Source organism: Macaca nemestrina, chromosome 3, assembly GCF_043159975.1.
Source record: "Macaca nemestrina isolate mMacNem1 chromosome 3, mMacNem.hap1, whole genome shotgun sequence".
Classification (NCBI taxonomy): domain Eukaryota; kingdom Metazoa; phylum Chordata; class Mammalia; order Primates; family Cercopithecidae; genus Macaca; species Macaca nemestrina.
In genome coordinates, this window is record NC_092127.1 from 152,577,766 (window position 1) to 152,721,944 (window position 144,179).

Here is a 144,179-nt window from a genome sequence, read left to right on the forward strand (position 1 = left end):
CTCAAAAAGGTAAAATTCACAACGTGACTATCAAATGGAAAATCACCAGTAAGGCAAAGAAGTAGAAAAGTATGAACAATAAGAGGAATAAAAGTTGATCAATTGAAAGATAATCAGAAATAACACAAACGATAGAATTAGTAGATAAGAACATAAAAACATTTATCATAACTCTGGTCCATATTTTCAAGAAGTTAAAGAGAAAAATTTCCAAAGGAAAACCTAGCAAACTCTATCAAAATCAACTTTTTCAGAACTCTAGATATTAACAAAAGACTGGCAGAAACCTAGGGATGACTTATTCAATAAAAGTGGCTAAATATTAGTAAGAACAGTAAGTTCTGTCGTGTTTTAGTATACCCTAGGTACATCCTCATGCCCCAGATCAGTGGCGGAAACAGGGCTGCAGCACTTTCAAAGCCTCATTTCCAAAGAATAGCCATACTTAGCCTGTGTGTTTAAGACAGAAGAACTCTGGAAGAATCTACTGAAAGACTTGTCTTTATTTTGCCCAACTCAGAACTCATCTAGTGATAAAGTCACTACCAATAGGAAGGAGACATTTGTCAAAAATTCTTAACTGGCTGAGTTGATGGTTAATACTTGGGGTAAACAATAGATCAACCAACACACATGGAAAGACTGGGGAATAAGATATCATTGGAAACTTGAAAACTCCCACATGTTCTTTGGAATCTAGAATGTCAAACACATGCATAGGTTGATGTACATGCTCAAGAAAGACCCAAGAGACCCCAAGCTCTCACCCATGGCTAACCTATAGGCTCTGTTCAAAGAGGAAGTAAAGGCTAAAGCAGATTTGTAAACTGCCTGTGTTGCAGGTGTGTCCCAACACACACACACACACACACACACACACACACACACACACACAATCACTCAGCAAGGACTGTGGAATTATTCAGACATTTAAGGGAATCTCTGTGTAATCATTATCTGATCATTAGGTTAACAGAACAGAGATCTCAGTGGCCACACACATGAAAGAATTTACTTGTGACTTTTGTGCAGAAAAGTCTCTAAACAAACAAACAAACAATAACTACAAACAGCAACAAAACACTTCGTGTGGAAACTAGTAAAAGAAGAGAAATCTAAAGCCAAAGCAAGCAGAAGGAAGGGAATAACAAAGAGGAGAGTAGAAATAAAAGAAGTAAGAAATAGAAAAATAATGCAGAAGAATCAACAAAATCAAAAGTTGGTTTTTTTGACTCAGATCAACAAAACTGATGAACTTTTAGGGGGAAAAAAAAAAGAAAATTATTCCAATAACTAAAATCAAGAATGAAAGAGCGGATATTTCTAGCAACCTCACAAAAACTAAAAGGATTAGAAAGAAGTACACTGAATGATTATATGCCAACAAACTAGGTAATCTAGATGAAACAAATTCCTAGAAATGCACAAACTACCAAAACTGACTCAAGAAAGAAAATCCAAATAGATCAATAGTAAGTAAAGGGACTCAATTAGCCATCAAACAACTTCCAACAGATAAAAAGCCCAGGAACAGACCATCTCACTGGTAAATTCTAGGAATTAACACCAGTTTTTCTCAACAAGAAGAGGAGAATAAACTTTCTAACTCATTCTGTGAGGCCGATATTACTCTGATACCAAAGCCAGGCAAAGACATCAAAAGAAAAAAACTACAGATTAGTAGCATTATAAAGATAGATGTTAAAATCCTCAACAAAGCACTAACCAAATCCAGCAACATCTAAAAAGAATTGTACATTACCAAGTGAGATTTAGCCCCTCCCTCTCCCCACTAATAGAACCCAGTGTTAGTTAGTTCAATATAGGAATATCAGCATAAACACCATTTAATAGACTAAAGCAAAAATCCCATCAACAAACACAGACAAGTAACAGAATTCAATACACTTTTCTTTAAAAAAGCACTCAGCAAACTAAAAATAGAAGGGGACTCCCTTAAGCTGATAAATGACATCCATGAAAAACACACAAACCTCATGCTTAATGGTGAAAGACTGAAAGCTCTTCTCCAAAATTAGGAACAAGATAAGGATGTCTTGTATTAAATATTGTTGTGGAGGTTCTAGCCAGAGCACATAGCATGAAAAAGGAATAAATGTCACTCAAACTGGAAAGGAAGTAAAACTATATATAATCTTACATATAGAAAATCCTCACACACACACACACAGACACACACACACAACTATTATAGCTAATAAGCTAGTACAGCAAAGTTGCAGAATACAAGACTGACATTTAAGAATCAATTGTTTTTTTTCTTTGTTTTGCTTATTAACCCAGTCCTGGCTTTATTTTTATTTTTTTAAACAGTTTGATTGAGAAAGGAATTACTTGCAAATCTAGAAGTACTGGCTTCATGGATTGTTTTAGGCACCATGATCTTTGATATATGAGTATTTTCATTTTGTTTTGCTTTGCTTTTCTTTTTGTATTTTGTTGTTTTTAAAATAATTTTAACTTTTTTATTAGATTAAGGGGTACATGTGCAGGTTTGTTATTTGGGTATATTGAGTGACACTGAAGTTTGGGGTCTGAATGATCCCATTACCCAGTAAGCATAGAACCCAATAGGTAGTTTTCCACCCCTCCCTCTCCCCACTAATAGAACCCAGTGTTTATTTTTCCCACCTTTTTGTCCATGTGCACTCAAATGTTTAGCTCCCACTGATAAGTGAGAACATATGGTATTTGGTTTTCTGTTCCTGTATTAATTTGCTTAGGATAAAGGCCTCCAGCTGCATCCACGTTGCTGCAAAGAATGTGATTTCATTCTTTATTATGGATGCCTTGTATGCCATGGTGTGTATGTACCACATTTTATTTATCCAATACACCATTGATGAGCACCTAGGTTGATTCCATGTCTTTGCCATTTTGAATAGTGCTGTGGTGAATGTACAAGTGCATGTGTCTTTTTTGGTAGAAAAATTTAATTTCCTTTCAGTATATACGCAAGTAATGGGAATGCTGGGTTGAACAGTAGTTCTGTTTTAAGTTCTTTGAGAAATCTTCAAACTGCTTTCCATACTGGCTGAACTAATTTAAATTCCCACCAACAGTGTATCAATGTTCCCTTTTCTCCATAGCCTTACCAGCATCTGTTATTTTTTAAACTTTTTAATAATAGCCATTCTGACTGGTGTGAGATGGTACCTCATTGTGGTTTTGCAAAATCAGTTGAGTTCTTATACATTAGTAAAGGACAATGCAAATATGAAATTAAGAAAACAATTCCCTTTACAATAGCATCAAAAAGATACTTAGGAATAAATGTAACCAAAAAGGCTCAAGACTCATATGCTGAAAACTGCAAAATGTTGCTGAAAGAAATTAAGAGCCAAATAAGTGGAAAGACATCCTGTGTTCATGGACTGATCGAGTTAATATAGTTAAGATGGTAATACTCACCAATTGATCAATATATTCAGTATAATTAATATAAAATTCCAATGGCCTTTTTTTCCCCCCAGAAATGGTCAAGCTGATCCTAAAATTCACATGGAAATACAAGGTATCCAGGCTAGCCAAAACAGTCTAAAAGAAAGACATGGAGGACTCATATTTTCTGATTTCGAGCTTTACTACAAATTGATCTCAATCAAAATAGTGTGGTACTGGCATAAAGATAGACATGTAGCTCAATGGAATAGAACTGACAGCCCATGTTTCTGTGGTCAACTGATTTTCAGTAAGTTTGCCAAGACCATTCAAGAGGGGAAAGAACAGTCTTTTTTACCTATGACGCTTTTACAATTGAATATTTATCTGTAAAAGAATGAAGTTGGACCTCTACCATATACGATACATAAAAATTAACTCAAAGACTTAAATGTAAAAGATAAAACTATAAAACTTTTATAATAGATCATAGGTGTGAATCTTCTTGACCCTGAACATCGGAAGATTTGAAGTCACCCCTTCCCTTTCCTCCCTGGTTAAGGGAACAACTCCCATAGCAGTTGCTCATGACCTGTTCCCTGACTCATCCCTTCCATCCCCGTTCCCTTGGCACCCTGTTTTGGCCACTGTGTAGGGCCACAAACATACCCTAAATATCATCCAGTGTAAACAGGATAGGTCTCAAAAACAGCACTTATCAAGCTATCTGTGGTGAAGGATAATTTTTTTTTAATTTTCAATTTGTCACAAACCAGTGCTTTGGTAAAATACAATAAAAATGAATAACTGGAAAAATAGAAGGAAAAATGACACAAAATACAAGCCCAAATTTTTCTAGTTACATAGCTAGCACATCAAAATCATGACATCTGAAGAAAAAGTAGATGAACTGAACTTTATCAAATTAAAAAATGTTTTTCCTTCCAAGGACAGTATCAAGAAAGTGAAAAGATAAATCATAAAATGGGGAAATATTTCTAAATCATATATCTGACAAGGGTCTACTATTGAGAATATATGAAAACCTCCTATAATTCAACAATAAAAAACCAAATAGCCCAATTTAAAAAATCAAGAAATGATTTGAATAGACACTTCTCCAAATAAAATATCAAAAGTGCAATAATCACATGAAAAGATGCTCAACACCATAAGTCTTTAGAGAAACGCATATTCAAATAATTTCATACCCACTAGAATCATTATAATAAAAAAGATAGAAAATAACAAGTGTTCGCAAGGATGTGAGAAATTTTTAACCCTCATGCATTTTTGGTGGAATATGAAATGGTACAGTTGCTGTGAAAACATTTTGGCAGCTCTTCAAAAAGTTAATCATGTAGTTACCATATGGCCGAGGAATTCCACTTCCAGGTATATATCCAAGAGAACTGAAAATAAATGTTCACACAAAAACTTTTGTTTAAATGCTCATCGTAGCAGGAAACAATCCAATGTCTATTAACTAGCAAGCAGATAAGCAAAATGTGGTGTATCAACACAATGGAATATTACTCTGCAATAAAATGTGATGAAGTACAACATGGATGGAGCTTGAAAATATAGTGCAAAGTGAAAGAAACAAGACACAAAAGGCCACATGTTGATTCCATTTATATGAAATATCCAGAATAGGCAAATCCATGGAGAAAGGAAGTATACTAGTGGTTGCCAGGAAATGAGGTAGGCGAGGGAGAATTGGAAGGGACTGCTAACAGGTGATGAGGTCTCTTTTGATGTGGGGGTGGGGGACAGAAATAGAAAAATACAATTAGATAGTAGTGATGGTTACACATCATTGTGAACATACTGAAAGTCACTGAATTGTATACTTTAAAAGCCTGAGTTTATAGTATGTGAATAACATCTCAATGAAAATTATGTAATAGATAACCTGAATAATCTTGTATTTATTCAGGAAATTGGATTTGTAGTTAAAATTTTTCAAAAAAGAAAACTCTATGTACATACGGCTTCTCTAGTGAATGCTATCAAGTATTTAAAGAGTAAATTATATTATTACAATTCAACACAAATTCTTCCAAAACATTGAAGAGGGAAATTTTCCCACTCAATTTATGAGTTTGTTATTACTATGATACTAAAACTAGACAAAAACTTCACACACAAATAAAAACTATCAAACAAAAAATACTATGGACTGATATCCCTCATACACATAGGTGTAAACTTTTTAAACAAAATTTTAGAAAATTGAACCTAACAATAAATGTATAAGAAAGATCCTGACCAAGAAAAACAATGACCAAATCGAATTTTCCCCAGCAATAAAAGTGTACTCAACGCTGAATTCACCAACATATTAAAATGGAAAACCATACAACCATTTCAATAGATAGATAGAAAGTGTTTGACAAAATTTAACATCCATTGTTGATTAATAATACAACTATCAGCTATTAGTGAAATGCCTGATACTAAGGCTGGGCAGGAAAAATACAAGGTACACTCAGAGTCGTTCTGTGTTAGAGTCTTCCTACCATACGGTCATGCATCACTTAATGATGGGGATACATTCTGAGAAATGCATCTTCAGGCGATTTCATTATAGTGTGAATGTTATACAGTATATGCACACAAACCTAGTATATGTACACAAACTACACATAAGTGGTATAGCCTATTGCTCCTAGACTACAAACCTGTACAGCATATTACTGAATACGGTAAGCAATTATAACACAATGGTATATATTTGCATGTCTAAACAAATAAAAGGTACAGTATAAAAAGTATAAAAATTAGAAAATATTAACAGTACACCTATATAGGACATTTACCATGAAGGGAGCTTGCAGGACTGGAGGCTGCTCTGGGTAGGTCAGTGAATGAGTGGTGAGGGAACGCGAAGACCTAGGACATTACCGTATACTACTGTAGATTTTATAGACAATGTACAGTTAGGCTACACTAAATTTATAAAACAATGGTTTTTTTCTTCAATAATAAATTTACCTTAGTTTCCTGTAGCTTTCTTACTTTATATTTAAATTTTTTAAATCTTTTTGGCCAGGAGTGGTGGCTCACGCCTGTAATCCCAGCACTTTGGGAGGCTGAGGAGTGGGGACCACAGGGTCAGGAGATCAAGACCATCCTGGCTAACATGGTGAAACCCCATCTCTACTGAAAATACAAAAAATTAGCCGGGTGTGGTGGCATGCGCCTGTAGTCCCAGCTACTTGGGAGGCCAAGGCAGGAGAATTGCTTGAATCCGGGAGGCAGAGTTTGCAGTGAGCCAAGATTGTGACACTGCACTCCAGCCTGGACAACAGAGTGAGACTCCATCTCAGACAAAAAAACTTTTTGACTCTAGTAATAACATTAAGGTTAAAACACACATTGGAGAGCTGTCCAAAACATTTCCTTTTTTATATCCTTATTCTATAAGTTTTTTTATTTTAAAATGTATTTTTAATTTTTTTTCCTGTTAAAATTTTTTTGTTAAAATGAAGACACAAACACACACATTAGCCTACGCCTACACAAGGTCAGGATTATCAATATCCCTGTCTTTCACTTTCACATCTTATCCCACTGGAAGTTCATCGGGGCAATAATGCACACGTAGCTGTCATCTATAACAACAATGCCTTCTTCTGGAATATCTCCTGAAAGACCTCCTTGAGGCTGTTTTACAGTTAACTTTAAAAAATATAAATAGGGCTGGGCGCGGGCGCTCATGCCTATAATCCCAGCACTTTGGGAGGCTGAGGCAGGCAGATCACCAGGTCAGGAGTTCGAGACCAGAATGGCCAACAAGTGAAACCCCGTCTCTACTAAAACTAAAAAAAATTAGAGAGGCTTGGTGGCAGCCGCCTGTAATCCCAGCTACTCGGGAGGCTGAGGCAGGAGAATTGCTTGAACTCAGGAGGAGGAGGTTGCAGTGAGCTGAGATTGTGCCATTGCACTCCAGCCTGGGCGACAGTGCAAGACTCTGTCTCAAAATAAATAAATAAATAAATACAGAATGAATACACTCTAAAATAATGATAAAGAGTATAATATAGCAAATACATATACTAGTAACATAGTCATTTATTATCAAGTATTATGTCCTGTACATAATTGTATGTGCTAGACTTTTATGAGACTGGAAGCACAGTAGGTTTACACCCATGTAGCCACAAACAGGAGTGACGTTACTCTACAGCTTTACATTTACTACAATGTCCGTAGGTTTTCAGTTCCGTTATAATCTTACAGGACCATTGCCAAATATCCAGTCCATTCCTTACCTAAACTTCCTTATGCGGTACATATCTGTAATTCAAGACCGTCATTCAATCTCCACCTTTCTACAGCATTCTTTCTAAAACACATATGTTCTAGTCTCTTATCTCTAATTCATAAAGCTTAAGTGACTCTCTATTGCCTATAATACAAAGCCTAAATTCTTTGCACAGCCTACAAACTACTTCATCATTTTACCTCAATCTTTTTTGTAGAGACAGTGTCTGGCTATGTTGCCCAGACTGGTCTCCAACTCCTGGGCTCAATCCATCCACCCGCCATGGCCTCTAAAAGTGCTGGGATTACAGGTATGAGCCACCGAACCTGGCCAAAAATCGCTTTTGCAAACTTACTCAAGGCTATAGTACTAACAAAGCTGTCTACTATCAGTATGTGAGCAATGTTGCTGTTTAAAGCTAAATCAACGAGAATGTAACATCCTGCTCTTGACTAAAGGATGCACGAGGAGTCATTTCATCCAAAGAAGCAGGCTGGATTTACAATCCAGGTGAAGAATTTCATATAACGAGTTGGAGGACACAGCGTTTTACAATTTTTTAACTTGTAGTTTCCACGGAAATAGAACCTTAAGTCGGCCAGGAGTCAAGATTGTATTGTTCCTAATAGAACTCTAAACAGTGTTCTTAATGGAACAGTGTTCCTGGTGGAATATGGTGAAGACACAACAACCTTTTCTCCTTTTGAATGATTGCTGCTTTCTTTACAATAATTTCCACAGCGCTACTTCCTTCCCACTCCTGTATAGACATCTGTGATACCCAGCTGAAAGCTGATTCCAGCTTCCTCTATCCCTTTCTTAGACTCATTCAGCAAAAGCCGGTACCCTATTATAGTCTCTGTTTTCTCTTACTGAGACGCTCCCGATTTCCCATGGTACTGTTTGCCCTTTTGCAAACTTGACTTTGATGAGTTTTTTGACACAAGACGCTTATCTGTCATTGCATTTGCAAATATGCATTCAATAACTTGGAGTAGAGAGAGAAATGTATTCATAAACGGCAAATGTTTTCATGTTGCCAAACAGCAACATAAGCAACAAAGTATGTATGAGCACTACGGTACTACATACGAAATCTCATAAGCCTAAAGAATCTACTGCAAATCCCTCTCTGAAAGATGGCGGGGGGAAAGTAGCGGTAAAGTGATGCCCTGGAAACCGCGATCATCCAAACAGGAAGCGCGCCCCGCCGCACCGCACTCGGACCGACCTCCCAGAGTCTCAGCTCAGGGGCCCAAAAGGCAGCGCGCATGCGCAGCGCCTGCCGGCCGCGCCGCGGTTCCTTCCTGCGCCTTTATCTGCATCCGGGTCCGTGGGATTCGCGCTCCACTGGTCCGCCGGGGTCGCTCGCGGGTGGTTGGGCGTTGCTTGTTCCCGCTGTTCCAGCGTCGGAAGAGCCATTGGGTCTGCCGGTAAGCTTAGAGGCGGGGGAACGGGGGGAGCGCCTAGAAGGGGACTCGGGCCGGGGGACCCAACGGCGACTTCGCCCTGTGCGGGCTTTGTGCCGAGACGGGGACGCTGGGCCGGGCAGAATGGGGTCTCAGGAACCTCGAGGCTGGGGGCGCGTGGGGTCTCCCGTCCTGCCCCTCGCGGACCTGGTTGTCCTCTCAGGATTTGTATCTACGGGAGGAGGCGTCTCTGTCCTCTCCTCTCTCGCGGCTTCCTCCTGACACCTCTCCCTACACTTGTTAAAAATTCCTAACAGTCATCCTCATTTGCATTCGCTGTCGTTTGCCGAGTGAGGGCCAGGCAAAAGCGCGGCTGAGGGTATTTGCAGTCCCCGCCTCCCGGGCTGGAACCACAGCCTTCTCTACTGTCTCTCGTCCCTCCTCGGGTCGGTCCCACACGCGCGGCCAGGCCACCCTTACCCTTTGAGGTCAGGTCAGGTTGAGTAAGGAAAAGCTGGGAGCAGAGGTTCTGCAAGTGTAGATTCTGGTCCTGGCCCCGCCATTAACTAGTTGTGTAACTTCACAGATGTGGAAGTTGCCATCCAGCTTTGAAGTTTTGCGATTTTATATTCAGCAGCCCTTTTTCCTAGCGATGCACATCCAAAATGAATCAGCACCTGAAGGAAGACGAGGGAAAGGGTGGTGCTCTGTTGTTTTTTGATGCTGTTTTGTCGTGATGCCAGGGAATTGCATAAGGCCATAGTAGTTTGGATCTCTGAGGATTGGCAAAAACTGGAAAAGTCAGATCTTAAAAACTTAAATAAATGTGAAGAAATTCTTCTTTCTTCTGGGTGAAGGGATTCATTTGGGACTTTTGGAGATGACTCTGCGCCCTCCAGAGAGTTTAATAAAACAAAAAGTTGCCTGTACCTTGGTCTGAGAGACTTGCTTGAACTTCGTTTCAGTGAGGTGTGTGGTGTTCTTAACAAATTTCACCTGATTATGAATATCACCTGTGATAATTTGCAAAAGCAGAGACTCCTTGAACTTCCAGATCTTTGAAACACTGTGTCTAGGGAGAGGGACCTGCGAATCTATATTTTTAACTAGCATCCTAAGTGATTCTCAACCTATAAAACATCTGTAGCATATGGGTCTTTGAGTCCGATACACTTGGTTTTAAAGTCAGCTCACTGGGCCACTTTTTAACGTCAGCAATAAACTTCTTGGAGTTGCAGTTTTCTGTATCTGAAGAGTGAGAATAATAATTTCAATCTCAGAGACAATTAAGTGATTCTAAGCACTTTGACAATAGAGTTCTTAATCATTTTTGTGTCTACAGAACCTAGCAGTGCTTAGTACATAATAGGTCTTCAAATGTGTGTTGAACTGAGAAAAATAACATGCCCAGGACGCAGAAGACATTGGAAAGCTCTAATGCTTCTCGTCCTACTTACCTTACTTCCCCCCCCCCCATTTTATTAACAATCAGCTTGCCATATATTCTTGTTAGAAGTAAATGTATCTTTTGATGGTCATGACAGCCAATAATTGTTTCTGATTCTTTGCTTTACGTCTAAAATTGTTTTTGACATTAGATTATGGATATATTTAAGTGGAGGCTGAGTCCATTTGTTGTACTGAATTTATGATTTACTATGTAATTTATTTTCTGTAAATAAATGTTATTGGGCCAGAATTCTAGATCATGGTGACCATAATATTTTGTTGTGTGTCGGAATTCGAAACTGTTATCTTCTTAAAGACATTTAGATTCCATACATTTATTTTAATAAGAACTTTAATCTCATTAATTTAGAAAATTTGACTTATTACTCTATGTAAAGTGTGTGGGTACAAAAGTCAGAAATGCCGAAACCATGTTATAAAAGGCTTCGTTCGTATTGGTGACTGATGCATTTAAATATAAAACTAAGAATTAAAAATCTAAGGATTATGGGAATTGTCATAGAATGTTGAGTAAATGTTATAAGGGGACGTTTATAAGCTATTGGTGGTAATGTCAGTTCAACTTCTGTAGAAAAGAATGTATGAAGATTTCTCAAAGAACTAAAAGTAGAACTACCATTTGGCAATCTCACTACTGGGTATGTACCCAAAGGAAAATAATTCATTATATCAAAAAGATAGCCACACTCATTTTTATCTCAGCACTATTGACAGCGAGGCAGTAGAATAGGGTCTGGAGGCGGGGAACTTAAGGCCAATTCGTGCTGACTTCCTAAAGCTGAATCGAGGGAAAACACCAAGGTCTAGGGGCAGGAAATCTAAGGCCAATTTGTGCTGACTTCCTGAAAGAGAAAACACCTGCGTCTGGGGGCAGGGAACCTAAAGCCAGTTAACCAATTAACGGAAACTTCCTAAAGCTAAACCAAAAGGAAAAAACCCATCTCCCCATACCCAAGTAGCAAAGGACCGAAGGCTACTCTCCCTACAATCGACTGCCTTCCACCACCTCTCAGGTGGAAGGAGAATGTGCCTTGGATTGGCCGTGGACTGAGCATGGGCCATCCCTTCATCTGCATAGGGAGCCAATTCACCTCAGCTTTTATTTAGCCACGGACCAAATCCTTCATGCAGATAAGGTGTAACCGATAAGGGACCTCAAAAGGAGTACTTAAAACCCAGAAAACTTTGTAACCGGACCCTTGAGCTGCTTGCTTGGGCCCACTCCCACCCCATGGAGTGCTTTTCTTGCTTCAGTATCCCTGCTTTCGCTGCTTCATTCCTGTGTTTCCTTCCTTTTGTGCAGTTCTTTGTTCAAAATACCAAGGAGTTGGACACCTCAGGCTTATGGCCTTCCTTCCATTAACAACATTAGCAAAGATAAGAAATCAACCTGAGTGTCGATCAATGAATGATTGGATAAAGAAAATGTGGTATATATACACCGCGAAATTCAGCCGTTGAAAATGAAATCGTGTCCTTTGCAGTAACATGAGTGGAACTGGAGGCCATCATCTTAAGTGAAACAACTCCAAAACAGAAAGAAAAATACCACATGTTCTCATTTATAAGTGGGAGTTAAATAATGTGTACACGTGGTTGATGGAAAGCAGACTGATAGACATTGGAGGCTCAGAAGGGTTGGGGAGTAGGAGTGGGTAGATGATGATAAATTGCTAGGATCAATGTACATTATTCAGGTGATAGATACATGAAAACCCCAGACCTAGTCACTAAACAATATATCCGTGTAACGAAATTGCATTTGTACCCCTTAAATTTATACCATTTTTTTAAAAAAAGGAAAACAATATGTCTTACAGATATCAGAAACTGTGAGTTACTGTAAGAATGCTGATTTCCACATCTTTCATGGTATTAACCTACATTGTGTAAAATGGAATCGTGTAGCTTTTAAGTGACTGATCTCTTAATATACGTATAATTTTCTTTAGAACAATTTTTGAGGAACTAAAATTGCTTTCTGTGAAGAAATTTCTCCTCCAGAGATCAGTTTATTTAGTTCACTTTGTTTTCTTTTTCTTCTGTTGAATTCTCTTATTAAAAAGAACATGTCTAGTGTGATCCCATTGTTACTATTTGAATTCTGACCTTGTTGCTTACTACCTGTGTGACCTTAGTCAAATCATGTGAGTCCATTTCCTCATCTACAATTGGGCATTTTATTTACTTCACAAGATGGCTGTAAGGATTAAAATATGTACACTTGTCCCTGGTATCTGTGGGTGGTGTCTGTTGGTATCTGTTAGGGATTGATTCTAGGATCCCCCTTCAGATACCAAAATCCACAGATGCTTAAGTCCCTCAAATTATATGGCATAGCACTTGCATATCACCTGCACACATACGCCCATATACTTTATCTCTAGATTGCTTATAATACCTAATACAATGTAAATGCTGTGTAAATAGTTGTTATACGGTATTTAGGGAATAATGACCAAAAAAAAAAAAAGTCTGTACCTGTTTAATACAGATGCAAACATCTTTTTCCCCTGAATATTTTCAGTTCTTGGTTGGTTGAGTCCTCGAATATGGAATCCACAGAAGGCTAACTGTACTTTTAAATGACCTAGCCCACTGCCTTAAACTCCGTGTCTGCTCAAAAGAGAACAGCTATTATTACTATTTTTAAAATTCAGATTGTATATGTGCATATCCTTCTTCAGTAATGCACTTTTAAAAATCATCAATATATTCTGCTTTTTCAGTGCTCTATTATTTACATGTTTTACAAAGTTATTAAATTTAAATTATCTCTTTATTATATAAAGTGTTCTAAAATGGACTTTTCTCAGGTTTGAACTTCTGTTTCTGGAAGCTCTGCGTCGCCATAATGAGGCTTGTAATTCTTGATAACTATGACTTGGCTAGTGAATGGGCAGCCAAGTACATCTGTAATCGCATCATTCAGTTCAAACCTGGACAGGACAGATATTTTACACTGGGTTTACCAACAGGTAATTAACTACTTTTTCCATTTTATATTCTGATGTTACCCAAATTTAATTCTGGTGGAATTGAAGGGTTTCTCTTAGTAAGATACTTTTCTCATTCATTTTTGCCATATCACTAATTGAACATCGTAGTATAAAAGGCCAGAAAAATGCATGTATATAAAATCTACTGTCTATAGTGTGTTACTAGGTCTATGTGCCAAAGTTTAGTCTCACCTATCACTCCAAAATGCAATAGGATATATTGTAACTTAAGTGTTGTTCATATTTTTTGTACATTTTTCTAGTAGTCCTTTGTTTTGGGGAGCATTGCTTTTACCATTCATACCAGTTTTTAGTTAATCGGCTTTCTTATTAATCATTAAGAGGTACCTAAGTTATGTACTGTTGCCTCTTAATTTAACTTCACCTGCCTTATAAATCCTTATTAATATAGAAGTTATATATTATGTAATGCTTATTAGCCTTTTACTATTTATGTTGCTTCTATTATAGATATATTACAAGTGAAAAATATGTCTTCATCACAGTTTAAGGAGAAGCATTAATTACATATTTTATTGAATTAAGTTTTCCATTAAGCGTGCTCTTAAAAAACAACCAGGTGGTATCATTTGATCTTATGGCACTTTATTTGACCCATGATTTTCACAAAGAGTTAGACCTGGAACTAAAGTTGCTCCTTATTGACTACAAGGCATTTGTTCTATACCCCTGAGCCTTGGTTTCCTTACCTATAAGAAAAATATGGATAATAACTTAAGATGCTGTTTTGAGAGTCAACTAAGATAGTGTATGTGTAAGTCCCTTGTATACTGTAAATAGTCTATAAATTTATAGTTTCTGTGTTTTATTTAAACAGACTATTTTCTCCAGCTCCTCCCCTCATACATGCTAATTACATAAAAACTACAATTGTAATTTTTTTCCACTTGAGTAATTTCCATGAATGGTACTCTTCAAGCTGATTGTTTTGTTTTGCTTTTTCTCTTTTGGTCCAGGGCAGTAGATCTTGGTGAGAATGGCAAAGGTGACTTTTTTCACTGGACACACCAGTACTACACCCCCAGCACCCTCAGTTCTGATATGTGAGCCCTTGGGGTTGAATATGGTTTCTGTATAGTTTCTATGCTGTTATCCTTAGTTGCACTCTGCCTACCTCTGTTAATGACATTGTGTTAATTATGATGCAGAAAAAACAGTAATTTGAATGGGGACAAAAAGACTTAGAGAGTCTTAAATGTCAGCAGTGCTAAAAATCTTTTTGTGTATTTAGATCTACAGCTTTGCTTTATTTTGAATAGCATAACTGCTAGTAATATATCTGCCAAGGGAGTATCTCTGGAAAACCTTGTTGAAATTTTCCATTACTCTCCTTCATTGACCATTGACAAGGTTAATTATGTCCCCTTCCACCACTGCTTTTGAGACTTGAACATACATGTCAGTAATTGCTAGTACCAGGCTGTATTGTAATTATCTCCCCATCAAGCTCAATTTCTGGGCAATATCTGTTCAATTTTATATTTACTCACGTGATCTTAATGAGGGTGACATTTAAAGCCTGTATGCTGTGAGCCTGATCTGCTTCCCAAAACTTATTCCCACCATTTCCTTACCCAGAACTGGGCTAGGCAGATTTGACTGCTTGCAGTTCAAGAATAGGGCTTGAACTTGCCAGCTGCTTTGCTTTGCTTTCACTCATATTCCTCGCATGTTATTTAATGGAATCTATATGAGCTCTGGCACCAGATGTATCTAGATTTGAATCCCTGGTTTCACAGCCATATGATATTTGGCAAATTCCTTAATCTTTTTGACCCAGTTATTCTGTCTTCAAAATGGGAAAGATAATGCCAGTTTCTCAAGGTTGTGAGCTTTATGTGAGGTAATATATAAAAACATTAGCACAGCATCTAGCCACATGGTAGACAGATGTCATCATTGAATCTCCGGCTCCATCTTTGCTCTGCTCTGAGTTAGTTTCCTCTTTGTGGAAATTGTATCCCTTCGTCAAGACTGAATTGAAATGCCATTTTCTTTTATTGTTCTTCCAACTAGCAAGATTGTAGTCTTTTTTATTTGATGTTCTACAATACTCAGACTTCTTTTAGATTATAGCGTTTTTCCTGTGTTATCGCTATTTTGTACTTGCTTATCCTTATATTGTGAGTTCTTACAGGAAAGAAAATGTCTTAATCTTTGTTTTATATAAATCATAGTAGGTACTTGCTAAATTGTGTTAGTAATGACTATTACAAAGCAAATATTAAAATTAAGTTGCTTTAACCAGTTTTTTTCCTTCAGTCTTTTAGCCACATTGATTACAAAATAGAAAATGAATTTTTTTGTCACCTCAGTTGTGACAGATCATCTTTTTATTCATATATCCTTTAATTGACAGAATCCTATAACTCGTCTCTTGACACTAAAAGAGAGAAGAGATTCATTTATCCTTCCAGAAATGAAGAGGAAAGCATATTTATCCATCTTTTAGGCAGGTTTCATGTTAGTGGGCTATAGCGTATTGAGAAAGAAATGTAAAATTTTACTACATAATTTTTAAATTAATAATTGTAATCTAAAACAACCTGTGTGCTAAGCTTTTAGAAAATCTTTTATTCTTCTGTTCTGTGAACCTGTGTGGTATTTATTTATAGCCTTGTCTATTCTGTCATCTCAAATGAGAGGCAGTCTTTTTACTATTCTTGAATTTTCTTTATATTTGTTTTTGTCAGAAACTGTTTTATCAGATTTCTGTATGATACTTGGGTTGAAATTTTTTGTGCAGCCTTTTCTTTTGCACTGTTTTGTGATGGTGGGTTAACTAGGAATCAGTACTCCAACTAGGAGTGGGAGGGCCAGATAACTTGTTATAAGAATGCAATCTGGCCTTTCAGTTTGAAGTTAAAATGAAAACAAAAAACAAAAAACAACAACAAAAAACAAATTTAGAAAGCAAAGATGAAGGCCATCAAGTGGCTAAATTAATTTATTTTTATTCTGTCGTATCATGAAGCACCATCTTTTCACATATCAAACTGTAATTTTATAAAACAATAGAATCAAGAACTCAGATGAAATATTAGAAGATCCTCTTTCCTATAAGTCCTGTCCTAAGCAAAAATAACTTCTTTTTCTCACTTTACACATTTTAGCTGATACATGCTGAAGTTATCAAAAGATGAGAAACAGGGGCTTCATTTAGAAAGCTGTAAGGCTAAAGTCCCTACTCAGTGTTTGCCAGTTTGAGATTCTATTTTGAAAGTAGGGGCAATATTTAAATTTAGCTCTGTTTTCCCTTTTGATTTCAGTAAATGGTCAACACTTGACCTATTTATATATCATTTGTGCAAGAACTCAAGATTTTCTTTTCAGAAAGGGAGATTTTAAAAAATTCAGGTACATACTCTAGAAGCTTCTAATCTTAGAATTTGTAATAGTATATCCCATACCCAACAACTCAAGGATAATTTTCCAAACTTCAGTTTTTATTGACAGATTTCCAGCTTTATTCAGCAAATTCTAGTTTACCAAAATGTTTAAGTACTTGTTAATTGATTATGTATTTAAGTTAATAATTGCCTAATTAATCGGAATGACAGAATATTATTAAGAAGAAAAACATAGATAAAGTTAATAAGTTTTTTTAATAGATTATTAAGTCATGTTAGAAAATGGTATTTTTATGTCTTTTAGGGAGTACACCTTTAGGATGCTATAAAAAACTAATAGAATATCATAAGAATGGACACCTTTCTTTTAAATATGTGAAGACCTTTAATATGGATGAATATGTAGGTAAGCCATACTTAAAGATACTATTTGGGTATGTTACATTTTGAATAAAATGAATGTAGTTTTAGAATATTAGTATATTTGAATTTATGTTTTGAATATAATATTAATGTATGAATATATTTCTAAAATGTAATGTACTGCTTTGAGATGAGATTGGGAGTTTATATAAAAACCTGTATTTTTGTGATAGTAGCACAGAATAGTGGAAGGAATGAAGGACTAGAAATCAGAAGATCTGCATTCATCCTGGGCTCTGCCACTCACCAGTGATGTAACTTTAAGCCAGTCTACTCACATTTATCCTTCTCTTTTTTCTTAAGGCAGAGTTAAAATCAGTGTTGTAAGGATAATCTAATGTATATGTAAAGGTAATTAGTTAAGTATTTTTTCAAATCAAAAGCTATATTGGTAGACCTGAAACTTTTATTTTTGAGTGTTAACTTGCCTACCTGAAATCTATGATGTATAGAAACTCTGTTAAAATTTAAATATAGCAATACATATTTAATGGTAGCATAAATGATAGCCAAAGAAGTATTGTGATCCCACATAATCTGCACACATATAGTATGAATAGAGGAGGAACATGGCTATCATTTCACTTGAATGGCTGATTATTTTGAGCTTAACATGAAAGTCAGTTTCATTGATTAAAATTTTGTGTTTGAGAATATAGTGATGAAGTGCACATGAACTAGACTTTCTGTGTTTGAATCCTGTCTCCTTTGTGAATGATGGGACCTTTGGGAAAGATTCCTATGTTTCAATTGTTCACCTATAAAATGAGATAATAGTATTCCATAAATGTTTTATGAATTAATGCATACATTTAAAGTGATTAATACTCAGCATATAATCATATATTCCACATAAAAATGCTTTTAAATTGAATATGGTATAGAGAAATTAGATATATTAAATAACACTTATGACTTAAACAGAAAAATAAACTTTAGATTTATTTCTGGGAATACTTACATTTTTATTAACTTCATCTTTAGGACTTCCGAGAAATCATCCTGAAAGCTACCATTCTTATATGTGGAATAACTTTTTTAAGCATATTGATATAGATCCTAATAATGCACATATCCTTGATGGGAATGCTGCAGATTTACAAGCAGAATGTGATGCTTTTGAAAAGAAAATAAAGGAAGCTGGAGGAATAGATCTTTTTGTTGGAGGTATGTAAAATCCTTTTGTCATTAACTGTTAGTGTTTGAATTAGGGATTTTTAAATTTAAAAAAGAAATCTTCTCATTGTGTAATGTGAAGAGCACCTGTGGACTGTCCATAATACCCATTAATTCTGCTACTGATTCCTGTTTTACTTCATTTTCATTAGAAAATAATCTTAAAATTCCCATCTTAATCTTCAAATTGACAGCTGGAATTATTTACATTATGCCTTGAGAGGTACATCCCAATCCGTGTTAAACTCTTACAACTACCTCTTTAAAGTTGACAGTTTACCACATCTTTCAAAATTAGTAATATGTTTCTTTACCTAAATGATAGTTTCTTTTTACTATTTCTTTAAAACTCTAGCCAACCTACTTATCAAATTACAGAGTTTAAACGATTGCATGAGGAACAGGTGGATTTTAGTAGATCACTTTAATTGTTTCATCTTACTGAGTAATCAGTTAAGAATGATGTAAAACTTTTTACTTATCAGCCTTAATATGAGTTAAGCTGTATAATTGTCATAAATTCCAAAATTAATGTTTAATTTGCCAAATTCCACTTGTAATTTTTATATGTGTGTGTGTATACATAATCTACAGTTAAAAATAGGAAGTTCTTTATAAAGACAATATGGTTTTCTATTAGTATAAACTATCGCAGTCAGCTAGCTAATTGCTATAAGAATAGTACAACATCAACTAAACTAAAATCAGTTTTTTTGCCATATTCTTTAATATTCAACTAAAAATACTAATGCTGTAAATTATCTGTATATAACTTATTATTAACTTAATAGAACACTGATCAAAATTACATGAATTTGATCTTCAATAGAGCTGTACTGAGGTTAATTTATACTTGAAGTGGCCAAGTATGGTTGAGATAGTTGATTATCTTTGGAGGAAATTTGGTTTTAAAGTCAGATGTAAAATTGTATCCTGTTTTAGCCACTTAGTATCTGTGTGACCTTGGAAAGTTGAAGTTCAGTATAAGTACATGGTTTGTAAAAGAGGATTAATATTAACCATTCCAAAATTTGTGAGAATTAATCATGTTGTAATATGTATAAAATGCCTTACACGGTGCTTGGTATGTAGTTGGTACTCCATAAGTGCTACCTCAGTCTTCTCTTTCTCTCTCAACTGTAAATGCTGAAATAATTGTCCCTTAGAATTACTGAATTCCTTGGGATTTTTACCGAATTCCCTCTAAGGACATCCAGCTGGATTGAAATCTTCTCTTTCAGTTTTTACTTCTACCTAGCAGAGTCAATAACATTTACTTTCTTGATAGAATGGTTTATTGGAGCAAGAAACCAAGTTAGACTATTGCTTTTCAAATTAGAAGGTTATCTGTTTTAAATAAAATTTACTAATATTACTTCTGTAATCCTAGAAAATATGCATACTCCTGCTTTGTACATATGGCTCAATTTGGGGATAATTAACCATTTGTACCTTCCAATATTCAGGCTAAGACAGTAGATATTTGAGAGTATCTGAGGGGTGTATAGACCATCTAATCTTTAGATTTTCTAAATTCCACACCAGAATCTAGGAGAATTACTGGAGTACAACATACTGCAACTGCTTATATAAAAAAAAGTTTTCACTCATTTACTATAATAAAAAAAAAAAGGCTTTTAGTTGTTGGAGGTTCATTATTAAGTACTGCTTGAAAATGTCTTCATTTGTGGACTTTCTTTTCCCCCTGTTAATTTATTGACCTTACATAAGTATGCATATGACAAATCTCTTGTAGACTCAAAGATAGGAAATAGATTTTACTATGGGGAATAACACTGATAAGAACACTTGATTTTGTTCCTTTGCCTGCCTTCCAGAAAGCATTCATAGCATAAAATAATGTTTAAGCCTGTAACTCTTATTCAAGATGTCTGGTAGAACTTCCCTCTTTCCTTATAACTTTAAATCATTTAGTACTTCTTTTTAGTTAATTTTTTTTGGGGGGGGTTATGTTTCTTCAGTATAAACCACCTCAGTTCTCCTTTTGAAATATATGTTGCATAAGTTGTAATTATGTTGATCACTGACACCACTAAAAAGAATTTGATTTGGTTTTTTTAAACAATTAGTCTTAAGCTTCCTGTAGTTCTTTCTCCGCTCCTCCCCGCTCCCAAATATATTTTAAGAGAGTTCCCGTGCCTCTTACATTAACATCTTTACTGTAGTCATGGATGATCCAATGCCTGACATTTTATATGTACCATCTAAAGGACATACTTGTGCATAGAGAAGGATTATTGCATTTTCTTTGAACTTTTCCTTATTTGGGATGCCCTATTATTGGATATGTATTCATGAAAGAATCTCATTTGTTGATCTAGGTTTATCATCATTGGATTTTTAGATGAGGATTGGCATCTGGGTCTTACGACTACCCTTCTTTTGTTCCAGGGTTTGGTTAATAAAAACTCTAAGAACTGTGCCAAATGGGATCAAAATATCAGCTTTATTAAAGGTAAAGTTGAAATAGAGATTGCAGTTTGGGCTTGAAGCCAGAATGGGGTTTTTCACTCCTACCCTTTGAATTGAAACAGTAGAATGAGAAGAGCTCAAAAATGTTAATCTGCTATTGCTCATTCCAGGGAATTAGAGCAGAGTTCCCTATCCTAGAGGGAAGAGGAAAAGAAAAAAAGGAAATACATACTTAAATGTTCTCATTCTTCCTCTTGATGGCAAACATGTTGAGAGAAAGGGTAAAGGTGTGTCATGCAATTCCTGACTTAACCCCAGCAATAAGATACACAAACATGGATTTTTAAAAATAAAATGTAGCGTTGGTCCCAGTGGCTCACACCTATAATCCCAGCACTTTGGGAGGCCGAGGCGGGCGTATCACCTGAGGTCAGGAGTTCGAGACGAGCCTGACCAACATGGAGAAACCCCATCTCTACTAAAAAAATACAAAATTAGTTGGACGTGGTGGCGCATGCCTGTAATCCCAGCTACTCAGGAGGCTGAGGCAGGAGAATCGCTTGAACTCGGAGGTGGAGATTGTGGTGAGCTGATATCATGCCATTGCACTCCAGCTTGGGCAACAAAAGTGAAACTCCATCTCAAAATGAATAAATAAATAATTTTAAAAATCTAGTTTTACAATAAAATCTAAATATATAAACTTTTAAAATATCTTAAGGCAGTAGTGTCTTGGGTTTTTTGTTGTTGTTGAGATGGAGTCTCGTTCTTTCGCCTGGGCTGGAGTACAGTGGCTTGATCTTGGCTCACTACAACCTCCACCTCCCAGGCTCAAGCAATCCTCCTGCCTCAGCCTCCCGAGTAGCTGGGACTACAGGCACCTGCCTCCATGCCCAGCTAACTTTTGTATCTTTAGTGGAGATGGAGTTTTGCCATGTTGGCCAGGCTGGTCTTGAACTCCTGACCTCTGGTGATCCACCTGCCTTGGCCTCCCAAAGTGCTAAGATTACAGGTGTGAGCCACTGCACTCGGCCTAGGTGATAGTGTTTTTAAAAAGTAAAAATAAGACAGTGGGGAAAATGTTAACCTTCTGATTTGGTTGCATGCTTGGATTCTTTGCTTTACTAGAAAAAGGAAATAATGGGATCAAAAGTAAATTAACTGGAATGATTCTAGGTTAACTCACCAACTGAAGGAAAAGTTGAAACAACCAAGTCTGGAAAAACAACCAGAGAACCTCACATCTCAGAAGTAGAAACTCATCAATCTTCTCCTTGCAGTGCTATCATCCAGTACTTCAGTTCGCCATGCCTTCTTCCTTACTGTATCCCTGGTCAAGATTCAGATTCACACAGAGATTCTGATTGGTTCAGCCTGAGACAAGTGATTGTCTCTAGACCACAGTAACTTTACCTAAGAGGGATATAGGAAATTAAAATTGTTCCAGCCCCTCTGGTGAGGGGAGCAAGGCAGAAGAGAACAAGGTGGGAGGTGGAAGAAACTATACTGAGCTGACCAAAGAATAGCAACCATGCATTCATTTATCCAGCCATTATTTAATAAGTGCATCCTGTGTGTCACTAGTTGTTCTAAATGGTAAGAATATAGTGATGAAGATAAAGCCCGTACTTTCATGAAGAGTACATGTACACTCTACCCTTAGAACTGTAGGAACACAGGAATGACATTTACTCCAGACAATGAGTTTTAGAGATGTTTCATAGAGGTGCTGATATCTTAATTTAGACTTAAAAGCTGAATAAGAATTAGCCACATTTTAAAAAATAATTTTATTTCAGGAACCTCAATTTTTGACAGTTACAGCCAACAAGCAAATATCTTGACCCAGCTGTATTATTAACCTTTGCTCATAATTTCAGCTTAGCGGTACTAGCTGTACACTTTTGTAAGGCCCAAATCATCAGTGAGGTCACTAGTAGTAGATCTTAGTAGACTTCGTATTTTTTCCTGAAGCTTGTATTTTCCTGATCCCATCCTTCCCTCTTTACACATATATAGAGAAATATAAATGTTAGGGATATGTGTACCTAAGAGGAGAAACAGAACACTTTTACAAATCTAGAGAATTTAATGCCTATAATTATTATATATTTATAAGCAGATACATACTTAATAGTAGAAACAGTCAATGCATATTAACCACATGTAGGTCTGGTCTTATGTCTCCTTATTAAAAATTCATAAATTGTTGTACTTTGGCATCTGTACCTCTTTCAATAGAGTATTCATTTCTTCATTTTTCAAAACTGGGTTACTCTGTCATATTTTATATAAATTTTGTTAAAATTGTGTGCTAAGTGTCAGTAAAATACAGATATCATTAAAGACGCAGAATATAAATGTAAAAGATATTTTAATGACTCAAGGAATTGGCGGATTTATTTTTTGTCTGAGGTTGCCAGAAATGTGACTAGCTACTAGGGTACTTATAAATAAAACTTGATTTATGTATGTCATGGAAAGATTCTTAAGTTTGTGAAAAGAATTACCTTCCATTTCCTTCAAATAAGAATGTCATATTCCTGTCTATATTTTAGAGGTAATCCTAGAATATTAGAGTTGGCACTAGGTCTCTTTAAAGCAGTGTTTTTAAAACTGGTTGTCACCTATTATTATATCATAAAATCAATATAGCCAGTTACATGCAACATTTTCCTTTTGTTAATGAAATGCAATGTAATAGAAAACAGCTTGTATGGTTCCTAGTAAGGGTAAGTATGATTTCATGCAATTCTTGTCTTAATTATATTTTATATGTTTGTGTTGTATATGTGTATATATATACTAGATTACAACATCAAATGTTATTTCTTACAAGGGTTACAGTCAGAAGTTTGAAAAAGAAAAAAAAAACTATTCACCTAGACATTATCTTGTCCAATCCACACATTTTTATAAGTGAGGAAACTATCCTACAGAAAGGTCTACTAGTTATTGCGCTATCTGGACTACAACCAAGTAAATTAAAGTGTGACTATAAAGATGTCCGAGTAGGAATCAGAAGAAAGATCCGAGTCCTGTCTCAGTATTTACCCAGTTGTGACGTTGAACAAGTCATTTATTTTTCTTGAGCATCAAAATTTCCTTTTGTATGTAGAAAAAGGTGGAGGAAATGAGGGAAATAGATATGGCTAATTTGACCATCTCATAAGATTATTAAATAATATTTAATCTGTTATGCATGTGAACGGGCTTTATGAATTATCAAATGTTATATTAATATAAGGTGATACTTAATTTTACTATTAGAATCATGTCAGCTCATTGCTAAGCATGTAGAAAATGTGGAAACATTTGTTGAATCAATACAGAAACAAATATTTTAATGCAGTAATAGGAATTCAAGTATAAAAACAAACAAGGTAAGTGTTTTTTTGTTGTTCTTTAATGCACATTGAACTTTGTGAAACCTATTTACATCGTGTATATGTATGTATATTTCTTTTGAAAGGAATTGGTCCAGATGGTCATATCGCTTTCAATGAGCCTGGATCCAGTTTAGTATCAAGGACAAGATTAAAGACTCTAGCAATGGATACCATCTTGGCAAATGCCAAATATTTTGATGGAGATTTATCAAAAGTGCCAACTATGGCTCTAACTGTTGGTGTGGGGACAGTGATGGATGCTAGAGAAGTAAGCATTAAATGTTCTTTGTTGTTTTTCCTTTGATGTCAATGTATTAATATTTTGTACGGGTTATGATGCTGAATAAGTGATATTTTGATTGCATTCTCTTTGCAGTATAAATTGTTTTCTAGTTTTCAGTAACTAACTTTTGTCAATCTCACTGACATGTTTAGGGATCAATTAAGTCTTTTGAAGCTGTAAACTAAGAATTAAGCACCACCACTTTTGAGGTGCTACTTGCCAGTTCCTGCTCCAGTTTGAGGTCCTAAAATCTTAACTGATCACATGGTTTGTTTTTTATTGTAAGTGTCTCATGAAAGGACTGTTGGGACAATGATGCATCGCTAGTTACACAACATCTTTTTTGGAGCTCTCAGGATGATTTAAATGCTTTTTTACTGTATGTTATGTAGGATGATAGAGCCCTGTTGGTTTCCAGGAGAAAAGGAACTCAGCTGGGGCTGCAACTATTCTACATTTGGTATATTTCAGCATGGAAGAGCTCTGAACAGCAGACCCTGTGTAATTTAAGTTTTTTTTTAAATTGGGCTGTCATTTTCTTCCTTGAGAATACAGAACAAATTGTAGTCAGTTCATGGTTGTATGTAGTTAAATTATATGGAAACCCAGAACTTTGTTCCTTCCTGGTAGCCAGATCGGACAGGTTCAGAGGAAAAATGTATAGACAAGGTATGATGAATAAGTAACTTATCTTTTTTCTTTTCTTCCTTAAGAATACAGAAAAGATTAATTTATCTTTTCTTCCTTGAGAATACAGAACAAATTGTAGTCAGTTCATGGTAATATGTAGTTAAATTATATGGAAACCCAGAACTCTGTTCCTTTCTGGTAGCCAGATCGGACAGGTTCAGAGGAAAAAAGTATAGACAAGCTATGATGAATAAGTAACTTATCTTGATATAATTAAACTTGAACATACAAATAGATACAAACTGTCAATCAAAATATATGAGAAACCTAAAAATCATAGGTATATGAAAAAAGACCTCTCAAGGACTGAAATTTCATAGTCAATAAGTTGAGAAAAGGATTTTAGAGCAATCTTATTTCTAAAATATGAAACTGAGTTATGTAATACATTACATTTAACAAGATGTAATACAGTTTTTAATGCTGATTTTTAGAACAAACAATTACTCAAATACTAAGTTTTTTTCTTTGGGTCAGTTTTTGCCTAGACAGGAGTGCAGTGGTGTGATTACAGCTCACAGCAGCCTCAACCTCCTGGACTCAAGAGATCTTCCCACCCCAGCCTCCTAAGTAGCTCGGACTTCAGGCGCACACTACCATGCCTGGCTGATTTTTCAATTTTTTTTTTTTTTTTTTTGGAAGTGACAAGGTCTCACTGTGCTGCCCAGGCTAATTTCCTCATTTATTAAAAATTACATTTGACTTAAAAATTCCAACTAAGAAGGGATATGGAGGATTTAATATGAGGTTATAAATTTTTGTAAATCATTTATATCAGTTTATGGGATGATTAAATGTTGATTATTCTTTAGCTTTTTGATAACCTTTTAAAATAGTGTTACTGTGACATTTAAGTAGCATAAAGCTGTATCAGTGCAACATCTGCCTGAGCACTGGTTCTCAAACATTAGTGTACATAAGGATCACCTGGTATCCACACCTAGATTGATTCTTTAAATTTAGGGATTCTGCAGTTTGAACAAGCATACCAAATTATTCCATATAGTTTGTCCTTTCCCATGATATGAGAAATAATCTCCTTGAGAGTAGAACAGATATAACTAATCACAGATCAAGTCTATTTAGAGAGCAATTTGTTTTATCTACACGTTAGCTGTAAACACCAATAATGAATTCTTCATCCTATAAGCTTCCAGTAGCCTTCTTTCCTCTAAACTCCACTCCCTTCATAACGTTAATGGTAGGTATGTACTTACTTTTCTCGCCAATAAAAGTTTGGTTGTCTTTTTTTTTCTCAGTATATATACTTGATGTTGAGATTTCTTGCCACCTGTCCCATTACCTTTTTATAGAGTGTGCTTCAATAATGAAAAGACTCTTAGCTCATATTGTCTAATTGTTAGAACTTTTACAAGAGGCAATGTAATTGTTAATCGCTAAGAATATGGGCTGTAGAATAAAACTGCTTGTTTGTATCTTACCAAAACCTTGGGCAAGTTACAGAATATGCCTCAGTTTCCTTATCTTTAAAATATGAATAAGAATAGTATTTCTCTCATGTTGGTTTTGAGGAGTTGATGTAATTCAAGGAGAGTGCCGAGTATTTCCTCCCATTTTAGGTCTAGTTACAAAATATGTAATACAAAGTTTGTTATAAATATTTTAGAACTACAGCAGTTTTAACATTCTTTTTTACAACAATTGTAATGAGGAAAAAAATGTTTAAAGATGTATTACATTACAAAAATGTGTGTGTAGATGAGGTGTTAAGTGGAATCAGTTTCCAGCTGAAAGGTGATGAAGACAAGATTCTGACACATACATTCACATTTGCAACATGTCATTGCATTATTTCATTGGCAGTTAGGGACTGAGGACCAAGATCTTGGATTTTCTGTAGCTTATAAGGGTAATATCAGTCATATGTGCTTATAAGACAGTTCCTGTGTTTAAATAGATCCTAATCCTTCTTTAAATCCAGTTTTTATTCTGAGTCAACTTTGAATAGCACATGTTCAGTGAAATGCTCTTCAGGCGTTTCTTGGTAACTCTTCAAATTATCTATTGTTTTAGAGTCTTTGCTTTTCTGGCGTAATATCTATTGCTTATCTAGACTACAGCAATTTGGTGTATCATTCTACATTGTATAAATTATTCATAGATTTGTAAGTCTGCTTTTGCAAGATAGTCCTTTTTCTTCATTGTCCCAGGTTTCTTTTATACATCATTTACTGTGTTAATAATTACAGGTATTATAATGTTTGCACTAATACCCCATAAGAAGGTATTATTTTGCTTTGTTAAACTAGAAGCAACATTTTGTGCTTGTTACCTTAAAAAGTAAAAATAAATACCTTGAACTATGATGTGGAACTATGTATTTTTCTTTTTCTCTCAGAAAAAATATTGGTGCCGAAGTCCTTGTTTTTTTTAAAAAAAATAGAGCTCATTACTCATTTGGAACAAGTTTTACCAATTGGTGTTCATAATTTTTCAGGTAATGATCCTCATAACAGGGGCACACAAGGCATTTGCCCTGTACAAAGCAATAGAAGAAGGAGTCAATCACATGTGGACTGTTTCCGCTTTCCAGCAGCATCCCCGAACTATTTTTGTATGTGATGAAGATGCTACTTTAGAATTAAGAGTTAAAACTGTGAAATACTTTAAAGGTGAGCACTGAATTTCAAAAGCCGACTGAGATATTCTGTTGTGGATGAAAATTGAAACTTACTGTGACTGTGGAGTTAAATCTCACACTGTGAAGTCTTGAAAAGTGGCAACACACAGCTGGTTCTTTCAAGGAATGGAAGGTTCTCAGATAATAGTGTCTTCATAGTACCTATTTTTTTTGTTTTTCATGAATCTCTTCAGTTTCTATTTTCAGTAAACATTTTTTCTTGAAATCCAAGGCTTAATAATTTACTTTCATATTGAATATATAAGACCAAATAACCCAAAAGAAAATGTATCTTTGTTCATTCTGGATTTCTTTTCATACTTACCAGTCCCACCTCAATCCCTCTCTCTCACTCCCCTCTAACCTAAATTTAGAACCTAATCAGTGGATAATAGAGATCTCCCACTAATTTAATCTTTACAATTTTAAGCCAATTTATTCCCATATATTAAAGTTATAATGGCTAAATGTTAAAACAGTATGGAATAAACTCTGCAAGTAAGCAGGAGTTTGATTGCCCAGACTTCATGTTGATTTTCCTTTTTGCTTTTTCCTGTAGTCCAGTAATTCAGAAACCTTACTGTACCAGGCTGTGTATTACAAAACACATATGCTTGATATAATGGTTTTAAGAGATTTTCAAGGGACATTTTGCCTATACCCAATGTCGAACCCATTCTCTAAGAGTCAGCTCCACATACTACACATATGTAAGCAAGCTGTACAAACAGGTAATTTTCATAAAGCACCTGTATTTACATAGCTGATATTAAAAGTTATATAGTTGATCCTATAGATAGGTCAGTGATAAGCATGTAGTAGGTATGCTACTTTTGCTACATGATTATACTTTTTAATCTTTTTTACTCTAGTAACTAGGTATTTATTTTAATGCCTATTGGAAAATACACTGAATAAATGAAAGCTGTATTTTTTTGGATATTATTGCTTAAGGCAGGGTCCAAAAAAGCTACCATATTTGATTGGCTCTCATATACATTGATCTTGCTGATGTTGGACTGTGTCTTAAAATTGGTGTCAGATCATAGCTTACCGGGTAGCATTTTTTTCTCAGTGGTACATAAAATGATGTGTCTTACAGTCTATAGCATCTCATATTCAGAAATAAAGTATATAATCTTAAATTTTTAATTCAATGCAAACAAAACCAGTAACCCATATTTCATGTAAATGTGTGAATATGGCAAATATCTTGAAGGTGTTATACAAATAACTGACATTTGGCAAGCATAAAATAGTCTATTTTTAAACAAAATACTGATCTTGCTTTGTATATAGTTTTGTATTTGTACTTATGTTTCATGAGCATTTGCCTCTTCTAAATATTTGGAAGCATTTTAATGGATAGTCAAGTACATAAATCATAATTTATTTAAACATTTCCTTATTGTTTAACACTTAAAGATTATTTCTAGTTATTTATATTTTTAGCATTTAAATTATTAATTTACCAAGCCACAGATATATCAAACTGAAAAATTGAAAAACTGAAAAATTTCTGATTTGTGAATAAAACAGAGCATTTGATGGAGTTTTAACTCTATTTTCCCATGTAATCCTTCAGATTTCATCCCAAATAATAGATTCCTTGACTACAAGGAATCCTTACTATCCACAAATTTTAATTCCAGTTTTAAGGAGATTTGTTTAACATGGCCGTTTTCTAGTCCTATTTAAGTCCCAGATAAATGCCTGTACTAATCTGATTTTGTCACAATTTTTTAATCAGATTTTTACATTTTGGTGAATATTATTTTGGTGAATAGTAAGATATTTAATAATAGCCAATATCTCTATGACCAGGCACTATTCTAAATGCATTTTACTTTTTGATTTACTTATCACAAAAATGTTATGAAATGGGTACTCATAGTCCCATTTTTAAATGAATTAATAGGCTTAACAGACAGAGATGTTAAGCTACTTACTCAAAGTCATACAGCACATATTTGGGCAGAGCTGGGTAATAGAAATCAAAATCAGGCTGATCTCTGGAGTATATAGGCTTTTGTCTATTCTGCTATACTGCCTCCCAGAATAAACTCTAGGTATGATACCATCTACATCAAAATCATACTTCCATATGCTTTTTTCCCCATATCATAACCAGTGCTTCCAAAAAAGGTATATAGACATATGTTAGAGAATTTAAAATAGAAGGGTGGTAGATGTTTATATGTATTTAGTTCTTTTAGTTCATCTAATTGTAAGCTCTTATGAAAAATTTTGAAACAGACCATTCATGAGAAGATAGATGCATTACCTAAAAAGGACACAATATTTTTCACTTTGGAGCTGTCTGTATTTCTGAAGAGGTTTCAGGATATCAGCCTCTGTTAGGGTATCTCCTTCAATATGAAGACAGAATTTAGATATTCTAGGCTACATATGGGCCTCATTTTATAGTATTTTAGTAAAGGGTAGAGAAATTGAATATTCTTAAGTAAACACATTTCAAATGTAGTTTGTATACTTTTCATACGTCCATTGAGTTACTAGTATATCAAAATACTGGAGTATGTAAATTCCTAAAATTGTCATCCATAACTCTTCAAATTCCATTCATATCACTACCCTTTCTTCTGTCATCACTAAAAAGTGCCAACCAGAATCTTAAAGGGTTCTATTTAGTGCCTAGATAAGATCTAGGTTAACTAGATCCAAAACAATAGAAACTGTCAGTAAATGCAAGTTTATTTCAGTATACACCTGTATAGCAGTATATACCTTTTGAAAGATACAAGTTAATCACAAGACAACAAGTTTAGTACCTGGGGATTTGTTTTATTCATTCTCGCTTTTCATTTTTGCTTTTTAAATAGAACAGTTTATCTTTGATTTTAGTATATTTTCATGACATCATATGAATTTTTTCTCTTACTTTGTATTTAGGCTCCACCTTAGTAGTTTGACAAAGGTAGAATGAGTTCATTTTGAGTCAAAACCATAAAAGTTACTTTGTATAGACATTGGTTAGAATCTGTGACATTTAACCTTTCTTCTGGTAAGGTTTCAGGAAGTCTGGTGCATTTTTATCAGAAGAATTATTTGTTTGACTTAAGTAGCAATTATTTATTTATATAAAATTCATATGTAGAAAGTTGTCAATTTTTACCTGAAGTCACAGTAAATATTTGACTTAATACCTAAAAAGCAATTAATAGAATTTTCAAAATAATTATTTCTAGTTTGGAAGCAGTCCTATTTGATGTATAAAAGATATATCCAATGTATAGTAAAGGAAAAAACTTTATAAAGGAGTTGAATTTTTAATGTTTTTCCTGTTATTTTAAGTTGCATGTATTTTAAAGCTCTGTGTATTCTTTCCATAATCAAAGTTGTTAGCAAATGACAGATGAAGACTATTTAAGTAAAAAAAAAAAAAAAGATTCTCTACAAACTGATACTCCGGAAAATGTTACATCTTCTAAATCATACAGCTGATATTACCCTTATCTTTGTTGTCCCCTCTCCTACTGGACGTAGTTTCCGGTGCTAATATGACCTTCAAGTAGGCTGTTGAGAAGCATTCTCTCACTTTCAGTTGCAGCACTAGTGAATGGAATGCTTCCCCCTTCCCTCCTTTACAGTCCTGTTCTTATGGTTAGAATTTCTCCTACTACACAAACACTTCCCAGTGCTCTTTGCTTGTCCCTTAAAAGTGGGTCTTTCTCAAAGTTCGGATTTTAGAGTTCTTTTTGCAGCCTTTCTGACAAGGAATATCTGTTCACTAACAAGCAACCTATCTCTCCAATCCAGTAATTCCATTTCCTGCAAAACCGCATTGTAAGTGCCTTTCCCCAGCCCCCCATGTTCTTAATAACCTGGAAATTTTAACTCATTTCTTTACCCTCCAAATTGTAAAATCTCTGGTTCACTAATTGGGTCAAAGACAGTCTTTTTAGAACTTTTTTTCTCCCTGAAGTCGTGTAGTACTGAGGCATTAAAACAGGAGTAACTGGAAGATCAGCTATTTCCCAAGCAGCTTTCATAGCTAAGAGCAGTCTGCAAGTATATGTACTAGTTACAAAATGAAAGTTATAATCTATCTGATTTAAAATCTAAATTCCTATTCTGAATTAAATGATTTAGTACAGGTTGTTTTCTGTATTGTTTTAGTAACCCTCCCTCATTGTAGAATTTGTAATCAACCTTTGTCATAAATACACATGCCAAACTATTAGAAAATAATTTGCCAGATGAATGGATAGGGTAATGTATTAAGAGTGAGACAGCAGTTCTGAGCCCCTGGCTGGAGTCTAGTAGAGGAAGTGCCAGAAGATCAAGATCAACATAAACTTTCAGATGTAATTAAAACATATCATCTAAGTCAGTATTCAAATTTGTCATGCTGAATCTCTTTGAAGACAAGAACTGCTCTTCTGGTTACTCCCAAAATACCTGTACACATTCTAGATCTGACTGTTACATAATTATAAATTGGTATTTGCTAGGTAGATAAAAGACATTCTGAAACATTTCTATTTGTACTTTTCCAATAAACTTGACTATCAAGATGGGAACTAAACAGCTTACTGTGTCTTATAAAAAATACTTTGTTGTCTGAAGTAAATGAAATAGTTCAAAATTAACAAAACAACTAGAACTGTGCTTTTTTTCTTTAAGGTCTAATGCATGTGCACAATAAACTTGTGGATCCACTATTCAGTATGAAAGATGGAAATTGAAGGAGATTGGAGCAAAATTCTGCTTGAATGAACAGAGCACTTTTTACTAAGTAGTAGATGAATTTTCAGCTATGCAATACGATAAAACATGGGGAATTTTGAAGACTGTCATTTTTTCATTTGAGTATCTATGTTAAACATTCCATAATTTGAATATTTATATCTTGTACTTGGGTTTAAGAGAAGTAGCTGGCTCTCAAGATTGGCTATTATAAAGTATTGAAGTCACATAGCCACCTATTAAAAAAACAGCATAGAAATGTCTGCCCGTTTAAAAAGTCATTTTAAAGGTGCCATTTGTGATATGACTCCAGTGGCATATATTTCATTTTTTTAATGACATGACACTCCAAACCTTTCAGATCAAACTGTCATTGCAGACCTTCACTTTTGGAATGCGATCTTTATATTTTCTGTGCATCACACACATGCTTTTCTGCACGTGGTTGCCTTAGTCATCTTCCTACAACACTATCTAGACATCAAAAATTGTGCTATATATCGTTGGTAAAGGAAATTTGAAGAGATGACAGTGCCTAAAAGTAGTTTACATCCTTTCGGAAAGTATGTGTAAGTGCATGTTTTTTGTGCACCACCTTCTGTAGCACTTTTTTACAAATATCTTATTTTTAATGACTTGGGTTCATGTCCCTAACATAAGTATCTTGACAATTATGAGCTTTATACCTAGCAATCCACTTCAAGAAATTCTTTTGGAGAATATTTTCTGATTATTGTTAAACTTAATATACAACTAGCTTTATTCCTTATGTCTAAAATAATAATATGAAGTATATATAAAAGGAATTACTGTAAACTACATTGCCATAGCAATTTACATAAAAGTATATTGTTTTCTATCTTTAACTCAAATAAAGCGTGTAATAAATAAGTTATCTAAATTTCCAGAAGTGAAAGTGAATACATGCATTCAACTCCCAACAATTATAGTATACGTGAACCTGCATTTATTTTGCGTTTGTTGCCATCATGCATCAGGAGTTAGGTTAAAAGATGTCTCTGCCTCTGTGGGGAGCAAAAAAAATGCTCCTTTCGCTTATTTTGCATTTCATAAGCCCACCTGGTAGAAGAAGCCTTACTTACCTGCTTGTCTATGTGATTAAAATGTATTTAGTTTCTTAAAATATTAAAAGAGCAAATAAATTAATGAAATAAAATTGGTAATAGAATTTTATGGTTAAAAGTGGGGGATGGGGTAAATTTGCTGCTTTAATTCCAGATGATGTTTTAATAGCCTTATGTTTTTTAAGTAACTAGTGAGTCAGTAACATTCCACGTACACTTCCAGTAATAAGAATCATTTACGGCCGGGCGCGGTGGCTCAAGCCTGTAATCCCAGCACTTTGGGAGGCCGAGACGGGCGGATCACAAGGTCAGGAGATCGAGACCATCCTGGCTAACACGGCGAAACCCCGTCTCTACTAAAAACACAAAAAATTAGCCGGGCGAGGTGGCGGCGCCTGTGGTCCCAGCTACTCGGGAGGCTGAGGCAGGAGAATGGCGTGAACCCGGGAGGCGGAGCTTGCAGTGAGCTGAGATCTGGCCATTGCACTCCAGCCTGGGCGACAGAGCGAGACTCCGTCTCAAAAAAAAAAAAAAAAAAAAAAAAAAAGAATCATTTACTACAAACTATGCTGACTACCTTAGAAAGTCATACAGCATCACAGTGAAAAAGCTAAAGGTACCTGTTGTGGTACATGATTCACCAGTTATTTCTGTGCTTTAAAGGTCTAAAAATTCTCCTTTCCTGACCTTGATGTTAGGGGCTTACTTGAGGTTCATGTACTCAAGCTCCTCCACAAGCTGAGTAGCGGAAACTCTGGCCACTTTCATTCCTGCTTTCATTCCCTAACTCAGGAGCTAAGCTGCTGTTAGGCAAAGAACTTAGCTTTTTGAAGAAAGAAACCATTGAATCCCAGCTCTGTCTGTCAACAATGGTGACTTTGGAAAATAAACTCTGCTTCTTCCCCAAAATTTTTAAATAGATTGAATGAGGGAAGCATACATAGGTCAGCAGAGTGGTCATCACATATTAAATTCAATAAATAGTGCTATTTTAATATTGATAACAGTGTTTAAACATATTTTAATGATTGCTAAAATCTTATTAATGTTAGGTCCTCTGAGGAATACACTTATAAAGCACACAACTCCAAGTCACTAAAGTCATCTGACTGAGAAAGTGGGACGGGGAAAGAAATTAAGCTTATGAAAATGCTTTTTGTACTATTATAACTAAAACTATTTCCTAAAGAGTCATAGGTTAAAAAAAAAATTAGTCTGACTAAAAAAGGCTAATATTGGTAAATTATTAAATAGCAAGCACACAGTACATATTATGTTCCAAGAACCAATTTGTAACTTATCCCTTGGCAGTGACAGAACACTTTGTTTTACAATTTTTTAGTTTCAAATACTGTCATTTTCAAAATACTGCTGTCATGGTCTTTCAGATTTCATCTGTTTTATCAGAACCTGGAAAGGGGAGGGAAGATACATAAGATGATAACGTATGTATCTAGGACTACATCTCAGGCTACTTCACGGATTTTAAGTAAATCTCTACTTAATTTATAATTAAGATGATTTCACAATAACTGGGAGCTCAAAATATCTGAGACAGCTCTCGTCACTTTAGAAAGTTTATTTTCCCAGGGTTAAGGATGTGCCCGTGACACAGCCTCTGGAGGTCCTCGCCTTGGTTTTACACATTTTTAGACAGACATGAGACATCACTCAGTATGTGTAAGGTGTACATTGGTCCTGAAAGGAAGGACAACTCGAAGAGGGGCGGGGGCTTCAAGCATAGGCAGGTAAGAGAGAAAGAGTTGCATTCTTCTGGGTTTCTGATTAGCCTTTCACTGAATATACAATTTACGTGTGAGAGGAGGGTAGGGGAATACTTACATCTTAATCTGGCTTAGTGAAACACGGGGCACAGGAAGCAACCATTTATGCATTTGTTTCATGTGAGCAGAAGGAAGACTTTGAGTTCTGTCTTTGTCCATAAGGAATTTCCTTGTGAGCAAATTTTATCTTTGTGACTGTCTTCATTTAAGAATAAAATGGGAGGCAGGTTTGCCTCAATCAGTTCCCAGCTTGACTTCCCTCTGGCTTAGTGGTTTTGAGATTTTTTTCTTTCACATAACCTTAGTATAAAATTCATCCTTGACAGTGTTTATCCCTAAAAGGCATTTTCTTCATTCAGTTCATTCAAGCAAGGTAGAAGATAAAAATCAATGGCTAAATAATGTTATCTTGCTATAATATAGTCTGCAGTCTGGTTTGTTCATTGGCTGAATAAACATGGCAGCTGAGAGCTTTGGAGAAATACAGCCATTTAGTGGCTCTGAAATCTCAAGTTAACTACTCTAAAATCGCTTCAATTATGAAATTTAGACAATAATTATTAAAATATCATTAAGAGTTCCTGGTAACACCAAACACCTGTCATTTTACACAAATGCATTTTGAATGTCTGAAAGACAGCTCCTGCCGTGAATTTAGATGTAAACCATTTAGTTTCAAACAACCTGATAAAATCTATAAACATTTTATCATGAACTAGAGCAGCTGTCTAGTTAGTATGTTGTGTGAGTTCTGTTTAATAAATGAATTCATATCAGATAAATTAATCCTGCTAACAAATTTGACACTTAAGGTGATTCTGAAAATCCTTTAACTTAAAGTAGATGGAATCTTAAGTATGCGGCCTTTTAGTGTCAGTAAGGAAAAACTGCACGCAACAAAATATAGCAGGTCCTCACTTGTTGAGATTCATGGAAATTGTGACTTTAAATGAAATGACATGGCTGGGCATGGTAACTCATGCCTGTAATCTCAGCACTTTGGGAGGCCACGGCGGGTGGATCACGAGGTCAGGAGTTTGAGACCAGCCTGGCCAACATGGTGAAACTCCATGTCTACTAAAGATACAAAAAATTAGCCAAGCATGATGGCGCGCACCTGTAATGGAGGCTGAGGCAGGAGAATCTCTTGAACCCGGGAGGTGGAGGTGGAGGTTGCAGTAAGCCGAGACTGTGCCACTGCACTCCAGCCTGGGCGACAGGGCAAGACTCCGTCTCAAAAAAAAAAAAAAAATAATAATAATAATGAAATGATTCATAAACCAATTTTTTTTTCCTCATCAATGTTATAAACCACTTAGAAGGAAATGTCATCATTCAAGGACCTGCTACGTGACATCTTGCTTAAAGTCAGTTTCTAAGGACCTTACAATGCATTTAAGGATATAACTGCATTAAGGACTTAACAACTGAGTGCTTTTACCTCTGAATATTTAATGTATTACCACATTTAATCTTCACAACAACTTATGTAGGTAGTATATAATCTCTATTTTACCCAAGAGGAAACAAAGGTTAATTTGGCAAAGGTCACCTTACTAGTGAGTGGTTGGAACAAGTATTTGAGAACAGGCAACATGGCTTCAAAATATTAAGCTCTTAACCTACCCACTCATTACTCCCTTTCAACGAAAGGCTAGTAAGTTATTTGAACCTGAATACCCTGAAAGTAACAAGCAAATTTTATAATTTTCATTCTGTTGTCAGCATATTACAAATTGCAGTGAAAAACAGATAGTTTTTAATTTATGAAAATTCTTTGTTTTCCCACCAATTATTTAGAAGATCGTGTTTTCAGCACTTTTATAAAAGCATCTTTTGGAACTTCAACGTTGCCAATTTTCCTCAGCTTTTTTTTCCCTTCTGCTTGTCTCTTCAAAAGCTTCATTTTTCGGGTAATATCACCACCATACTGAAAAATATTTTTAAAAATTGGAAGTCTGAGTCACTCTAAAGAGAAAATAATCACATGATTACCGAGGCATCAGTACAATCTTAATAACCATACCAAATTATTTTCCATAAGGCAGACATCTCTCTAATCTTCCTAGCAGATCCTAATTTTACTGTCAAAGAATGATAAAGGCTTTAATTTGGATGGAGGTGAAGATCCCTAAAGAAACCAAGTATTATAATATGCATGTCAAGGAGGAATTATCAATCTCATTACTGATTCTAAGCTTGGAATTTTGACTATAAAGCCACAGTCTAATATAGGAAACTCTTAATCACATAGGAATGAATGTGCCAAAAACTATACTGAGCATTTGGAGAAAGAATTGATCATTCAATTCTCACTATATTTAAGAATAATTTTTCTTAATTTTTGAGATAGAGTTTCCCTCTCACCCAGGCTGGAGTAGAGTAGCATGATTTCTGCTCACTGCAACCTCCGCCTCCTGGGCTCAAGCAATTCTCGCGCTGCACCCTCCCAAGTAACTGAGATCACAGGCATGCACCACCAGGCCTGGCTAATTTTTGTATTTTTAGTAGAGATGGGGGTTTGGCCACGCCTGGTCTCGAACTCCTAGCCTCAAGTAATCTGCCCATCTTGGCCTCCCAAAGTGCTGGGATTACAGGTGTGAGCCACCAAGCCCGGGCAAGAATAATTTTTTAACAGCTCAATAACAGCAAACTGGGAAAGCATATGTCAGGAGAGATTGATTTCAACTGTAAAATAAAGCCATTGTTTTCAAAATCTTTCATTATATGTTAGATCAAGAAAACATGTTACCCAGATCATAGAAATAACTGTTATAAGAATCTTCCTTAGTATTACATATAAGAACAATTTTCATAATTCTTTTGTAAATTTTTATTTTATAAATAAGATGAAAAAATATTTAAGGATATGGGCAAAATGAACCGGTTGCCATGGTCAAGCTGAAATTTACCTATTCAAAAAGAAAACTTGGAAATAATGTATAAAAACCAACAATAGAAATCAGTAAGCTTATGCCCCCTTTGATTTAAAACCCATAAAAGTTATAAAGTAGAAAAAATACAACTAGATACATACACATTTTGCCAAAACATTTTTCCTATAGGCTTTCACACTGTAAAAGAGAAAATTTCGTTTAAGTACATAATTCCATACTGTTTAAAAGCACTTTCTTACCAAAAACAATCTCCCCTTTACTAGAAAATTTTAATGACAGTATCATTACCTATGTAAAATTTCCATAAGCATATTAATTAGATACTTCAAATGCTCTTGTATTTATTTTCATGTACTTGGCATAAAAGAACAAATTCAACATGTTTGTCAACACACATTAAGAAAAAAAGGTCAAGGCTTGTGGTAGGCTTGATTAGGCCAAATTCAAGCATGATGTGACCTTGATTACACGAAATATATTACGTTATTTTTTACTCAATCTAAAAATACTGTTACCACTACTACTTCAGAAACACAAAACATGTTTATTATCTTATTGCCTCTACTGAATGTGGATGGAGTAGCTAGGAAGATTAATATATCTACCCCACCAGTTATAAACTAATCTATTTCTATAATGTTTGAGAAATTTCTAGATCATCTAATTTTGAAAATAGCTCCACCTTTATGTATTCCTTTAGAGAGAAAACCCTGTTTTTTTAAGGTATTCTCTCAACACACTTATGTTAGAATGAGCATTTGCTAACTGTCTTAAGTTGCACTTTCCAGGATGTTCCCTGGTTATCATCTCCACTCTGCCTGATCTCAGTATTTACGAAACACAGAATAACTAACTGAAGCAAAATTGTATTAGGAAATGAAATGTATTTCAAACAGTGGGCCTAAAATTAACCTCAAGTCTATATTAACATGATAGTTGTATTTCCCCATTAGGTTTGAGTAAAGGTAGACTTTAATAGCAATTTTCAACTTTTCATAACTGAGGAGATACTTCCTGTTTCCCAGAAGTCTTAGTATCATTAAGGAAAGGAAATGGGAAGTGCTACAAGACACATCCTGCACCTGCTGTTACAAGCTGAGCAGCTTATTCAGTGTTCTTCATTGCTATTTTTGTTTTTTTGTTAAACAGGGTCTATGTTTCCCAGACTAGTCTCAAAGCAATTCTCCTGCCCCAGCCTCCCAAGTAGTTGGGATCACAGACTGAGCCACCACACCCAGCCAGTGTTCTGATTTATGTATTACATTTCCATGTCCTATAGAAACTAGCCTATCTTCCATGTCTACTATAATTCATGTGAGGTCCCTAATCTAGAATGCAAATCCTAACATGGTATTGGCATTCCTTGGTTTATAACCTCCCTAGCTCTGGGGAAGTGGGGAAGTGATATTAAATACTTTGAGTTAAAAAAAAAAATTGTAATTTTGTCATTAGGAAGACAAAACCTTTTAGTTTCAGTTTCTATTAATTTATAATCTACCTAAAGGGATAAAACCATAAAGAAATTCCTTACCTGGGAAATTCAGTTATAGACATTCATATGAGTGGAAATTAAAACAGTTCCTCAAACCCATACATATTATACTAACTGCAAATCACATCACCCAATGGTGTTATATAAGTAATTCAAACTAACAGTCATTACTTAAATCAGAAAAATGGAGAGCACGATCATACTGTTTCTACAAGTAAGAATAAAGCTTAGGCCAATGTTAAAATGTTCAATATTCTTTCACTTTTTAGGTATATCATTTCTGAAACTGGCTCAAGAACAAAAATCAATTTCAACTCACGTTTCTCTTGCAATGATTTTACTTCCAATAGCAGCTTGAATTGCTATCTCAAACAGTTGCCTAGGAAGAGAATCCTTCAGCCGTTCACATATGGCTTTGCCAATTGAGTGTGCTTTGTCTCTGAGACAGAAAAATACAACTGTTTATATATCCTAAATAAGAATATTTCAAGTATTTTTCTAGGCCAGTTGCATAATCAATGTAAAGGTGATCTCTTAAGGAGGTTCAAATGGAACTTACTTATCATAAATATCTCTTACTCTCTGAATCATGAACAACTTCTCTAAGAAAGCAATGTATGATTACAGGAAACTTAGAAATACAACATTAGAAAATAGAAACCATTCTTGATTCTCTTTCCTTAGCCACTGAAAACGGTAAACATTTTGGAATGTTTATTTTAAACATATATCTTTCTAGTCATTTTTTTGCATATTTTTGTTATGATCAGTGTTTATGATATATTCTACCCTCTTATTTAATAGACATTTTTGTCACTAAATACTACTCCACAAGTTTTAATGGCTGAAAATAACAATATGGGTGCTTTGTAATTCATTTTAACCAATCTGCTGTTTCTTGAACACGTGGGTTTTTTCCTTTTTATAATTTTTTTACAAATATAAAAGGGTGCAGTGGCTCACGCCTGTAATTCCAGCACTTTGGGAGGCTGAGGCAGGCAGATCAGAGGTCAAGAGATCAAGGCCATCCTGGCCAATATGGTGAAACCTTGTCTCTACTAAAAATACAAAAATTAGCTGGGCATGGTGGCAAGCGCTTGTAGTTTCAGCTACTCAGGAGGCTGAGACAGGAGAATCGTTTGAACCCGGGAGGCAGAGATTGCAGTGAACAGAAATTGCGCCACTGCACTCCAGCCTGGTGACAGAATGAGACTCCCATCTAAAAAAACAAAACAAAACAAAAAAACTTGTTCCCAATTCTAAATCCATCATCATAAAATTTTTTAAACTTTTTTTTTTTTTTTTTTGCGTGGTAAGGGGAAACATTTCTATTACACTATTCTTTTTGACTATTATAGCTCTGTTCTATTTTTAGCAGTCCAGAGAGAAGTGTGGAAAAAGAAGAGAAAGCAAAGTACGTAGGGTGAACTCTATTTTAATTACCTTTAAAAGTTTTTTAAATGCAGCTGCTCAAAAATAAGTGAAAAACATATCAAAAGTGAGTATTTTCACATTCCACGATTAGTTTCTATTCAACTTACTTGTGTACAACAGTTACTAGCTCCTCTACAGTATTTCCATTCAGTAGAATATCCATTTTCACAAGTTCTGCAGTCTGGTAGCCTGCATCTTCGTAATCAAAACTAAAAGGAAAAAAGTCCAAGTGATAAATATTACACTTCCCAAGAGATTACCTTTTTTACTCTTTACAAAATGTCTACTTTCTGCCACATTACACTCCCCAAAGAGATCTTTCCATCAAAATATTACACATACAATTTCTTGTGAATGGATCTAAATGTTATCTTTTTATGTTTATTAAATCAAGGGCAAAAACAAGGGGAATATGTTTATAGGGGAAAGGGAAATAAATTGGTGAACCTGACAAAGAAAAGGGTTTATTGAAAACAAATACCATGCCTTCCCATGTTCCCAGCAGCTGGCAAGCTTCAGACAATACTATATATTAATGGATCATTTTCAGATTTATGAGTTGGGTTTCTGTTTAACTTTCTATTACCAATGACAACTCTATGTTTAAATAAATGCTATGACACTCATAAAATGCCATTAATAAATGAGACCTTTGAATTTCCTATTTGGCTCTTCAGTTTGCACCTCCCTTCAGAGGGCTTTTGTGAGGATTAAATGAGTTAATACATGTAAACCACTTAGAGCAATGCCTAGTACATAATACATGTTTAAACAGAGCCAAACAGAGCCTCGTTTAGCATGCAAACAAGCACTTAGTTTCAGCTGTTACTTTTAACAATGTGGTCAAAGCTTGCAATGTTAGTCAAAACAGGTATTTAAATGTTTAACTTATAAAACTGAAGTCTAACAAGAAAATTTCAGTTATAGGCTTACAAGTTGTCCCAATCACAGACAAGAACATGTATACTCCTACTGTCTTAATTTTAAAACAATTGGTGCCTGGACTTGCAAAATTATGTTTGGTTTCTAAAGATTTTCAGCAGAAAGGTCATAAAATGACAATAATACACTCTATTAACAGATTCTTTTCAGAAGTACTGTTAAAATCCTTTCTTCAGAAAGCATCACTTATTAAACATTTACTGTATGAAAGATACCATGTTAAGTATCCTATAGAATACAAAGCAAATAGGAAGAGGAAAAAACAGACGTGGTCCTTAACTTTGAAGTTGTTACAGCTCCAGCTATGTTGTGGTCCAAAATATTAAAAATCTTAAAAATTTCTTAACTCATTTTTTCAAAAGAAATCATTATAAAAATTGTGTTTTCTTTTTCCAAGGAGCCCAATCAATTCCTAACCTCTACTGAAAACACAGGCATTCTAGTGTTCCCTTAGAATGCAGGAAACACATCTGCAATTCCAAAAAGCTACTGGGGTTATGGGTTGAGGGCAAATGCCTGTTTGATTAGACACCACTACAGTTCTCGTATAACACAGGACTCCCTGCTCTGACCTAGTTGCAGTTGATTCTTGCCTCCTGGTATGAAATAAATTTTTCCCTGATCTTAATTCATAGCCTATGATGACTTTCTGTTAAGTGTGGAATTGACTGCATATGTAAAACATCCATCTTGAACATAACAATTACCTTAATGCTGGAAGCGGGAATATTTTATTTTTATGTAGTTCAAAAATCACGTTCTCTCATTAAATTCAAAATGTATTTAAGTTTCCAAATGAAAAGGGTTTTTAAGACCACTTATAATTCAGAAAGTAGTACCCAAATGCAAACTAAAATTGACAGACTTCTGTGAAAAATATTTATAAACATTAAACCTAGTAATCTTCCTTTCAACTCTAGTAATTTTAATATGCCCCCAATTCATTTTACTTTAAATTCCACAGCCACTTACTTGCTCAAGGTCTTGTCTGAAAGAAGACATAAAAGAAAAACAAACAAACAAACAAACTGGGTGACAAAGTAGAAAAAAATTCTCAATACAAAGGAACATGAAGATTCCTTGGTAAGAATTATATATGCTAACTCTCTTCACTGACAAGATGATTAAATAAAGTTAAAATTCCAAGTCACTGTAGCATGTTCGTTAAACACTGAAATTTGTCTCTGCACATTAACATTAATATTCATGCACTGTGTGGGAGTTCTATAGATGTCAATGTTCATTTTTCCCCTTTTGCTTCCCCATGTTTCATATCTATTTTCTACTATATACTATCCCGTAACATAAGATTTTAGGGCATAGTGAGGGTATCTAGAGTGAGATGCCCCACAACAACAACAACAAAAAAAAAACAGCCTCTCAGAATGCCATGCCCTGAGTTCCTTATTTGTTATTTAATAGTAACTCTTCTTTCATTTTTATCTGGCTTTTCTCCATGTACTCCTATGAGATACACAATGGTTTTCATGATGTGGACAACCTGTTCCTGGAAAGACTAAGTTATTAAAGTGTTCACTAATGGAGGGGCACACTTAACATTTTTTACAGACTGAATATGCACTTTTATTTTTCAAATGTAAACAGATGCTCTTGAGATTGCATAACATACAAATACATTTTAAAAGTGCCACTGAGGTTACAGTAAATTTTTGAAATTAGGTCTAATTCTTAACAGACAAGGAATACAACTCTTCATGAAAAGGGGAGTAACTTTTTTTGTTAAGAGAAATAAAAGTTAGAAAATAAATCAAAGGAAGTTTTTCTCCTATAAGCAAATCACAAGTAGTCTGTAACACCTATAAGGTTGTTCCAAGTCATTTTAACCTTAGCGTATGATTCTCAACTATCTTCAAGAAAGCTGAAAGTATTAAAGAATTAGTGTACTCTTGGTCATCAATATTTCAAAGAAGTTGGTCAGGCATCTTAGGTTCTCATTGATTTTTTACCTAGCATATCCAGAAGATAGGGATTTCAAAGAGTCATAAAAATCTACCACAATTTCATTCAAAGGAAAGAGATATTTAAGCATAACTCTATTTTGATCAATAAATATCATATTCTTCTGAACTGCTCTTCGAGCCTAAAAAGGGAAGGAAAAAAATGGGTTTAATGATAACCTACTCAAATACTGAGGAATAATGTATTTCTCTAATGGTCTAGTAAAAACTTATAGGCAGTATTTATAATCCAGGGCGACACATTTTATATTTCAATTACCTTAGGCTTGCTATCAAAGCTTTTAATCTTTATCTAAGAATTTTATCTTTTAAAATAAACACTTTCATTTAACAGTAAATCAAATGTAACTACATATAAAGTCAAAAATCCTAATTTCTTGTTTTATAAATAATTAGGTCCAGAGAAATTAAAAGTGTGAGACCAAGATTACAATCTAGTTTTTAACCTAATTAAAACTCAAGTCACCATTTGACACTTTCCAATATGTATCTGAGTATTTCAAGTAAGTATTTTTAAAGAATATAATTACATACCATTTGTGGATTAAATCATTTATTACAATGTGGTGAGAACTAAAGCAAAATGGGAGTACTTTCAAATTTATGGTCCTTGAAGTACTATAATCATCTTTCAAACTACTCAAAAAGGCGAAAAGAAATTATACATTTAGCTAATTATCAAATTTCTTTCCTTTGGGCTAAGATATCAAATCAGTAAATTACACAAATTATCAAATATTTTTCTTATTTGAAATCAAAATTTTAAAAGTATATATATCTATATGTGTACAGACACAGACATATATAGATATATGAAAATCTCTTTAAATTCAGTATGCTCAGCAGAAAGAAATCTTTTAAAACAAGTTGGAAATCACTATTTCAGAGGACTAAAACCTAATTTTGTATTAAATTGTATTACAGTTATACCTCGCAAAGCATCATTATTTTTCCAGTGTATTCATCTGGTGTGATAATAGTGCCCAAAACAACTGGCTCCAAATATTCTGTTACTTTTGATTTATCAGGGAATTGTGCAGGATTGATAATTGTAATTTCTTTTTCTCTATATTCCTAAAAATTAGAAAAATCAGCAATACTTAAAAAGAAATCTTAATATAATGATCATTTTTCTTGTTTTCTTTATATTTTAAAATCTCTCCCGCTGAAATCATTTAGTATTAATAAGTATTAGTAAACAATATATTCCAATTATTGATATTTACTAAACATATTTCATGGACCATTTAGAAAAAGTATGACAAAAGAATACATTTTAACCTGACATTTAGAAAACATTATAGTTTAATAGTTAATTTTGTTGGAAAATATTTAGATTGCCAAAATTAGTATTTGCTTAAAATGAACAGATTGCCACTTACATGGAATACAATATTGTCTTCATCACTGATTTGAAATTTAAAATTTCTCAGTCACTGGAATGAATGCTTCACTTTTTATGAGAGAAATTACTTATGACCAAAATTACATTTTGCATCTTTGTGCTAGAATCAGAATATTGTTTTCACTACTAATTTTACTTTTTACTATCAGCAATAGACTAGTTTTGATAATGTGGAGATTATATCAGGTTAAGAAAAATACTGCATAAATTAGTTTTCAAAAAAGTTCTTCATCATTAGGCATAGGGTAATTCAATGTTTATTACTACGAATCAATAAATATTTAAAACTTAATCAGCTACTGGTATAGCAAAAAGCTTCTCCTGCATTGTATATACACACATTTATTTTTTCCAAGAGACTAATGCAAAACAGTACTAAATACTAAGTACCTTTATCAATTTTGATGATGAAAGTACAGCTTTATATGGAACAGTAGGGGTTGTTAAAATAACAGAAGCATTATATTCTTGCTCCAGTCGCTGGTTGAAAACTTCCATGTGCAAAAGTCCAAGAAATCCTAGCCTGGGGGAGGAAAAGATAAACCCCAAAATGTTTATGTCCCATGGGCTTCATTTTTTTTTTTTTTTTTAATGAACATATTGTTATCTTAAGGGAGGGATGGAATTGAGTCAAAGAATTCACAATATAATTAAATGCTAGCATAATTTCATTAAATAAGATTAAAATCTTCCACTGGGAATCTATTTTAAATCACTATAAAACTTACCCATAAAATGTCAATCCACAACGTGAAACAGGCAGATAAAAATTGTTTTTGTCCACTTTACACTAATATAAACTTATTTTCAGTAAATGTTCCAGAACAATGCACCATTTTATACCTCCCGTACTTGATACTTTAAAAAAACCTCCCTTTCTTATAAAATTATTTTTAAAATATACCATTTATACCTTTCTTTCCTATAAAAAAAGTGAATGAATCTTACCTCCAGCCAGCACCCAGAGCAAGGCTACTATCCCGATGAACTGTAACACTGGAATCATTTAAAGTTAGTTTTTCTATAGCACTCTTCAGGTTGTTATATTCAGATTGGTCTACAGGATACATTCCTGGGGATACAATGATTTCTAATTATCACGTGATAAGCTGCCTCCAGACCAATCAAACCACATGTGTAGTGCTGCCAAGTTCCAAATTAGTCATTTACCTTTTAAATTACTTTCTTGTATTTTATGGACCAAAATACTAGTTTGCTAAAAATTTATGATAATTTGGTTTCAAAGTATCTTACAAGTCATTAGTCTTAAAGAATATACACCTAGATTGGCACTTCAAATAATGTTTTTAATGTTTTTGAAAAACTACAGGGAAAAGAAAAAAAAAAAAAAAAAAACATGGGAATTAGGCCTATTAAGGAAACACATTGTAATTGCAAAAACAAAAGCACAAGACATCCCACAACCCAAATGAAACTTTATTATTAGATAAAAATAGGAGTAGAAATGAAAACTATACTGCACTCTCAATTTTCTAAGGCAGATTATCTACTTAAAACCATAGTTAAATTTTGCTTTTTGGTATTTACTTACAAAAACTATGGGAATCACTACTGATTCTCTTTCATCTGACAACTCAGAAGTCCTCTAAAATCCAGATGACTGACTTTGCCTAAAGGTAGGGGTAAACAAAGTTCCTAATTCCCAGTGAGAGAGACTGTAGGGCGAAAATCAAGGGTTAGATACTCGGCACAGAGTAACCTGATGACCTTCAATCAGGTCTTCCTTTCTCCAAAGTAAAGGAAGTAACAGATTCTGAAATTATATATACTTGAGGCAACACCATTCTCTGTCATGTCTACATGAGTACAATACAATATTAAAGAAACTCTATCGAAGATGAAGATACTCAGTCAGTGTCTAATGATAATCAGTAATAAGAACATCCTAATTAAAAAATGTTTCAAATAATGAACTCCCTAGAAAAGTAAGAAAAATTTCTATTACTGTATTCTATACATCACAACTTCTTCCTTAAGAGCTTATTTCTTAACACATCCTAAATGATCTCCCACATATAATTTCATCATACATATGAAATTATAAACCGATAAACAGCACAAAGAATTAAGTAAAACAATATGCTGGAATTCGTGGTTATTTAACATAATCAGAATGTGTATTTTTTTCCTTAACCACTGAGACAAACTTTTAGTTTAAAAATATGGCCTTCAACCTTTGAATTTGTGAGCTCCTCACCTGCAAATACCATTGGTTTCGCTGATTTAAACCCAGGCAAGGGCTCCACTGGTTGCTTATGTAAATATAATGTATCTCCTATTTGCGCTTCAATGACATTTTTCATCCCAGCAATCAGATAGCCCACCTGTCCTGCATATCTAAATAAAATTATTATATGCAAATATTTACTGCTTTAATGTTTCAAGCACATAACTCACAATTAGTTCTACCTTCCCAGGAAACTATCATACACTTTCCAAACTTTCCATACACTTTGAAAATAAGTGCTCCATATCAATTATCAAACTCTGAAGCTTGCCAGCAAATGGACACACCAGGTCTTACAATCCATTAGACCTCTCTACTTATAAACCTATCACCTTTTTCATGATTCTGCCAACCTTTGCAATTTAAACAGCAGTTTCTAAAGTATATTGTAAATACAGTGAAACTAGTAAGTACAAAAGCATTACAATAAGTACACTACTTGTGATGTCTTTTATTAATGAATTGTGTTGCAAATGCTTTAACAATGGAAAAAAGGTAACTTTTTATCCAAGAAAAATGTGAACTCTGAACAAACTGGACATCTGATGTTCCTCCTTTAGCAGAAGAACGAATTCTGAGTTCAGCTGTAGTTTAAAAAAAAAAAATTCCGGCCGGGCGCGGTGGCTCAAGCCTGTAATCCCAGCACTTTGGGAGGCCGAGACGGGCGGATCACAAGGTCAGGAGATCGAGACCATCCTGGCTAACACGGCGAAACCCCGTCTCTACTAAAAACACAAAAAATTAGCCGGGCGAGGTGCCGGCGCCTGTGGTCCCAGCTACTCGGGAGGCTGAGGCAGGAGAATGGCGTGAACCCGGGAGGCGGAGCTTGCAGTGAGCTGAGATCTGGCCACTGCACTCCAGCCTGGGCGACAGAGCGAGACTCCGTCTCAAAAAAAAAAAAAAAAAAAAAAAAAAAAAAAAAAAAAAAATCCCTACAAAGTTAAAATAATTTACACTTACAATGAGCTTTAAGAACCTTAAATGAAGATGTGATAATGTTCAGTATATATGGCAGAATATAAATAGATGTTAAAATATTTCAGTAAAATAAAAATAGACTTTGACTCAATATAGTGCTGTTTATAGACATACAACACTAAACACTCAAATGTGATCTGATTGTCATCTGGTTCAATAATTTCTACAAATGAGGAAACAGGACCTTACAAAGCTCAAATTATGTATCCAAGGTCATGTCTCATCAGTACCTGATATGGAGTAGGCACTCAATAAATAGTTCTTTTACAAGTCAATTCAGATGTGTTTTTCTAATGCACACTACCCTTGCTAATCCCACTCCCCAAGAATTTTAATCAAGGTTTTACCATGAATTCCACACTAAAGATTTATTAAGGTTTCTGTTATACCACCTTTACAATGGAAAATCTAGTTATGAAGAACTGTCAAAAATGATACCCAATATGGGTGGAGGGAACTCTTTCATTGTCTCATCAAATGTATCAATATAGGATCCAATCTACCCTTGATCGTAAACCTAGTTATAATTAGTCATTTAGAATAAAAAAAGTATCAACTGACATTTCTATTGTCCTTCACCCAAGATTCCTTCTGACAGAGCATTTACTGTATAGTTACATTAAACAGTTTTTTTTAAGTTACCAACTGAGGATCATTCTAAGCATACCAAGTTGAGAAAAATGCAGAAACAGAACCACATACAAATGCATTTTAATTACTAATGCAGATTACTTACAATTTATGAGTTGGTTGCTCATTAGGATTCAGAACTCCTACTTCATTAACTTCGTATGTCTTTTGAGTATGTGCAGATACAATTTTATCTCCTTTGGAAACCACTCCGTCAAATAATGCTACATTGGCTATCACACCTCTATACTGGTCAAAGGTGGAGTCAAATACCAAAGCTCTCAGGGGATTTTTGCGATGCACTTTAGGGCTAGTAAATATAAGTAAAAAGTAAATACATATATACTAAATTAAAATCTTAATAAAATTCCTGTATTCAACTTAGATATTGTACTTAATTTGAGTTCTTGAGAAAGTTTGATACACAACAGCCTAAATAAAAAGACCTTTTTATAAAATATATTAGATTTAATAACCTCCAGTTTTAACACATTATTTATAAATATATTTGTTCAGCTTAAAGCAAAGGAAAATAATTGCCAATGTACTGAGGTATCTTTTATAATGATTGTCATGAAAAGACCTCCATCAATCATCTTTGCTTTTTCTTTACTGTACTTGCCTTCTATATTTTACTAAAAGCATATAAATTTATTCTCACTCCCTACAAGAATATTTGCCACATCTGTTAAGCTAAAATAACAGTTCAAGCTGATAAAATCTTTGAACTATTAAGCATAGACAGTTTTTGAACTATTAAATAGAGACAACTAGTATAAAAATCACCAAATACTCACGGGGGAATTCTTTCAATAACTGCCTGAAGAACACTCTCAACATTTGTTCCAAGTTTAGCAGAAATCTAAAAAGATACATGCGAAAAATATAAGCATTTAAAGTTGACTATACTTTTCTATCTTGATGACCTGTGACTTATGATCAGAAGGAAGAAATAATTCCAATAGTTATCAATTTGAGAAATACAGCAAAAGGAAAAGAACAAAGCAAACAGTATACTGACAAATACCTCTTTTTCTATTATAATTGGGTAGTTCTACAGTTCTAGAATTGAATTACAAGAGAGTCCTGATTATGGCACTGAAAGAGGAATAGATTAGCAGTTCAAAATCTGGGTAACAATCATATCTCTGCATTGAATGCGTGTATTTCACCAGTATCTATCTCCTTGAGTATAAATTCTATCGTCTAAAAAATGAAGTGATTATTCACATTCTGCCTAAATCTCAAGGTTGTTGTGTGAATAAACAATGTATGTGGATGGCATAAAACCATAAGGCATCTTACTACTAACTTTACTGTTCTCACACCAGAAAAGCAAGCCAACACTCAAACCACATGGTATGACTGACCTTTATCACCAGTAATAAATGGACTATCTCTGAAATCCTGATTTCAAACTTCTTACCCTTCCCATTCACTCTAGACCAGGAATTTTCAGTTTCAGCCCTACTGACATTTTGTGCCAGATAATTCTTTGTTTTGGGAGGCCGTCCTGTGCATTATAGGATGTTCAGCAGCAACCAGGGCACCTCGTTTACCCACAAGATGCTGGTAGCATCCTTCCCAAGATGTGAAAACCAAAACTATCTCCAAATATTTGCCCAGGGGCAAAACCACCCAACACTGACAACTACTGCTCTAGACTGTAGCACTTTCTTTACAACAGTCCTTAACTTGTAACTACTGAATATACTACTTGATGCTGTCCATCAGCTCCACCCTCCACTCCATTTCTATTCTTTCCCAGATGGGACTCCAAGATCCATCATTTGCAATCACTCTGGTTCAACCACTTTCTATTCTCTCCTTATTAGAGGCAGCTGGCAAAACCTCAACCTTGACTGCATCCAATTATGTTTTTTCTATGCCCATTCACAGAGCAGCTTAACATTACCAGAAAAAAGAAATCAAATGAATGGTATGGTTCATTTCTTGTATCTGACAACAAGCTATCTTGCCTCTGGACAGCCGTGCTTCTTAATATACTTAACTCCAAATCAAGAAACATCATTTAATGCAATGCAGATTTTAAAATTAAGGTTATTTATTAATTTTAAAGTATGAAAATGGAGGTTTGTAGACAGTGCTCAGTTTAGCAATGAACTGTTATGTTTTATGGGTTATGTTGTTTCCTCCTGGATCATAATCTCCTTTTCATATGGATAGTTAATACTTAAGATATAATAATTTCACATCGGGGCTACTATTCATAGCTGGATTCCCTGTATCTCTTCTTACACCTCTTTGATCCATTCTCTGTAAGGCTACCTGAATTTATTTGTTGCTCTTGCTTTAAAATCCTTCCATTGCCTCAGAATAATTTTCAAGCTCTTTAGCACAAGAGTCCCAGCATAACTTGATTCCTGCATACCCCTATAAAGCCTTCTCATCCAATCTACCTTTCTGATCAGTAAACATGCCAAATCTTTTCTAATTTAAGTCCTTTACACACGCTCTTTTCTATTCTTGGAATGCTTTTCGGAAAGTTATTCATTCCTCCATGTTTCAGTTTATCAGAGACGCTTTTGCTAAGCTATTCCATGTCATAACATCTCTCTAAGAAAAAAAGACTTTTCACTGTTCATTATGGTATTTCACCTAGAATAATAACAATTTGTCAAATGAATTTCCTCGACAAACTCTATCCTAGTCAGTAATTCCTATGGTTACTTCTTTGTTTACTTATTTATTGACTGTCTGCAGAAAGTCTGTCTGTCTTTACTTATTTATTGACTGTCTTGTCTGTCTTGTTCACTGCCATACTCTTAGCTGGCATATACCAAATAAGAATCTGAATGAATTTTATTAAGATTAAAATCAGAATAGTTAATTGCATTTTAATATAACACAATCCAAAATATAAAACCATGTATAACTTGCTCTTTTGAAAATTAAATGAGATTGAAAGAAAAACATTACAGTGCTGCGCTGACATACTTTACACTACCATGTAGCATAGCAGTTTGGCAGTGGCTGTTTAACAAGCAAATCATCATTTGAAAGGTAAACAAAAATTCAAATTTATAATGGTGGCAACTTTGATATAAATAAGATCCATTGTTTCCTAGCACTACTATAGCTTTTTATAAAATAGGTTTTTGTCAGTTCCAAGAATGATACATACAAATGCCTTGAAATTAGTTTGAACCTGCTCTTCAAAGACAGTATTTCCACTGGGCAAAATGACACACAAGAAATACCGCAGGGAGTTTCAGAAGGCCTGTGTTTTAGTCCTGGCACATTGGCTAACTAAACCCATGATCTTAGGAAAGTGATTAAAACCTTTGCGCCTCAGTTCCTTTAACTACAGCATCACAATAATTTCTGCATGTCCCAACAATATAAAAGGGACTTTTGGTAAGGATAAAAGGAAATTAATAGTAAAAGAAATTTGCAAAACTATAAAAAAACAGCGGAGGTAATGTCAGGTTATCAAATACCATGAAATTTCACTTAGCCCAATTTCCTGCGACTTTTTTCAAAGTATAATCTTTTTAGCAAAGTATTTTACCTTAATACATTCATCACTTGGAATATCAAACACTTTCTCAATTTGGTTTTCAACCCTTTCAGGATCAGCATTCTTCAGATCTATCTTTAAAAAAAAATCCATTATGTGTTAGTATAATAAGGATAAAATGTATTATGTATTAACAGTATTCGGAGGTAGTTAAAAGCTTACCCACTTCAGCCTAACTGACCCCTCTATGACATTTTTTCAAAAGCAGTAAAATAATCTATATATTAGCAGTACAATTTAATAACCATGATTGAAAAAGAGAAGTCAGGTAGCAGAGCATGCAAAAAAACTTTAAGCAGTTAGCTACCCAGGGCAGCAGAAGAGATCAGTAGTAATTTATCAATTAAGCAGCATGTGAACTGATTTTAAAAGTTAAATATAACATTAAGTCTGACAACAAGCTGTCCTACCTATGGCCTTCTTTTAAACTTAACTCCATTATCAATAAATATAATTTAAAGCAATGCAGATTTTAAAATTAAGATTCTAAATTAATTTTAAAATATGAAATGGAAGTTTATAGACAGAGCTCAGTTTTGCACTAAATTGTCATGCTTCATGTGCTGTATTGTTTCTTCCTAGATTATAAACTTCTCTTCTTTTCCTATGTATGGTTTAATCGGACAAACATGTTTCATCTGCTCTGCATTCCTTCCCTACAGAAATGGCCCTCAGTTACTGTAAGATAATTCAGGGGAACTATCTTCTCAACTCTGTGCAAGGGTGAGTTTAAGTTGCACTTCTGTTACATACAATTCAAAGAGATAAATCCCACCAATATATTTAATAAATAGCAGGAGATCTCTCATATAATAAATAGTACAACTGACATTTAAACACTAATTGTATTTTTAGAAAGTGAAATAACAACACTGTTGTCTCATTGTAATTACCTTATTTATAACTGGAATTACCGATAGCTGTGCTTCAAAAGCAAGAAAGAAGTTTGCTACAGTTTGGGCTTGAATACCCTGAAAATATCAAGACACAAGACACTGAGATGACCATTCTATTATCTATCACAAAACTTGTAATTTAAGACCATTCCACACATCTTCATCAAGAGACTTTGCATCATGCTAATAATAAAATTAAACAAAATGCCACGTAGCTACCCTTCATACTTTTCTCTCCAACTTATGTCTTTGGGATCAAAATGAAAATCGCTGATGGTAAAGCAATAACCACACCAAGTAGAGTGAGCCAACAGTCTACTAAGTTTGAGATAAGAAGCCTTTAAGGAAAGGTACAGGGCAAATCAACTATGATAGCTATTTTTCCATGCATCTGAATCATTCTCTGTAATAATTCCTTTCAGTTCAGAAAGCATTTATTGGAGGGCCTTTTCTATGCCAGGAAATACATCAGGCATTGGAGAAACAAAAGATGTAACATGGACTCTCAAGGACCTCAAAGCTTGGTAAAGAACACATTCATCAAGGCAGTTTATAAAGCCCAGTACTGCCTATATAAGGTCAAGATTGACTTTCCTTGATGGGATCAGGAAAGTCTTAACACAACACCACCACCACCCCCACTAAAAAAAGTTGGGTTTTGAATGAAGAGTTTGTGAGAAACATGTATCAAAAGCTTACTTTAGTATATTCACAGCTCTTATATGGTCATCTGCTGAAGGTCTTTATGGTTTACACCACAAAAGAGCTTAGTAATGTTACTGATTTTTTAAAAACCTAATACTTCCCAAATTATTGCCTTAAAATCACCTAAAATGATCTGAAACTAATGATTTATTCTCAAGATCTGCTAAAAAATGGATATAGAAACCTCAGATTAAGAAATGCGAAAGTTGGTGGGGTTTTTTTGTAAGATGCATTGATAACATGATGTCACACTTCAAAAAAAATACAACAATCTTTTGAACAATTCCAATTTAAAAACTAGTCAATTCCAGAGAATGCTTTAGTGTAATAATATTTCAAGTTAATAGGATGAAACCATATGATTTTCAATAAGTAATAAATCTATTTTTCAAACACAAAAATTCTATTTCCAAAACACATTTTAAAGAAAAACTCTTGAAACAACCAAACAGTCATGTCATATCACATGTCACATCATGCAAAATGAAAAATGCCTACCTCATTTGCATCAACCACAAGTAAAACACCCTGGCAAGCAGAAAGTGACCTGGATACTTCATAACTAAAATCAACATGGCCCTGAGAAACAAAAATATTGATACCTGTAAATCTGAGGTAGTTTTTAGGAAAGGGCATTATGTCAAATTTATTGACTTGATAAAAGTTGTAAATACTCGTTTCTTTTTTGTACCCTACACTTTTGAAACAACTGACACTAACACAAGAACACTGAGAAAACAAAAAGCAAAGGCAGATGTTTAATATTCAGTTCAAAAATTAAACAAGGATCTGTCTGCACTACTGACACAATGTTGACTTTAATAATACACGCAAAATTAATATTAAACTTACCGGTGTATCAATGAGATTTAAAAGGTACTGCTTTCCTTCACAATTGTAAAAAAGAGATGCTGTCTGTGCTTTAACAGTGATTCCTCTTTCTCGTTCCACTTGCAATTTATCAAGAACCTGCTTATTATTCTTTGTTTTATCAATTGTCCCTATAAACAGAAACACTTACTGATATTTCTCTGGGCTTTAAAAAAAGAGAGACTATTACGTATAAAATTAAAATTTAAGAGTAAAAGTAATTCTCAATAACTCGCACCCATCAGTTAAGTATGCAATATAAATGAAATACCTGTAAGTTCTAGGAGCCTGTCAGCTAAAGTACTTTTGCCATGATCCACATGTGCAACGATACTGAAATTTCTAATATTTTCAACAGGAAACCTAGACATGTCAAGTTTTTCCTAGAAAGGGGAAATACCACATTTAAGAGTATAAATTTTGCATACTATCAAACAAGTATAACAATTCAAAGAATATTCTTTTAATCGTTGAACAATATCATTTCTAGCATTTATATTGTTTATATTATTATTCTAAGAATAAAGACATATGGTTAAGTTCATATTACAAGGAACATCAGTTTAATAGTCAAAGGTAACTATACAGCTAAATAATAATCCCTTAACATTTCTACACCATTTTTAGGGCCAACCAGGAACTGAATTTATTATCGTGAATGAACTTAAGATACCTAGAACTTCTAAAGACCTGAGAATACCTTGTCCAGTAACTTTTGAGGCAACGGAGCTACAGAAAAGCTGAAAGAAATCTTCTGCTCCTATCACACATTTAACCAGGAATCAGATTTATTTAAAAATCTGTGTTTCTAACTGAGCCTCAAAATTTTATTTTAGATACAATTTTGCTACTTTACAGCTTCTCTGGTGAGAAAGAAAAACAGATGACATCCAACAAAAGACTTTCACTTAAAACTTAAAAATATTTTTAAATGGAACTCCTGGTTTTACGTGTACACATCTTTAACGTTTTTACTAAAACACATCACAAACTGCTAGAAATTGTTATCAAGCAAAATATACCAGTTTTTTGTACTCTAAACATTTCTTTCCAATCAACTCTATATTTCACAATCATCAAAACCATAAAATTAAAATGAAATATAAAATTCACAAGAGCTTTAAGTTTTTTTATAACAGCCCCATATAAGACAGATAATAAAAGCACAATTATAGCTGAAAGTCTGCCCCCCCCACCAAAAAAAGACCAATTCTGATGTTTGCCCTGTAGATTTTCTTTCCCTTCAGTTCAAAAGGTAGAGAATTGCACCATCTTTAAAACCGTGAATTGCAATATAAATCCATTTTTGAAACCACAGGCATATTAGGGCCAAAGTTGATTAATTATAAGGTTTTGTCTTTCTGCCTACTTATAGCTTGTCTTCAGTCACCTCACTTTTCTGCCTAAACTGTATCCATTCACAATTATCAGAGTTGTTGAACCTCCCACCCGAGTCAAAAGTACACAGGTTTGCTCTGGCTGAGGTAGAAGGAAATAATAAAACTACAAAGACAGACCGAGCACTTCCTGCATTCTAGGTATTAGTCTAAAAAAGTCCACTCCTCAAATCACACAAATCTCACCAATTAGCCAATGGATGTTTGATTAGTTCTGCATTCAACAAATGAAGCAGGAGAGTGACAAAGAAGTAACTTGCCCAGGCCACATAGCTAGTTAATTTGCAGGAAAATGGACGTTATATTAACATTTACTAGCAACTTTCTCAGCAGACTTTTTAGGAGAATTAAACAGATGAATACCCGCAAAGCACTTCGACCAGTGGCTCGCGTAAACAAATCAACATTTGACATTGCAAATGAGAAATCCTACGAAGTTAGTGACTTGCCCAAGGTCACACTAGTGAACGGTGGAGGGTCGGGAACCTGAGCCGTGCTCACACTCTGCTCTACCTCCCTGTAAGCAGGATTCAGAGCTAGTCCCAGAAAGTCCTACACATTTCCAAGATCGCATGGGGTACTCCAATGTTTTAAAACGTGGCTATATCAGATTCCAGGGGGCAGTCACCTTGAATTCTGCGGAGCTGTAGACCCTGCAGGTAGGCCAGGACTCTGGAGCAGCCCCAAAGGTCGGCGCGGGCCCAAGCGCGGCCCCAGTGGCCCACCGCGCGAGAGTGCGTGCGCACCCCCAGCCCCGACCCACGAGAGTCCACATGACCCGGGCGATGGAGGCGTCAGGAGAGGGTACCGACAAGCAACAGCAACATAGCCCGTTTGTTTTCAAAGGTACCCCGGGTAGGGTCCGGTGGACAGGACTCAAACAGACCCTGTGAAGCGAAGACAATAAACCCCGGGTAGCGCTGCCCAAGTACCAGCTCCGGAAGCACCCCGAAGGCGCAGCGCGGCGCGGCGCGGCGCAGCTTGCTGACGCCTGCACGGCGCACGACGTCGTGACATCAGCGCGTCTTGGCGCCGGGCAGTGGAGTGGTCACGTGAGTGGGGGCTTTCAATTAACCCTAAAACGCAGTGTGCAGGCAGAGTATATATTAGCTTATATTGTCTGTTGAGTGCTGTGCCAATTCCTTTGCATTGTCTGTTTCTCACTACTGCCCTGTGTTGTGTGTTGTACTGTCAGTTCCCCCATACTACGTCAGGAAATCCGGACTGAGTGACTTGCCCAGGAGGTCGCAGTTGGGGAGCTGTCGAGCCTGGAGTGCCGCCCAGGCAGTCTGATTCCCCAACCGGGAGCGGAGGTCTTAGTCCAGGGATAAACGATGCTATTATTAGCACAACGTTGAGACTTAGCCTTCTACCTAGTGTCTAAATAATAATGGCACTTTTAAAATCTGAGGTCGAAATACATTCCCCATGTTGTCAGTGACTGAGCTAATCTTGAAGTGCATCTGAAAGGAAACGGGCCATAACATTGATTGTAATAGTGAAAGAAAAACTTTATCTGAATGACACAGTGTCCTTGATACCATGTCTATATCTCACCTAAATCTATCTTGGTGCCTCCACAGGTATTTGTCCCACACTTTAGAAAACCGCCGTATCTTATAAGGCTGATATTATAATATTTCCCAACCTACAAACGGAAAAGCATATTTATTAGAAAAATGCTGAGCTCCACTGTGTCAGGTTATATACCAGCTCTGGAAACTCAAACAAATTAAGCAAAATGTCTAAAATTACATCATAGATCAATGCAAAAATTATTTGAATCCAATTTTTTGGAAACTAAAGCTCATGTCTTGCAATATCTTTGACAGCGTAAGTTTATTATTCAACTTGAGAAGAAACAGGAGGTATCTTTTCTGGGCTTTGAAGGATAGGCAGTTTTTTGTTTTTACCCAAGGAGATAAATGGAACTTAAGCAGAGGAATAATCAACAGCATAACACATTTTTCTCAGTTCCCAGTACTATTCTACATACTTTGTATCAATTCTTTTGATCTTCACAGAGCCCTCTATTGCTGGCCCTTTTAATATCTGTTTTATAGATTTTCAAGAAAAATGTGGCCCACGCTTTTTAAATAACTGCCTAGAGTCACAGTTAGTGATGAACCGGGGCTGTGAGTCCACACAGTCTGTCTCTAGAGCCTGCACCCTTAACCACTCCATTAAACTTGGCTCAGCTGAGCAAGGATACAAATGAGGAAAAACACACAATATATTGAGTTAATAGTCAGTAGAGAACACGGCCAACATTCAGGACAGTGGCATTTTATTTGAAGCAAGGATTTCTGAAGAGTTCAAATAATTTACAAACTCATAAATCAAGACTCAGTTTCTCTGTAAGAATAAATATGTAATATGGAGATTGCACTCCTATATAGTACATTAATCCACAACTATTGTATGGTTTCTATATTTGTAAATATACTGAAGGGAATATGAGTTTGCTAGGGCTTCCATGACAAAATACCACAGATTGACTTGGTGGTTTAAACAATAGACATTTATTTTCTCACAATTCTGGAGGCTTAAGAGTTTGAGATCAATATATCAGCACAGCTGGTTTCTTCTGAGACCTCTCTGTTTGGCTTGTAGATCAGTACCTTCTGTTTTCTTACAGGGTCTTCCCTCTATACATGTCTGTTTCCTAATTTTCTTACCAGAAATAAGTGAAAGAAAAACTTTATCTGAATGACACAGTGTCCTTGATACCATGTCTATATCTCACCTAAATCTGTCTTGGTGCCTCCACAGGTATTTGTCCCACACTTTAGAAAACCGCAGTGTCTTATAAGGCTGACATTTCTGATATTTTTCTTATCAGAAAATTATATGCTTTCTTTAGAGCATAATCACACAATATTTAAAAAGGTTCTCTAGTATTGCTGTTAGGCTGCTAAAATAGTGCCACCGTGTGTCTGCAGTATAAAATACATCTTTCAGTTCATTTTTGAGTCATCTTTGATTTGGGCCGATCCTAATAATTTTAAATTAATTTTCTCATTAAAGACCCTATCTTTAAATACAGTCACATTCTGAGATACTGGGGGTTTGAACATCAACATATGAACATGGACGTGTTGACACAATTCAGCCTAAAACAAAGGAGTAATAAAAACAATCTATAAATAACTATCACCTCTAAATTCTTTTTCAAAGTTAATGATATTGTGGAGCATTTTTAGCACTAACAATACCATTAATAAATGATTAAAGTAGTATCACATTAGCCATTTAAAGCACTTGCACAGTTTTAGCGCATAATCACACAATATTAACAAAGGTTCTCTAGTATTGCTGTTAGGCTGCTAAAATGGTGCCACCGTGTGTCTGCAGTATAAAATACATCTTTCAGTTCATTTTTGAAGCCCATTTTTAAATTATTCTGAGTTTTTTAGACTTTTATATTTTTTCAAATTTTGAACATAAAAATTGGATCTTTACCAATATTTTCATATCACACAGTAGAAAGTGTATGGGGTAGAGGAGGAATCACAGAAAGAAGAGTTTGTATCACTTTGTGAAGGGCTTTGAATGGGGACTTACTAGTTAGTATTTCACCATTAATCTATGCAGAAACCATTGTAAGGAAGGAAGTAACAGTTTTTTGCTCTAGGGGGCTTTCTCTAACAATGGTGTATAAAATGGATTGAAAAGAAGTCAAGTAAGGTCATGAGAATCAAAAGGAAAAGAGAGTATTTTATTTTAATAATCTAGGTAAGATACCGTACAGTCCTGGGTGAATCAGTGGCAGAAAATGAAGAGATGATTAGTAGGCATTTTGGAGACAAAATTAACAAGATTAATTTGATGTAGAGAGAGGGATAAGTCCAGGATAACTCCAAATTTCATCTTAAGAATGCAACCTTGAGCTGTTAGAAACTATATTAGTGTTTATTCAAGTCTTTTGGTATGTGTGTAGGGGTAGGAGAGGGGAGGATGTGGATGAAATCAGTTGTGCTGAGAGTCTGTAGTTTTTATAGGCCAAAGTGGAGGCTTTGCCAGTAAAAGGGATCAGAGGAACCTGGCTATAGTTTAGTCAGGAAGAGTATTTTATCAATCTTCCTATTTCTCTTATATACTCAATTTTTTTTTAATTAACCTACCTTTTATATGTAAATGAATTTTAAAATAGAAAACTGTATATGATTAATATAAATCAAAACAGCATAATGACCCGTTAAAAACTAACAGTATCAACATAATGAATAAAAAATGTGATTCATTTAGACTTTGATTTCTTTTGATTTAAAAGGGAGATTAGTCAGCATTAGGGAAGAATTTTAAAAATTAGCTCCAAAATAAGGTGTTGGCTGGAACAAACAGATGCTTTTGGCATCTTTGAGCTTTCCCAGACTGAAACTTAAAGAGACTGGGGTCGTCATCTGTTTTTGGAGAACATTGACTAATACAGATGCTTAGAGGTAATTTTTGAAAAATGTAAGAACAAATGGATATAGGCTATTCTGTTTCCTCAAGGCATGTTTCACAAAAGGGTACCCTCAAGTGTATTGAGTTATTCTCTCTTCTTTTCTCAACAACTTTATTTCCTACCCTCTGACTTCAAAAAGTTATCTAGTACCACAGTTTAAAAAAAAATTGTTTACAGATGGTTTTCAGAACTCTAGACCTGAATCATTTTCCCTAAACTCCACTTATAACTACCTATGAGATATTGAATATTAAAAACCTTCTAACAGCAATGTTATTCTCCAATCTATCTGAGCTAGAAATATTGGATACAATGGCTTCTCACATTATTTTTCAAGGTGCTTCACACACTGTCTAACATGCTAGGTATATATATGGCTATACACACACACACACACACATAAAATATATATATATATATTTATAGCCATGCATGGCATGCACTTGCATATGGAGACAGAGAAAGAGATCATATTTAAAATTTTAAATAGTTGACTCACACGATTGTGGAAGCTAGCAAGTAAGAAATTTGTAGACCAGGATGGCAGCCTAGAAATTCAGATAAGAGTTGATATTGCTCTCTTGAGTCCAAAATCTGTGGGAAATTCAAAATCTGCAGGAAAACTCAGGCAGGATTCCTTCTTCAGTTTATCTTTTACCTCTCGTATTTCACTGTAAACAACAAGGAGAAACCAGGCTGCACCTTCAATACTTTGTTTAAAATTCTCCTCAGCTGAATATAAAAAGTTCATCATGGATAAGTTCTTTCCACTCTACAGAACACAATTCAACCAAATTCTCTGTCGGCTTTTCTTCAGTTTCCATTAACATGGATCACCTATTCTCCAGTTTCCAATAAAATGATCCTCATTTTTGTCTCATACCCCACCATCTTTAACATTCATATTTCTAGTGACATTGTTTGTGGTGATGTGTGATCTAAGATGATAGAAGCTTTCTCTCCAGCTTTCCTCTTTATGAACTCTCCACAGACTCTCCTTTAACATCCATAGTTTTTACCAACAATCCCTTCAAGACAATCTAGTTTTTTTCTGCCATTTACCTCAAAACTCAGTCTTTGTGCATTTCTTAAGTTCAAAACAACCTATACTTTTTTAGGTATTTCTTGCTGAAGCAGCCCACTCCCTTTTGCCACCTGTATTCGTTCTCTAGGGCTTCCGGAAACTGAGTGGCTTAAACAACGGAAATCATTATCTTACAGTTCTGGAGGCTAGAAGTTCAATTGGCAAAGTTGATTTTTACTGGGAACCAGGATGGAGAATCTGTTCTATTCCCCCCTACTAGCTTCTGCTTGATTCCTGGCAGTCTATGGCATTTCTTGGCTTGTAGCTGCATCACACCAATCTCTGCCATATGGTGTTCTCCCTGTGTCTCTTAACGTAGTCTTCTGTCTGTGCATGTCTCTCTCTGTGTTTGGAATTTCCCTTTTTATAAAATGCCAGTAATATTAAATGAGGGCCAACCTAATGACCTCATTTTAATATGGTTATCTCTGTAAAGACCCCATTTTCATATAAGGTCACATTCTGAGGTACTGGGCATTAAGACTTCAACATATCTTTCTGGTGGGGACAGAGTTTAACCACAACGACATCTAAGGGCTGACCTCCAGGCAGGCCCAGAGGTAGCCTTCTGTCTAAATCTTGATCCTGCTTAAGAATCTGGATGAACCTCCTCTTTCAGAGCCTCAAAAATGAATCAGACTGAGACTGTTATATCATAATTTATGGTAATTTGTTAAAATTACGTTAAAATTAGCCTTAAGTTCAAAGACTCTTTTAATGATAATAACTTTTAAAGTATTTATGTTCAAGCAGAAACATTACAAACCCAAATACTCTGAATAGATACTTATGTGGTAGTTCTAAAATGGCCATAGCAGTATTTCTTGTCTGAATACTTTCCCCAGAAACTCCATTGTTTTAGTTTTCTATTGCTATAGAACTATTTACCACAAATGTAGCACCTCAAGCAATACAGATTCATTAGTTCACAGTTATATAGGGCATAAGTACAGCATGGTTCAGCTTAGTATTTCACAAGGCTGAAATCCGGGATCTAGTCAGCCCGGACTTTTACGTGGAACCTCTAGGGCAATATCTACTTCTGAGTTCATTCAGGCTGCTGGCAGAATTCAATTCCATGTAGCACTGAGATACACATTTCCTAGTTGGCTGTCATCAGGGGGCAGCTCTCATCTCCTAGCGGCTACTCACATTCTTTGGCATGTGGCCCTCTCCGTCTTAAAGCTAGCCATGGTACATCAAATCCCCACTGAGCTTCAAATATCTCACTTCTTGTTCTGCCGCCAGCCACCAGCCAGAGAAAATTTTCTGTTTTAAAAAGATTCATGTGATTAGATTAAGGCACTCAGATTATCTCCCTATTTTAAAGTCAACTAACAAGTGACCTTAATTATATGCCTTTTGCTAAGGTGACACCCAGCAACAACCACCAGACATATGGACTCAGCAAGCCTTCGCATGATTCCAGCATTTAGTTTCTGAGTTAACACAGATTTTGCCAAGGAGAGCAGGGAAGAGCTCTCCCCATCAGCGCAGCCCAAATTGCAGATTTCTGAAAAAGATAAATGTCTGCTTACTTAAATTCAGTAAATTTTGATGTGTGTGTTGTGTGTGTGTGTGTGTGTGTGTGTGTGTGTGTAGCAATGGCTATCTGTAACAACTTACATACATATATTTATTTTATTCTGAGAAATCTGCATTCATTGATAAGTATATTAGCCCATTTTCATACTGCTATAAAGAACTGCTGAGATTGGGTAATTTATAAAGGAAAGAAATTTAATTGACTCACAGTTCAGCATGGCTGGGAAGACCTCAGACAACTTACAGTCATGGAAGAAGGCAAAGGGAAAAGCAAAGCACCTTCTTCACAAGGCGTCAGGAAGGAGAAGTACTGAGTGAAAGAGTGAAAGGGAAAGAGCCCCTTATAAAACCGTAAGATCTCGTGAGAACTCACTCACTATCACGAGAATGGCACAGGGGAAACCGCCTCCATGATTCAGTCACTTCCACCTGGTCTCTCTCTTTACACATGGGGATTATGAGAATTACACCTCAAGATGAGATTTGACTGGGGACACAGAGCCAACCCATATCATTTATTAATCACTCAACAAATATTAGCTGGATGTTTACTACATGTAAGACACTGTATTAAGCCATGGGCATGCAAAAATGAAATAAGTGTGGTTGTAGTACTGATAAAATTTACGATCAATTTAAAAAGCCATTTTATAAAAGATAATAATGTTACAATGTTATAATTGCTTTGATATAATTTTCAATAAAATATTGTAAAGGAATGGAGAAGAGGCCTCTTCTACAGCCGGAGAGTGGTGGTATCAGGAAAGTCTTTCCATGGCAGGTGACAATAATACTTAGTTATACACATTAATAATGAACTTGCTATGTGTCGGGTACTCTTCTATACACTTTGTAAATATCTCAATTAATCTTCAAAGCAACCTTATAAATAGGTATTATTGCCCCTGTTTTACAGATAGGGCAGTTGAGCTTGGGCCAGTTGAATAACTTGACTGAGTTCATACAGATCATATGTAGTGAGGGGGCATTCAAACACCACTCTGGCAGATTTGAAAACTATTCCCTTGACCACAGAGTTATGCCCCTAACTTGGGGGCTAAAGGATAAGTCAAATTCAACCAGGCTGAGATGAAAGTGAGGTGTGAGGTTCCAGATGGAAGATCCTACGTGAACAGAGGCATGATATATGCCTCTATATGTTGCAGGAATTTAGAGTTTGGCAAGAGGTGAAGTTGAAAAAGAAATTAGGAACCAGACCAGGGAAGGAGGAGCTTGGATTTTATGTTGCTGGTAATTGTAGCCCCTGCAAGGTTAGAAAGATTTTACACAGGGGAGTGGCGTGGCAATTTTGTGTCTCATGTAGGTCATTTTGACAGCTGCGTGGAGGCAGGGAATAAATTAGTTTCAAGATATAAATGATGTCAGCCTACATGGGGACAATGTTACTGTGTCTGGAGAAGAAATGTGTTTGACTGGATGGTAAATTTATCCTGCCTTAATATAGAATATGAAAGAAGCAATTGCCTATTACAAATCCAGAGTAAAGAAAATGTTTGCATTTCACACTTGAAATGTATCAACTGATTATTGGTTTCCATTATGCCTCCATTATCATCTATTGGTTAAAAAATTAAGCATGGCAGGGAGAGGGAATATTTTGTTTAGTTTTACACTGTAGAGACTTGTGTCATTCTTGTCAAATGAAGACCAATTCAGCTACTTTCTAAGCTTGTTGTTATATTATTCTAAAACAAAAATCTCAAAAGCAAAGTTTATTGTTCTCCAAGTCTTCAGTGAATCTTATTGATTCAGGAAGTTAGTAATAACTGAAAATGACTTGTCTCTGGCATCCTTCCTTTTGCTCTTTAGGGTGTACAGAAACTTGTTTGATGCCTTAGCTCAAAGTCTTTGCTACTCATGCACCAAAGTATATACACAGAAAAGGCTTGGCTATTTTTTCACCAGTCCAGTAACTTTCACAAATCCCAAGGCAATCCCCTGGCAATGGTCGTGGCCTTTGTACTGTCCTATATTTGGGAACACACATATTCACACATACGTCTTTCAAAGGTATGTCTTCTTCAGAAACCTATGTCGTGGAGCAATGGTATTTTGTTTAGGAGCACATTATTAAGAGTTTTGATAGGTTTCACTATTAAAAATAAAATATAGTATTAATGTGTGATTTTTATCCCCATAAAATACTAGGAAGGATAAAATTAGAAGTGTTTAAATTGGAAAATATCCCGACCCAACATACACAACAATAGCTAAATAAAAGGCATCAATTAAAGGCACTTTGGAGTTTGGGGAGTTTGGAGCAGTGACTCATGAGGCCTGTAATCCTGGTGATTTGGAAGGCAGAGGCAAGAGGATCACTGGAGACCAGGAGTTCAGAGCTACAGGGAGCTATGATTGTGGCACTACACTCTAGCCTAGGCAATGGAGTGAGACACTCTTATCTCTTGGGGGAGTAAGATGCTTTGGTTGTTAACTATGTTTTTACAGGAAGGTGTATTGTAAACTTTAAGTTACAATTATACAGCTTAACCTGGTCTAAATAAGAAGTTCTGTTGGCTTTTATCACTGCCAAGTCTCTTTAAGCCTTGGATTTATCAGAACCACAGGTCTGTTTCTCTGATAGTCCATTGGTTCTACCTTCCTCCATAATTTGGTTTATTCTTGTCTTACATCCTTAAAAAATGAGTCAGAAGCTATTGAAACACTGTTTTTTCTTATTCAGATACAGGGAGAGAGCACCAGTTTTCACAATTAGTGAAATAATCTTTTTTTGAGGTGTTGATCTGGATCTACTAGTAGCACTATGGAAAAAATTCTGATCTGAGCCCCACAACTCTTATACAATGTCAGCAGGGTGTTCCCCAAAAGGAAAACTGGGTGCTGACAGGAAATGAGAAGGTGGATTGGATATTGAGTAGCCATATATGTCCATCACAAGGATTAAAGGATTCTTAAGCAACCCAGAAGAGTACATTTCTAAGTGCACAATGCCAAGGAAAATAGATCTTTATTCCTTAAGGAAATTAATTTTCCTGTGACTTTGTCTTTTTAAAATATTACTTTAGCATCTATTTCTTACCTGTGTTATTTTTTGCTTCTCTGACATTTTGCATTCTTATATGAGTCATTTTTTGCATAGTACTGATCAATTTTTTCTCTAATAATTCCTCCTATTTTGTCACTAGTTTTAGATTTATTAAGCACCTCACAGTAGTATCCATTCATTTGAAAGTGAATTATCTTAGAAAAACATCATTTCCTTTTGTGCTTGTTTCTCTGTGGCAGTTGTGGAATTTAATATTTATTTATGCTCACAAGGAAGGCAATTGTCACATGTTAAATAAAGAATATGAGAAATAAACACTTTTAATCTTGCACTAGGAATATGAAAAAAAGAGAACTTTTTTTTAGGCCTAAAAGGATTTATTCAAAAGAATCCCTACAGAATCCAGTAGATTGGAGTTTGCAATAAAATGTCTTAGCAGAAATTTTTGGCACATTTAGGCAATATATCAGGCAGCTTTGCAACACAGATAATGTCTCCCCATCAGAAGCTTCTGCTGTGGCCATGTTAAAAATATAAATATTTTTAGGTACACTTACAGTATTTGAAATATTTCAGCAGGTATGGGGGTGTCCTTATATACCATATAGTCCAAAAATATAATTTTATGCTTAGAAAACTGACATGCAGAGAAATTAAGTAAATTGCCGTAGGTCACAGAGCGGGAAGAAGAGAACTTATGTTGTAACAGAAATACATTGCTAGCCTACAAGTTTACAGGAAGCTATTATTAGGGAAATCTCTGTGACAAAACTTGATAGCTCTCTTAGGGGAAAAATTTGATGATGTTTTCCCCTTGGAAAAAGATGAACTGGAGGCCCTCTGGTACCAGGTTAAGTTTTGTTCTATGAATGTAATGTCTCCCATTTTCCTTCTTTGTCATAATAGATGATTTAGGAAGAAATAGCATGAGCATAATACATCAAGAGAAGATGTAAGAATGGCTACAGGTTTATCTTGTAAGGTAAATTATCCGGTTTTCTTAGAAAATGAAAATTGCACCGTATTAACGACATATGTGAGGGTAAGTTCTTATATGTTTAATTAGTATTTTAAAAGATTTTGATGTGAAGACATATTTAAGTTTGTCAGTTTTACTGACAAGTTATTGTATTAGTTATCTACTACTACAGAACAGCACACATTTTTTATCTTATAGTTTCTTTGGGTCAGGAAACTGGGCATAGCTGAACTGGGTTCTCTGCTATGCAACCTATCACAAGGCTGCAATTGAGATATCATACAAAGATCAGCAGTCTCATATGAAGACACAACTGAGAAAGGATCCTTTTCCATGTTCATTCAGTGATTTGGGGCTGTATTCAGATCTTGTGGTCTGATGGACTGAGGACCTCTTTTTCTACTCATCCATGAGAAATGGGACGGGGAGAAAGTGAGGCTTCCCTGATTTCCATGCCACCTGGTTCTCACCCATACTTTAACTTGCTTCATCAAAGTGTGCAAGCCAAAAAGGCAATAGAGTCTGCTAGCAATATAGAAGTCATAATATTTTTCACTTAATCACAGAAATGACATTCCATTATCTTTTCCGTATTTTATTGGTTAGAATCAAGTAATCAAGACTACGCTCAAGGGGAGGAGATAACACAAGAGCATGAATATCAGGATGCTGGGATTATTGGTGACCATATCAGACGCTGCCTATCACAGTTAGAAAACAACCTTTCCAATAAAGACAGTCAGTAAAACTATTAATATTATTCTATGAAAACCACAGTGCGATATCCACAGCCTAAAAACATGCTCAGCAATAGATTTTTATATAGAAACATTGATGCAATAGAAAGAAAAAAATATTTTAAAGTAGTTTTGCTATATTTAAAGCTATATAACATACTTAGGTAATAAAACAATGCCAGAGGCCGGGCGCGGTGGCTCAAGCCTGTAATCCCAGCACTTTGGGAGGCCGAGACGGGCGGATCACAAGGTCAGGAGATCGAGACCATCCTGGCTAACACGGTGAAACCCCGTCTCTACTAAAAAATACAAAAACTAGCTGGGCGAGGTGGCGGACGCCTGTAGTCCCAGCTACTCGGGAGGCTGAGGCAGGAGAATGGCGTGAACCCGGGAGGTGGAGCTTGCAGTAAGCTGAGATCCGGCCGCTGCACTCCAGTCTGGGCGACAAAGCGAAACTCTGTCTCAACAAAAAAAAAAAAAAAAAAAAAAAAAAAAAAAACAATGCCAGAAACTATTTATAATCCAAAACTTCTGATTTTCCCAGCCAAAAACAATCAAACATATGTAATAATAAAATTTGAAATACATCTTTTTAATATAAATATTTGCCTTTAATATATAGTAAGCAATTTAATTTATCAGTTTTATTAATTGCTATGATTTATCACTGTTTTTAGTTCCACAATATGTATATGTGTGTGTGTGTATACACACACAATTAAAACAAGCTCATGTAAGTCATAAAGATCATTACATTATTTGATACATTTTACATCATTTGATAAATATATTTAAAATAGTCCTGAAAATCAATTCTGCCACATGAATTTGAGAGTACATGTCTTATTAGTCTCATTTTTCGAATGTCTGCTGTGAACATAATACTGTATATTTCATTTATCATTTAATCAATTTATTCATTAATCAGAAGAGAAATAGATTTATATGTATATCTTATTTTTAATAAACTGCTAGTTGTAAATGACTATGAAAAGAGAAAATATATTGATGGGGTTTTGCTATGTTATATGATATTTTCAAGTATATTACACTGATAAAATATTAAGAAAGCCTCTTACACAGAGATTTTATTATAAATAGATACACATTAATTTTGTTAAGGTAACAAAAAAGTGAGGTTAAAAAAAGTCTCGTTTGAGCATTCATTAATTCAGCAAACCTTTATTGAACATTTATTGCATCTCAGGAACTGTGCTAGATGCTATGAAGAATATATGAATGCAGTTAAACTCTCAAGTGAATCACCAGAATAGAGTATAAGCCTTGTATATAATTATAGTAGATGGTAAGTGATGGCAACAATGAGATATCTAAAAGAAAGATTTTCAACTTAAAGCAGTGATTGCCTATGATATAATTGGACTATATGATATGCTGTGTTTCACCCCAACTAGTTCTAACCAGCTGAAGCTTTTAAGCAATCATGAACATTGAACATTCACAAACCATGGCTGATAAATGAATGTAAACTTTGAGTGACTCCAGGATATTGGACCATTACTGAACACAATTGAAGACTCTTTTTTTTTAATTTCAAAAACTTTTAATTGCTCAAAACAGCACAAAACGACATCGCACTATGGTAATATTGAGTCACAGGGGTTAATCTATAATAGTGAACGTTGTACTCTTCTCAGAAACGAGAAATCAAAGGGCGCGCGGGAGAGGAGATGGGGTAAAACAACAGGACCAGGTGAGTGGGCATCAAGGTGAATAAACGTGACATTTTCCACAGTGAAATATACTATAGTACAACAAATCAGAGGCCCTGGATGACACAGCCCGCTGCATCTCCAGGCAGAGTTTAGGCGCTGAAAAGATTGGCTGCTCGGTTCAAATCCTTCTGACTTGCTCGCAAGCCTTGCTCCTTGCCGAAAGCTCGGGTGTGGGGCAGAAAGCTCCAAGCAGGTTCCCCCAACCCCGGAGCCTGGCCTGGCCTGGCCTGGGTTACATGCTGCACATTCACGCGGCAGGTGCTGCTGCTGGTGGCCTGCTCCATTGCCCTAGCCTCACTTGTGGGTGACATTACACAGTCGCCCTCCTGGGCTGCCTCCAAGGACAGGTTCTCCTCCATTCTCCACTCTTTCCATGACAATTTGTGGGAGGCGGCACAGTGGCTGTGCAGAAAGCAGCAGCCCTGTGTGGGAGGCCGAGCTGTGGTGTTGAAGGAGGGGACGTAGGGACAGCTGTGAACCCAGGACAAGGAGTCCTCAGCCCACCCTCAAATCTCCCTCAGACTGTACCCTATAGGTGCAGAGTGATCGCCCATGAGGAATGAGCTGTCCTTCTAGCGGCCTGAGGATAGGCAAAGGGGCAGAGGACAGGGGCAAGCAAAAGGAAGTTGGCCTGGGAGGCAAACAGCAGGCCTCACATGGCAGATTCCACACCTCTCCTGCCATGACTGGCCCCAGCTTTTCCTCCAGAAAGATTCCTGCCAAGAATTAGCTAAGGAGAAACACACACACACACACACACACACACACACACACACACACACACACAGAAAAAAAGATTATACTCTGTACACAGGTAACAACAAAAAAGAGACAAAACCTCACATGCTAAAATTACAATGAAAGTGTGAACTTCACTCTTTCTTAACAGGTGAACGATGGGGCTTGTTTTAACTAACCTTGGGCAGACTTACGGACTGGCAGTCCTATCCAGAAAGCAAACATCAAGTATTCATTAGCATAACCATCACAAACTCTCACCACATCCCTATTGCAGAGTGCTGCCTAAAGTTTTTCCCTCAGAAAACTACTCCTTGAATTTCTTCTCTGGTGTGTGTTCTCTTGCCTGGCAAATCAATAAACTCTGTGCTCACTTTGATGATCACAATAGTGGTTCTGGTTTTTCCTTTATTATTAGATGCCAAAACACCCATCTGAACTTTAGCAATTACAGCAACTACATTAATCACTTAAAACCTAAAATCTTTAGGAGATGAGTTCAAGAATATCCAAAACCACTTCAAGAAAAAAGAATAACGTATAGTAGTTCCCTCTTACACGTGGTTTCTCTTTCCAAGTGTTGTAGTCCATTTGTGTCGCTATGAAGGAATTGCTGAGGTTGGGTAATTTATAAAGAAAATTGTTTTATTTGGCTCATGGTTCTGCATGATCTGCAAGTAGCACAGCACCAGCATGTATGTCAGATGAGAGTTTCAGGCTGCTTTTGTTCATGGCAGAAGGCAAAGGGGAACTGGTGTGTGTAGATCATATAGCGAGAGAGGAAGCAAGAGAGAGTGGGGAGGAAGGTGCCAGGCTCTTTTTCACAATCAGTTCTCACAGGAATTAATAGATTAAGAACTTATTACTGTAAGGATAGCACTAAGCAGTTCATGAGAGATCCACCCCAGAACCCAAACACTTCTCAGTAGGCCCCACCTCCAACATTGCGATCACATTTCAAATGAGGTTTGAGGGAACAAATATCCAAACCATAGCAAGCATACAGTTTCAGTTACCTGTGGTCAACTGTGTTCCAAAGGCATTAAATGGAAAATTACAGAAATAAACAATTCATAAGTTGTAAGTTGAGTGTCATTCTGAGTAGCATGATGAAGTCTTGCCCTGTCTTGTTCTGTCCTCCTTCTGCTTCACTCTGCCCAGGACATGAATCATCCTTTTGTCCAAAGTATCCACACCATGTATGCTCTTTGCCCATTAGTCACTTAAGCAGCCTTCTTGGTTATCAAATCAACTAAAAGAAGGGTGATTACAGTACAATAAGATATTTTGAGGGAAAGAGAGAGAGACCACATTTACATAACTGCTATTACAGCATATTGTTATAATTATTCTGTTTTACTATTAGTCTCTTACTGTACCTAATTTTTTTTTCTGTACAATTTTTATTTTAGACTTTCATGTAAATTTCTTTTTTTAATTATTGTTATACTTTAAGTTCTAGGGTACATGTGCATAATGTGCAGGTTTGTTACATATGTATACTTGTGCCATGTTGGTGTGCTGCACCCATCAACTCGTCAGCACCCATCAACTCGTCATTTACATCAGGTATCACTCCCAATGCTATCCCTCCCCCATCCCCCGTCCCCTCTCACCATAATAGGCCTCAGTGTATGATGTTCCCCTTCCCGAGTCCAAGTGATCTCATTGTTCAGTTCCCACCTATGAGTGAGAACATGCGGTGTCTGGTTTTCTGTTCTTGCGATAGTTTGCTGAGAAAGATGGTTTCCAGCTGCATCCATGTCCCTACAAAGGACACAAACTCATCCTTTTTGATGGCTGCATAGTATTCCATGGTGTATATGTGCCACATTTTCTTAATCCAGTCTGTCACTGATGGACATTTGGGTTGATTCCAAGTCTTTGCTATTGTGAATAGTGCCGCAATGAACATACATGTGCATGTGTGTTTATAGCAGCATGATTTATACGTTAAGCTTTATCACAAGTATGTATGTATAGGAAGAAACAGTATATATAGGGTTCCATAGGATCTGTGCTTTCTTAGGCACCCACTGGGGTCTTGTAATATATCCCGTAGGGATAAGGGGTACTGCTGTACAGAACAGCACAACAGTTGGTATAATGTAACAAATGGTTTCAATATAACTAAAGAAAAGCACATGTTCATCAGAAGGAAGATAACTCAGAAACAAACAAGGAAGAAAGAGCATTGAAGAGAAAAAGGCTGACTACCTCTATAGGATTCAAAGTTGTGAGTGCCTTGAACCAAGAACTCTATCTGCTGGCTAGAGATGATGACAGATAAAAACCAATTAACTTGGTAATTAAAGACCTGGTCCCCATTCTCTGATTCTGCCTTGCTAAGTAATATTTCTGTAATCTTTTGTCTTCCGCGTGGGTTTATCTGCAACACTTTTCGTTGAATGTACATTTTTATGTTAAGAATTTGAAGGTTTAAGTCCAATAATTCTCACCTCCCAATGAATGATGTCTTCTCCCTGGTGGGAAACATATAGGATTAATAAATTATGCTGCTTTTTATTGTTGTTAAGAAGATGACATAAAGAGACCTGTGTACCCTTTACAAGTGACAACAAATGCATGTTGCAACAAATGGAACCTGTAGTACTTGCAAACTTTGTGTAAGAAATTGTACTATCTACAAATCTTACCAGCTTCTGTTCAAAGAACAGAGATGCTCAGTCAATTCGCTGAGTCCCTATTTGAATTTCTTATGGATCAATTTATAATTCACTTCACCACAAATGTTTCTTCCCAAGACAGGCCTTTTTCCACATTAGACCCCCTGTGTGGTTCTTGTGGGATGTTAATATTTCTAAAACCCTGTTGTTTAACTGAGAGGGTTCACAAGACGTGCCCATGAGATATTTAGAAGCCCTACTAAGTATACCCTTACATCGTCTGAAGTCTTAACAAATAGTTTACAGTCACAACCTTAAGTTTATCTCTGAGCCCATACTTTAATGGTGGCATCCTAAGTTTTATCTTTGTGCTGAAGCTATTTTCTAGTTTGAGAATTTTTGCTAAGAGAGACTAAGGTTGGAAAACTATTTTGTTTTCAAATCCAGCAAGTCCTGGCCCTTTGAAATTTCCTCTAAATTCCATTTAGAATCTTAACAGTTCCTGCTTTAGTTTTTGTAGTTCAGTCTCTTTATATGTTCTTATAACTTGCTGCAAGAAACTGTTTGGCATTTTCTGTATTTTGTCTGTAAAGTTCTGCTGTCTATTTTTCACATTAACCTGGGCACCAGGATTGCCAAACTTTTTGGTACTACATAAAATAAGGCTCAATTTTTTCCATCCTACAAAAACATATTTTTCACTCGCCTTCAAATCCTCACCGTGGGACCCTTTGAGCTTCCACTAATATAGTCTCCTTGAGGCACTTCCATCTTTTTCCTACTACTTGGTCTCAGAGCCAATGTAACATTTTCAAAATCCAATTCAATTCACCAAATGTGTTCTAGTTATTTATTGCTATATCACAAACCACTCCAAAATTTAGTGATTCAAAACAATCATTCCTTTTGTGCATTCATCTGCAATTTGGGAAAGCCTGGCAGGAATGACTTGTTTCTGTGATGTCTGTGGCCTCCACTGGGATGTCTCGACCAGCTGGGAACGTGAAAATCAGGCATCTCTTTCTCTCTCATCTTGTAGTCAGTCTCTCCATGCGGTCTCCCCATACAGCCTCTTCAGCATCACAATCTCAGGTACTTATTACATGGCAGTCAGACTCAACAAGTGTTCCAAGGGATCCAGACAAAAGCTAAATGGCTTCTTATCCAACCTTGAAAGTCTGAGAACATTGCTTCCTCCATATTTTATTGGTCAACCAAGTCACTAAGGCCAACCTATATTGAAGGTGAAGGAAATTACATCCCTTCTTAAAAAAGAGTGTCAAAGAATTTGTAGCTATATTTAATCTGCCTCAAACTGCAAAGTGTTCAATTGCATAGGTGTATCATGATTTAATTAACTAGTCCTCTAATACTAGACATGCAGGTCACTGTAATTTTTTTTTTTTTTTAAAGACAGAGTCTTGCTCTGTCGCCCAAGCTGGAGTACAGTGGTGTGATCTCGGTTCACTGCAAGCTCTGCCTCCCGGGTTCATGCCATTCTCCTGCCTCAGCCTCCTGAGTAGCTGGGACTACAAGCACCCGCCACCATGCCCGGCTAATTTTTTTGTATTTCTAGTAGAGACGGGGTTTCAACGTGTTAGCTAGGATGGTCTTGATCTCCTGACCTCATGATCTGTCTGCCTTGGCCTCCCAAAGTGTGAGCCACCGCACCCGGCCAAGATTTTGTTTTAATATATATCACTGATTAAGTCTTTAGGATAAGTTATTTTTGCTAATAAGATTTGCTATAAAATTTGCTAAATCAAGGGAATATAGATGTTTTATAGTGCTTTTTAACGCTTACCCGCTAAAGATTTTTTAAAACAATATATACTAAAATAAACTTTATATGAGATTTTTGGTTGTCTTCAGCCTTACTAAAACTAGATATTTTTATTTTGTTTTATCTTTGCTAACTCGATAGGTCAAACATTATGTCTTATTTTAGTTTAAAATTATTAACAGTGAGTTTAAATGCTTTCCACAGGTTTTTCCATTATGAATTGGTCATTTCTTTGCTCTTTGTTTTCTTTTTCATTTTAATTTTTTTGCCCTTTTATTTTGAATTAGGAGATAATATCTTAAGTGTAGTCTCTATAGCCCTGATCCAATTGTCAGCACTATCATTTATACTCTCTATCATTTGCATTATTTTACTAGATTTTTTTACATTGCTTCCTAAACTAACACGTCTTTGTTTCCTACTCTTCTCTGACTGACTTTGAAGCCATGCATGCGTATTGTAAGGGCAAGCTTAAGTTAAAAAAATATAATTTATAACTACATTTAATGCACACTTGCAAACCACAGTACCCTGTGGCTCTGTAAAAGGGAAGGAATGAAAATGGATGCTGCTTTCAACATCTTCATGTAATGGGTTCCCGGTCTTCCTCATGATCCAGCCAACTCTGCAGATAAACCCAGGCAAACAGGGAGAGTACAGTAATTGTGTAGACTAAATACTAGTAATGATTAATATATTTCATATTTTTATATAGAAATAAATATAAATAATAGTGATATGGTTTGGCTGACTCCTCATCCAAATCTCATCTTGAACTGTAGCTCCCATAATTCCCACATTGTGTGGGAGGGACCCGGTGGGAGATGATTGAAGATAATCGAATCATGGAGGCAGTATCTCCCATACTGTTCTCATGGTAGTGAATAGATCTCACAAGATCCAATGGTTTTATAAGGGGTTCCCCTTTTGTTTGATTCTTATTCTCCTATCTGCTGCCATATAAAATGTGCCTCTCACCTTGCACCATGATTTTTCTTTATAAATTACCCAGTCTCGGGTATGCCTTTATCAGCAGCATGAAAGCTGCTAACACAAATAGTCTACTATTGTTTTCTCTCTCCATTGGATCGTCTTGCACAGTTTCACATCAGAATTTTGAGTGAAAGTAGTGTGATACATGAAAAGCTTCATTCCCCTAGTATGTATTGTCATTGGGTGCTTCTTGTCTCTGATCTTGTAACAACAAGGTAGTGGGAAGACTATAGTTCCCAGGATGCATAGAAGCATTATTAGTGTCTTAGTCTATTCAGGCTTCTATAAAAAAGTGACATAGGGTGGCTTGTCAACAGTGGAAATTTATTTTTCTTTGTTCTGGAGGCTGCAAGCTGAGATCAGGGTGCCAACATAGTGGAATTCTGATGCGAGCTCTCTTCCGGGTTGCAGACTGCTGAGTTCTTATTTTATCCTCACATATTGGAAAGAAACAGAGCTAGCTCTCTGGCATCTTCTTATAAGATTACTAATCTCATTCATGAGGGCTCCATCCTCATGACTTAGTAACCTCCCAAAGACTCCACCTCCAGATACCATCACATTGGGTTTAGATTTCAACATATGGATTTGGCAGGGGGTCGGGGAAGGACATAAACATTCAGTCTATAACACTTTTAAACATTTTATTTATTTATTTATTTATTTATTTATTTATTTATAAAGATGGGTCTCACTATATTGCCCAGACTAGTCTCAAACTCCTGGGCTCAAGTCATCCTCCCACCTCAGCCTCTCAAAGTGCTAGGATTACAGGTGTGAGCCACTGCACCCAGCCAGTTCATAACAATTAATGAGAACTTCCACCCCAATCCCACTAAGCCGCAACTTCCTTTCACCATATATCCTGAGAGTGGTCCTCCCTTCTCCCAGGAGTGACTTTCCCCAAATATATATCAGACCATAAGACCAGGTAGCAGGATTATTTCTCTGGCACTTAGAAAAGCAGCGTCGTTACAGTAGGGGGATGGCTGCTTTTCTATTTATTACAAAGCCTGAATCTCTGAGGGTCTCAGGAATCTTCTTCCTTTCATATCAATGAGCTGTCCTGGTGCATGATAGGAAGACTGCGATGGTCTAAAATCATTTTTTTTTTTTCACTACATGCTCATCAACCTTAACACAGAAATTTTACCCAGGCTCTGGCAAGAGGTTGACTCCAAGCATTAGTTTTTCACATTGTGGTATGTTTATCCTTTTATAAACCTTCATATGTCATTTTGCTGGGATTGTGAGACAACTTTCTGGCCTAGTGACACTTTAAACCAGAGAGTCAACTATAAATTTTTTAAAAAGAAGATTCAGTTGTATTTAAAACATTATTTTTCATGCTATATGCTACTTTCCCTAGCTCAGGTTTGTGTATGAAACATAAATACTGCAAGGCAGAGAGTTGTCCTTTAAAGAACTCCCTATATAGAGGCAATGTTTGAGTAAATGTTCAAATTAAATTAAAATTCTAAGCTGTGAGCCATTAGTTTCTACTATCGAAAGAAGGTAGAGATACTCTTTATGAAGTAGAATTTGTATATTGACAATTACATTAAAAACATACTATATCTGGTCATTTTTCTCAAACTATCTTAACAACTCTCACCTGCTGATCATAATAAAGTGTTCACAATAAACTTGGAATACTTTGACAAAAATCTTAATAATGGTGCAATTGCATAGGCCATGAAATAGCAATGTTGTCATAAAAAAAATAATTACGACAGAACATTGTAAAGAATTTCACCTTTCTTTGCTAAAGGAAATATGGTCAACATAAACATATGTCCTTACTGAGCAGTACCTAAAGGATTTCAGTCAAAATAGTAAGTAATACTTGGACAATAAAGTCAATTTTTTCTTTTCTTATTAGAAATGGTTTTTTTTTAATTGTAAAATGAGACATGAATGCTAAGGAAATGTTGACTCTCTAATTGAAGTCTCTCTATAAGAGAGAACATTTGCAATTGTCCAACCTCCTATCTTCTTTTGGTAAAATAACTATTCAGATTTATGTTATATAAAAGTAGAAAAAACTATGTGTTGAAAGATTGTAAATAATGAACACAAGAGTAAATGTGAGTGCTTGCTGTTGATCCAGTTTCATAATCACCTAGAAATATAATCATAACAGGTCACATTTATTGACAATTCACTACTTGCCAGCTACCGTACTCAATTGTTCCTTTTGCAAAACTATGTTTAATCCTCATATTTTGTACTGAAGTTTATATACACACATAAAAGTTATATATTCATTAATTAATAATCTTGATATATTGTGAAACATGGAAAAATAGAATTAAGTGGATGAGATAAAGATGAAATAAACAATACCTAAGAGGTAAGAATAAGTTTTATTCCTTTTTACTGATGAAGGAACTAAGAATCTATGTGGTTAGATAACTTGTGGAAGAATGTATATGGGAAAGACTTCCTATGAAAATTAATTACATAAATTTGCTAAATGGATGTAAATTTGACTTCTTATTATGTATTTAAATGACTATTATTATAATATGGTTACTAAGAATGTACAACTCAACTTCTGCTCGTATCAACTTTCATAATCTCAGGTGTAAATTATATTTTTGCTAACAAAACATATTGCCAAACTAAAAACTTAATAAGAGTTCAGCAATAAGTCTGCTAGAATGCAGTGTTTTCCATAAAGACAAATAAAGTCTTTAGGGGAAAAAAGTGGAAATTAAGAAGAAATAACCAAATTGAAAGTCAAAGATAATTATGATAGTATTAATGAAGCAAAATCCTTTAATTTTCTCTTCTTTGCTTGCTATAGAACATATTGAGCTCTTTAAAATTCATGCAGTGCAACAGAATTTTATGCCTATTTTCATGTGTTTCTGTAATATTCAGGGCTGTAGTTTCAGGCTTATAAAATAGAAGCAGCACGGTCTTTAAAAGGCAGATGATCAGGAACAAATCTTACGTGGTACTAACAAAAAGAGCATTTAGAGAACACTGATAAAAATGCATTAAAAATAAATAATGGAAAATAGAATGCATTGTATTCTTCTCTGAATTAATGCAGATGTGCATTAAATTGCAATACAGATTGCCATAATAAAGTAATTATATGATAAACACTGGTAACTAACAACCTGTTTCTCTGTCAGCAGAGATAGAAAATGATGACATATTTTTCTTTTGGTTTATTGGCAGCTCTATTCAGCTGAAAATATTTGGGGTAGAAGGATATAAATAAACATCATTTAGTGTTCCTAAATAGGTACATTCATAACATGAGAGTTCTGGGCAGCCATACATAATATTTTTGGAGAAACAGAGTAATCAAAGAAAACTGGGCAAGTGAGAGAACTGATGCTTCAGACTAGGTTCTTTCACATCCTAGGTGTGTGACTTCGCACAAATCACTTTGCTTCTCTGAGCCTCCATTTTTATATCAGAGTACTGCAGTGATGAATGTCGCAATTTTGCATTATACTTAGATTGATAGACATCAACTAAAATATGGGATTCTGAGTATGCAGTATTAATAATACTGATCATTCATCCATACATCAAATCATTCATTATTTAACTTAACACAGATATGCATGCATAACTGTCAGGTATATGGCAAATTGTTGTCGGTATATCCGTTGAGCAACTCACAGCCTCTGCAACACGTGACAGATCACCAGAAAGAGGCTGAGAAACTATGGATGGAAATTCTTATTGATTCCTACTGCTAATTGCAGTTAGCAACCATAGAAGAATCTTTCCTGATTTTGGCAAGTCGTTAAAGGTGTATTTTTACAGTCTTTTTAAGTGAACTTTGTTGTCTCCTACCAATTTGCTACTATAAAAGTGATATTTCACTTTTTAAATAATTACAAAGAGAATTGTAAGTGGGAGAAAATGGTGACTTCAACCAGGCTGGTAGCAAAGGAGATGGAGGAAATTAGTTAGTGAGAAATATATTTAAGAGACAGAATCGATATAATTTGTTGAAAATTAGATGATTCATCAGAAGTTAGATGATTTCTGATTTGAGTGGGTGCTTTGTGATGTCATTTCTTGAAATAGAGAAGACAGTGTTGGATTGGGAAGGGTAGAGACTTTAAGAATCCAGTTTGGATTATGTTAAGTTTGAAATGTCTATCAAGTAGTCTGATGCTGAGAAGAAAGGTCAAGGATGCATATGTAACTTTGGGAACTGTCTATATACAGCTAATTATAAAGCCCTGGGAATAGATAGCATCAGCTTAGGAGAGAGTTCTGAGAGAGAACTGAGGGAGGGAAGGAAAGGATGGAGGTAAGGAGAGAGCAGGGAGAGAAAAGAAAATGAGAAGGAAGGAAAAGAAAGTGGTTATGAGTAGAACATGGGGCTTTTTTTACATCAGGTGAGAAACTTTATTCACATAATACAATCTTTTTGGTCATGCAGGACACAGAAACAATTACTGAAACAGATGAGTTAAAATAATTGATGACACTGTGACTATATGTAATATCAATCTACACTCTGTTCTTCAACATGTGCTACAGCAATCAGATAATTCATTAATGGAAAAAACTCACTTAAATGTGTATTTTATAGATACTCAGTGTTATATCTATAAGAATAGCTTTAAAATATTCTTGTATATGCATTAATGGTCCATTAATGCACTTCTAAAGAGACTGAAGTCATTTTGTCTTCAATGTTTCATGTTTTATAATTCACTTGAGGCTGAGATTAATTTTTTTATATGCCATTTTCAGTCCATATATTTCTACAATTCATTTAATCGAGCCAGGTTTTTATGAAGGAAACTGTTGAAAAGTACAACATCACGAAATAAGTTTAAAATGTATCTAAATGGACTAAGATAAAAAATATTACCTTTGGTAGGCTTTTCATGGAATTTACATGTCAAAAAAAAAAAAAAAAAAAAAGAATGTACCGTAAATCTCTGCTGTTTTCGTAAGGGACCTGTGTTCTCAGGTAAAGAACTTTGAAAGAAGGAATAAAAAAGATGATAATCAAAATTTGGCCACTATATAACATGTAGCCTTTTCCTATGGCATTATGCATTAGAATGGAAAAATTGACAGAATTCTAGAAATCATCCTCAATAATTGCTTTTTCTTTCTTCCTCCTTTCAATAGAAGTTGAATCCTATTAAGTCTTTCCAAATATCTTCTGTATTTGTTCTGTACTCTACCTATACATTGGACCTTCCTCAGTTTATATAACTCATCATCATTTTCCTGCACTGAATTTTCTTTTTACTGATATTACTGCTTCAGTATTGACCCCTGTAGTTCATCTTTTCCTCAGTTGCCATGACTTTTGTACCAGTTCTCCTTCCACTGCAACCCTAGTTCAGGCCACTCACATCTCATGCCTGTGTTATTGTAACATTCTCTTCCTAACCAGTCTCCCTCTTCCACTTGTGAGTAATAAGGATATCATCACATTTTATACAACCCTAGAATGACATTTCATTTCAATTATAGTAACCTTTAGGTTCTTTACCATGGCCTACAGGCTCCTTTTTGATCTGGCCTCTGTTCATACCTCTGACCTCATCTCCTTCAACTTTTCTCTAATTCAAAAATCCCTAGAAATACTGGCTTTCTTTTTTCTAAACCAGAAACCACAAAACTCCTTGCCAGCTGAAAGTCTTTGCCTGAAATGTTCTTCATGTAGTCTTTAAAGTGACTTCTTCATTATCATCCGTCAGATCTCTATCCGAATGACCCTCTTAAGAAGCCTTCCCTGAGTATTCAAATCCTCTGCCCTTTGCACGCTCCATCTTAATAGCATATTCTATTGTTTAATTCCTGAAATTATCTTGGATAATGTGAGTTCTGAATTCAGTTAGGTTTCAAACATTGACTTTTTCAGCTACTAGCTAATGGCCTTGGGAAAATTATTCAATCTCCATTTCTTTTTCTGTAAAATGGGATAATAATACCTTATCAGGTTGTTACAAAAATTAAATGACTTAAAGTCTGTAGAACAATGCCCAGTTAATCATTATTATTAGGTGTAGGTGTAGCAAAATCAGTACTAAGATGTAACTTAGTTTGCCTGTTTCTGAAACCTGGTATCTAGAACAGAGTCTGGAACTCAACAGTACTCCCTTGATAAATGTGTGAACAATTGTTGCCTGACTAGTAATGTAGGAAGGGCAGCTGTGATTACAGACATTCAAATTCCAAATGCTTTTAAACAATGTGGAAAGAAATTACTTCAGCTTTCTGCCATTGGCTCCAGTTGAAGATTCCTAAGTGCCAAATTATCTGCCTTTGGACATAAAATTTCAGTTACTGAGACTTGGATGCATGGGAAGTTTTAAGTCCTAAAAAAGAGAATCAGCATGAAGCAAACCACAGGGGAACTTGACTTCCAACCATGTGATTAATATTAGGGATGAGAACACCAGATCTAGATAGAATTGATAGTATTAGCCAGGTTAACTGGGTCAGAACCAGAGAGTAGGCTCCCAGCAGTGACCCAGTGATACAGAAAAGGGCCAACTCAGGGAGCTTCCTGGGGTGGGGATGGGCCTAACACCTTCCAGTGGTTAGAATTGGCTCAAAAATGTACAGAACCTGTCCGTCAAGTAAGAAGCATTAGATACCATTAGCATATCCATCTTGGCCTCTGCTGGAAAAGTAGGAAGCAGGAAAAAAGTCAGAGGTAGACCATAATTAGTTTACATAAATATTGCGCATATAAACAGAACAGCTCTGATTTAGATAAAATTGACCACAACTCATTTTCATTTTGGTGCTGAGATCTTCACGATAAGATCATGTGCCATATTTTGATTTTTACTGCATATTATTAGGAAATCCATGAAACGGAAGGGACATTGAGGCCTCTTTTTAACTGCTTGCCTCAAATAAATGATCTTACCTCAGAGTTTAATAGACATGTACACAAGGAAACTGTATCTATCATTCCACAATTTCCATATTATCAAATTATATGTCTGTACACTGTTCACTGTGTTTGTAAACCACAATAAGTGTTATAAGATACTGTATTTGGCTTTTGGCAGGCTTTTTTATTTTTGGCTATAGCATCTGCTCAGGATGTCAGAGTACAAATTTAGAAAGGTGTATATATAGCCAGCATGTCATCTTTTCACCAAAGGATTTGCTTTAAATTTCTCACGCAAAGCTACTTTTACTGGAGGATCTTTCCATAAAAAATAAATAAGAGGTATGTGACTGATCCTTCTAAAAGACTTGGCATTTCAACAAAATACAAAGCTCAGTTAAGTAAGTACTGTAGTACCAATAGTCATATTACATAAAGCTTTGCATGTTATGAAAATTTAGTGTATTCTCAATTACTCTCTTTGCTTTATAATAACATATTTTCATGTATTGAGAAAGTTATGCTATTACATTTTAAGTTCTTTAACTTATAAGTTGTTAAAAGATTTATCACTAAGTCCTGATTTTAGTTTAAATAATTCATAGCTACTTTTATACACATTACTAATGTAAAACCTTGATTTATTGCATCAGATGTATGAATCGCTGCATCTAATTCTAGAGAAGCTTTTTGTGTTTTTATTGAACTGAACAAATTTAATATATTTAACAATTGTTACTTGAATATTTCTGATTAATGATACCCTTAGAGTTGAGGCTGTTTATGCGATTTCATTTGAGATTTCTTATAAGTAGTATTCCACATATTATTATAAGTATATGGATTACTCCTGGTGATTTTTAAATCCACTCTTTTAAAATAAGAAGATTTTCAAAGAAAAATAAAGAATTAAATGTTGAGTTGAATAACCACATTTGTCCAGTTGAAAAGAGTCTCTTCTCTATTCTCTACTTTTTATCCAAAGAGCCACTATTACCTCTCTTAGGTCCTCTTCTCCTATACCTCTTCCTTCTCTCAGTTCTTTATTTTTCCCTCTTGTATTCCTGGCCATTAGGTCTAAATTCAAAAACAATCACTCCTCTTTACTCCCAGAAGTGAGTGGAAACTATAGAGAGAGTGTATAGAAAAGACTTTCCTTAGCAGGATTGAATCTTTTTCTTTCTGACTCAGCCAGAAGCCCAGGTGCAGTGTCCAGAGCAAAAGAAAAAGGAAAATAATCCAAACACTTTTAAAGAATTGCCAAGTAGAACAAGGAAATCGGTTTGTAGGGTTTTGGTTTTGCTTTGGGAAGGAGTATTATTATTATCAGCCATTTGCAGATAATAATCCTTTCTACGTGTGTGTGTGCGCGCGCGCACGCTTAAAGTGAAAAACACGTCATTTTAGGGAAATCCTTCTAGATATGTCCTGAGTTTTAAGCTTTTTCTCTTAAATTGCTAAGAATAAGATATTTGGAGAAAATTAGTCCTTTCAGATCAATTAAAGTCAACATATTAAAAGCCACAGTCCAGGGTGTGAAAACTTCAGACAAAGTAGTTGAAGATAACACATTTTGTAAATAACTTTCTAGCATATATTTCTATACCCTTCCCCCAATACCTTATTGACCCCATTCAAAGGACATCTTGTTTTCTGATAGGAATCCAGCCATAACCACATTGTCAGTTGAGCTTTGTAAATATCTCAAACTAAGTTTTATTGACTCATGAACTTATTAAAAACATACTCTTATTTTTCAGGATGTCAAACTTGGCACAATTTGACTCTGATTTTTACCAATCTAATTTTACTATTGATAACCAGGAGCACAGTGGTGATGACTCTAATGCCTATGGAAATCTTTATGGATCTAGAAAGTAAGTACTTAATATTGTTCTTTTTTTTTTTTTTTTTTTGACAGTCTCACTCTGTCACCCAATGAATTAATTTATATAATTTCAGAACAGTTCCTAACATATAGTAAAAACTCAATATATTGTAGTTATTATGAAATTTGAAGAGTCTGACCCTTCTTGCCCTCTAACCTAGACCCACAAAAAAATATCCAGGAAAGCAACTAATAAACAAAATATCTACAGTATACTTAAGTGACTTTAGGTAACAAAGTATCAATTGCTTTTGTAAGTCTGGAGTCAGTGGTGCAATCTTGGCTCACTGCCGTCTCTGCCTCCTGGGTTCAAGTGATTCTTGTGCCTCAGCCTCCCATGTAGCTAGGATTATATGTGTGTGCCACCATGCCTGGCCTTTTTTTTTTTTTTTTTTTTTTAGTAGAGACAAGGTTTGGCCATGTCGCCCAGGCTGGCCTCAAGCTCATGAGCTCAAGTGATCCGACCCCTTGGGCCTCCCAAAGTGCTTGGATTATAGGTGTGAGCCACCGTACTAGGCTGTATTGTTCTTATTTTAAGAAGTCTTAATATTATGACTGGGATTTCTAGAGAGGGAGATTTCCTTGGGAAAAACCAGCGTTTGCCTCAACATATCTCAGTAAATTGCCCAAGAAAAAATGTCAGGAAAGGACAGAGAAATTAATCAAGTTCTCCATGAATCCCCTTTATCACCTCAGCCTAAGCCAAGTGAATGGCTTGTCTCCTCTTTTCAAACTATCACTTAGCAGGGAGCTGGGATATAGGCACTGGGCAAACAGAAAGCATTTTCCTTTTGCCTAATATTTTCCAGGACATTTCTTGTGAAACTGATTTCATTTAATTTAATAAGCATTTATTGAAATTCTGCTTGTGTTTCAGAAATTAAGAAGGGCACTGCACATCCAAATATAATGATGAAATTCATAGATTTTTCTCTTGTGCAATTTAATATTTTTATGTTGAAGAATTGAGTGAGTAAATATGCAATTAAAGTATGAAAAATACCATGATGGAATCAAGGTAAACATGTCAAAATATGATAGCTATTTGAGGTAAAAATTCAACTTGAGTTGAAAATGAAACAAAATGATTAAGAATTTGATAGTGGCAAAATATGGCATTTAGAGTAAGAAGAATTTGGTTCAAATTCTGGCTTTGGCATTTTCTGTCTGTGATATTGGGATGACTTAACTTCTCTGACTGTCTTAATCTGAAAAATAAGGATATTAATAATACCTGCTTAATGGAATTGTTATTAAAAATTGTGATAATGTGTAGGAAAGTGTGTATTAAAGTAAAACCACTATATAAATATTATTTATTCATATAAATATGACTTACAAAAGCAATTGACACTTTGTTACCTAAAGTCACTTAAGTATACTGCATTTTGTTAAATAATTGATTTCTTGGAAATTTTGTGGGTCTAGGTTAGAGGGCAAGAAGAGTCAGACTGTTCAACTTTCATAATAACCACAATCTATTGAGTTTTTATTATATGTTAGGAACAGTTCTGAAATTATATAAATTAACTCATTGGATCCTCAATTATATACAGTAACTCATTGGAGCACCATATGAGTTAGGCCGTACAGGTTGAACATCCCAAATCCAAAATCAAAAACCTGAAATGTCCCCAAATCCAAAACTTTTTGAACACTGACATGTACTCAAAGGAAATGCTCAGTGGAGCATTTCAGATTTTTAATTTTCAGATTAAGGATTCTCAACCAGTATGTATTCTGTAAATATTCAAAAATCCATAAAAATCTAAAATCTAAAGCAGTCTGGTCCCAAGGATTTCAGATAAAGGATACTCAACTTGCGCTATCACCCCCATTTTGCACGAGAAGACAGACATACAGAGAAATTAAGAGACTTCCTCAAGGTTACACACCTAGTAAGAAATGGGATTAGGATTTTAGCTCAAGGTTGTTTGATTAGGGCTGTAACTAGTGTGAGCATATATGACTTATTATAAAATAAAGACTTTTTAAAGTGTAAAATTAGTGCTATTATAATAATGTTGGGATAATAGGAATAAACTGTGCCATAAATTAGGATGTGTGGTATATTTCAAATGTATTAATTTTTGAAGCTTTATTATACACACACACACCCCTTAAAAGCTCCAGATAGAAAGATGAAAAGACAGAATACATATAACGGACAGTGGGGAGTCTTCTGTTCCCACTCTGCCCAGAAAAAAATTGACTCTCTTTTTACTGATCCCTCCTACAGGTATAAGCAAATAGATACTGCTTTCAAGATAGGGAAAGGTATTGAGATATAATTTTTTTAGGCTGGAAAAGTTGAATATCTGGAATTGTATCTAATTCACACTCCTATGCTATCTCCTGTGTAGCACTAGTCAGGCTGTCTTTTATGGTTTACACTTTGGAAGGTGAAAAAAAAAAAAAGGGAAATGTTTGAGGCACAGGGAGTAGTTTGAGCACTAAGGTACACAAAGGTGGTCACTCTAAATTTGCAATCCGCAATGAAAGCTATCTACTAGGCTTTTTAAGCTCTGTTCTGTTTCGTAGAAAGGAACTAGTTGCCCTAAACCTTCTGTTTCTTTACTCTCTTTTCCAGATAAGATTAGCATTTGGGTAGCATTGATATTTTCAGATTAAATTGAACTAAAATGTACAATGAGAGAGAAAAAACTTTCTCCCTAAGCTAGGACTCATGGACCATAGCTTTATCCACCCACCCCACACACTCTAATTTTCTTTTTCCATTTGACTAAACATCTCCTAGAAATCAAAATGACAAAGAGATGGAAATTAATGTAGCCAGACGAGGAAAGCTCATAATTTTACAGTACCAGGTTGATGGCCTACCCTGCTTCAGATGCTTAGCATTTAAATCCGAGTCCTGATTTGGATGCGGCAACATTTAAATTCTGATTCACACTGTACATCTCAGGAATTAGGAAAGGGCATAGTAGCTGTGGTAGTTTTATGAGGTACATAAAACATGGAATCAGGTCAGTGATTTACTATGTACATCAAAGGAAATCCAGAGATTTGATCTTTTATGCATACTATGAATAGTTCAATTAAAATATACCCCAAATCAGAACAAGATAATGATTATTCTGGCAAAAGATGTAGCAACCTAGAGAACAGCTATAATCAGTCATTCAGCTTCTGTTTCTCTGTCTCTGTCTTTGCCTGTCTCTTTCACTCTCTTCTCTTACTTACCCTGCTCACAGTATATGAGAGCTTGTTTTAAAAGCCTGTTTGGCTCAATAGTGTACTGATCTGAAAGCTGGATGACTGTGCTCACTAAGACAGTGAAGATATTTATGTTTAAAAACAAGTTTTCTTATTTTAGAATGAATAGTAGGATCGTTATCTTTTAAAAAACATAATTATTCCATCATTCAGATAGGGATAATTTCCAACCATCTATAACTAGCTACTGAGGCTATATTTTTCCACCTTTTGAAATGTGAAATCTATTCATATTATTTGGAAAAAAGAAATAGATACTGTTGCAGAAGGGTGTAAACAACTGGAAAAATCCCTTTGAGTGGTTTGGTAGGACTTTAACAGATAAATACTGAATCATCATCTTTTCTGAATCCTCAGACCTGATCTTCTAGTATTTCAAACACGGTTAAGGCATCACTGTGTACCCAGCTGGACCAACCAGAGTCTAGGAATGTTGCGGAAGCCAACTCTCCCAGCTACCACTCCCTGACTCATGCTACCACCAAATTTATCCTATTTGATAAGGTCTTACCAAGGGCACTTAAATTGCCTAAATTTACAGGCTTAATTGGAAATTCACATAGATAAGTTACACAAATATGGTTTTGAATCAGCTATGTTTAACTACTTAATTCGGTGTTACCTCTGGAATTAATAAACACCAAAAAGTTGTGAACTGTTCTTGTTAGACATTTTCCCTGACTCCACCAACATCTCTGCTTTTAGAAAACTATCTGATATCTAATTGTATCCAGTATAGAATTTGGAAAATATAGAAACATATGAATAAAATATTAAAATCACTTCAAATCTTGTCTCCAAGAAATGACTATTATTAACAATTTGGTGTACTTCCTTGCTACCTTTATTCTATTTTCCTATGAATATGTATATTATATATATATATATTTAAAAATAAAATACTATTTTTCAATGAATGTATATGTATTTATGAGTACTTATACATGAAATTTGCTGATTGTTCTAAAGGAGCCCCACAGTCAGTTCTCTGTAGTTTGAAGTGATTTTTAAAGGAAGAGGAAGTGTTTACTAACAAAGCTAAAGTTTAAATTCAACAAGCCAGAGTTCAGTGTTTCTTTTGATCTAATTCAGTTAACATTTATTTTATCTGTAATAATGTGCTGAATTTGAAATTATCACAATTTCAGTATTTATCTTTCAATAGAACTAATGGTGTAATACAGGAGAAGAGTTACATTTTCTTGGCATATTCTGCAAAAGACTTATTGTGAGGTACAAATATATAACTTTAACGTCTTAAATATTGAGCATATTAATCTGACTCATTACGTTACCTCTAATAGGTTAATCATCAAGGACTATAAGCTTAATGGAGCAAATAGTGAAGTGTCCAGATCCATTATCTCAGAGACTTTTTTCATGAAAGGATATTGTAGGTTTGAAAGATGTCTCTAAGAATATATGAAAACTCATTGGTGTAGCCATTCAGAGTTAGTGCCACTTAGTAAAAAAAAAGGAGAATACCAGAAGACATAGGGGACTAAATGTAAATTCATAACATGTGCTTAAAATTAAGGTTGTTAATAGAAATTTTTAGCAAAAAAAAAAAAAAAAAAAAAAACCTAAAACATAAGAATTGGGTTATTTACTATATCAGGCCATTGCCACACTGCTATAAAGAAATTCTTGAGACTGGGTTAAAGCAAAGAAGTTTAATTGGCTCATAGTCCCACAGGCTGTAGAGGAAGCATGGTCGCAGCTGCTTCTGGGGAAGCCTCAGGGAGCTTTCACTCATGGCGGAGGACAAAGCAGGAGCAGGAGTCTCACATGGCAGAAGCAGGACCGAGAGAGCGAGGAGGTGCTGCACATCTTTAAACAGCCAGATATGATAACTTTATCACCAGAGCAGCACTGGGAGATGGTGCTAAACCATCTATGAGAAACCACCTCCATGATCCAATCACCTCCCACTAGGCCCCACCTCCAGCTGGGAATTTCATTTCAACATGAGATTTGGGTGGGACACAGATCCAGACCATATCCTTCTACCACTGGACCCTCCCAAATCTCATGTCCTACATGTCAAAGTTCAAATTAACCCTTCCCAACAGTTCCCCAAAGTCTTAACTCACTCCAGCATTAACTCAAAAGTCCAAGTCCAAAGTCTCACCTGAAGACTAGTCCCTTCTGCCTATGATCCTATAAAATCAAAAACAAATTAGTAACTGCCAAGATATAATGGAGGTGTAGGCATTGGTGTAGGCATTCTAAAAGGGATAAATTGGCCAGAAAAAAAGGGAATACCCCATGCAAGTTTAAAACCTAGCAGTGCAGTCATTAATCTTAAAGCAAATTTGTCCAACCCACAGCCCACAGGCTGTGTGCAGCCCATGGTGGCTTTAATGTGGCCCAACACAAATTCATAAACTTTCTTAAAACGTTATGAGATACTTTTGCAGATTTTTTTTTTTTTTTAGCTCATCTGCTATCGTTAGTGTTAGTATATTTTACGTGTGGCCCAACACAATTCTTCTTTTTCCAGTGTGGCCCAGAGAAGCCAAGATTGGACACCCCTGTCTTAAAGCTTCAAAATAATTTCGTTTGACTTCATGTCCCACATCCGGGTAACAATGATGCAAGAGGTGGGCTCCCAAGGTCTTCAGCAGCTCCAACCCTGTGGCTTTGCAGGGTGCAGCCCCTGTGGCTGCTCTCAAGTACTGGTGATGAATGCCTGAGACTTTTCTAGATGCAGGTTGCAAGCTTCTGGGGGATCTGCCATTCTGGGGTCTGGATAATGATGGCCGTCTTCTCACAGCTGCACTGTGAGGGACTCTGTGTGGAGACTCTGTGTGGGGGTTTCAACCCCTCCTTTTCATTCCACACTTCCCTAGTAGAGGTGTTCCATGAGGGCTCCACTTCTGCAGCAGGCTTCTTCCTGGACATCCGGGCTTTTCCATAAATCCTCTGGAATCTAGGTGGAGGCTTCCAAGCCTCAACTCTTGCACTCTGTGCACCTGCAGGCTTTACACTATGTGGAAGCCACCAAGACTTAGGGCTTGCATCCTCTGAAGCAGTGAACTGTAACTGGGCTCATTTTGCCCCAAGACTGGAGCTGGAGTGGCCAGAATGCAGGGAGCAATGTCCTGAGGCTATGAAGGGAAGTGGGGTCCTGGGCCTGGCCTACAAAACCATTCTTCCCTCCTAGGCCTCTGAGCCTGTGATGGGAGGGACTGACACAAAGGTCACTTAAAGGCCTTTGAGTCCTTTTCCTGTTTTCTTGGCTAATAGCACATGGCTCCTTGTTTTCACTTATGCAATTTTTTTGCAGACTGCTCGAATTCCTCCCTTGAAAATGTGCTTTTGTTTTCTACCATTTGGCCATTCTGCAAATCTTCCTAACTTTTACACTCTGCTTCCTTTTTAAATATAATTTCAAGTTTCAGATCTTTTCTTTGCTCATACATATAAACATAGGTTGTTAGAAGCAGCCAGCTCACATCTTGAATGCTTTACTGCTTAGAAATTTCTTCCACTAGATGCCCTAAACCATCATTCTCAGGTTTAAAGTTTCACACATCCCTAGAGAAGGGGCACAATGCACCCAGGCTCTTTGCTAAACTATAGCAAAAGTGACTTTTACTCCAGTTCCCACTAAGTTTCTCATCTCCCTCTGAGATCTCAGTCTAGACTTTGTTGTCCATATCACCGTCAGCATTTTGGTCATAACAATTTGACGAATCTTTAGGAAGTTCCAAATTTTTCCTCATCCTCCTGTCTTCTTCTGAGCCCTCCACAGTCTTCCGACATCTACCTGTTACCCAGTTCCAAGGCCACTTCCATATTTTCAGGTATCTTTAAAGCAAAGCCCCCACTCCTCAGCACCAGTTTCTTGTATTAGGCCATTCTTGCACTACTATAAAGGAATACCTGAGACTGGATAATTTATAAAGAAAAGAGGTTTAATTGACTCATGATTCCACAAGCTGAACAGGAAGCATGGCAATAGCTGCTTCTGGGGAGACCACAGGGAGCTTTTACTCATGGTGGAAGGCAAAGAAGTGGGTATCTCACATGGCAGGAGCAGGATCAAGAGAGAGAAGTGGAAAGTGCTACTCACTTTTAAAAAATCAGATTCATGAGAACTCTATCACAAGAACAGCCCTAGGGGGATGGTGATAAACCATTCATGAGAAATTGCCCTCATAATTCAATCACCTCCCACTAGGCCCCACCTCCAGCATTGGGGATTACATGAGGTTTGGGTGGGGACACAGATCCAAACCATATCATTTACAGATTTTGGGGTCATACTTTGGACTAATAATGTGATTCTTTTGGTATTGGTTGTGCTATTTTTATTGAGATGCAACGTTTAATATTACAGTGATGCTATACAAAGATATAAGATAAAGAAAAACAATTTAAATTTAGATAGTTATCAAAGGTGAGCATGGTAATTTTATAAATTTTGTATTTTCCTTTATGCAACAAATTTTAAATTTTTACTTTCTTAAATAAGTGGTAGAGGAATTTTAATATTATACCCCCATTACAATAAGGACAATAGAAGCTAAGCTCCTGAGAACCTTTTTCTGTAAAATTTTGTTTCTCTTTGAAGAGGATAAGTCAAAGTTACTACCTGAAATAGTCCACCCATTCACAAAGGTTCCTTTGCAGCTAATAACTGTGAAAGTTATGTTTACTCAAACCTGATTAGTAGCACCTGATATAAGTTATGGAGAGGCCAGACAAGTACGGCAATGACATAGTTTTACTTAGACATTGGTCCATTTAGTCATCTTTATGTGTCCCTTTCATTTTTCTGGAGAGGCTTACATTAAAGAAATAGGTATTGGGGGATTTTTATCAAGAAAAAAGCCATTCATATTCCTATTCTAATTTGTTTCTACCAGTATTTTTGATGGTGTGCCTATTTTACTGGAAAATACATTAGGAATATTACACATGGCTAAGTGAAAAATAATAGCAGGTAATCACCATACATTCTGGCAGGTTCAAATAGTATTACACCAGGCTCTTGCTCTTAATGAGTATACATTTGAATTAGTAAATGATTAAGTGTGTATGTCCCCCCTCTATATATGTGGCTTTCTTTTCCTAAATAAGTTATTCTCTTGGTCAGGCTAACTCACATAAAGGAGGTCAAATATGTTATTCTTAGATTTCATATTAAGATTAATATTCAAAGGAAAGTACTAAAGGCCATTTTGTAAATATTTTATCATAAAGAATCACAGGGAGTTACCAAGTTCAGAACCTTGGACTGTATATTTAGTTTACCCCAAGGGCTTTTGTGAAAGAAATTTAAAACATGTTACTGAACAGCTCTATGTTTCTTTCCATTCTTTAAGGTAAAAACAATTTAAAATGAATAAAAATAAACAGCAAAAACATGTCAAAGAGGTATTTTGGTTTGGCAAAATTAAATCACCCATTTTAAGAGAGGGACTCTTTTTTTTGTTCAAGATGGCTGGCTTGGAGCATTTCAAGCATGCTTTATCCACTTAGAAGAAGCAAAATGGTGTGTGGACAATCATACTTCTAATATATTATCCAAGGCAGAACACTGGAATTCAACAGGAAACTGACGGAAAACACCAAAAGCTAGGAAGGGGAAGGAAAATAGGCAGCATACATGGCCAAGACCAGCCATGAACCAGGAATGACTCCCCAGTACAGGAGAGGGTGAGTGAGAGTCTTTACGCGGTCCACTCTTCTGCTGGGGAATTGCACAATCCAGGATATGGGAGAGCACCTTGACCCTCTCAAGCCCTAAGTCTAACTTAGAAAGCAACCAGGAAACTGTGAGAAGGAACTGCTTTAGAGAGGCAGCATGCCTTGTATTCCATGCTGTTTCTGAAACCCAGGCAGCTATAGCAAGACACCATTCTAGATCTTAGCCCTTAACAGACTGTGTGAAGTCCTGAGAATTCAGTCCTAGGCATTAGGGAAACTTGGGCTGCTGTTTGCAGAACTGGGGTGTGAACTAGGGGCTGGCCCTAACAACCAAGACTAAGAAGCTAGTGTGGCATGGGCTGCAGTCACCAGTGCGGGAAGCAGGTACTGCTCCTACTTAAGCAGGATGAGAGTTGCCATGAAGCCTTAGTGTTGAGCTAAGTGGGGACTCCTATGGGCCATGAGCATGAACTGAGGGGCATGGGGTCTAACCGAACAGTTGGGATGGCTATGACACCTGAGACAGGAGAGAGAACCCTGTCCAGACTGGGGGCTGTAAGAGGGAAGCAAGTCTCTTACTCACTGACCAAGGCTATGGCCACTGGGACTGGTCCCACCCTTCTCGTGGCAGGACCTCAGTGCAGTGGTGACTACAGTTTACCCAAGAATTCTACCAGAGGCCTGAGGACTGTTTCTCCCCCACCTGTCATGGCTGGTGCATGCATTCATGACTGGGGAGCCTGAGTGTAAGCTTGCCCAGTCTAGCTCCATCTGGCTTTGGCCCTCAACCAATAATAAGTGACAAAATTGAATCGGCCATAAAAAGTCTCTAAACAAAGAAAAGGCCTGGACCAGATGAATTTACAGCTGAATTCTACCAAATGTACAAAAAAAGAACTAATACTAATCCTCCTGAAACTGTTCCCAAAAATTCAGGTGGAGGGAATTTTCCCTAAGTCATTCTACAAGGCCAGTAACACCTGATACCAAAACCAGACAAGGACACAACAACAACAAAAACTTGACCAATAGTTCTGATGGACATAGATGCAAATATCCTCAACAAAATACTAGCAAATCAAATGCAACAGCACATCAAAAAATAATATGTCATGATTTAGTAGGTTTGATACAAGGGATGAATGGATGATTTAATACATGTAAAGCAATAAATGTGATAAATCACATAAACAGAGCCCAGGACAAAAACCATATGATTGTTTCAATGGAAAATTCAGCATCCTTTCATAATAAAATCCCCCAACAAACTAGGAATATAAGGAATGTACCTCAAAATAATAAACTCTATTTAGGACACACCCACAGATAACATCATACTGAATGTGAAAAGTTGAAAGCATTTTCTCTAAGAACTGAAACAAGACAAAATGCTCACTCTCACCATTCCTGTTCAACATAGTAGTGGAAATCCTATCTAGAGAAATCAGGCAAGAGAGAAAAAAGCCATCCAAATTGGAAATTGGATGATATGATCTTATTTCTAGAAAAACCTAAAGAATTCACCAAATCCTTTTAGAGTTAATAAATGAATTCAGTAAAGCTGTAGGGTATAAAATCAACATACAAAATCAGTAGCATTTCTATACAGCAATAACTGTCTACCTGAAAAAGAAATCAAGAAGGCAATTTCGTTTACAATAATTACAAACAAAATTTAGGAGTACATTTATTAGCCAAGGAGGTGAAAGATATCTACAAGGAAAATGACAAAACACTGATGAAAAATTATTGTGCATGACACAAACAAATGGAAAAACATCTCATGCTCATGGATTGAAAGAATTAATATTGTTTAAATGACCATACTGCCCAAAGCAATCTATAGATTCAATGCAATCACTATCAAAATACCAGCATTGTTTTTCAACAGAATTAGAAAAAAACTATCCTAAAATTCATACAGAACGAGAAAGAAAGCCCAAATAGCCAAAGCAATTCTGAGAAAAATGAACAAACCTACAGGCATCTCATTACCTGACTTGAAATTATATTACAAGGCTATAGTAACCAGAACACCATGGTATACTGCTATACAAATAGACAGATACATCAATGAAAAATAATAGAAAACACATAAATAAGGTCACATATTTACAGCTAACTAATCGTTGACAATGCTGACAACAACATAAGTTGGAAAAAGGACACGCTTTTCAATAAATGGTGCTGGGACAATTGGATTGCCATTTGCAGAAGAATTAAACTGGACCTCTATCTCCTACCATATACAAAAATAAACTCAAGATGGATTAAAGACTTAAACATAAAACCTAAAACTATAAAAATGCTTGAATAAAACATACGGAAAACTTTTGGACATTAGTCTAGGCAAAGAATTTATGACTAAGACCTCAAAAGCGTAGGAAACAAAAACAAAAAGAGACAAATGGGATTAAATTAAAAATTTCTGCACAGCAAAGGAAATAATCAACAGAGTGAACAGACAGCCAGTAGAATGGGAGAAAATACTTGGAAAATATTCATTTGACAGGGGACTAAAAACCAGACATACAAGGAACTGAACTCAACAGCCAAAAACCCTGAAACAATCCCATTAAAAAGTGGGCAAGGAGTAAGGTGGTATTGCATCGTGGTTTTGATTTGCATTTCCCTGATTATTAGTGATGTTGAGCATTTTTTCCTGTTTGTTGGTCATTTGTATATCTTCTTTTGAGAATTGTGTTTATGTCCTTAGCCCACTTTTTGATGGACTGTTTTGCCCTCACCTGTCATGGCTGGTGCATGCACTCATGACTAGCGGGCCTGAGTGCAAGCTTGCCTAGTCCAGCTCCATCTAGCTTTGGTCCCCAGCCAATAATGAGTGGCAAGATTGAATCAGCAATAAAAATAGCCAACAAATGGCAAAAAAAAAAAAAAAAAACAACCACCCTGAAACTCAACAGCCAAAAAACCCTGACACAATCCCATTAAAAAGTGGGCAAGGAGTAAGGTGGTATCGCATCATGGTTTTGATTTGCATTACCCTGATTATTAGTGACATTGAGTATTTTTTCATCGTTTGTTGGTCATTTATATATCTTCTTTTGAGAATTGTCTGTTTATGTCCTTAGCCTACTTTTTGATGGGATAGTTTGTTTGTTTTTTTCTTGCTAATTTGTTTGAGTTCCTTGTAGATTCTGTATATTAGTCACTTTGGAATACTATTCAGCCATAAAAAGGAATGAATTAATGGAATTTGCAGCAACCTATATGGAAGTGGAGAGTATTATTCTAAGTGAAGTAACTCAGGAATGGAAAACCAAACATTGTATGTTCTCTCTATAAGTAAGAGCTAAGCTATGAGAATGCAAAGACATAAGAATAATACAGGGGGCTTTGGGGACTCGAGGGAAAGGGTGGGAGGGGTGTGAGGAATAAAAGACTACAAGTTGGGTTTAATTTATACTGCTCAGGTGATGGGTGCACCAAAATTTCACAGATCACCATTAAAGAACTTATTCATGTAACCAAATACCACCTGTTTCCCCAAAATCTATGGAAATACAAAATTTTAAAAAAAGAAAAAAGTGGGCAAGAATATGAATAGACATTTTTCAAAGGAAGACATACAAATGGCCAACAATTATATGAAACAATGTTCAACATCACTAATCATCAGTGAAATGAAAATTAAAACAACAGTGAGATATCATCTTCCCCCAGTCAGAATGGCTCTTATTAAAGTGACAAAAAGTAACAGATGTTGATGGGGATGTAGAGAAAAGGGAACTCTTATACACTGTTGGTGGGAATGTAAATTATTAGTCTCTATGGAAAACAGTATGAAGATATCTCAAATAACTAAAAATAGAATGACTATTTTATCAAACAATCCCACTACTGGGTATATATCCAAAGGAAAAGAAGTCAATATATCAAAAAGGTACCTGCACTCATATGTTTATTGAAGCACTATTCACAATAGCAAAGACATGAAATTAACCCAGTATCCACCAGTGGATGAATTAATAAAGAAAATGTGGTATATATACAATGAAATACCATTCAGCCATGAAAAGAATAAAATCATGTCATTTACAACAATATACATGGAAATGGAAGTCACTATCTTAAGTGAAACAAGCCAGGCACAGAAAATCAAATATCACATGTTCTTACTCATAAAGGTGCTAAAAATACGTACACATGGAGGTAGAGAGTAGAATCATTGGCAGTTGATACTTGGAAGGGTGAGAGAGTAGGAAAGGAGTGATGGGAAATTAGTTAATGCATATAATGAATGTTATTTGGGTTATGGATATCCTAAAAGCTCTAACTTGACCACTACACAATCTATGCATGTAACAAAACTTTATATGTACCCCATAAATTTGTACAAATAAAGAGACACTAAAGCCAACTAGATAATACATTTAGCTAGGAACTCAGAGACAATTCTGTTGATAATGACTGTCATTACCAACAGAACTGGCCAGAACTGAAGTATATTTCCTTATTCACAGTGATTAGTATATGTATTTATTTTTCCTATCAGTTGACTATACTATTAAAATTATCATTTTTCCTTGCTGCTTCCACATATTTGGAAGGGCTTCGTTGCTGGAGACTGTCCCTGAAGATAAGTAAAAAAGCAGCAGTGTGTGATGAGCAGATCACTGTTCAGAAAGCTTCATGCCAGAGTCCAGCCCCTGCAATGTTATTTTGTGTTACTGGACAAGTCATTTAGTCTCTGTGAAGTTCTGTGTCTTTTTCTGTAAAATGAGATTAGAAATACAGCTTTTACCTTATAGAGTTTTAATTGAGAAAAGATTAGTGGAAGCATTCAGCATGTTGTACATGCTCAATTAATGTTTATTGATATGGATTATTTTTCCAGAAGCCTTTAGATGACCAGTTGTTTTACATTTTTGGACTAAAGTTAAGTTTTAAGTAAGTTGTTTCTTTCATGAGTAAATACTCATAAAAACTACGTGAATTCATGTAAGTAAAATTGTAACTTTCCTACTTTATTTATCATGATACCTTTTTCTTAGACCTAAAAATGTTTGTATTTTTCTTTTTCTAGACAACAAGCTGGTGAGCAGCCTCAGCCTGCCTCTTTTGTTCCATCAGAGACGCTCATGTCAACAGGTTATGCAGGACAATTTTTTCAGCCAGCATCCAACTCAGATTATTATTCACAATCTCCTTACATTGACAGTTTTGATGAAGAGCCTCCTTTGCTAGAAGATAAGTTAAGGAAGTGTTATTAATGTCTGTACAGCTAGAAGAATAATAGCAATAATTAGCACTTAATGTGTGCTGTCAGCCTGCAGTGTACAGTGTTTTATGTGTGATTGTTTCACGTATAACAAGAGTTTGCTGAACCAAAACCCTTAAACCGTTGGAGTTTGTTGCATGTTTGCGTAGGGGAAATTGGGTGTAGATATGGGCCATTCTGTGACATTGCTGCACTTATTAAATGCTCCTTCACTCTTTCTTAAATTTGAACTCCTTGGCCAAGAATAGAAAAAAATGCAGACATCTTTTGGCAAAGTAGTTACATCAAAGTGACCACCCTTCCCACCCAGTTAATGAAGCACTTCATAACAGCATATTTTATTTTCTGCTATGTTTTCCTGGGAGCAAAGTGGATAGTTTCTCAAATTAATATTTTTGTTGTCATTGTTGACATGGAGACAAGCCAGTATTTTTCTTTCCTGACTCATGCAAGCCCTTTCATCTCACTTGGCATGAGTAGGTGAGGAAGTATATAAATCCAGTAAATAACGCTCCTGCTGGGAAGGTAATCCAGAGATTCTTAGAGCTGAAGGTCCTTAGGGGATTTTGGAGTTGTTCCATCCATTGGTTTTTTTTTTTTTTTTCCATATGTAGCCAGTCTGTATGTGCTGTTTTTGCTCTTAAACAAGATTAATACAGTGCTAGAAACATAGGTGTTAAGACACTAAAACCCCAAGTGGATTTAAATTTGAGAACCAAGCAGAAATAGTCACTGGTTAACTGCTGCAAGGCCTTTGCATGTAGTCAAGTGAAAAGGAATAGATTAAAATTTCCAGTATTTTACATCACAAGATGTAAAGATGTTTGCCTCACATGAACACAACCAACCACATTCTTCTTTCTTTTCCTTAAAAATGTAAAACCGTGAAAGATTTAAACTGTTCAGAACAGAACAGAGATTTATATAATTGATCTATTGGCTCTTTGGAAGCCAGTCAAGTTTCTGGATCAGTTATCTTTAACCAGTTCATTCTGTTTTGCCTCTACAAGTAATAAACACTTAAAAGTTACAAGTTATTCTAGTTAAACATTTTCCTTGGCTTTGCCAATATCTCTGCCTAATTGTCTTCAGAATTGGGAAAACAGAGAAGCATAATAAAAATATAAAAATTACTTCAAATCTTGTCTCAAAGACATGACTATCATTAACAATTTGATGTATTTTCTTCTAACCTTTATTCTATTTTCCTATGAATGCCTATGTATATGTATTATGCATGAATATACATGCATACTTTAAAGTAAAATACTATTTTTTCAATGAATATATATACGTTTGAGTACTTAAGTATTGCATTCTTTTTATTTACTTTATGTCACGAGCATTTTTTTTTTTTTTTTTTTTGAGATGAAGTCTCACTCTGTTGCCCAGGCTGGAGTGCAGTGGCCCAATCTCGACTCACTGCAACCTCTGCCTCCTGGGTTTAAGCGATCCTCCTCCTTCAGCCTCCTGAGTAGCTGAGACTGCAGGTGCACACCACCGTGCATGGCTAATTTTTGTGTTTTTAGCAGAAACAGGGTTTTGCCATGTTGTCAAAGCTAATCTCGAACTCCTGACCTCAGGTGATCCGCCTGCCTCAGCCTCCCAGAGTGCTGGGATTACGGGCATGAGTCACTGTGTCCAGCCTGTCACGAGCACTTCTATACAAACATTCTTTAAAGTCATTAAATATTATTTGAAAACAATTTATAATGGTTTCATAGAGCTCTATGATATAACATAACCATAATTTAAACATACCTTAAAGGTTATTCCTTATAGCAAGTAATGCTTTGCCATCTTTGACCTTTGTAGAGTCTGTCCTTAGGATGTACCCATAACAGTGGGATTGCTGGGTTAAAGGTACTGACACTGTCAAATGATGTCAAAAATGGTGTTCTACTCCACTTCCAGAGTAGAATATGACACGTCTTTGTCAATTTCATAGGAAAAAAGGAAAAAGGAATACTTTGTACCTCTGGGTTACTAAAAAAATTTTGACATTTCTCGTATGTGTATTGACTTTTTATTTTTCAGGGTTTTTTTGGTTCAGATTTCTATAGAATTTAAAGAATTTTCTTTCCTTGTTTATTTTTTAGGGATTTTATATAGTAACCATATTAATTATTGTCTAGAATATGTATTTTAAACATTTTTTTCCTAGCTAGTGTTTGCCATCTGATTTGTTTATGGGTCATTGGGACATATTAAAAGTGTGATATTAATTTTTTAAACCCAGAATATGTTTCCTAGTAACATTTCTTTCCAATTGTTGTTTGTTTAAAATTTATTTCTCCAGCTCTAGGTACTGCCTCTATCTCCTTATAGATGCTCACATTTTAAAATTATCCTTTTGTATTTTTTGTTTTATATTGAAATTATTATTCAATAGTTGTTTAAGCTTAATATGTGAAGTAAGATTTAATTTTTTTCTGTACTGCTTAACTATTTTTTTCTGCAGCATTTATTGAAAATAATCTTTTCTACTATCTGAAATGTCTCTACTGTTGCATTAATTTACCACTCTCTATACATCCTCCTCTAGCATGTCTTTCAATTTGAATAGAAAATACGTAATAGATTTTTATTTATATTTTATACAGCTCAGAGTCAATTTCCCCAAAATATACAGTGTATTAGAACAGCAGTCCCCAACCTTTTTGGCACCAGGGAACAGTTTTGTGGAAGACAATTTTTCCACAGACAGGTTGGGGAGATGGTTTTGGGATGAAACTCTTCCACTTCAGATCATCAGGCATTAGTTAGATTCTCATAACAAGCGTGCAGCCTAGATCCTTTGCATGCACAGTTTACAATAGGTTCATGCTTCCATGAGAAACTAATGCAGCTGATCTGGCAGGAGGCGGAGCTCAGGTGGTAATACTTGCTCGCCCACTGCTCACCTCCACCTCCTGTTGTGTGGCCCGGTTCCCAACAGGCCATGAGCAAGTTGGTATGGGTCCATGGCCCTGAGTTTGGGAACCCCAGTATTAGAAGATAGAGTACCTAATATAATTTTGTGTTTTGAATCTATGAAATATCTGGATTTTGGATCCAATGTATTCTTCAAGCTGAGTGACTTGTGAAAGCCTCAAGCCTCTTTTGTCTAAAGATATGAAAAAGGCCATGATATGTCTTTTTCAGATATAAAAAATGATACAATTTCTAGGATAACGCATTAAATAACATTTACTAGTTTTTATTGACCATCCATCAGAATGGCCTATAAAATTATCAAGCTATAATAATGAACATTCCTTGCACAAAAAGCATGTTGTTTCAAAAGAGTCCTTCTTTATTTCTTAAATATTTTGTTGTCTAAAATATTTGTTTGGTTTTATGTAAGAATGATAAATTTTGCTTTTAATGTAAAATCAATATGTTAAATGCATTTTTGAGAATAATAGTAAATTCAAACCTGTCAGATAAGAAGAATTACTGATATTTGGTATGTTGTATTTATAGCATAGCTTGGCGCTTCTATATGAAAGGCCAGTGCCACAATTTGCATAGAAAATAGAGATCTTAATTCACTTTTATAGCATATGTATCATATACTTTACTACCACTAGATGACAGCAAAACAATAAATTTTGCATTCAAATTTTACAGCAGTTTTATCTTCTTTTATTTTGTACAATAAGATGTTATATTAGAGTATGTATAATTAATAAGTAGTTATAATCGCTCACATACCTTATAATAAATAAAAAACACAATATTATTGAGATATTTCAGTAGAAAGCACATAAAATATTTTTCATTATGAAAATATTTATATGGGCTTATATTAATTTACTGTCTCATGGCTTGATGTTAAAATATGTGCAGGAGTTAGTTATGCCATTAAATAAATGGTTGACATCAGTAATGATGTTGCATAAAGCATTTTTCATCTGAATTTCTTCCAAAATAATTATGTTTTTTGAGGAAAAGGTATTTGGAATTTACCACTTTATTGTGGTAAATACTGAAAATGTATTTTTAGCATAAATGCCAAAATTAAAAAATAAAGTTTGATAACATAAGCTTCAGGTGAAATTAATTTAAAATTAATTAATTTTAAATATATAGCATGTCTCAATTTTTAAAGTCTTCTTCTCTTTCAAAAATTATATTAGACATTCTAACCTCCTTTAAGCTTGGTGAACTGCTCATATTATTCAAAGTGTATGTTCATTAATAAATATACAAATGCACTGTGGAAATAAAGGATGAAACAAGAAAGCGGAAATGTAAATTATTTGCTATTAATTTAACTATTCGATTTTTTTAAGCTTAAAATAACAGATGTCATTCTGGGCATGAAATGAATAAAACTTTATTTCTTGGTTTAGACCAGTGTCTAGCTGACCCTCTGAAAATTTCTCAGTTGTTAGAACAAGGGTCCTCTGTGTCATGGGGTTTATTAAAAGTCTGTGTTGTAGTCTGTGTACAGAAAGTCAGCTTTGCAAGGTATTTAGGTGGTATGTGCCTCTGTAAAATAAGTTGAGCTATACCCCTGTATCTGACCAAAGAAAGTTACTAAAGCTTGGAAGCGTAGTTACATGCCACATACAAATACATTTAGGAAGACAGTCCTTCACATGGAAGAATTGGGCTCATTAAAAAAAAAAAAAAAAAAATATATATATATATATATATATATATATATATAAAAGATTAGACGAACATTGACCCAACCACAACTCTATGGTTAAACCCGTGCTTTCTTGAGTCAGATTGCGCAGCGTTGAAAGCTAGGTTTTCTATTACTGCTTTGTGTCTTCAGACAAATTAATCTCTCAAAGCCTTATATATCCGATGCATAAAATAGGGATAAAATAATAGCAATTGGTTGTGCATTTATAAGACCAATTTTTGTAAATCTTGTGAAGTCCATAGCAAACACTCAGTAAATTTTAGCTTTTAGCCTCCACGTCACCCTTACGGACATTCTGAAATTATAGAAGGAGGATAACCAATTTGATTGCTGGTCCCTAAATAGTGAAGTCATACTCTTCTCTTTGAATGTTCTCTTTCTCTACCCTAGATACATCTTAGTTGATCTCTACAGGAGTGGTAGGAAAAGAAACCAATGTGGTATCAATACTTATTTCTATGTTCAAGGATGTCAAATGGCTCGGTATTTGCTTTATAGTAATGAGAGAAGCAGATTCTAGCAGAAGGATCTGTGAGGCAGCAGTCAGAAGTCTTTGAAAAGTGGGAATTGGAGGAAAAAAATTAGAAATTTCTAAATAGGTTTGGACTCATGAACGCTGAACTTCACTGATTTTGGATACTTTATTTGAATATTACCATGTATAAAAGAGAAAGGTTAACTTGTCTCAAGAATTTAATCTTTGAATACATAGACTCAGCTTCACAGTACATTGACCTTACAAAAATATGCGTGCACATCATGATCACTTTTACTTGCAGAAAGAGCCCTTTTCCCCTCTGTGTAGTTTCATTCATTTAGCATAAAATTGCTCTTCTCATTAGGCACAGTGGACTTGGACTCAGTCTCATTAGTTTAGTATAGTACTACTAATTTAAAAATTATGCCATGGCTGATATGATGGGATTTCAGAAGTGTCAGCAATTGAAAATACAGGAAAAGGGCCAGGTGCGGTGGCACAGGGCTGTAATCCCAGCAGTTTGGGAGGCCAAGGCAGGAGGGTCCCTTGAGCCCAGGAGTTCGAGACCAACCTGGGCAATGTAGTGAGACCTCATCACTATGGAAAAAAAAAAAAATTAACCAAGTGTGGTGGTGCATGCCACAACTGAGACATGAGTCTCAGTTACACAAGAGACTGAGCGGAGGAGCTGGGATCATGCCACTGCACTCCAGCCTGGATGACAGAGGGAAACCCTGTCTCAAAAAAGAAATTTAAAAAAAAAAAAGAAAATGGCCGGGCGCGGTGGCTCAAGCCTGTAATCCCAGCACTTTGGGAGGCCGAGACAGGCGGATCACGAGGTCAGGAGATCGAGACCATCCTGGCTAACATGGTGAAACCCCGTCTCTACTAAAATATACAAAAAACTAGCCGGGCGAGGTGGCGGGCGCCTGTAGTCCCAGCTACTCGGGAGGCTGAGGCAGGAGAATGGCGTGAACCCGGGAGGCGGAGCTTGCAGTGAGCTGAGATCCGGCCACTGCACTCCAGCCTGGGCGGCAGAGCAAGACTCCGTCTTAAAAAAAAAAAAAAAAAAAAAATACAGGAAAAGGAACTATCTAGATGGACAATAGGATGAAATTTTTGATCTGCTAGCTACAATTTTATTTTTTACTGTATATTGCCAATTTCCCAATTTTTAATTAGATTGAAAGCTTGTATTTGCTGCATAAATCAGGGAATGTTTTCCTTGATGGAAATATTTCTCTAACACATTTCTTTTAAGTCATTCTTTGGAAACCAAATTACTTTTTAGTTTGTTTTTTAAAGATTTGTATGTTACATAGAACTTGAGTTTCTGTGTAATACAGAACTTGGAACTTCAGAAGGTATGATAAAACAATCAGATTAAAATGCTAAGTAAGTTAATCAGATATGTTAACCTTTAAAGAGTGTAACTTATTTTTATTTTTCTATATTTATATTATCATATTATCTATCTTTTTTTCCTTTTTACAGAACTTGGAATCCATTTTGATCACATATGGCAAAAAACTTGGACAGTGTTAAATCCAATGAAGCCAGCAGATGGCAGTATTATGAATGAAACGGACCTCACTGGACCCATTCTTTTTTGTATAGCCCTGGGAGCCACCTTGCTTCTGGTAATGTGTCACAGTAAGCACCAGATTTTAATGCTTGTCCTTGCCAGTGCTGGTTTTGAAGCAATATGTATAAATATAATAGAAACTGTGTCACTTTACATAGTGAATTTTGTTAAGTGAGAGAGAATAATTTAACCATAGTGACAAAAATATGCTACCGTTATGCATTGCAACAGCTAAAACGTATAAATTTAAATAGAATTTCAAAAATCAAGAAGGAGATCAAAGTAGGAGCTCACTTATGTCTTTTTTGTTATTAAGAAAAGACTAAATCTGGAATAATGGGAGGAAAACAGATTTGGGAGATATAAGGCCTACATTTTATTTTTTGTTTTTTTGTGAGAGTTCTATTGTGACACTGAATAAGTCACTTCTCTTTGGTCACCATTTTCTTTGCTGTGATAAATCTCCAGACTATTTCTAACATCTTATGAGGTACGAGACTGATCTCCTTGTTTTGGGTTAGGCTACTAGGAAAAAGTTAATTTGCAATGACAAGCTATGATTTGTTTACTCAGCCTACATATTTCCTCTAAAATGTTAGTTTTCCACATTTTATGAAGACATTTGTTCCCCGACTTCACCATATGTCTTATGTATGCTTTCATTCTTTCTATCTGGAAGTAATGGTATTAAGGGTCACTAAAAACGTGACCTAAGTAAAGTTTAAAAGACATTCTAGCTCATAGTTTAGGAAAATGTTTCATTTAAAAAAAAAAAAAAAAAAAAGGAATAAGAAAAAAATGAGAAAATGTCTCTGACTTTATACCAAGGAGGAGATGGCAATACAATAAAAACAGAGAATGATAAAGATGGTCAAGGCAGTGTGAAAAATGTTGTTTCATTAAGACACAAAGAGATAAACTAGGCAGAATAAATAATATGAGAAATTAAACATTATAAAAAAAACTCTTACAATAACTATTTAGCCCTTTTCCCCATTTTCCTGCTCTTCATGTTCCATAATAATAATTTCTTCCAGTGGATATACAATTTTCAAAAGTAGTTGTAAAATGCATTTGCAACTAAATAAAATTCTGCTTTTCAATTATTATATATAATCAATCAAAATACTGATAGGAATCTAGTTTCTGCAGGTAATTTGGCCAATAATAACATCATGTTAATCCAATACAATAGTATTTAGTGATAACATCTTATTTCTTTGTACTACAGCAAGTGCAAATACTCTGTAAATCAAACACTATATCAACTAGAGTTTTAATTTAGTCTCTAACCTCCCTTCTTCTGTCTTTGTCACAGTAATTTGATAATCTTAGATTAACTGCTAAGTAAGGCCATGTCAATTAATCAAATAGTCAGAAACAATCAATTTAATATATTAACTCATCTTTCTTTTTCAAGTCATTTGTAATAAAACAGCTGTTTGTTCTGTAGCAGAACATCACTGTTACCATCCCTTAAAGAACAGCATCAATTCCATTATGATCTCTCTTGGATGCATAATGTTAGTTAGAGTTATTTACATATCCCTTCTTATATTTTAAATACAAAGCAATAGAGGCAAAAATTCTTAACTGGAAGCGAGAAAATTGGATCTACCCTAGCTTTGCCACTTGCTGTAATCTTTAACCTTCGGCTTCATATTTCTAGGCTTTCATTTCATTTTCTTCAAGGCAAAAGGAGTTTATTTAAGTAGCTCTTCAGGTTCTATTTAGTTCTAAAATTGTGTAGAATATGTGAAAATATGTATTTTCTGAATGTCTTTATGCAAACCTTATCACTTGAAATTTTACCATTAGATATGATAACTTTCAAATTGATTCTGATATAGAGCAAAAAGGACTCCCCCAAAACACCAACTGAATATTAATTAAAGTATGATTTAACTCAGAATTCATTTGATTATAGATTAATGCTTTCCTGGATATGTAGAATTAAAATGTAAGAGTGATTTTACTGGCTGATACAGGAATTTTACTAGAGAAAGCAAACTAAATCCAGAATCAGTATCCAAATCTGTTTATCATCTCTGGAGTCATAAGAGTCATAGTCACATATGCTTCCTTCTTTGAGATTCATGCTGACATAAGACGCCATTCTTTCAGTGGACTTTCTTCAGGCAAAAGGAGACAAACCAAAGAAAGCTTCAAGCACTTAGCACAAATTTAGTTTTACTTATTCTTTTCCCCCAAATTATTTTCATTTCCAACACCAAGAAGACAAATGGTTTAAAGCTTTTGCTCCATTTAACTTTTCTGGTAGGGCCAAGAGCGTGGTCTGAAAAAGCAACATGCATGGCCAATTTAAAAGTGCAATCAGAAGAACACTAAGTATTTTAAATCACGATGTGGTAATGAGGATGGTATAGGGAGGATCCTTAAAAATTTTGAGGTTAAAAAAATAGAACATTTATTTTCTATTTCGATTATAAGCCCTTGTTAGAATTTGAAACAATTCTTTAAAATGGCAGTGATTTAGGCTAAATGGAATTACAACTTAAATTGGACAAACTACCAAAGAAAGACACGATGAGAGAAGTTCATAACTGACATGAAAACACACAACTTTACTACCAAATTAACTTCATTTGTAGAACTGCCTTTTCAGGACAGGAAGGTGCAGTTAGGTGTCCTTTGGGTGTAAGAGAGTTGTCCTATGCCATTAGGACTAGCCCTACCTCATATTTATCCCATCCAAGTAAAATATTAAGTAGATGGTTTCTCTAATACATGACAATGATGTGAAATTGTCTTTATTTTGCAAGTGGAGCAAACTCACCCAATAAAGCAGTGGATAGCTGATGTGTTTCTCTAGCATGTCCATCATTAGCATTATTTCATTAAATGGCCACAAGAATATAGAAGATATCATAAGAATTTATCAGTGGCTAATGCTGGAGACAATTCTGCCAGCAAAAGTCAGGAATATTTATGAAAGGACTTCATAGTGATCAACGCTCCAACTGCAGAGGAAGAAGAATTCAGAATAGGTGAACAATTTTGAACATTAAAATAGCTATGACATTCTCCATTACCCTGATTAATTGTAAAATAAATATCTCTGAAAGACTTCATAGATAATAGCATGGAGAAGGAAAAGTGACAGCTAAAAAGCTCTTTCTCTCCTGAATCAATTTATCAGCTCCTTCACTGTTTTTGTCTAATTCCCATGAAAACCAGAGACAGCCTATTCAACTTTTATCTAGAAGTTATGATCAGCATAATGTAAATATAAAAAATTAATGAATTTTTAACTGTAGCTTTGGTATTCTCAGAAAGCAAACATTAAAATATCCTCTTTTGAAGTAATAGTATGCTGTGATTTTCTCTGAATGCATTTACTGGGGCTTGTACTCACAAAATACTAGCTCTGTGAGCAATGGCTGTTTTTATGAGTTTTCCTCAGAAGATTGGTGGTGTACTCTGAACACTACTAACTTCCTTTGACAGTACACCTTTTATGATTCATTACCAGTTAGTTTATATAAATCACCTTTTCATAAGGTGTGGTTAATCAACCTGGCAATAGGTATCATGAAACATAAAAGGATTCTGTGTTCAACTAAGTGCTAAATTAAATAGGGTTAAATATGTGCCATTATTTTGGGACTTATTTAGGACTTGTAAGAGCTCCTGTTGATGTTCAGGACCTACATTTTAGAGCTGAAATACCTAGGTTGAAAGCCAACCTCCATTGCTTAGCATTATATTACCTTGGGCAAGTTACTTATCCTCTCTGCACCTCAGCGCCCTCATGTTTAAGTTGGTGTAATTATGACACTTATTTCATAAGGTGGTTATGTAGATTAAATAAATATATGTGGCACACTTAGAATGGGTTCTAACATGGTAAATCTTGTAGATGTTTGCTAATTTTACTAATATGCCTTATAAATCCACAAGACTAAAATCGGGTTTTTTATTCCTCTATTCAATCACGTAATTATTTAATAAATATGTGGACAAAGTATAGTCTTACTTATGCCTTGTACTCTTAATAGACAATTTATAATAAAAAATAAGTCTAGAAATAGTCTATCTTCTTTGTAGCATGCTTATTCCTTCCTAACTCTAGTCAGAAGTGTTTGTTTTCAGAATCTGAATTCAAACCATTGGCCATGTTTTTCCCAGAACTACCAGTCTCCTGATGACAGTACTACAAAGACAGGGAACAGCACTGAACTGACTCTAACATGCTCTCTGCTTCGTGATATTCAGATTTCCTCTTGGTGTCCATTGTGTGTTCAAACTGTTTTTTTTTTCCCCCACGTCGTTTCAGGCAGGAAAAGTTCAGTTTGGTTATGTGTATGGCATGAGTGCCATTGGCTGCCTTGTGATTCATGCCTTACTGAATCTGATGAGCTCTTCAGGGGTGTCATACGGCTGTGTGGCCAGCGTGCTGGGTTACTGCCTGCTCCCCATGGTCATCCTGTCTGGCTGCGCCATGTTCTTTTCATTGCAGTAAGTGTCGGTGTGCTCTCATTGACCTCACATGCACAATCATAGCCAAGGTTTGCCACAGGCATGCAAAAGTTAAGCCCTTTCTGATTGTTTTGGTAGTGGAACTGGGAAAAGCATGGCTATTAAAAGCTACACATAGATTCAGAAAAGTAGGTCAGTTTTGGCCCAGGTGCTGTTCTTACTTCATTCAGTTACTTAAAAAATAAGTTAATCCAAGTTATCTTTAAAACTGGCACTTTTTGGCTGGGCACGGTGGCTTGTGCCTGTAATCCCAGCACTTTGGGAGGCCGAGGTGGATGAATCATCTGAGGACGGGAGTTCGAGACCAGCCTAACCAACATGGAGAAACCCTGTCTCTATTAAAAATACAAAATTAGCCAGGCATGGTGGCGCAGGCCTGTAATCCCATCTACTTGGGAGGCTGAGGCAGGAGAATCACTTGAACCCAGAGGCGGAGGTTGCAGTGAGCCAAGATCATCCCATTGCACTCCAGCCTGGGCAACAAGAGCAAAACTCCATCTAAAAAAAATAAAGAAAGAAAAGAAAAAAAAAACTGGCACTTTTTAAGTTGTCACATTTTTCAATGTGAACTATCGTCATGTGTAAAATAACAACTACAGGAAATTCACTTGTTTGATTTTGGAAGAGTAAGTGCCTGGTGAACACTGATAAATTGCTTCGGCTTTCAGGCACTCTGCCTTCTGGGCTGAAAACAACTATTCTTTCTCAGCTGGGCTCCTTGCCGGGTAGAATTCCCAGGAACCCTGATGAGGATATTAATGTTGGAGAATTTTATAACATACATGCTCAGTCAATATTTTTTTTTCCTCCTTAATTTAGGCAATTAGTATGTGCAACTCAAGACCATTACTAAGAATACAGTACATTAAACAACTCTAGAAATTATCTCTAATAGGTATTACTTAAATCAATAAATGTAGTACTTATTTGGTGTTTTTAAAATATGTTTGGTTTATTAATAGTCTGAGGCATTAGAAGCCATACTATAGAGCTTTTCACTTGTTTTGCTTTCATTCAATTATTAGAAGTAGATATTTCTGTCATTTTCATAAATAATAAACACAATTCCCAACTTCAGAGTCAAACCAAGATCAAGTAAGGCAGTTTAGTTTGGTGGTGAAAAGAGTACTATGATAGGAGAGATCTTGACCTGTTGTCCACTTCACCATGCAATTTTTGTCATCATTTTATTGCTTTAAAACTGGGCAGTAGACATCTCCTGAGATTTCTCCCAGCTCTCATGTTTTATTTTTCTAAATAATGCATTCTGTTTAGCACATAAGAAAGGAAATTCACTCTTGACCACCTTTCCTGCCTTATTATACTCCAAGTGACCAGACTTGACTATCTTATTTGCTCACTTGCCTCCACAGTTACTTTTTGAAGATACCAGGTGAACAAATCTATTTCAACATTCTAAAAATATACAAAATGGAACTTCAAGGATGAAGTGGGAAGCCACACACATACGTGCTTTCCTGTCCCATGTGCTCCTTACTCGAGCTGTGTCAGACTTTTTGTGATGTCCGACAAAAACCTGAGAAGTAGATCTGAAAGTAGCGGGAATTAGGCACCTCACTGGAATGTAACTCTGTCTATCCTTCTCCCGTACCATTGGCCAATTTTTGAGACAAGTAGGGGAAAGGAAGTCTATAGCTATAAGGATGTGAAGGCTCTCAATGCTGTATTTAAGAGAATTTTAGGAGTTAGGATTTGAATATTGACAGATGAGAGGAGAGTGACTGCAGGTGACTTCTACTGTTTCTTCTAATTCAGGTTTAACAGAAATATAAAATATTTAGCCTCTGTAATGAATTTGACTAAAAAATGCCTAACTGGTCAAGGGCTTTTGTTCATATATTTCATGATTTTCATTTTACCACTGGAAAAAGTAGTTATAAATATTGTACCAAGGATATTTCAGAGGCAGCTTTAACTCAATGGTCTCTTTTCTACTGGCACAGGCAATCATCTCTTTGTCTTTGCTGCAGGGGCACCTTTGGAACCGTATCATCCCTGGTCATCATTGGCTGGTGTAGTCTCTCAGCTTCCAAGATCTTCATTGCAGCCTTGCACATGGAAGGACAGCAGCTTCTTGTTGCCTACCCTTGTGCCTTACTTTATGGACTTTTTGCCCTCCTAACAATTTTCTAAAGAATGTATGAGACAGCATTTCAAGACTCTATTTGCTTGCTGTCCAGATTATTTTGGAAATAAATTAACATTCAAATTTGATGATATGATTTTTGTTTTATTGCTTTTGAAAGAGTAATAAGCAGAGAGACAAAGCAGCACTTAAGGGTGGTGCTCTAATAGCCCATTGATTTGAATGATGTTTTGCTTTTGAGTTTGGTGCATTAAAACATTTCAAAATACTTAAAATAAAAAGGGATACAGTTGCTGTACTGATCAACCCTGCCTTTCTCAATAGATGTATTTCTGAGAAACATAAGTAAATAAAATCATATGTGTACTAAAAGGAAATCTCTAGTAAGCCTTTTCAGAAACTTTCATGACAGCTCAAGCTGTGTGCCTGTGGCTAAAGTTCCACTGTTCTGCACCTTTGGAGAGTTCAGGGGTATGTTACACAGGGTTTTACTTACCTAAAGAATCAAAGAACCTCTTGCCTCTCAATTCACTTACTTTAATAACTATTCTTCAGTCTCATTTAAATAATGCATTGACTCACCGCTTTTTCAAGCCCTCACTTCCTTCTTACTTGGTTTAGATGCCATGGCTCATTACTATAATTTCTTTCTTGCATGTATCCTCAGCAACCTTGCCATTTTCTCCCTAAGTAGGTGAATGTTACTAGAAGAAATCCCACTTCATATTTATTGTATTACCATGCCTTAAATGGTCCCTCAGTACTACCCTTGAATCCCACTACATTCTCTTAAATTTGCCTCCATGCTATCTGAGATGAATATATCACACAAATTTTTCACCGCTCAAATCCCCAACACTCCTTCCTCATGTTCTACTGTTTGTTTATTCTTATTTTATTGCAAAACAGAATCATCTAGAAGAAAAGTGCTTATCTTCCCACTTTCTTCTCGCTCAACTTACATGCACCTTTACCCATATATACTCTTATTTTCTTCTCATCTCTCTCTTCTCTCCACAGCCAGCCCCTCCACCTGCATAATCCATATTTTCTCATCACCTATCATTTATGTCAGCACATGAACATGTTTCAATAACTCTTATCTTAAAATAAAACTCCTTTGATTTAACATCTTTCTCCAGTTATGGCTCATTCTCTTTTTTTATTGCAAAAATTCTTGAAGGAGTTTTCTATTGTCTCTGCTTCTACTTTATCATTTCCCATTCTTGCTTTCCTACATTCTAGGCAATAATTTATCACCCTATTTACCAAGACCGCCTTTGTCAAGTTAGCAACAATGCCCATGTCTTGCACCATTCAGTGGTCAATTCTCAGTTTCATTTCATCTGAACCCTGACAGGTACTTATTTGATTACCCAATCTCCATTAGCCACTATGCTGAAGCACTTCTTCACTTAAATTCTAGAGTGTCACATGTTCTTGAATTATTTTCCTACCTCACAAGTAGCTTCTTTTCAGTCTCCTTGGCTGAGCTTTCCTCTTCTTCTCAGACTTAAATATCTTCTCTAATTCTCCCTTGCTAGATGAGCTCATTTTATTGGATAACTTCAAAATCAAATGACCCCTAAATTTCCATCTACATTCAATACTCTTCCCTAAGCTCTTAACATATGTACACAACTTATACTTAATATTTCTATTTGATCGTTAATACGGTATTCTCAATAATAGCATATCTGAAACCAAACCCTTGACTTCTATCCTGTCCTACCTGGCCTTACAAGAACCACAAATCACTCACTGGTCCATTTAATACTAGACAGTCTTGATTACTCTGACTTTCACATCCGACATCTAGTCTATCAATTATTTTGACTATGTAATCAAAACATGTCCCAAACGTCACCGTGTGTCCTGGGCTCCTTCATTGCTCAGACTACTCCAAACCACCCTCCTCTGTTGCCTCACGGAAGCAGTTTCCTAACTGGCTTTCTGCTTCCACGCTTTCACCTCCACAGGCTTTTCTACACACTAGTGCGATCCTTTGAAAATGAAAAGCAATTATGTCATCCCAAGGCCCTCTCATGGCTTTTATTCATATTTACAATAAAACTCAACCTCCTTTTTTTTTTTTTTTTTTTTTGAGACGGAGTCTCACTCTGTTGCCCAGGCTGGAGTGCAGTGGTGCGATCTCGGCTCACTGCAAGCTCCGCCTCCCGGGTTCCCGCCATTCTCCTGCCTCAGCCTCCTGAGTAGCTGGGACTACAGGCGCCCGCCACCGCGCCCGGCTAATTTTTTGTATTTTTTTAGTAGAGACGGGGTTTCACTGTGGTCTCGATCTCCTGACCTTGTGATCCGCCCGCCTCGGCCTCCCAAAGTGCTGGGATTACAGGCTTGAGCCACCGTGCCCGGCCTCCTTTTTATAACTCAGAAGATTCCTTTTCAGAGTGGTCCCCAGAACAACAGCATTAACATCCCTTGGAAGCTTATTAGGAATTCAGAATCTCAGGCCCTGGCCCAGACTTCCTGAATCAGTGTGCATTTTAACCAGATTCCAGATGATTTACATGCACAACTAAGTTTGAAAAGTGTGACACAAGAAGGCCTTGCCTGCACAATCTCACTGTGTCTTGACTTTGTGACATCATCTCCTTCCATTCTCTCTCTTGGTCACTGGTTTTATTGCTGCTTCTCAAACCACCAAGTTTATCCACCTCAGGATCTTTATAGAAATTCAGTCTTCTTGCAACGTTTTCCCCTCAGATCTTTCATGTTACACTTCTCCGTTCATATGTTACCGACTCAGAGAGGCCTTCACTGGCTTTTTTTTTTTTTCCAACAGTACATCCACCCAGATTTGCTCAGTCCACCCTATGCGGTAGCTGTTATAATTACTTGAAATTATGTTATTTATTTGGTTATTTGCTTTCTATCCTCCCCCAAATCCACAGAAAATAAACACTCTGAGGTCAAAGACCTTGTCTATATGCAACAGTTCCTGATAAGGAATAGGAGACTAATATTTGTTTATTCAATTAATGAATACATAAACGAATGAGACTGTGATTGGACATTGGTCACTGTGGTGAACAAGACAGCTGAAGGTTGTAGCCCTAATGGAAATACATTGGCAGTGGACAAAAATAAACAATAAGCAATCAATTAATATGAAATAATTAAAGAAGTATGAGAAGAATTCTAAGGTAGGAGTATGTGGAAAAGAAGGCAGGATTGTAGTAAATGTTAGACTGTTATGGTCTAATAACCCATTAATAGACATATTAATTAGCACAGAATTTTCTTAAGTTCTTGATCTTTCTATTCGGGCTGCGATCCTTCATGGTGAAGCAAGAATGCCATTTATCGTAATGATTTCTCTGTAAAATCACCCCTTTGCTTAGAAGTATACTTATATTATGGACCTTTTTTTTTTTTTTTTTTTTTTTTGAGACAGAGTCTCACTCTGTCACCCAGGCTGGAGTGCAGTGGTGTGATCTCCGCTCACTGCAAGCTCCGCCTCCCTGGTTCACACCATTCTCCTGCCTCAGCCTCCCAAGTAGCTGGGACTACAGGCACCCACCACCACACCCGGCTGATTTTTTTGTATTTTTAGTAGAGACAGGGTTTCACCATATTAGCCAGGATGATCTCGATCTCCTGACCTCGTGATCCACCCACCTCGGCCTCCTAAAGTGCTGGGCTTACAGGCATGAGCCACCTAATTTTTTTTCCTCTTTGGAAAGTGCTTTTACTTTTAAAAAGATAAAACTAAAAATTGCTCTAAATTCAGCATGTAAGTTGATGTTTTCCTGTGTATAAAAACAGTCATACACAGTAAAGGTTTGATATTTTTTACTGTGAAAAATTATAACCTCTATATTTAAAAGTGACATAAAGAAACTACTAAATATTCCATAACAGCAAGAAATAAGAGTAAATTATATTTAATAGTTCCTAATGACAGAGTTGTAAAACACCAAAGAATTAATGTACAAAGAAATACAGATGATTTGTATGAAAATAATTACAAAACATTAGAGGTTTATTTTAAGCAGACTTAAATTTACAGAAAGATAAACTATATCCCTGGATGAGAAGATTGGACTTCATAAGTGAATCTCCCCCAAATAAATGTGTATGTTTAATATAATCTCAGTTAAAATCCAAGAGGCATTTTTTTAGAAAGTTGACAAATTGATTCTAAGGTTAATCTGAAAAATTAGGTAAATATATAACTGTGAAAAATTGGAAAAAAATTCTAAAACTTTATGACAATTGTTAAGTAGATTATTGTTCATCTCTGTAATTGAATGCTTGGTAACTAACAAATGTTTTGGAAGAATCATGACGGAGAAAATACACACAGTAAGTTTTCACAATTTTGATATTTACTGAGGATTTACCGTGGGCTGGCCTGGATGCTTTACATTTATTAGCTCATGTTTAGTCCTCACTGTAATTTTATGAAGTGCACTTATCATCACCTCCATTTAATAGGTGAGGCTACTGAGTTACAGAGAGGCTAAATCACTTGGCAAAGGTTACACAGCCAACGACTAGGATTTGAATAAAGGAAGCTTGATTCCAGAGCCCATAATCACTACATAACACTGTCTGTAACTAAGCAGCAACGTGTCTACTGTTCATTCTACTAGGGCTTATCTTTTCTTTTTCATCTTGGCCAATACTAGACAGGGCCAATGGGCTTCACCTAGGCAAAAAATATACTGTAAAAAGATAGAAGAATCCAGAATGTCTAAGTGGATTATAGTGGTACCTGTATGACTCCTGGGTTCATTTCTGAACTGTAATTGAAATGAATGATGCACATTTAGATCTAGTTAGCATTTGTGTAAAAAAATTTCACAAAATATCATTCTCTCCCCCAATTCCAAGAGTTGTATACATTGTATGGATTTGTGTGGAATGAAGATATTTTCCTTTTAAATTTATTATATACTTTGTGAAATGTATCTGCAGTCAGTAAAATCTGTTACAGAACAAATGAGAAAGTGAAAGAAAACACATTTGGAGTGCACAATGAGAAATATATTTTTTTTTCCTTTATCTGAGAATGTAACATTTTCCATTTTTCTGTCTTTACTGTTTGGATGAAAGTTGCAGATTATTACTAAGGGCAAAAGGCACATTTAGTGGCAAGAGATGGCCTTCATTTCAACAGGAATGATTGGGGACATGGGCTGAAAATAAAAGTCCTGAATTACTCAGACTCAAGTGCCCCAGTTCACAACAGTTTAACTAGGGCAGTGGCCTTTGTCACATTTGATGACAGATGCTTTTCTACTCTGCTCTGACTCCAAGTGAGGGATGCCAACTGTAAACCCACATTGACAAGCTCCTGCTCCTCTTGTTCTCAGAGCATTGTAGTTTCTATTCTGTTTCTCTGACACAGTCAAGAGTCTATAGCTTTATAAATATGTTTTCATATTTGAGTAAAAGTATCGAATAATTTTTTAAAATTTAAAAACCAACCAGTCTATGTCACAGAGAATCCTTGATGATGGTGACCAAATACATATGTTCAGAAAAAAATTGATTTTTTTGTGTGTGAGGTAGGATTCACAGTCTTTTACACTGCTGATTAGCCATACAGAATGGTGAAAATATCTTAAACAGAGACTTTGACATAGAAGAAAAGAAGGAAAGAAGTAAAGCAGGAAGGAAGGAGAAATCAGTGAATCCTAGGTTATCATCCTGGCTCTGCCTGTAAACAGTTTGCTGTATTTGAGACCATTACGTAGATTTTTGAATTTCATTTTCTTTACATGGAAAATGAAGTGAGTAATGCAGAGTTTGAAAGGGCCTTGTGAGGACTAAATAAGATGCTGCATATAAATTACCTAGCCCAGTGCCCTGCATATAGTAATTACTCAGTAAGTGGAAACTTGCCACAGCTGTAATAGATCCTCAGGGATAAGATTTTAGGAAAATCTATTTGCTTTTCCATAATATCATGAATAAAATTATGGGTGAAATATGATGACCTTAATTGACATACAGACTTAATGGAAAACAATTATTTTGGCATGGTGGTGCAACTGGTGAGGGAGATCATGTCAAGGTCAGCTAAACTTTTTGTTAAGTATTACTAGAAATATTAACACAATTTTATGAATTTGAGAGAAGGTCCTTTGTTGAAGTTTCATTATTTGGCTGCCAAGCATCTGAATATTTTATATTGAAGGCATTTTCCATATCCTAAAGCAGGGAGTTATTCCCTCTCTCTGATCTCTGGCAGCTAGTGGCATATGAAATAGGATCAGCCAATTTGATCCTTTTGTTCAGCACCTGGAATCCTGATAAAATGATAGAAGGGCAGAGGAGCAGTTAGAAATATTCACGGAAGCTGAAGGGCAGATTCTGGCAGTGGTAGTAATTATGCATATGTAGCTGGGTCCATATCTGTAGAACGAGTTGAACTTGAAGACTTGGGCTGTCTTCTCTACCCAGTCTCTCAAAAGATCATGCACTTTTAGCAAGCTCTGACCTCTTCCTTTACGGTTGATTCTATGATCTAGCCTATATCCTTCTTATAAGTCCTATTTCTTTTTATGTTAACTAGAGCCAACTTCTGTTGTTTGCGTACAAGAACTCCTAAGGTACTGGTAGACTAATGAACATTTCCTCTCCTGGCATCACCAAACCTTTGGAGGGCATATTAGGTTATCACAATAGAGAAGGTTGAAATACATGTTATTCGTTACATTATCTGAGAAGACACAACTATTATATTGTATGTAGCACTCACAAGCAGAACACTTAGCACCTAAACTGTCACTGTAGAGGTATTTTTATCACACAGAACAACATAAACATGTCACTTCAAACTGACTGTAATTTGGGGAGAGATTTTTAGTAACTAGAGTATAATTTCCAGACTCTGGGAATTAAGAACTTGTGTATTATTTGTCCCAGCTGCAAATCTTGTGAGACAGATTGAAGATGGTATTTGCTGGTGTATAATGTGGTTCAGAGATGAGCCTTGCTGGAAGGAAAGCAGCATGTGAGGAAGAACGTGTTGAGTATTTCACTGAGGCAGAATGCAGGGCAAGAGCAGCCGGAATGACAATGAATACCAGCCAATGGCAGAGCAGTCCGAGGGATCCCACAGACCCAGTGACAGGGCACACAGATCCTCAGGTGCTGCCTGTTGCCAGTGGAATCATCATCTATAGGTGCTGCAATCTGTCTTGCATTTTAAAATGTGAACACTGGGAATTCATCCCTTTTTAATAAAAAGCGTGGGACTTATAGATAAACAACTATTCTGAACTTCCCTCAAAGGGGTCATTTATTGAACTGACAGGGGTGAGAGAAGCCAGTCCAACAAGTATAAGCAAGGTTGTTCTTGTGTCAAAGGCATTTTAGAGGAACTTTTACAGAATGCTTTCAAATTTCTGGGATTTGCTTAGAATGCGATTTTTTAGAGAGGCCCCAATGTGCCATTTCGTTTCTGTGTTTAATATTCTTTATTTGCCAAGGGAGTTTATTGGAGGGAATCAAAAAAAACATATAGAATGAGCAAGGATATTTTTATTCCTAGCATTATTTTTGTCAACACTGACTACAAAAGCATTTATTTCCTATCTATTTGGATATGACCCTGGGCTTGTCCCTCTGCAGCAAATCATAGAGCCTGGCCTAATACTTCACATACCTATAACCTTTACCCTATGTATCTGCCCTGGATCATCACTGAGCATTGCTTAATTAAAATGATAAATCAGAAATGTAAATAACTCCTCCCTGATGAATCATATGCATTAATGCTAACTTAATCTTAGACATCAACTTCCAGCAAGATTTCCCAAGTTAAATTCCTTTCATCAAAATTCTTTTTTAAAACCCTCTCGTCATTGATAAACTTGGATAAAATAAATCCTTTAAATACCATTAGTATTGGCTTAAACATTATATTTTCATGAATTATTATTTTTAAATAATGAGGTCTATTTACTAATTTTTGCTTTCAGTCACAATTTGAACTAATCTCGAGAAAATTCCTCTTGAGAAGAATGAACTCATCCAGAATATTTTAAAATGTCTTCAGAACCACCATCCTGGTTCCAACACACAGCTTCATAAGGCTTCAGAATTAGTAGCCCTTTTGTTGTGGAAAACTCCTAAGTGACCCAGAGCTGCCAAAATGAGGCTTCTGCCTCACGGTTGGGTGCGCATACGGTCCCCAGGGTCAGTGGTGTGTTTTTCATATGCTTCCACTCTGACTTTCTACTTTTTTTTCTTTCCATGGGTAGAAGGAGAAAAAAATATTATGTATGTATATAATAAGTTTGAAGGAAGGAGCTAAAGAACCAATATATAATAGACACCTATTATTTCAGGGCTTTATGTAAAATGTCTCATTTCATCATCAGAAAAAGCAATGATACATTATTTTAAAGAAGAATCTAAAGTAAGAGAATATGGTGTCCTTTTTCTACGTTCCCATGGCATCCTGTGTCTACCCCTATTGGAGGTATTATCACACTATATTGAAAAATCTACTTATTTGTCTACATCATCCATGCAGTTTAAGTGTCTTGAGTATACTGTATTCAGTCAGCTTGCTGGGACCTCCGTAACAAAGTACCACAGACCGGGTGGCTTCAACAATGGAAATTTACTGTTTCACAAGTCTAGAGGATGGAAGGCTAAAATCAAGGTGTCAGCAGGTTTGCCGTCTTCTGTGGCCTCTCTATCTGGCTTGCGGATGGCCCCCTTCTTGCAATGCATAATATCTGCCCATATGACATCATTTTACTTTATTTACCTCTTTATTTTATTTTATTTTATTTTTATTTTTATCTGAGACAGAGTCTTGCGCTAGCCAGGCCTGGAGTGCAGCAGCATGATCTCAACTCACTGCAACCTCCACTTCCTAGGTTCAAGCAATTCTCGTGCCTCAGCCTCCCAAGTAGTTGGGATTACAGACACTTGCCACTGTGCCTGGTTAATTTTTGTATTTTTAGTAACGACAGGGTTTCACCATATTTGCCAGGCTTGTCTCGAACCCCTGACCTCAAGTGATCCACCCATTTCAGCCACCCAAAGTGCTGGGATTACAGGCGTGAGCCACAATTATCCTCTTTAAAGACCCTATCTCCAAATGAAGTCACATTCTCAGTTACTGAGGGTTAGAATTTCAACTTAATAAATTTTGGGGTGCAGGGAACACAAGCAAGCTTATAGCATTGCCCATATTGAATCATTTTTATATCTTCACCATCAAGCATAGGAAAGGATGTATATGGACACTCAGTGAAAGAAGGGTGATGCCAAAAGTAGTGCTTATTTTTCTATCATATGACCTTTTTATTCAAGTCATTTTCTAATCTCTTTCTCAATCTGCTGCAGCTTCTTTTCCATACCCCTTTATAACTCTCTGCACTTCTCATAGGATGTCTCAGGAAAAATGGCCAGTGCCGTCAAGTCCTTTCCTCTCTGTACTCATGGCCGTCTCCCCTTCTTGAATCTCGACTGCTTGTACCTAATTTGACTAATAGAATAGTTAAAAATGACATTATGAAACTTCTGAGTCCGACCTTTAGGCAGACTGGCTGCTTCTGCTTCCTGGCTCTTGAAGTCTTGAACTACTTTCTAAGAAGTTCAGGCTCCTCTGCTGAAATGAGACTCCACATAGAGGAGCTGGAAACGGAGGTGCTGGAAACATCAGTGAAGAAGACATCTCGTGCAGATAATGTCTACCTTGAGAAAATAATGCTGATAGGAACTCTGACCAGAATTACTATCTCTCCCTTGAACCCTCTCCCTTGACATCACAACTACTTCTAGGCCCATTTGACTTCACTGAAGCCCCTGCTTCAATTTTACCACCTTGAGGATGGATAGATTATCATAATGATAGAGAATTATTTCGCACTAGCCCAGTGTATACAGTAGGCAGTGAGGGTAGTCTTGTCTTCTGTCCTTTCCCAAGATGCTAGCTGGCTCAGTCATAAGAGAACTCCAAGTCTCTAAACAAGTTAATAAAATTAATGCATTTTTAGGACAACTTTTGCACTTTTAACAAAAAACCAATTTCATATAATTTGAAAATTATTCACTGGAGCAACCATCCACAGAACGGTTCTCAACTATTCCTGAACCTGAAATGTCTGTTCAGAAGCAATTGGTACTGTCAACATTTCTTGTACGATTTTAATGAGAAAAAAAATTAAAAGCAGATTCTCCATATGGCCAGTCATTAATCACTGCAATGATAGCTGGGAAGTAAATTAACTGATACTGTAACCTCTTCCCCTTCAGAAGCTAAGGAATCATAAAGGTACCACAGGAAAATTGGTTACATCAGAACACATTTCTGAGGAAGTGATGATAATTAAAAATGTTAAAAATCAAAGTTGTAAACATTTATTTTAAAAGTAAGACACCCTGAGAACTTCAAGTGTAGAGACAGTGCTGCAATTCTCATCTCTTCATGTCACTTCCTGTGTGCTGCTCAGGCCAGGCCACCACCTGCTCCAGGGCACCCCTCTGCATCCATTGAGGACTTAGGATCCTTATTGTGTCCTGCTCTTTCCTCAAATGTTGGAGTAATCCCAAAGGACCTGCAGGACCATGTAGACTGTATGTCCTGCATCACATCTTCCAAGCATCTCCATGACTGCAGCATTCGATACCTCAGCTACACTCTGGACTTTTCTGTTTCCTAGGGTTGTTTCATCTCGAAAGAAAAATTGCATTAGGATTCTCAGTCCCTCAATTCCTTCATTTTACTTCAGTGTTCGTCTCGCATCCTAACAGATACAATTTTTGTTTCTATCCAGGGCAGATAACATGGTGTCACACTCTCAACTCCCTAAGCCTTTGGCCCTTCTGCCAACTTGTTTTGCTAAACGTCACACAGCTTAAATTGAAACAAACTCTTGGTTTCCTAATTCCCTGCTTGGTCTGATGGGAGCTGCTGGACAACTGTTGAATCACGCAACCGTACAGATGAGTTTGATTTCATATTTATAAGCCAAAATGTCAAATGAATTTTCAAAGCAACTCAATAAGTAAAACATATTTATTATAGAACTCACAAAAGCAGACAAACAAACAAAAACAGTGTAGAGAAAAAGGGCACCCATAATACCATTACACAGAAAACTGGTGATCAGCTTTTTGGTGCTTTTCCTCCCAATCTTATTTTTATGCATATAACAGGAATAATGTGCATGTTATCTTATAAAATACCCCTTAATATTATAAAATTCACTTAGGTAATGTCACAGAATTGATTTCCAGCATCTGATTTTTCATGGTTCCATATTATTCCTCTTTTTAGACACTCTATTATTTATCTTCAACTTTCCCTTACTGGTGGTTATTTAGATTATTACTGACCAGCAACTCTAACTTTTTATTTAGAATGCGTTTTGAAAGATAGAATTTGGGAGCTAAAGAAAATAACAGTTTAAGGTTCTTGATGCACTTTGACAAATCAATTTTGAAAATAGTGAGAACAATAGATTCCAATGACAGTGGAAACAAGAACACCTGTTTTTTCCTGTACTTGGCATGCTGAGTAGCTTATATCACCAAATCTGAGACCGTACATGATCAGTGACCAAAGTAGCACTGATAGCACTTAAAATTCTTTAAGTGAGTAAAATTCGGATATATGTGTGTTTTATCTCTGTGATTACTAGTAAGATTAAGCTTTTCACTTTATAAGTTTCTTAGCATCAATTGTTTTTGTGAATTACTTGTTCACAGTTTTAAAGTAATCATTTGAACTATTCCTAGCCATCTCATCTCCAATTCCACAACTTCCAAGTTGGCTTCCTGCATTTTAGATGGTATTTAGTTTGTCTGGCAAAAATATTTCCTCTTCTTTATCCCCATACATTGTCTTCTGTACTGTGCTGGTTTATTTATGGGCAACTCAGATTTTTTTCCCATTTTTTGCCTGTTACTTTATATCACATGAGCTAGAACCATGGGGATTATATTTACTTAAATTCCACTAGCTGGATTTCAGGTAAGATTTCAATACATCTTTTATGCAATATGGGGTAGGCCAAAAAGAAGCAGAAACCATCATTCCTCATAAGCGGCAGGGCCACACATATGGGTTTTGGCAGAAGGCAAATGCGAGGTTTTTCCACCTTCTGTGTGTTTTCCTGCCAGCCTTCCAATTTGGTGCTACAGGCAGCTGAGATTATCCTGGCATTTTTCTACAATACCCATATAATTAAACTCTTGAATGCTAGCAGTTTCCCTGTAAGGAGTCCAGCTCAACTCCCAAATTCTATGTGTGATCTTTCAGGCTAAACCACAGCAAGAGTGGAGAGGCCTCCCAGGGGGAAGTCGCCCTCCCCACACCAGACTTGTTGCACTGCCAGTCCATTGTAGTTTTCTGGCGGGAACTGCAGTCAAGGAATCAGGGACCCCAGGACTAGCCATGCTCTTTCATGGAGGCATTTTTATTAGGCCCAAGGGGTCTTCAACACTTTCCAGGAACCTCCTCCCAGACCTCAGTAGAGGACTTGCCTAAGGCACTTCTCTCCATTTTGACTCCATACCTGCCAACTCCTATTACTTCCCCTATGACTCCCCAATAGGTTTTCCTTGCCTGCTGCCCAGATAAAGCCAATTTATCAAGACAGGGGAATTGTAATAGAGAAAATGTTCGATTCACACAGAGCCCACTGAAGGAGAGACCAGGGTTTTATTATCCAAATAAGTCTCCCTGAAAATTTGGAGACTGGGGTTTTTAAAGGATAATTTGGTGGGGAGGGGACAGGGAGTAGGGAGTGCTCGTTGGTTGAGTCAGAGATGAAATCATAGGAGGTCCAAGTGTGTTCTTCTTGCTGTCTTCTGTTCCTGGGTTGGATCACAGAACTGGTTGAGCCAGATTGCCAATCTGGGTGGCACCAGCTGGTGTATCAGAATGCAGGGTCTGAAAAATATTTCAAGCATCAATCTTAGGTTTCACAATAGTGATGTTATTTCTAGGAGCAATTGGGGAGGTTCAGAACCTTGTGGTCTGTGGCTTTATGACCCCTAAGCCATAATTTATAATCTTAAAAGGCAGCCTGGACCCCAGACAAGAAAGGAATTTGTTTCAGAAAAGAGCTGTTATTATCTTTGTTTCAAAGTTAAACTATAAATTCTTCTGAAAGTTAGTTGGCCTATGCCCAGTAATGAACAAGGACAGCTTGGGAGGTTAGAAGCAAGATGGGGTCAGTTAGGTCAGATCTTTTTCACTGTCATAATTTTTGGAGTTCCTCCATTTGGAGTTCCTCCATTTGGCTCACAAATCCATAAAGAGGCAGAAGCGTTCGTTTGGGGCTCCTCAGCAGTGATATCATGCTCACCGTCTGAGCTGCATCCACCTAGTTCTTGCCCAGTTGCATTTCTAGGGGAAAAATGGAACACTGAGGAGCCAGTGTCTGCTTATGCTCAACGCTGTGATCTTTGTTTCCCTGGGCTCTAATATGCTGAGTTAAATCTCTTCCATATCGAATATCTAGAGATGTTTCTTTTGTTCTGATAGAATCTTTACTGAATCTGTTACTTTTAATGGCAAAAACCACAATTACTTTTGCACCAACCTAATAATATTTCTTCTTTTTCATCCACTTTACAGGGAAAAATGTTGCATTTCCTCCTCAAGGTTAATAATTCATTCTCTCAGTCATTAATTCATTTAAACATGTTTATTACATATCTGGTACTATGTAATAATCACTGGCACTGTGTTAGTTCCTAAGAATACAAGATGAAGAAGATCTGGTCTATGCCTTCAAGGATTTCTTGTCTTATTCAGATAAACAGACATATCATTATAATTCACCAGTTAACACAGGGAGCTATTGTGAAGCAGAGGAAGGTTACCCAATCCAGTCAATGGGTAAGTATTTACAGAGAAGTTGATATTGTGATATAGAAAAAAATCATAGCATGAAAATATGTTAAATAATGCTGAATAGAGATGGAAGCTTGTCAGAGGAGATGAAGCTGAGGAGAAGAAGGAGAAAAGAGGGGAAAGGTAATACAGCCAGAGGACAGGAGAGATCTTCGGCCAAGAAAAAGAAATGACAAGGACTATGTGTGCAAAAACCGTGGGCAGTTCTGTGTTGTTTGACTATAAAATATGAAATAGAGGAAGGAGAGATGACCATGGAAATGAGGTCGTGGCCAGAAAATGTAATGACTTAGATATGGTAAAGAAGAGTTTGGGCTTAATCATGAAGGTAATTAGAAGTTACTGGAGGATTTTATCAGAGAAGTTGTCAACTAAAAAAAATAAATTTCTTGAGCAATTTTAATTAAGATCATCATCATTAAGATTTTCTGTAACGGTGCTGAGAAAACCAAGAATTCTTACAGGCTTCCTGGCAACTTCCCATGAAGAAGCAGGGGGTATAGGCATGGGAGACAAGACATAAGTAGGAATAGCAGGAAAGGGCTTTGGCTTCAGACTCTTTGGTTATCAAATAATCTAACAAATTAAAATAGTAATGCTCTACCATTTTCACCTCTAAAACTTGCATAGATAAAAATGTTAATCCTTATGAGGGCATGATGAAGTAGACATGCAGTAATTATTGCAAGCTTCTGTGGAAATCAGTTTAATGATATGCTCTGAGAGCTTCAAAATGCTCATACCTTTTGACCCTTTAATTCCACTTTTGTGGATTATGAATGCAGACAATGATTATCACTACCAAGTGGAAAATAAAGCAGCAATAACTTACATGGCTGTAAAGAACAAATAAGATAATGCTTGAAAAGTGCCGGTACTACTGCCAGTACACAGATGAGTTCAGGGAGTGCAAGGAATCATTCTTCTTTTGCATCTTGATTTTTAAAGTGCTTATTTATTAAATAAATAGTGAGCAAACCACAGTATGTATTGACTGCCCACTGTGTGCCACTCCATGCCAATTGCTGAGAATGTAATAGTAAATATGGTAGGCTTTGTTCTTACCCTTATGATATTTAGAGTCTTATGGCAGAAAAAGGCTCCAAGTAAATAAATTGTACAAAATATTACGTATGTGTGTGCATATACACATACAGATGATTAAGGAAATTAACATGGTGTTATGAGAGAAAAACAGGAGAGATTAAATTTAGAGAGGAAGGTGCAGAGCAGCACTTGCTGAAAGTAGGGACCTTGTTACTGACTAAACTGTGTTCTCCCAAATTCATATGTTGAAGCCTTAACCCCTAGTGTCACTGTATTTGGAGATAAGGAGGTAATCAAGGTTAAATGAGGGCAGAAAGGTGGGTGGTACCCTAATCCAATCGGACCATTCGTTTTATAAAAAGAGGAAGAGACATCAGAACCCTCTGTCTCCTGCAGGATGCACAAGGTGAAAAGGCCAGCTGAGGACACAGCGAGAACGAGTGGTCTAGAAGCTGAACAGAGAGGCCTCACCAGAAACCAAACCTACTGTCACCTTGATCTTTCCCTTGACTGTGAGGAAATAAACTTTTGTTGTTGAAGCCACACAGTCTCTGGTATTTTTTATGGAAGTCCCAGAAAACTAATGCAGACCTGAAGGATGGGAGGAGATGGCTATTTGCAGAAGGGCATTTCCAGGGAGAGAAAAAAACAGACACAGCCCTGGATGCTGAAAGGATCTTGGTGTGTTTGGACAGCTGAAAGAAAAGCGGTATACCTAGAATCTTATGTATCCATTATGAATATTTCTGAAACATCTTTGGGAAATAAGGTCATGATGTCATCATTAGCTACAGCAATAAATCGATTTTGGTTCTGAGGATCTGAGTTTTGGTTCAAAGGAATACAATGAAATGGAGATAGAGAGAAGAGGCCAATGTTCTACAGGCCAGAGGAGTGTGAGGCACTGGTAACCACTGAGTGAATTCAACCTTTGCATATTACAGATGTCAAAACCAAAACTCAGAAGCACTAGATGTATTAACAGGGATTAATGAGAAAAACAACATATTAGCTAATGCCAGACATGTTTAAGAACCTAAGTCTGTTATATCCCTTACAAGTGCCTTAAGCAAGCCCATTAAACTAAACCAAATTCCCTGTCTCAAACTGATGTCTCATAATTGAGCACCAAACCTGGATTTCTAGAAAAATGATCTGCATAGAGTCTGAATAATTCTAAGGAAAGCAGAAACTGCAAACTAAAAGAACTAGCTATAAATTATCTTGAATGTATTTGCCTCTATATTCTTAGCAGTATTGACCAAGCCCTGTTTGAAGGTTCTAGGACTGCAGGTTTATGAGTCTGTTACATATATTGTTTATTTACATTGTGCTATAACATCCCAGGAAACCCTCACTTTTGTAATTGTAGTAATGATGGGTAATGTAAATTTTTTGAGTATTTAGGTAAATGTTTAACAACCAGCTCTCTAGGGGCAGAGGATTGCCTTGAATCTATAGACGGAAAGTTTGCATCACTTCAGAATTCATATGCTGAAATCCTAATTCTTCATGTGATGATATTAGGAGGTGGGGCCTTTGGGAGGTTATTAAGTCATGAGGGCAGAGCTGTCATTAATGGGATTCATGCCCTTATGAAAGAAAGAGAGCTCCCTTGTGCCTTTTGCCATGTGAAGGTACAAAGAGAAGATATCCATGAGTAAGGAATCAGGCTATCACCAGACCCCAAATCTTCTGGCCACTTGATTTTGGACTTCCTAGCCTCCGGAATCTAACAAATAAAATTCTGGTTTTTGTAAGCTATGTAGTCTATGGTAGTTTGTTACAGCACCCTGAACAGTCTAATACTGTTCAGTCTCTAGCATCAGGGTTCCTCTCTGCCTTCAGAGTGGTGGTTGTTAAACATTTAACAGCAAACCACTTCATTTTTGACTGCTTTATTTTCTGGGCTGTAGCATTTGAATATCTCTATGGGGTTAATATGCTCATTATGGTTGATTTGGTTGATTTCAATGTGATACCACTGAAGCAGAGCTGGGAACAGATGCTCGGTAGTAGCATACCACTACATAGCACTTTCACTGTAACCATTAGTTCTCACAAGCCTGGATGACCCAGCCCCAGTTACGCTATTGTCAATAAAAGTGTGACTCTAGTGCTTGCATGTCTACAAACTCTGGTATATTTTCTCTCTTCGCCACCGGGGATTAAAACTAGTGCAACTAACACAACTTGCCAGATGTATGTAAAAACCAGGACAAATGGTACTTTTTTGATGTTCCATCTCTTCAACTTTATAGCAAAATGTAAGTTTCTCTCTGCCTGGTTGATAGGTAAATGCTGGATCCGTTTGGAAAGACATTAGCTTCCTTTGCGAATTTCTGTGTCTTTCAAAAGTAGATTAGAAAGTGTGCTAAAGGTGGGCGCGATGACTCATACCTGTAACCCCAGTACTTTGGGAGGCCTAGGCAAGAGGATCACTTGAGGTCAGGAGTTTGAGACCAGCCTGACCAACACGGTGAAACCTCCTGTCTACTAAAAATACAAAAATTAGCCGGGTGCGGTGGCACATGCCTGTAGTCCCAACTACTCAGGAGGCTGAGGCAGGAGAATTGCTTGAACCTAGAAGGTGGAGGTTGCAGTGAGCTGAGATCACGGTACTGCACTCCACCCTAGGCATCAGAGTGAGACTCTATCAAAAAAAAAAAAAAAAAAAGGATTGAAAAATTCCTATATACAATCACATTTTTAGAAAGATATGAGGTCTAGGACATTAATATGTAGAGCAGATATAGGTAAAACTGATACTTGCTCACCCAAAACTTACTCCCAACCTTTTTCCTCCATGCAGAGTCGAAATTTTATTCTGGTTTTATGTTCACCTACTATAGATTGAATGTTTGTTAAATGTTATGCAGATGTTAAATCCTAATGCAGAATGTGATAGTATTTGGAGGTGGGACTTTTGTCAGGTGCTTAGGTCGTGAGGGTGGAGCACTCATAAACGGGATTAGTGTCCTCATAAAAGAGCCTCCAGATAGTTTGCCTCCTTTTCTGCCATATGAGGACACAGAGAAAAGATGACCATTTTTGAACCAGGAAGCAGGTTCTTTCCAGACACCAAATCTGCTGGTGCCTTGATCTTGGACTTTCCAATTCCAGAACTGTGAGAAATAAATTTCTGTTATTTGCTACCACCCAGTTTATGACATTTTGTTGTAGCAGCCTAAATGGATTAAGAGCATCCTCTGGCCCACATGCCTTGGTAAATTCTTATGGATCTAAACTAATTATCAGGTCTTATTACCTTGCCAATGACTGATTTTGGTTTGGGCTTATTACCCACTTATGACCAATGAGATATGAGGGATGCCTGAGAGATTCTGAAAAATCCTTCTTAGTTTTAAACACAACAAAAAGATAGTCACTTTTTCTGTCTCCCTTCACTGGCATAGGAATATTTTATGCCAGTAGCTATAGCCATCTTACAACCAAGAAGCCAACTGATGAGGTGATTACAATGAGATGAGATGGAAAAAGCTAGGTTGTTGATAATGACTTTGAGCTACTAAATTAATAATCCTGGAATTTCTCTTCCATGGAGCTTCATGTTCTATGTACCAATAACTTCCCTTATTTGAGTAAGTCTTCTGTTACTTGGGTTCTTATAGAGAGTCTTATGCTATTTTTCATCCCCAAGTTTTTTACTCTCTTTCCTCTAGATTATTTGTTATACCTGTCTTATTTAAATTTTTCTAGTGGAGTACACTGGCTGGAATTTGACCTGAAGATTTGCAAAATTTTGAGTAATCGCTGGGAAAAAAATGAAAGTCACTAACATTTTCTGCCTCTCAAAAGCCTCTCAACAATCTTTTGTGATGAATTATCTTTAATTTTAAAAAGATAGATAATTGGTGTGAATATTTTATTTATGCAATTGTACAGGCAATATCTACCTATTATTCTTGTGAAAAACTAAAGAAACAGGTAATGTCTATGCAACTCTTTTAATTGGAAAATTGTTTCTGTGATGTAATTGTTTTGGATGTGTCAATGTCGTGCCTTGGTGGTTTTTATTTTTGTTTTTGCTTTCTGTTTCTTTGGCTTAGTTTGGGAATGGGATAATTTTCTATTTTTCCCTGTGTGTGTACTTTGAGTGTACTTTGTGTATAAGGTCTAGCATGATCATATAAAGATGTTTGTGTGCATATGTGATAAGCAGGCTCTTACAAAGACAAGAAGCTGAGATGCTTAGAGACACAGGGAGGACATGTAGGCCTGAGCTAGTCCTCATCCTGGAGGAAAGACTGTAAAAATAATTTGTGTGACAAAGCAACTTGCTTGGAAACGTCTCAAATGCCAGTGTCCAGAGAGATACACAAACACACAGAAAAGGATGGAGACTAAACAGACATGACTTAAATGCAATGTGGAATCATGGACAAAGTCTTTCAAAATAATTGTGGAGATTGGTATTGAAACCATTGGCAAGATGGAATACAAACTGTAAAATTTCACAAGTGTGATAACTGCATTGTGGTTATGTTGGAGAATGCCCTTGTTCTGAGCAGGAATATACCAAAATGTTTAGAGAGGAAGTATTTTGCTACCTGTAATTAACTCTTAAATGGTTAAAGAAAACAAAAAAAAATTGTCTATGGATAGAGAAAATGTGGCAAAAATGATAGATAAATCTGGATGTAGAGTATATGGGTGTCATTGTACTATTTTCTAACAACTTTTCTGTGGATTTGAAGTTTTAAAAATTAAAGAGTTGGAAAAATAAGATAAAATAAGAAGACTTGGATTTTGGGTAGCTCAACCTTGATTAACTACTGATATTCTACATATAGTGAATAGTGAAACAGGAGACACTGGACCATTGTGTTCCAAAGTGATTATCCAGTTGATAAAGGATGGCTTATAATTAATGATGGTATAATACAATGATGGTATTTCCCCTGAATAGAGCAAACATTCCCTCTGTAAATTTTGCTGGGAAGAAGCTTAATGTAGAAGAAGAAATGAGAACCGGAAGGCAGGCTTTCCAGTGGGAAGGATGAATGTGAGAGGTCAGACCTGACATTTCACAAAAAGTACTAGTACCTGTGAGTGTGCCTTGGGCACTGCCTCCTGCCACATGGAGTCAGCCTTTTAGCCAAGCTTGGAAGTGCTTTGTGAATACTGAATTTAGGAGCTTGAGAATATCTACATCTAGTATAAGTGTTCCTTAAAGTTTCATGACATGCTAAACTAAGCTCTCCTGTGAGGCCATAAGAGTAGATGCTTAGAGTAAGCAGTAAGAAATAGTATAATATTATTTTCACACCTCTCTCAAGCTAGGTAGTAACAGTCCTAGTGGCATGAGGAAGATCATGTGCTCTCAGAACTGCTGAAGACCATTTAGTAAAAGACTTGATGCTGAAGGCCTGTAGCTGCATGAACTGATGCAGAACAAGGGAAGGGACCAGCTTCACTGGAGACACAGAGATGGTAGGAGAGTAATCCTGGAAAGGTCAGGCTGACATCTGCCATTGAACCCTGGAGTTTGAGATTTGGATCATTAATGTCAACATGATTTGAATGGTTTTCTTAGTCTTGGCTAGGATATAATGCTTATATTTGGCTAAGTATCATATCTCCTTTGCTTGAATGTAAGATTCTTTGGGATGGCCATCATCAGTTACCTTTCTTCTTACTTCTTACTGCAGTTGCTTTTTTGTGTTGCCTTTGATATGTATTGACTGAAACTGTGTCTTTGACAAAACTTTAATCAGGTTCTCTTAGCCACCTTTTCAACTAATCCCCAACCTTTGCCCAGTTTTAGCAAAAATCCTGCTAGGTCAGTGTAGACAGACCCCACTCCCCATATCTAAACACCCTTGATATCTGATCAAGTTCTTCAACCTCCAGCATTCCCCAGGTGATGTCTGATCATCCTGGCTTGCCTTCAGCAAGAGTCCAGTCAAGTTGGTTGAGCAAGAATTCTTCCTTACCCCAGATGCTGCCTCTTAATGGTTTTTCCTCCACTCACCTTCATCCTGTTTCTCGGCTATAAATCTCCACTTGTTCTTGTATTAGAAATTGAGCCCAGCTGATGTCTCTTTGCCATTATTACAGCAGTTTCTGAGTAAAACCTGTATCTGTTTTTACCACTTCACTATCTAGTTCTGGTTTTTCTTTACCAATAATGAATAAATATTTCTTGATTGGAACTGAATCTGCGTTGCAGCTCACAACAATATCAATAACTTGATTGTTGAGGTTATTTAAAAAGTTTGTCTCAACAACTTTGACAAAAATTCTTTTTAAAAATAGGTTTAAAAATTGACTATTAACCTTCACTTTATTTTAATATATAAACATTATTTTAAATCCCTTATTATCCCAAGACATCCTTTTTTTCTCTGAAAATGATCAAGTTGAGCCCCAGAGTCCTGCAAACAATCACATTCTCCAGTGTTTGAGGCTATGTCGATGCTTTCTGAATAACACACTGCCATGGTGCTGCTTTCTCCTTAAGAAGTTCTGCCTGCACCCATGAGTTTGCAAACTAAATGCTGGTGGAATCTTCTGAAGCCTGAATGAGAGCTGAAGTGTCTGTATTGATCAATACACATTTTAGAAAATACATTTCCTATGTCCTGCTGACCTTGTTGGCAAGACCTCTCTGTCTGTGAATTACAAATAGTACTTACATAAGAGACTGCTTCCTTGATCTGCGAGCCGCCTTTCAATAGTGAAGGCTTCTTTTATGTCTATTACAAATGTCAGATTTAGATTGGCCATACGTGGTGTTGCATCAGGAATGATACAGAATGACTCCTTTCCCTCAATTTCGTGTCAATGCCAGCAATGCCTCTCTGTCAAAGGATTCTCCTAGCCTCAAAAGGTCATTGATATCCAATAGTGCTGATAAAAAGTGTACTTTGAGTGGTTTACATATTTATCAAAGTTTTAGTCCTAGATGAAGCACAGGTGGAAGCGAGGCCTAATCTCAGCATATATATGAAGCTTACAACTAAAAACCTTAAAGCAGACTCTTTGTTCAGTGCTTTTTATTCTACCTGTTTTAAGATGGACTGAGAGGCTTTTAGCATACAAATTTTGGAAAATGTCCTAATTGATATGAAACTGTTCAATATGCCCCAAAGCCACTATTTTAAGCTCAGATACTGCTTGAATTTCAGAATAGAGGCAATTTTCAGTTTTACCACATTTTGTATAATGTAGCTTTCTTTTTAATGGTGTCTTGTTCTCTTTGCTAGAAGACTGTGTTTGTGTGAATTAGCAATGGAACTTGACAAACCCATGTTTATTTTCAGAGACAGATGATCTGGATCAACTTCTTGCTGTAAATCTCAACAGTAAGCCTCAATAGCCAAGTGATTTTAACAGAAACAAAACTACACCAAGCATTTCAATATGATGAGCTTGAGAAACACACTTGACAAACTTCCTTAAAGGGATTCTTAAAAGGAGCATTCATTAGACAGACACTGAAACGCTGATCTTCTTTGGTGTGAAGAAAAGGTCTCAGTTCGTGTATGACTAATTTTCAATTTTCTTGTTTTTGTCAGGTGTACATTTCCTTAAAATGAATACTTTTGAGTATTTTTCTAGTTAAATTTATGAATATGGGTTCAGTTGTTTAGAATATCAAGTAAACAGAGTGTGTGTATGTGTGTGTACATGTATATGTGTATATATATGTCTGTGTTTATATATAAGTACACACACAATGACATGTACATATATTTTGTTTAAAGCATTATACTTTACAGTGTTGTATACATACATATATATACACGTACAGACAAAAACACATATAATGCTTTATAATGCTTTTTTAAAATTTTATCTTTGTTTTAATGAAGAAGTTAAATACTGTTACATGCAAATGTGGACATGTTCTAGATCTAAACATACATTCCTTCAAAGTGTCATATTTATCCATGGCTGACCTCCTACTATCTTCTCTACAGAGAGAGTTCCATTTGTTTTCACTCTCTTCCAACTTCTTTTTTTTATTATTATACTTAAGTACGTGTACACAATGTGCAAATTTGTTACACATGTATACATGTGCCATGTTGGTGTGCTGCACCCATTAACTCATCATTTACATTAGGCATATATCCTCATGCTATCCCTCTCCCCTCCCCCCACCCCACGATAGGCCCCAGTGTGTGATGTTCCCCACCCTGCGTCCAAGTGTTCTCATTGTTCGATTCCCACCTATGAGTGAGAACATGCAGTGTTTGGTTTTTTGTCCTTGGGATGTTTCTTCTCAAATACGTTTTCCAAATTTCCTAGTTTTATTTTTCTCTTGTAGGAATGGCTACATGTCATGGTTTAGTTGCTTTACATTATCCCATATTTCTCAAATACTTTGTTTACTTTGTTAATTAAAAAAAAATTCTTTGACTTTAGAAGACTGGTCTTCAAGCTCTGAAATTCTGTCTTCTGCTTGGTTTAATCTATTGTTAAAGCTTTCAACTGTATTTTGAAATTCCTCCAGTGAATTTGTTGTTTTCAGAAATTCTGATTTTTTAAAACAATGTATCTGTCTTATCTTTTGTAATCTGAATTGTTTTTTGGTTTCATTCTGTTGATTTTTAGCTTTCTCTTGAATCTAACTGTGCTTCCTTACAATCCATATTTTGAATTATTTACCTGTAATTTTCAGATTCACTGCTAGAGGGCTAAGTGCAATCCTTTGAGAGTGTTGAAATACTCTATCCATTTTTACTACCAGAGTTCTTGCATTGATTTCTTCTCATTTGAAGAAGCTGTCACTTCTTATTTTTGAATTTGCTATCATTTAGATAGAACCTTTTCACTTTCTCGTCTTTTCTCCCTTGACTATATGAATGTAGTATATGTTGTGATAAGTTGTTTGTCTTTGTTTCTGTGTGCTTTTGGATGGCCAAGGCTCTGTATGGGTTACTTGGTTATGCATAGCTTTTGTGTGGTGACTTTCTCATACGCTTCTTATTGTAGCAATGTATTAACCCTATGAGTCAATACACTATCTTCTGTGAGGTAGAAAGTGCAGAGGTCTCAGGCTGTTTATCTTGTATACTAGCACTGTGCTCTTCTGACAGCAGGTTTTTTATTTGGTGGAGCAGTTCTCCCTCTAGTTCAGTAGGTGGCACTTCAGAGTAAGAGCTAGCTTGTCCTTGGGTAGCCTCATATCAACTGGAAGCATCTGCCCCTGTGGCTTGTGTGGGTGGCAGGAGGAGTTCATGTTGGGATGCACTGAGGTCTTCGGGGAGTGGGGTGGGGACTGCACCAGCTCTTTTTCCTGGCCAGGCAAAAATGCGATGTGCTTCCCTATCAGGCCCCTGATACAGGATTCATGACCTTCAGTTCCTATAGATACAGATACTGTCCTTTGTCTTTCAGCCACAGTATGATTGAGGCCTGTAAAAATGCCCCTCTGGTGGCTACTACTGAAATGGCCTTAGGACAGAGCCTCTTCCCCCAGTCCAGGGCAGACAGCTTTGTGGCTTCTATGAGCTCAGTTACCTGGATAATGCCATTATGTGTGCGTGTGGGGTTGGGGGGGTTATTGGTGGGCCCTGTCCTTTGTACACATGTGTGCATCACATGCACACTTTAAGCAAGGTTTCAGCTGCCGTGAATTGTGCTGGAAAGGCTATTCCCAAGTGCATTTGCTCTAGCCTCCAGTGGAGAAAGCCTCTGCTATATCTGCAACAGTGGACAGGGGAGTGGAGATGACCCCATCTTCACATTCATTCCCAGCCACTAGTGACACCCCCTAGAGAGATGGGCACCACACCTGCATTTTCTTTGTCCCAAAGGGCACTTTGGCAGGCCTTGCACCCCACTCCACTGGAGGCACCCTTCACCAGTGGCTAGATCTCTGGGGATCCCACAGCTCCCTAGGGTCCCACTAGTCTTCTGTGGATGCCAAAGTCAGAGCGAGTCCTGGGGTGCGTTTGTGGGGGGTCTGATGATGAGGCAATACAAGAGCTTGATCCTTGGGTAGGGTAGTGGCCCACAACAGGCATACAACCAGTATGGTACCTGCCATCACAGTTTGGGCCTGAAAGGAGTGCAGGCACACCTGCATGAGCTGGCCACCTAGTGTTGTGTCCCAGGAAGTTCTCAAATTTCCACCTATAGCAATTGCACAGGATTTCAAGAGCAGAGTGGTGCCTTGACAATTTAGCAGTCAGCAGTTTGTTGCAGGAGTGAGAAGAGCAAAGAAACATTCCTACCTACCATAGATGCAGGACTCCAAACTCCTTAGGGGTCAATTTCTACAAGACTCTTGCTGCTTTCTTTTTCTGCACCCCAGTCCCAACACATATTGGCTATCTTCCCTCAGCTTTCCACTTGGGTCATGACCTGTAACTTTGATCTTCTTTCTGAGAACTGGCATCCAACATCTCAAATCAGCCATCTTGGAAAAAAAAATTTTTTTAATGATACATTGTATAAAACTTCTAATAGAGGTTACTTTACATTATTTTAAAAATTCCAAAGGAAATACTACAAATTATTCATTAGAACATGAGCTGAACATAATAGTAAAGCCATTCATATTTTATTTTCTGTCATGCCAAGTTCTTTGCAAATTGTCAGAGAGCATAAATTACTTTCAAAATTCTGGTGTTGTGCAGTTTGATCTTGTTAATAAAATTTTCAAAAGACATTGAAAGTCTTCAGAAGTGGCAGTTTTACATCAAGTGTAAAAATACATGTTAATCTTTGATGACAGTTTCTCTTATATCATGGCTTCCTATATACTATTGAATCTGACTTTGACGATGAGCAGACTGTCGGATTCCATTGTTTGACCAGGCTGTCAGATTCCATTGTTTGTCCAGGAAGGATTTTAGAGTGATTGGGTACAGAACAATTTATTCTTTCTTTAATGTTCAATATAGGCTTTTGTGTAACATATTTGTACTATTTTAATTAGATTCTATGATATTGATTTTTCAGTGGTGTTTTAACCCCATTGAAATACTTTCTTCTGAAACTGTTATCTTGGGCCTAACCTTCATATATGTTAGAATACATAGTTTTTTGTTCTTTGTTTTTTTTGTTTGTTTTAGTCCATGTGCTTTCTGAAACTTCATTGAAACTATGGAGTTTACCTGAAAGAGAACTCATGGATATTTTTGTATATCAAATATTTATTTACTTACAAGTCTGGTGGTGTGATACAAGCCACATTCTTTGGACCCTTCCTCTATACAAATGTTTGCTTTCTAGGTAAAAATCTCATCCAGCCCCGTAACCATCAGATCATCAGATTCAGCTTTATACCAATGACTCCTAAATTTTCCAAGTAATTCACTGAGTAATCAATGCTATATCCCTCTCGGTAGAGTGGAGAATCCCAATGAAACCCCTTCCTGGGAATACTGCTGAAGAGGGAGAAACTTTCCATGGGGTTTCTGAATGCAAAGTAACCCTGGAGCGCCTAGGGATTTTTTGCCATGTTGTGGGAAAAACTGACTGAGAATGAAATCAACACAAGGGAAAGTGTTGGTAAGAGGTGGAAAAAGATGGATTTGCAATTAATTCACTTGAGCACATGAGCCCAAACAGGCTTATTCCTGGCCTTTTCAGTAACCTTTATATTCATATAGGCCTAAATTTACCTTTACTTGCTTAAGCCACTTTTAATTGGGTCTCAAATCCTTACAAATAAATCAATAACAAAGAAAATACTTAAGTATAATATCAAATGGTAAAAAGCCACACATATTTTTAAAATGTTAGTATTATCTCAGATATTGAAAAATATGCAAAGAAAAAGACAAATGAAAACATAAGAAAGTAACTCACTTTGAGGAGTTTTTTATTTAGTGACTTTCTGTACAATCTTCACGTTTTCTATAATAAGCATCTACTATGTTTATAAGAGAAAACATTATAAACATAATTTTAGAAAACCTTCCTTTTCTATTTTTATGGGTGCTGTATTTACTCAGCATTCTTTGTGCTTAAATGTGGTTTTGCGTTTGAACTCAATATATTGGACTTATTTTCATTGGATGAATAATTTTGAGTTCGTTTTTAAAAAAATCATAAACCTAGCTAATAGATTTCCCTCTATTGATAAAAATTTTATATTTCCTATTCTAATGCCGAAAAATTTTTTTAAAATCTTATCTCTAAAATTCTAAACTTTCTCTTCCTTTAGTTGCTTAGAAATTATCTTTCTACTTCTTGTTCTGGAATATCCTTGCACATATACTTTCCCATTTCTCTTTGTCTTTTAGAATGTAACAATATGAATATGCTTTCTTCTAACTATTGCCTTAAGTGCATTGAAAGCAATAACTTGTGAATATCCACATAAACAGTTGTGGTACGAGTGGACAGTAATTGCTATTTTAAGTGCTGCTACTATTGTCTATGTTAAAAAATGATTTTTAAGCCTTAGTGATTTGAAAAAGCTTAGGGAAGTCTCAAGCAAGATGTGAATTGTTTCCTATTTTAGTTGACATCTACAAATTACCCAACTTATGTTAAAATATAATCCAATATTAAATAAATGTTATATATATATCTAAATAGGTGGAAACTGTAAGATTCATTGTAAGTGAATTTTGTGCACCATGTGGGTGTCGAAAATTTCTATGTATAAGTAGTTAATACATAAAAGTACATGGAACATTAATAAGCATGGGTCGTTTGAATGTTAAAATGCTATATAAAAACAGGGTTTTTTTTCCCTGTTAGTATTGGAAGAAGGGTCTTAGTTAACTTAGAGGTTATTTTTCTTCTCCTAATTACCAGAGTGGTCTTCAGTAGTAACAAGATAAAGTATCTCTGGATATTCTGATCAGGCATATTTGGAAGTGATGGAATTGGAAAATAATTGCATCTATGGAAAATTTAGCAACCTACAAATCTGTGTTGGGCTTTAGGAATACAGCTGAAAACATTTCTACATTAAAGCCAGCTTGAATAAATTATAGAAGAGACTGAAATGTTCTAAGATTTGTATAGAAGCTCTTATAAAAAGAAATAATTAACCTGACATGAACCAATTTGAGAACAGAACAAGGTTAGTGGGTGGTTTAGAAAAAAAGGTGGGAAGTGGGTATAAAAATAGCAGAAGATCTGGTCCAGACCCAGAACAGAGATCCCCTCAGGGACTCCTAGCTGAGAGTTTTACTGTATCTTAGAAAGTGGAGGGGTTGATCATTTATACTAGAACCATAACTAGTCTTAACTGCTTTTGTATTATTTGTTATTATTGTCATCATTGTCATCTCTAGGACCACACAGTTCAATCCGTAACATATGTCCACTATCTTCTCTCTCTCTCCTTTTCGTCCAAATTAATAGAGATTCAGAGATTGTCAAACTGACTAGGAAGAACTTCAATTCCATCATTTTGGTGAAAAAATGTTTTTAAGGGCATAGTAAATGTCCAGCACAGTACTCAGTGAGGAGGAAGAACAAAACATCACCTTTCACTGAAGGCACCCAGACAGCATAATGCAGTAAGTTAACTAGCAGGAAAATGAGTTAATAGAAAGTTACTTTATTCAACCTTCAGTTCTGCATTCAGGGGCTGGGGGACAGGCTAGGCTTGCTCAGGAGGCTATGCTAGAACTTAACCTTGAAGAACAGTGTGTTTGATATGCAAATGATGGAGATGGAGGTGGTTGGGACTGGAGCTGGGGTGAGGGATGGAAGAATATTCTAGATTTAGGTAGAGCGATTAGTAAAGGCTTGTCAAGATCCTGCTACTGTCAGTGAACAGGGCAGATAAGTAGCATGGCTCATGTGATTCTGTTTTTTAATTTTTAAAGATGAGAGTTATTTATTCATCTTGATTAAGCCTGTATTAATTGCTTATTTTCAAAGTTTGCCTTCTTTTTTGAGACATAATATACATTGGAAGCCTACACTCAGTGTAATACTAATGGTTGATAATGATTTGGTTGTATAATCATCTGAAGGTTGAAATTTCTGGTTAATAAGTTTTTGTTGACTTTCTGGGGGCATATATGTATGTAATTTTTTGCAGTTTTGTATTTTTTTTAGGTTATGCTTTAAATATCTTTTTAAAGTTATGCTTTAAATTATTTTATTATAATGTCCTGAGATCTTTGTAAATCAAAGTGTATGTGTTTTAAAATCTTATCCCTTTTTTTAAAAGTAAAATTATTGATTAGACGTTGGAAATAGACACATTTTAAGAGAAAGATATTAGAATACTAACAAATAAGCCAATTGCTCAAAAATTATAAATATTTATCTTTTAAAAAACACCCTCTGCCTTCAAAAATATGAAAACATACACTTGATACCTTATAAAGTATTTGCAAAAGCAGGTAAAATTCACATCTTACAATGGACATGGTACAAAAAAAGAAAAAAGGGAAGCTGGATCAAATTCTATAACCTGGGTACTTTTATAATGCTAGTGAGCCAGAAATGTCAAAAATATTATATACTTTTGAGTTTGCCCAAAGCAACAAATCTCTCAATCCCATTTTGTCTTTTGCCAGGCTCTGTTTCCTCCCGCCCCCCGCCCCCTTTCCTTTGCTCTCCTCTTCTCGTATCCAGTGTACTGGGATAGAACCTTAGCTGTTTTAGAATTTCACAGCTTTCTGTGGGCCTCTTTACAGATAAAATCATTTTCTCTGAGTAACACTGTGAAAGGAAAAATTCTCTCTGGTACTTAAAAATTGGAATCCACCAGAATGTTGGCCAGTGCTTTTATTTCCACTCATTTTCGGTACAGTCTCAGTTGCTATTTTTTTTAAATACTTTAATTATTTTGGTATTATAAGGGTCTTCTTTGAGTAGCATTTGGTCCTGATTCTTGTAATCCTATGGAAGTATACACTAAACTCAATACAAATTCATACATAAATAAATTTTTTGTATTATACAGTCATTGTGAATTTGTCTAGTAATGAAGATTTATACAAATGATTCACATAGAAGTGCTGGGGTCTATTTCTTCTCTTTGTTCTTCCTGTCTGCAAATATTCAGACAAAAATTAGTTCACACATTTTTATAGTTTCCCATCATTAAGGTTAGATTTGTTATCTTCTTAGACGTTGGAAATAGACACATTTTAAGAGAAAGATATTAGAATACTAACAAATAAGCCAATTGCTCAAAAATTATAAATATTTATCTTTTAAAAAACACCCTCTGCCTTCAAAAATATGAAAACATACACTTGATACCTTATAAAGTATTTGCAAAAGCAGGTAAAATTCACATCTTACAATGGACATGGTACAAAAAAAGAAAAAAGGGAAGCTGGATCAAATTCTATAACCTGGGTACTTTAAGTCAGTTAACACTAACTTCTTCTTAAGTCAGTTAACACTAACTCCATTGGTTCTTTTATCTTTACAGCTATAGCCAAAACCTGGATTTTATTTCCTCACTTAAATGGATTGGGAGGTTTTTCAGTGACAATATTTTAACTCTATTGACTGTATAATCTAAATTATAATAATTCTCCCATTTCCTCTTCTGTGAGCTAGCCATGGTTGTGGGCAAAGGGAGAAAATAATTGTATTTACTTCAAAAAGAATAAGAGTGCTTCCAATATTTTATTATAGCACTCTTCCATCTGGATTTTATGTGATTGCTTTACTCTTCTAGACTTATTTAACTTTGTGTTTTACAAAAAGTAAAGATCCTCGGGGAAAAAAATTAACCAGAGTATATAAATAAATTACTCAACTTGTATTACAATTTTTTTCTACTCTGTGAGAAAGAATTCAGACTAGAACTGAATGAAAAGGAAAATTTTATGTTGGTAGGGTGTGCAGATTGTTTCCGATGGCATTTTTTAAATGATTTTTGTTTTAAAAGAAAAGGAGCTGAATACAGCTCTGATTTGTAAGAGCTTAAGGAAGATGGGGTAAGGCACAAGAGACCAGGAGGAATGACGGGGAATTGAGGAGAGTACAAGAGCATGCTGAATGGGAGATTCAGAGAATTCCTGGGCCAGATCAAAGATGGTGGTCACATAGTTATGGATGGTGGGTGTAAAAATTCTGGATCTGGCCAGGCTTGGTGGCTCATGCCTGTAATCCCAGCACTTTGGGAGGCCAAGGCGAGTGGATTATAAGGTCAGGAGTTTGAGACCAGCCTGGCCAACATGATGAAACCCCATCTCTACTAAAAATCAAAAATTAGTCAAGTGTGGTGTCGGGTGCCTGTAATCCCAGCTACTCGGGAGGCTGAGGCAGGAGAATTGCTTAAAACTGGAAGGCACAGGTTGCAGTGAGCCAAGATGACACCACTGTACTCCAGCCTGGGTGAAAGAGCAAAACTCTGTCTCAAGAGAAAAAAAAAAAAAAATTCTGGATCTTTATCCCCAGGGAGGAATCAATGAGGGATAATGTCCTGCTAGTAATTGTTCCAGTGAAGTACCCAGAAGCAATGTTGCCTCAGTGGGCAAACTCTAGCACCAAGACTGAGAAAGACATACCTCAATAGGCC

At 36.0% G+C, this 144,179-nt stretch overlaps 3 protein-coding genes across 19 annotated transcripts; 2 read left to right on the forward strand and 1 right to left on the reverse strand.

Moving 5' to 3' along the window:
- Positions 1-8,971: 8,971 nt before the first annotated feature.
- Positions 8,972-46,756, forward strand: LOC105487690 (glucosamine-6-phosphate deaminase 2). 4 transcript variants are annotated; one of them, XM_011751224.3, is made up of 7 exons: positions 8,972-9,105; positions 13,368-13,529; positions 17,226-17,327; positions 18,329-18,511; positions 24,426-24,610; positions 27,774-27,948; positions 32,604-46,756. In XM_011751224.3, the coding sequence occupies exons 2-7, from the start codon at positions 13,406-13,408 to the stop codon at positions 32,663-32,665; spliced, it is 831 nt and encodes a 276-aa protein (XP_011749526.1). In that variant the 5' UTR covers positions 8,972-9,105; positions 13,368-13,405; the 3' UTR covers positions 32,666-46,756. The 4 variants fall into 4 exon arrangements, with proteins under 4 accessions (XP_011749526.1, XP_070949755.1, XP_011749528.1 ...); XM_011751225.3 differs by lacking the exon at positions 8,972-9,105 and adding an exon at positions 14,528-14,614 and having other exon boundaries at positions 13,395-13,529; XM_071093654.1 differs by lacking the exons at positions 27,774-27,948; positions 32,604-46,756 and adding an exon at positions 25,793-26,009.
- On the reverse strand, positions 35,316-57,724 carry LOC105487693 (GTP binding elongation factor GUF1). 6 transcript variants are annotated; one of them, XM_071093653.1, is made up of 18 exons: positions 57,578-57,724; positions 55,824-55,935; positions 55,535-55,683; positions 55,181-55,261; positions 53,975-54,052; positions 53,073-53,156; positions 50,338-50,402; positions 49,647-49,850; positions 47,903-48,042; positions 46,633-46,756; positions 46,075-46,207; positions 45,210-45,353; positions 44,268-44,401; positions 41,466-41,567; positions 40,244-40,363; positions 38,573-38,609; positions 37,325-37,465; positions 35,316-35,870 (listed from the first exon to the last, which is right to left on the reverse strand). In XM_071093653.1, exons 1-17 carry the CDS (start codon positions 57,722-57,724, stop codon positions 37,328-37,330), a joined length of 1,992 nt encoding a protein of 663 aa, XP_070949754.1. In that variant the 3' UTR covers positions 35,316-35,870; positions 37,325-37,327. The 6 variants fall into 6 exon arrangements, with proteins under 6 accessions (XP_070949754.1, XP_011749535.1, XP_011749538.1 ...); XM_011751233.3 differs by lacking the exon at positions 35,316-35,870 and having other exon boundaries at positions 37,272-37,465; XM_011751236.3 differs by lacking the exons at positions 35,316-35,870; positions 55,181-55,261 and having other exon boundaries at positions 37,272-37,465.
- A 138-nt stretch (positions 57,725-57,862) lies between these two features.
- Positions 57,863-112,964, forward strand: LOC105487691 (Yip1 domain family member 7). Of its 9 annotated transcripts, none has more exons than XM_071093658.1 (6): positions 57,863-58,001; positions 85,260-85,376; positions 99,330-99,491; positions 106,137-106,284; positions 110,527-110,708; positions 112,721-112,964. In XM_071093658.1, the coding sequence occupies exons 2-6, from the start codon at positions 85,261-85,263 to the stop codon at positions 112,881-112,883; spliced, it is 771 nt and encodes a 256-aa protein (XP_070949759.1). In that variant the 5' UTR covers positions 57,863-58,001; position 85,260; the 3' UTR covers positions 112,884-112,964. The 9 variants fall into 9 exon arrangements, with proteins under 9 accessions (XP_070949759.1, XP_070949761.1, XP_070949760.1 ...); XM_071093660.1 differs by lacking the exon at positions 57,863-58,001 and adding an exon at positions 68,016-68,038; XM_071093659.1 differs by lacking the exon at positions 57,863-58,001 and adding an exon at positions 68,076-68,098.
- The last annotated feature ends 31,215 nt before the right edge of the window (positions 112,965-144,179 follow it).

What these genes read in the sequence shown, in the direction of transcription:
- LOC105487693 (XM_071093653.1), bottom strand. Translation starts at nt 57,724, where the DNA reads ATGTGGACTCTCGTGGGTCGGGGCTGGGGGTGCGCACGCACTCTCGCG. An exon ending in GAAACCAATGGTATTTGCAG is followed by an intron (nt 46,757 to 47,902) that starts GTGAGGAGCTCA and finishes TTGTATCCCCAG; the next exon opens with GAATGTATCCTGTAGACCAA. An exon ending in AAAATGTTTTGGCAAAATGT is followed by an intron (nt 37,466 to 38,572) that starts GTATGTATCTAG and finishes AATATTTTTCAG; the next exon opens with TATGGTGGTGATATTACCCG.
- LOC105487691 (XM_071093658.1), top strand. Translation starts at nt 85,261, where the DNA reads ATGTCAAACTTGGCACAATTTGACTCTGATTTTTACCAATCTAATTTT. An exon ending in GAAGAGCCTCCTTTGCTAGA is followed by an intron (nt 99,492 to 106,136) that starts AGATAAGTTAAG and finishes TTTCCTTTTTAC; the next exon opens with AGAACTTGGAATCCATTTTG. An exon ending in GCCATGTTCTTTTCATTGCA is followed by an intron (nt 110,709 to 112,720) that starts GTAAGTGTCGGT and finishes TCTTTGCTGCAG; the next exon opens with GGGCACCTTTGGAACCGTAT.
- LOC105487690 (XM_011751224.3), top strand. Translation starts at nt 13,406, where the DNA reads ATGAGGCTTGTAATTCTTGATAACTATGACTTGGCTAGTGAATGGGCA. An exon ending in AATAGATCTTTTTGTTGGAG is followed by an intron (nt 18,512 to 24,425) that starts GTATGTAAAATC and finishes TTCTTTTGAAAG; the next exon opens with GAATTGGTCCAGATGGTCAT. An exon ending in AACTGTGAAATACTTTAAAG is followed by an intron (nt 27,949 to 32,603) that starts GTGAGCACTGAA and finishes TTTTTCTTTAAG; the next exon opens with GTCTAATGCATGTGCACAAT.